General features: G+C 37.4%; 12 protein-coding genes, 3 long non-coding RNA genes and 3 other non-coding genes across 27 annotated transcripts; 5 read left to right on the forward strand and 13 right to left on the reverse strand.

Annotated features, from left to right (window-relative positions):
* Nucleotides 1-5,767: 5,767 nt before the first annotated feature.
* LOC125588056 lies at nucleotides 5,768-5,874 on the reverse strand. Its single transcript, XR_007324452.1, has one exon. It is a non-coding gene; the product is annotated as a small nucleolar RNA R71 (small nucleolar RNA).
* Nucleotides 5,875-22,596: 16,722 nt separating this feature from the next.
* LOC125587808 lies at nucleotides 22,597-27,099 on the reverse strand. The gene is made up of 3 exons (XR_007324180.1): nucleotides 25,767-27,099; nucleotides 25,454-25,686; nucleotides 22,597-25,388 (listed from the first exon to the last, which is right to left on the reverse strand). It is a non-coding gene; the product is annotated as an uncharacterized LOC125587808 (long non-coding RNA).
* Nucleotides 27,100-27,612: 513 nt separating this feature from the next.
* On the reverse strand, nucleotides 27,613-29,384 carry LOC111202538. 2 transcript variants are annotated; one of them, XR_007324181.1, is made up of 4 exons: nucleotides 29,100-29,384; nucleotides 28,741-28,980; nucleotides 28,047-28,654; nucleotides 27,613-27,965 (listed from the first exon to the last, which is right to left on the reverse strand). It is a non-coding gene; the product is annotated as an uncharacterized LOC111202538 (long non-coding RNA). The 2 variants fall into 2 exon arrangements; XR_007324182.1 differs by having other exon boundaries at nucleotides 28,741-29,021; nucleotides 29,100-29,363.
* Nucleotides 29,385-30,219: 835 nt separating this feature from the next.
* LOC125587809 lies at nucleotides 30,220-31,616 on the reverse strand. Its single transcript, XM_048759003.1, has 3 exons — nucleotides 31,248-31,616; nucleotides 30,820-31,173; nucleotides 30,220-30,733 (listed from the first exon to the last, which is right to left on the reverse strand). Exons 1-3 carry the CDS (start codon nucleotides 31,387-31,389, stop codon nucleotides 30,471-30,473), a joined length of 759 nt encoding a protein of 252 aa, XP_048614960.1. The 5' UTR covers nucleotides 31,390-31,616; the 3' UTR covers nucleotides 30,220-30,470.
* Nucleotides 31,617-33,956: 2,340 nt separating this feature from the next.
* On the forward strand, nucleotides 33,957-36,529 carry LOC106367586 (probable serine/threonine-protein kinase PBL28). Of its 3 annotated transcripts, XM_013807392.3 has the most exons (8): nucleotides 33,957-34,134; nucleotides 34,295-34,598; nucleotides 34,676-34,863; nucleotides 35,005-35,203; nucleotides 35,284-35,447; nucleotides 35,543-35,647; nucleotides 35,838-35,960; nucleotides 36,031-36,529. In XM_013807392.3, the coding sequence occupies exons 2-8, from the start codon at nucleotides 34,490-34,492 to the stop codon at nucleotides 36,268-36,270; spliced, it is 1,128 nt and encodes a 375-aa protein (XP_013662846.2). In that variant the 5' UTR covers nucleotides 33,957-34,134; nucleotides 34,295-34,489; the 3' UTR covers nucleotides 36,271-36,529. The 3 variants fall into 3 exon arrangements, with proteins under 3 accessions (XP_013662846.2, XP_013662845.2, XP_013662847.2); XM_013807391.3 differs by lacking the exon at nucleotides 33,957-34,134 and having other exon boundaries at nucleotides 34,203-34,598; XM_013807393.3 differs by lacking the exon at nucleotides 33,957-34,134 and having other exon boundaries at nucleotides 34,206-34,556.
* On the reverse strand, nucleotides 34,863-38,007 carry LOC111202976. 2 transcript variants are annotated; one of them, XM_022696330.2, is made up of 4 exons: nucleotides 37,243-38,007; nucleotides 36,886-37,159; nucleotides 36,667-36,772; nucleotides 34,863-35,184 (listed from the first exon to the last, which is right to left on the reverse strand). In XM_022696330.2, exons 1-3 carry the CDS (start codon nucleotides 37,950-37,952, stop codon nucleotides 36,755-36,757), a joined length of 1,002 nt encoding a protein of 333 aa, XP_022552051.2. In that variant the 5' UTR covers nucleotides 37,953-38,007; the 3' UTR covers nucleotides 34,863-35,184; nucleotides 36,667-36,754. The 2 variants fall into 2 exon arrangements, with proteins under 2 accessions (XP_022552051.2, XP_022552052.2); XM_022696331.2 differs by having other exon boundaries at nucleotides 36,874-37,159; nucleotides 37,243-38,005.
* A 107-nt stretch (nucleotides 38,008-38,114) lies between these two features.
* On the forward strand, nucleotides 38,115-39,811 carry LOC111202979. Its single transcript, XM_022696338.2, has 5 exons — nucleotides 38,115-38,329; nucleotides 38,429-38,594; nucleotides 38,674-38,754; nucleotides 39,306-39,429; nucleotides 39,511-39,811. Exons 1-5 carry the CDS (start codon nucleotides 38,176-38,178, stop codon nucleotides 39,550-39,552), a joined length of 567 nt encoding a protein of 188 aa, XP_022552059.2. The 5' UTR covers nucleotides 38,115-38,175; the 3' UTR covers nucleotides 39,553-39,811.
* Nucleotides 39,812-39,956: 145 nt separating this feature from the next.
* TRNAV-AAC lies at nucleotides 39,957-40,031 on the reverse strand. The gene has a single exon. It is a non-coding gene; the product is annotated as a tRNA-Val (tRNA).
* Nucleotides 40,032-40,040: 9 nt separating this feature from the next.
* On the forward strand, nucleotides 40,041-42,703 carry LOC111202977. 5 transcript variants are annotated; one of them, XM_048759005.1, is made up of 11 exons: nucleotides 40,041-40,376; nucleotides 40,573-40,943; nucleotides 41,047-41,205; nucleotides 41,319-41,393; nucleotides 41,498-41,557; nucleotides 41,644-41,736; nucleotides 41,821-41,964; nucleotides 42,061-42,150; nucleotides 42,271-42,322; nucleotides 42,411-42,473; nucleotides 42,571-42,703. In XM_048759005.1, exons 2-10 carry the CDS (start codon nucleotides 40,605-40,607, stop codon nucleotides 42,431-42,433), a joined length of 1,035 nt encoding a protein of 344 aa, XP_048614962.1. In that variant the 5' UTR covers nucleotides 40,041-40,376; nucleotides 40,573-40,604; the 3' UTR covers nucleotides 42,434-42,473; nucleotides 42,571-42,703. The 5 variants fall into 5 exon arrangements, with proteins under 5 accessions (XP_048614962.1, XP_048614961.1, XP_022552053.2 ...); XM_048759004.1 differs by having other exon boundaries at nucleotides 40,041-40,282; nucleotides 42,043-42,150; XM_022696332.2 differs by having other exon boundaries at nucleotides 42,043-42,150; nucleotides 42,411-42,703.
* Nucleotides 42,704-42,887: 184 nt separating this feature from the next.
* Nucleotides 42,888-44,583, forward strand: LOC111202978 (uncharacterized protein YuxK-like). The gene is made up of 3 exons (XM_022696337.2): nucleotides 42,888-43,154; nucleotides 43,378-43,545; nucleotides 44,103-44,583. Exons 1-3 carry the CDS (start codon nucleotides 42,902-42,904, stop codon nucleotides 44,312-44,314), a joined length of 633 nt encoding a protein of 210 aa, XP_022552058.2. The 5' UTR covers nucleotides 42,888-42,901; the 3' UTR covers nucleotides 44,315-44,583.
* A 140-nt stretch (nucleotides 44,584-44,723) lies between these two features.
* LOC125588141 lies at nucleotides 44,724-44,839 on the reverse strand. Its single transcript, XR_007324535.1, has one exon. It is a non-coding gene; the product is annotated as a U5 spliceosomal RNA (small nuclear RNA).
* Nucleotides 44,840-45,158: 319 nt separating this feature from the next.
* LOC111202980 (UDP-glycosyltransferase 74B1) lies at nucleotides 45,159-46,937 on the reverse strand. Its single transcript, XM_022696339.2, has 2 exons — nucleotides 46,177-46,937; nucleotides 45,159-46,003 (listed from the first exon to the last, which is right to left on the reverse strand). Exons 1-2 carry the CDS (start codon nucleotides 46,843-46,845, stop codon nucleotides 45,272-45,274), a joined length of 1,401 nt encoding a protein of 466 aa, XP_022552060.2. The 5' UTR covers nucleotides 46,846-46,937; the 3' UTR covers nucleotides 45,159-45,271.
* Nucleotides 46,938-48,021: 1,084 nt separating this feature from the next.
* On the forward strand, nucleotides 48,022-49,718 carry LOC111202982 (peroxidase 6-like). Its single transcript, XM_022696341.2, has one exon. The coding sequence runs from the start codon at nucleotides 48,488-48,490 to the stop codon at nucleotides 49,481-49,483; it is 996 nt and encodes a 331-aa protein (XP_022552062.2). The 5' UTR covers nucleotides 48,022-48,487; the 3' UTR covers nucleotides 49,484-49,718.
* Nucleotides 49,719-49,789: 71 nt separating this feature from the next.
* On the reverse strand, nucleotides 49,790-52,732 carry LOC106367593 (chaperone protein dnaJ 16). Its single transcript, XM_013807401.3, has 10 exons — nucleotides 52,334-52,732; nucleotides 51,933-52,056; nucleotides 51,671-51,753; nucleotides 51,438-51,549; nucleotides 51,241-51,345; nucleotides 51,099-51,149; nucleotides 50,854-50,943; nucleotides 50,676-50,784; nucleotides 50,364-50,566; nucleotides 49,790-50,238 (listed from the first exon to the last, which is right to left on the reverse strand). Exons 1-10 carry the CDS (start codon nucleotides 52,453-52,455, stop codon nucleotides 49,933-49,935), a joined length of 1,305 nt encoding a protein of 434 aa, XP_013662855.3. The 5' UTR covers nucleotides 52,456-52,732; the 3' UTR covers nucleotides 49,790-49,932.
* Nucleotides 52,733-56,761: 4,029 nt separating this feature from the next.
* On the reverse strand, nucleotides 56,762-58,517 carry LOC106364795 (protein JINGUBANG). The gene has a single exon (XM_013804300.3). It carries the CDS (start codon nucleotides 58,091-58,093, stop codon nucleotides 56,861-56,863), a length of 1,233 nt encoding a protein of 410 aa, XP_013659754.2. The 5' UTR covers nucleotides 58,094-58,517; the 3' UTR covers nucleotides 56,762-56,860.
* An 8,119-nt stretch (nucleotides 58,518-66,636) lies between these two features.
* Nucleotides 66,637-68,177, reverse strand: LOC106381800 (metalloendoproteinase 3-MMP). The gene has a single exon (XM_013821732.3). The coding sequence runs from the start codon at nucleotides 67,865-67,867 to the stop codon at nucleotides 66,716-66,718; it is 1,152 nt and encodes a 383-aa protein (XP_013677186.1). The 5' UTR covers nucleotides 67,868-68,177; the 3' UTR covers nucleotides 66,637-66,715.
* Nucleotides 68,178-69,997: 1,820 nt separating this feature from the next.
* LOC106379822 (gibberellin-regulated protein 12-like) lies at nucleotides 69,998-79,520 on the reverse strand. Its single transcript, XM_048759008.1, has 4 exons — nucleotides 79,458-79,520; nucleotides 79,328-79,372; nucleotides 70,709-70,739; nucleotides 69,998-70,613 (listed from the first exon to the last, which is right to left on the reverse strand). The coding sequence occupies exons 1-4, from the start codon at nucleotides 79,518-79,520 to the stop codon at nucleotides 70,432-70,434; spliced, it is 321 nt and encodes a 106-aa protein (XP_048614965.1). The 3' UTR covers nucleotides 69,998-70,431.
* A 25,215-nt stretch (nucleotides 79,521-104,735) lies between these two features.
* On the reverse strand, nucleotides 104,736-110,097 carry LOC125587810. 2 transcript variants are annotated; one of them, XR_007324184.1, is made up of 5 exons: nucleotides 107,482-110,097; nucleotides 106,715-106,907; nucleotides 105,721-106,582; nucleotides 105,369-105,413; nucleotides 104,736-105,274 (listed from the first exon to the last, which is right to left on the reverse strand). It is a non-coding gene; the product is annotated as an uncharacterized LOC125587810 (long non-coding RNA). The 2 variants fall into 2 exon arrangements; XR_007324183.1 differs by having other exon boundaries at nucleotides 105,721-106,601.
* Nucleotides 110,098-114,925: the final 4,828 nt, after the last annotated feature.

Consider the following 114,925-nt stretch of genomic DNA (forward strand, 5'->3'; position numbering starts at 1 on the left):
GGATATGACGGTCAGAAATTACTGATTTTCTTGTAGTGAATGGTCAAAAAGGGTTTTGAAAGAACTAATATGTGCTTTGAAACAGTATATGTTTTTAGCAAGAAAGCTGCTTACAAACTTTTCTCATCCGAGAGAATCTTGGCAACTCCCCCAAAGGTCACAGTTCATCTACAAACATGGTCACAGCAAAATGTTTAACCTTTTTCAATTACATAGAAGAAACTTTACAACAGTTTTGCAACCTCAAAGTGTGTAAGAAGTCAATTATATGTGACGAAGGACATGGTGTTGGATTCTTTCTCTTGAGAAGCAATTTCTTATCTGAAAAAGTGCCAAGTGTTCAATCGGGCTGCATTGTCTCATCTGTGGGAACCAAAATTTGCACTGTCGATTTCAGTAAAATAAAGAAAGTCAAGAAATCCTAATTTTCCATAAGATCCATGATTTCTGTTAAGTCAAACGTCAAGCAATCAGAATACGGAAAACAGACAAGTAATGAATTGATAAAAACGAAACGAGAGCAAGAAGATTTGATTCTGAATCTGCATATGAGGGCTACAACAGGTAAAGTCTCAGCCGCAAGAGCTATTGGAGAGTTCCCTAGTTCTAACCACCTAAGACTTGTAAACCTAGTTGAGTCACAGCTCAATAACAAAAACAGAAAAATGCCTAAATTGCTCGCCTCTGCATCCCATATATACTCCTCTTTAGGTCGGTTTGGGCTTTCCTTTTCTGCCTCCGAGTCGTATTTATCCTCTCGCAAAAATATTTCATTTTTCTCGATTTTCATGATTATCTCTTGAAATTGATTATTAGAAATTCTTAACTCAACTAAGCAAACTATCCTATACCCTTTTACAAAAAAAAAGAAGCAAAATATGTTACGCAATTGACTAGATATACATTGCTAAAGGTAGGCTTGGGCATAAAATCGGAAACCCGAAATCCGAACCGAACCAGAACCGAAAAACCCGACCCATTATCCGACCCGAGAAACCCGGCCCGTTATCCGACCCGAAATGCAAAAATACCCGAACAGGTCTTGTAGGGTGGTACAAAAAATATCCGAACCCGAAGTGTTATTAACCGAACCCGAAAGAGTAACCCAAAAAATCCAAAATTAATAGTTAATATAAATATTTTGAAATATATACTTTGTGTTGGCCAATCTCTTTACTATAAATGGACTCATATATGAACTTTTGTTGAATCGTTTATAACTGAAGATGCAGTCTGCTGAGATGTTATGTATCAGTTCGTGAAGTACTACAGGAGGTAGTACAGGCGTGTGTCATGAAGATGGAATGGGAGTTTGGGTTTTGTGATTGTGTGAGCTTGCTGAGCTTGAAAAAGGAAAGAGAATATATGTTTGAAGATATATGGACGTTTTCCTTAAAGCAAAAGAGAGTTACTTGAAGATGAAGGTTTCCATTAAAGAAAATGGAAAGTTGTATTAAGTGTATTTAGAAGACTTGGAGAGCAAGTTGAAGACGTGGAGAGCAAGTTATGGTTTACTATATAAGGAGGGATGTGCCTTATGAGACAGCTAGACCTCAGAGAATAAAGAGAGAGAGGTTTCTTTGGTGTGTGTTATTGCTTGGTGTCGAAGGACATTCTTATATGCATTTTTATAGATATGTTATATATGAGTTTACATATTAGAAAACAAAAAATAAGGTATAAAATATGTTGGGATAAAAGACTTTAAAATTAATAATAAAATAATAAAATTTCTAACCAAAATACCTTTTAACTAAACACTATTTTGACAAAGTTGTCCACTAGTAAGGGAAGAGGGCATTTTCGTCATATATGTGCATCGGTAAGAAAAGTGCTCCTCCTGCTTATTGTGTCTCTTATTGTAAAGAAAGACGAAAATGTGTTTGATTGTGTAGTGCACTCAATTACTGCTGGGGACTGTTGGGGGTCGTTTTTCTATTTTCTATTTTCTCATAATTGCGTTGGGGTCGTTTTTTAAAGAGATTTTTACCCTTCTAGACATTTTATCAGTTATCAATTATTGTTGGGGACACATTTGATATTGGACACACATTATACATGAGTAAATACACAAAAACCCCTGTTCTAACCAAACCAGAGTCTCATTATTCAACTACACACATGAGACACACATACACACTATCTCACATGTGTGTGAATTGTATCCTAATCCCATCAAAAACTCAAACATCTTCACATTAGCTCAACCATAGATCTCAGACTCATCCTTCTTTTCTCCCAGTCAATTGTTCTTCTCCTTCAATCAAACGTGCAACCATCTCAAACATCTCTCCTATAACTCCAATCTAGTTTCCCAAATCTCTGTATCCTAAACCCTTCTCTTCTTTTTTCTTGTTAAAAAATCTCTTCCCTTCTAATTAAAAAAAAAAAGAAAGAAAACTAAGAGAAAAAGACCATCTCAATCTATCACCAGATTCTTGTATTCATCTCTCTTTTTTAATAGGTCTTATCCACCAACCATCTCAATCTATCACCAACTTAGAGGAATTTTCACCTCCGAAGAAACTCGCGACGGAGGAGACATGAAATCAGTGGCGGAGAAGACATGAAATCAACGGCGGAGGAGACAATTTATTAGAGCTGATCTTGCCTCAGATCGAAGCCGTTAAACGAAGTTGATGGAAACCAAGAAAAGATGGATCCTTTATCAAAATTTTGTTTGTCTCTGCAATGATTTGTTCAGATCTTCTGCAATGATTTGTTCGGATCTTGCTAGAAACTAACCCGAACCAGACATAAGGATCCGAATTCTCAGGTTAAATGTGTACAAAATCTAATATTCATAACTTGTGTCCACATGATATATGTCCACATGATACATGTCCACAAATCTGATATCCATATCCGAATATTAGTCATAGGCACATAACTCACTCAGCTCAAGCACTAAAACTTTTATAGAAACAAACCAAATGTCTACTTATTTTAGTGACTCAAATGTGTTACTCTTTTATCGTCTACGGCTTGTTTGTCCATATTTTAAATTTTTTTTGTCGGCGTTTTTCTTGTCCACATCTTTTGTGTCCACAAGTTTAACTTATAAATTATATAAAATATATAAAATGGATGTTAAAATACAAGGGAAAAAAATTATAATTGATTGTACCAAAAAAAAGAAGCTAAATGTTTATTATAAAACAAAAAAAAATCAATAAACAAATACATGGATGAGAAAGTTATTTAGTAATATTAAAAAAAATATGGCCCATCCTTATCTCTTTGTGCTCATCCACCGTTCACTAATTTTTTTTAATGTCAGAAGCCTGGTGCGTATTTTCCAATCGCTAGATTTCTTCAGAAAATTCCAAACGTCTGGTTCAGATCATTACACGCCTTCCCATGTACCAAACTTTCTTAATGCCAAAAACCAAACGAAATAACCTTTCAGCGACCCAAACCATTTAATTACTTTAACCTAATCATACATAAATAAGTAGCTGAACGTGAGGTGATATCTTGCATATTTTCATTGTGTTATTCATTCACTCATGTGTATTTTGATCATATAGACTAGGATTTAGCCATGTTTAGGTTGCATTTTGCATGCATAAGTCTTTATTAGATATTGGAGTACCACATGGAGTTCTTGGGGACATTTGGGTGCGTTTGAAGCTCAAAAAAGGTGATTAAGGTGATCATTGGACGAGCAATGCATGGGAGCGACCCTACCGGAGCGACGCTATGAACTCGCTCGCCATTTACGCTTCGGAGCGACCTCCTAGAGCGACAAGGCGAAGTCGCCCCAGCTCCTAGAGCGACCTCACCACAGCGACACCCAGAGGTCGCTCGGGTTGTGTCGATTTGAGAGCGACGAACAAACTGGGAGCGACCTCCTAGAGCGACATCCTAAGGTCGCTCGCGTTTATGGTTTCTGAGCAAGCCGAGAGCGACGTCTTCAGAGCGACACAGCCAGGTCGCTCGCGAGGAGACGACCCGGGAGCGACGTCTTCAGAGCGACACAACCAGTTTGCTACCAAGGAGAAGACCCGGGTGCGACGTCTTCGGAGCGACACAGCCAGGTCGCTCGCGAAGAAACGACACGGGAGCGACCTCTCGCAGCGACGTGCCAAGGTCGCTCCGCGTCGTCTATTTGGTCGAACTTATGATTTATCAAGAGCTTTTTGGTCATTTTATTATGCACGTTTTACACTTTCTAAACCTATGTTTTAAGTACCTTTTGTAAGCCATTGGAGGCAGATTATCTTTTATCTTAAGAAACCACCAAAAACCTCTTGGAAAGTTCATCTCTTGATTCAATTGATTTTCTGTTATTGCAATTATGTTGTTTTCATATCTATTATTTGTATTTCTCTACATGATTAATCTGAAATCCAATATGGGTTTAAGAGGAATCATGAAGAGTAGTGAGTAATCCACTCTTGAATTCATGGGTTAGGGAGATTAAGGGTGATTAGGCTAGATCTAGGATGTTATAGTGTAAATCCTTCTTATTCTTTGCTAGTAGAGTATTCATAATGCATCTTCTGAGTTGGCCTCTCAAAAGTTGATCTTTAGGCATTTCCCACCCACAAGGTGTTTGATGAAATGCCTGAGACAACTCTCCTAAGCTTTTAACATACTTTACCAAAGACATTTGTTGTTAAAGGTGTTAAGATAGCCAATAGACTTGTTAGTAATGATTGCTTTCATATTATTCAACCAAAGACATTTGATGTTTGAAATATGTTAGTAAATGAACATTCATCTAGACATAGAGTTTGTTTAAGATTGTGTCTAAGCTTAAGGTTGATAGTTTGATTGATCATTTGCCATCCTTAGTTCGAAACTTGATCACCCAAGGTCTAATTCCTATACCCATGAGTTCTCTTTTATTATAACCAAAGAAAGTCACTTCTTTTATTGTTTTATTGTTCTGTTATTGCATTCTATTATTAGTAGTAGTTTAAAACCATTCAAATTATCGGTTGCACTTAGATTAAGCACGTACTTGCATTCTCGGTGCTTTGAATCCCTTAGAATTGGTTCAACAATCTTATATACTACATCATTTGTTTTAGGAGCCTTGAAAACTCCTAACATCAAATTGGCGCCGTTGCCAAATTCTGAGTAGATTTGAACATTGAGATTTAGTCAGTTGTTTGAGACTAAGTCATTTTTATTTTCTTTTGTTACTGATTCTACTTCTTCACCTCCCTTTAATTTACAGGTGTATGAACTTGAGGAGCAGGGGTCCATCAAACCTAGTTCCAAGAGCTGCAGACATCAGAGCTTTAGAGAGAGAGTGTGCTAGAAAGAGAAGAGAAGAGAAGAAGAGCAGCAGGCTCACTTGCAGAGATTGGATACTGATATGGGAGACATACCTCAAAATGATGCGGACGTCAATGGAGCTAACAACGTTCCACAAAACTAACAGCGAGCAGCTCGACCCATTGGCACTTATGACCGCCCCAACATTCATGGTCATAGATTGGGAATCCGAGCATCGGCTGTAGCAACTAACAACTTTGAGATCAAATCATGACTCCTCAACGTGATCGAGAACAACAAGTATCATGGCTTGGCTCTAGAGGATCCATTTGATCACTTGGACAGGTTCGACAGCTACTGTGGGTTGTCAAAGACCAATGGTGTGTCCGAAGATGCCTTAAAGCTCAAGCTATTCCCTTTCTCTTTGGGGGATAAGGCACGTCAGTGGGAGAAGTCTCTACCCAGCGACTCTATAACCACCTGGGATGACTGCAAGAGAGCATTTTTGGAGAAGTTCTTCTCTACTTCAAGAACTGCTAAGTTGAGAAATGAGATTTCCAACTTTCAACAGAAGAACTTGGAAGGATTCAGTGAAGCCTGGGAGAGATTCAAGGGTTACCAAGCTCAATGCCCACACCATGGCTTCTCTAAGGAAAGCTTGCTGAGCACATTCTACCGGGGTGATCTTCCTAAGTACAGGGCCAGACTGGATACAGCTAGCAATGGGTTCTTCTTGGGGATAACTGAGGAAGATGCAGAAGAGCTGGTTGACAACATGGTAAAGAGTGATGCAGTCTACAGTGGAGACCACGACAGAGGCAGTAGATCAGATGACAAGCAGACGAGGAAGGAGTTGAAAGCTCTACAGGATAAAATAGACATCCTCATTGCTGATAAAGCCACCCAAGAGCAGCTGCACTTTGTTGGTAACCCAAGCCAAGAGACACCACCTGTTTTCCATGAGGTTGAGGGTTTGGAAGGACAAGAAGAGCTGTGTTTTATCAACAACAATGGTAGCTGGTACAAAAAGGAGCCCAACTTTCAGTACAACAACTACCAACATAAATCCTATTCCAACAACCAACAGAGTGGTTATCAGCCTCGGAACTACCAGCAAGACAGCTATCAGCCTCGACAAAACCCTCCTCCTGGTTTCAACAACAAAGGACACCATTCTTCCCAACAACAAGCTAATCCTTCTACCTCTACTCCTCAAGTTAGCAGCACTGATGCCCTACTGAAACAAATCTTGGAGTCTCAGACAAGAAGTGAGAAGCATGTTGGCTATGAGTTGAAGAACCTTCACTCAAAGATTGATGGAAGCTACAATGAGCTCAACAACAAGTTCAGAACCTTGGAGAACCAGTTTGCTGCCATGAACACTCTACAAAATCGCCAACAAAGTTCTTTACCTGGAAAATCTGAGCAAAACCCCAAGGAGACCATGAAAGCTATCACCCTCAGGAGTGGTAAGGAGTTACCTCAGAGAGCTCTCACCAAGGATGCTGAGAAACAAGGTGAGGGGGTTACCATCAACATAGATGATGAAGTGGTGATTGTTGATGAGAAAATCAGTGATGAAATCTTGGAGAAGATTGTGGAAGCCAAAGGTAAAGGAAAGGTTGGGGAAGAGAAGAAAACAGTGAAAGATGGTGAATTTGTCGCTCCAGCAAGTGAGAATTCTTTTGTTCCTCCTCCCCATGAACCCAAACTTCCATTCCCTGGTAGGTTCAAGAGGCAGCTGCTAGAGAAGTACAAAGCTCTATTTGAGAAGAAAATGAGTGAAGTTCAAGTCACAATGCCCATCATTGATGCTTTCATGCTGATTCCTCAATACAGCAAGTTCCTGAAAGATGTTGTAGCTGCAAAGAAGAAAGAGATGGAGGGCATGATGATTCTCACTCATGAGTGCAGTGCCATCATCCAGAGGCTTATTGTTCCAAAGAAGCCAGAAGATCCAGGGTGCTTCACATTACCTTGTGCTCTTGGACCTATGGTATTTGATAGATGTCTCTGCGATTTGGGAGCTAGTGTCAGCTTGATGCCTTTATCTGTTGCTAAGAAGCTTGGTTTCACTCAGTACAAGAAGTGCAGACTGTCTCTGATATTGGCTGATCGTTCAGTGAAGTACCCTGTGGGTATCTTGGAGGACCTCCCCGTTATGGTTGGAAAATATGAGATCCCTACAGACTTTGTGGTGCTTGAGATGGGTGAGGAAGCTGCAAATCCTTTAATCCTTGGAAGGTCTTTCTTAGCTACAGTAGGAGCAATTGTTAATGTGAAAGAGGGCAAGATTGATCTCCACTTGGGTAAAGGGCATGTTCTTCACTTTGACATCAAGGAGGTAATGAAGAAACCAACAGTTCAAGGGCAAGTTTTCTACATTGAAGAGATGGACGCCCTTGCTGATGAGCTCCTTGAAGAGTTGTCACTAGAAGACCCTCTACAGCATGCTTTGACCATAGAGAGAGAGAAGCTGAAGTGATTGAGAACCTGGAGAGTGCTGCCTATGGGATGATGATGGATCCACAAAGAGGAATTGGTAGTAAGGATCTGTATGAGGAGCTGCCACAAGTGGTTCATCAAGAAACCTCAGTCATTCAACAAGAGGACACCCAGCAAGACGACTGGAGCGAGCTTACGGCGCCTAAAGTGGAGCTTAAACCTCTCCCCAATGGTGTAAGGTATGCATTCCTTGGTCCTAATGAAACTTACCCAGTCATTGTGAGTAGTGAACTTACTGAAATTGAGCTATCTAAACTTTTGAAAACACTTAAAAGATTTAGAAAAGCAATCGGTTACTCTCTTGATGACATCAAAGGAATATCACTCTCTTTGTGTATGCATAGGATACATCTTGAGGATGAATCAATGACTTCTGTCGAGCATCAAAGAAGGTTAAATCCTAACCTGAAGGATGTCGTAAAGAAAGAGATTCTTAAACTCTTAGATTGTGGTGTTATTTACCCTATTTCAGATTCTAAATGGGTATCTCCTGTGCATGTTGTGCCAAAGAAGGGTGGTATAACTGTAATTAAAAATGACAAAGATGAATTGATACCAACAAGAACAATCACTTGTCATAGAATGTATATTGATTACCGAAAACTGAACTCTGCATCGAGAAAAGATCATTTTCCACTTCCATTTATTGATCAGATGCTTGAGAGACGTGCTAACCATCCATTCTATTGCTTTCTTGATGGATATTCAGGATTTTTCCAGATCCCCATACATCCCAATGATCAAGAGAAAACGACATTCACATGCCCTTATGGTACCTTCGCATATCGAAGAATGCCATTTGGTCTATGTAATGCTCCAGCCACCTTTCAAAGGTGCATGATGTCAATTTTCTCTGATCTAATTGAGGATCTAATTGAGGATGTTGTGAATGTGTTTATGGATGATTTCTCTGTCTACGGATCTTCGTTTTCTGCTTGTTTGTCAAACTTGTGCAGGGTCCTACAGAGATGTGAAGACATCAACCTTGTGCTGAATTGGGAGAAGTGTCACTTCATGGTTAAGGAAGAGAAGTGGATTGAGGTGGATAAGGCCAAAATCGATGTTATAGTTGGTTTGCCCCCACCAAAGACAGTGAAAGACATCCGAAGTTTTCTTGGTCATGCTGGGTTCTACAGAAGATTCATCAAGGACTTCTCCATGATCACTAGACCATTGACCAGGCTGCTGTGCAAGGAAGCCACTTTCAGCATTGATGTGGAATGTCTACAAGCCTTCAAGAAGTTGAAAGGTGAACTCATCAGTGCTCCGATTGTCCAGCCACCTGATTGGGATCTCCCCTTTGAGATCATGTGTGATGCTAGTGACTATACTGTGGGAGTTGTTTTGGGGCAGAAGAAAGATGGCAAGACCCATGTGATCTACTACGCGAGCCAAACCCTGAATGATGCTCAGATGAGATATGCCACAACAGAGAAGGAGATGTTAGCCATTGTCTTTGCCTTTGAAAAGTTCAGAAGCTATTTGGTGGGATCTAAAGTCATTGTCTACACAGATCATGCTGCGCTGAGACACCTTTTGGCAAAGAATGATGCAAAACCCAGGCTCTTGAGATGGATTCTTTTGTTTCAGTTTGATTTGGAGATCAAGGACAAGCCAGGAGTTGAGAATGGTGTAGCTGATCACATGTCCAGGCTGAGAGTGGAGTGTGGCATTCCTATTGACGAAGAACTTCCTGAGGAACAGATCATGGCTATTGGAGCAGTGATGGCAGTTTGTGAGACTGGTAGGAAGCTTGAAGAAGTCAAGGCAACAGAGGAGAAAAAACCTTGGTATGCTGATTTGGTAAATTACCTAGCCACAGGAAAAGAACCTTTGAATCTTGTGGGCTATGCCAAGAAGAAGTTCTACAGGGATGTGAAGAGATACTACTAGGATGAGCCCCACCTCTACATTCTCTGCAAGGATCAACTTTATAGGAGAGTGGTTGCTAATGAGGAGATTGATGGGATCCTTACACAGTGTCATGGATCATCCTATGGAGGCCACTTTGCTACCTTCAAGACTGTTGCGAAGGTGCTACAAGCTGGATTCTGGTGGCCACATGTGTTTAAGTATACAAGGGACTTTGTTTCAAAGTGTGTTTCATGCCAAAAGAGAGGGAACATCACAAAAAGGAATGAGATGCCTCAAAATCCAATCCTTGAAGTTCAAGTGTTTGATGTATGGGGTATAGACTTCATGGGGCCATTTCCATTATCTTTTGGCAAAAAATACATCCTTGTAGGTGTTGACTATGTCTCCATATGGATGGAAGCTATTGGGGTCAAAATCGATCACGACGGAATCAATGTCTGAAAGTCCGTAAAAATCGGCATGAACGATTTTACGAAAAATAAATTTTAGAAAAAGATTTATTTTTACGAAGGATCTTGCGGAGAAAACACATTCACAAAAAATAGGAGAAAGACGCGAACAAAGTTGCCATGTAGCAACCAGCGCAAAAGTTGGTCGCTACGTAGCGACCGAGCTCTCACCAAAGCTCGGTCGCTACGTAGCGACCGAGCTCTCACCGAAGCTCAGTCGCTACGTAGCGACTGAGCTCTCCCCGAAGCTCGGTCGCTACGTAGCGACCGATCTCTCCCCGAAGCTCAGTTGCTACGTAGCGACTGAGCACGTACACGGCTCGGTCGCTGAGTAGCGACCGAGCTCTCACCGAAGCTCGGTCGCTACGTAGCGACTGAGCACGTACACGGCTCGGTCGCACACGACTCGGTCGCTACATAGCGACCGTACTTTCTTAAAAATCGATACGACATGAATCTATGCATTCTCGTCTACTCTTTAATGATATCTGCCGAAGACCGTAGCCAACCCATTTCATTTTTCTCGTCATTTGAAGTCATCAGTCGAACTTTACGATAAAAACCGCGGAAAGTTCGTTTTTATCGAAAGAAGCCGAAATAAACGTTTTCAGTCAAACAACGGCCCAAAGAGACCTAAGACGTGACTCGAAACCCACTTACGATTTCTTAACCGAAAGCCCATAAACCGTAGGACGGTTTATACTTGGTTCGCAAGGAAAGATAAATGTCAAGTTTCCGCGGATAAATACGAAGTATTCGAAGATAATTAGAAAGATCTGGAAAAATGGAATATCTTCATTTTTAAGTTATGACGGCTTAAGAGCAGAAGAGGAAAAAGCGTAAACCGACCTAGGAGCGAGTATATAAGGAGTCCTAGGCGAGAGGCACGGGGGAGAGTTTTTTAGACTCAGAACTCTCGGCACTTAGAAACTATGAGGCATTATTCTCGACATGCTCTGTTTCCATGACTGGCACCCGATTACCAGACGAACGTGCACAAGCAGTTCGATCTCTTGGTTCACTCTTGAACTACGTTTGGCTTGATCCTCGAGAGGGGTACGTAGGCAGCTTTTGATAAGGTTCAGTCTGAAATCAATCAAAAACTTTTTCTGTATTTTCTTCGTCTTTTGTTATCGAGCTGCGAGTCAACTAGGTTTGAGCTTTTGGGCCGCTAGAACTAGGTAACTCGCTGACAGCCTTTGTGGCCAAAGCTTTTATGACCTCTCGTAATGATCGAAACGCTCTCACGCGGACTCGAAAAAAGATCTACTGTTTTCTCTTAACTCGTTTGTTATCTTTTCATGATTTCCGCATATATTTGGTCACTTGCCGTTGGCTCTCGCAGAGATCCGGGACCTCTGGAAAATTAGGGTTTTCCTAGTTTCTTAATTTAAACGTAAATCGACAGTGTGAATTTTGGTTCCCACAGTTTGGCGCTAGAAGGAGGGGAGGTACGGATTACTCTAACTCATAACCGTAAAACGCTTGATCAAAACAATGTCTGGAAATACGAAAGAGACAATCGAAGTTCACAGCAACGCTTGTAAGAAAAGTCCAACCGCCACTGCGCCTATGGCCAACGCCTACGCAAACGCCACAGTTCTTGAGAAAATCGAAAACCTTGCTGCGACTTTTCGTCACAGGAAGTGCAATGAAACAAGGTCGCGATTTCTCTTTTTAAACATAAAGGGAAACGATAAATCTTATCAAACCCCGTAAGTTTGGCTCATTACCAAACAAAATAAATCTTAATGCGTAAGGGTTTTACCAAAAAACGTTTTCCGAAAACGTTTCGGAAGGGTAAAACTTGTTCTCCCAAAAACCGCATAAATCCCCTAGGTTAATCGCGGAAAAAGGACGCGCAAGAAATCGATTACACAGCTCGGTCGCTACGTAGCGACCAAGCACGCACACGGCTTGGTCGCTACATAGCGACCGAGCTCAAGCCAACTCTCCACTCGCTATGTAGCGACCTATCAGGCCTAAAAAAGGGTCCTTCTTTGTGTTCTCTTTTGAATCCTCATCGTAACGCTTTTCGTTTCGTCTCAATCGGAGTTTCCGTTGAGATTTTACGACGAAAACAAGTAGGACTCTTCTTGGATTTTTCCACTCGCTACGTAGCGACCTGTCAGACCTCTACTCGCTACATAGCGACCTTTCAGGACTCATAAAAGTCATCCTTTGCGTTCTCTTTTGAATCCTCATCGTAACGCTTTTCGTTTCGTCTCAATCGGAGCATCCGTTGAGATTTTACGACGAAAACAAGTTTGACTCTTCTTGGCTTGCTTCCACTCGCTACGTAGCGACCTGTCAGACCTCCACTCGCTACATAGCGACCTGTCAGGCCTCAGAAAAGTCCTCCTTTGCGTTCTCTTTTGAATACTCATCGTAACGCTTTTCGTTTCGTCTCAATCAGAGTTTCCGTTGAGATTTTACGACGAAAACAAGTTGGACTCTTCTTGGCTTGCTTCCACTCGCTACGTAGCGACTTGTCAGACCTCCAGCTCGCTACATAGCGACCTGTCAGGCCTCAAAAATCTCCTCCTTTGTGTTCTCTTTTGAATCCCGATCGAAACGCTTTTCGTTTCATCTCAATCGGAGTTTCCGTTGAGATTTTACGGCGAAAACAAGTAAGACTCGTCTAAACTCCTTCGCTTGCTCCTACTCGCCCTTACCTCCATCTTTGTGTTCTCCTTCAAATATCGATCGAAACGTCTCTTGTTTCGTCTCGATTGGAGTTACCATTGAAACTTTACAATAAAAAAAACCCGCAAAGACTAGTTTTCTCGCGTGGATTCAGACTAATCGTATAATACGGCAACGGTTAACTTAACAACTTAGCTGCCTCAGCTATACGATTACGTTGAACCTTTTTATTGACTTCGTATCAGTCAAGTTCAGAAAATAAATATCAAGTTTCAAAGGATAAACACCAATATCGAAAAAGGCGAACATACACGAGAAGAGGAAGGGGGAATGAGAAAGCAAAACTGAGAAGAGACAAAACTACATCTTCGAGAGAACTAAGGTATTTGCGACTTGAAATTTTTGAAATCAGACTTGGAGTTTTCGTAGGAAATTACTAAGAAATAAAAACGCCTTTGAGACTGCCATAGAACTTTTGGGAACGTAAAACCTAGGTGGATAGTCTAGCGAACTAAGTCTTAGGTGATTTTTTCTGTCTCGATATATTGTCCCATAACTGTTCGTCCAGATCTTGTAAACCGATCTAAACTCTCCGAAAATCGAGAAACGATCGCCACGCATATCAAGCTCGCTTCCTAAGGAGAGAAAAAACTAGAGACATGAACGTCGTCTTAAAACCGATTTGTTTCTGGAAATTCTCTCGGAACCGACATATTCCAAGTCTTCAACCTGGAAACAACCAAATCACAGTCCAAGCGTCGTCTTCAAACCGACTCGGACTATCGATCATTCTATTCCTCGAGAAAAAATGGATGGAGTAGGTGCGTATACTATACTCGTATACTCCCATACTTCAAAAACATATTCAAACAATGTGATGTCTCGTCAAGATCAAGAAAACGCTTTCGACAAGAAAACGCTTTTCGAGAAGAAAACACTTTCGACAAAGCAAACTCTCGTAGAAATATGCAGAAAAATATTCATACAATGCGATGTCTCGTCAAGATCATCCTAAAAGCAAACGACAATCTGAGATTCGTCTAAACGCTAGGAACTGATCCAAACCATGTTGGAAAAATTCTCAAAGACTATACAGCATCTATCATCGCAATCATTCGTTTAGAAAATCTCTGCCAAACGTCAGAATGAAAGTCGATGATTTGCTGAAGTCATAAACATTTACTGAAGTCATAAAGATCTTTTCCGATTTGATAAAACGAGTTTTGTATAAGAATCATTATACGAGAAATCTTCAGGCATCAAAGCATCACTCTCATTTTCCGTTGAACAACCGACCCACGGAAAAACATCAAAAACATTTGTGACAAAGCAAAATCAAGAACAAAAGTAACAGAAAATACGACAAAGAGAACACGTCCTCCCCGCTCGTCGACTAAGTCTATCGCTGTTTAACTGATTCATTCAAGAAACCTGCAAAAACGTTCCGCGACTAGATCTCGGTGAAATAACCTTTGGTAAAACTCCACGAGTGACACAGAGAAACTTTCACCGAAGAATAAAAACAAAAGCGAAAATGTTTCTCAAAAATCTGCAGAAACATCGTTATTTTGACATCTCCATATGTCGCGTCAATTTAATAAATTTGTAAAAACCGGTCGTCCGTTACTTACGCAAAAAATTCTTCATATAATCAGATCATGTCATACAAAGTAACTTTAAAAAGTAAACGTAACAGGTTTTACGAAAAAATACTTTCCTTATAGCAAAAAACCAAGCTGTATGATCCGACATTGGATGACCAATATAAACTTTACTTCCTCGCACCACGATCTGAAAGGTCTCATTCTTTAGCCCCGCGACTCACTGGCATCCGCTCTCCTTCCGCTTGGTCACGTCCGAGCAGGAAATCACCCCGCAACTGACTCCGCACGGGCTCTGTATCGAGCTTCTTAGGCTTTATCTCCCTCGGAAACAAAGGAAACAACTTCCATACGAATAAAGGAAACATTATACGAAACTTTCATCGTATAAATTAATCCTAAAGTGGAAAAACGTTTTCTACCACCATGGGCATACTCGGCTTATCAATCTCGATAAACGCCATTCGTCACTCGCCCAATTACGCCTTTCCTTCGAAGCCAAACTAGGTTACAGCATCCCCTTTAAGGACGATTCTAACCGACTTGACCTTATTGACAGCACGAAAGTGTCATGGTCTAACCCTTTGGCAACAACGTCCTTGGCTATAAAGCTGAGCACAGCCTTCATGCAAAGCCAAAGCAATTGAGCGACCACCGCTCCAATAACTTGACGGCTAAACGGTAATCCAGAATTTGTCTTGAAACGCCAAGTAACGATTACACAAACAATTATCATACCACCCAAAAACGGGAATCATATGGTAAATTCGTCATAACAAAACTCAGTTCCAACAACCAAACAGTTAACGGAAAGGTTCCACTTGTCAAAAATCGACCAAGTTCCATATACTACGATTCACTTTAAGCCCGCTGTGTTTTACTCGTAAAATGCGGCATGTATGGAAAACTCGTAACAGAGCTTCTATAGCTATACGGAACATCCTCAAATAGACACGAAGGAAATCTTGGAAGGCCAACACCACACAAAGCACGGTATAGGAGGATGCCTCTTTCTGGGGACAAATTTACGCGACCCCTTGGTCCTAACTCCTCGATCGCAAATCAAATCCAAACAGGAACAACAATTTTGGCTGCAAACATCCGTAGTGAAACCAGAATGTTTCACAAACGCAGGGCTAAGACTAATCCCTTGCAACATCTCGAAACATCTTCAAGCCCACGAACATTTCAAGCACGAAACGCGGCATACGAAAGAATAACAAATCTTCAGCACCGCGAGACATCGCAGACGCCTGAAGATTCGTTCTTCGACGAAATTTCCTTCCTCGATAAAAACACTTTCTTGGAAGACCAGACAGTCATACGCACTAACATCTTCTCAAAACATATCCTTCGCGAAGACTCGAAACGGTAATTTTAACCATTAAGTTTGTTGCTGATCACAACAAACTCTTAGCGTCCTAAACAGACTTAGCCATCTCGTAGAGATGACTCTCGTACATCCGACACAAGGATAATAGCGCTATAAAAGAAACCCAAAATTTTTTGTCAGCACTTCCAGGAGGCTTAAAAATTGTCCTTGCAGAGATGCTCGGTTCCAACCATACAAGTCGTATAAGCCGAGAACCTATCACGGACTTTAAATCGGTATGGAATCAGGATGGAACTGAAACCGGATACGTAAGTCGAATTAGTCATCGCACCTTCTAAAACCAGGAGTAAACCTAGGTCTTGCGCTAAACCCAGCGCACTGGTCTCTAACATCTCTAGGCATAGTATCAAAAACCTTGATACGAGATCCCAAAATTTGTCTTTTTGCAAATATTCGAGCGTCTTCAGAAATCCCGCAAGTTTCGCACTGCGGAAAACTCTCGAAACAGATCACGGATATAGCAGTTCACACAGAGTTATATTACGAGATGACAACTCGTAGTCTTCCGTTGATAGAGACAGGGCGAAAACTCCATCTGGGGAAGAGTTGTATCATCATTTGCTAAATGGGGTGACTTGGACTCCAACCAGATTCGCCGACCTTGATTTGCTGAAGGAGTTGGGTCTCGATTCTGATATTGAGGCAATGCTGGGGCACCTGAAGATGCCCAAACTCCTCACCATGGCCTACCCTGTCTACAGGGATTTCTCCTGTCAGTTCTTGTCTTCCCTTGTGGTCACTTACCATGACGCTCTGCACGTGAGGCAAGGATGGGGCAAAATCAGGTTCAAGGTCAATGGGAGAGACTATAACATGAACTTCAAAGACATTGGGAGAGTCATGGGTTTCCAAGACTTGGCAGACTACTCCCTTCCCAAGTGTGAAAACCTCCCCGCCCAGCTTTGGAAGTTGATGATTGGAAACAAGCACTCTGTCGGGGCTGACAAGAACTCACATATCTGGCACCCGTCTGTACGCTACCTCCATAGGATGCTTGTCCATGCATTCTACCCACGGAAGCAAGCTGGTAATGTCACCGAGGAAGACATGCGACTGCTCTGCCCGGCTATCCGCCCCTACGCCCCACCTGGAGCGTTTCCCTTCCAAGCACCGACATCTATGCTACCTTCGGGATGGTTAGCTTCTTCGTGAATCGTCTCGAGCACTACAGAGACTGGGCATGGTACACCACTGATTCGCACCCAAAGGTTAGGATAGGCGGGATGATCACACCACTGCTCCAATTTCTGAATGTTCCCTTGGGAAAGGACGCAACAGGGCCTAAGTTCATCGATGGCACTTACTTGAGGATTGCCACCTATTTCATTGGGATGTATGGGAAGGACTACGTCTACCACTACTACTTGCAGGGCAAGCCGGTCGAAGTGGTTCTTCCAAACCAGAACCTGACGAGCTTAGAGAGACCTGGAGCTATCAGCTTCAACATATCCCAGGAAACATTACGAACCTCCTAGGGAAGCATCTGTACCCGTCTATGGACCTCCGCGCTACTACTTCAAGCCACATGATGGGGTTCTTCCTCTTGGTGCGCTTCGTGACGCTCATGAGCATATTGGTCAACTTCAGAGATGGAACAAGGCACAAGACAGGACTATAGAAAAGCTGAAGGACAAGTGTAAGGCGCTGAGCAAGAAGGTGAAGAAGCAAGCAAAGACTTCAGCCAAGTTCATGAAGAAAGTGGCCGATGTCTTGACCAGAGGAGGCATAGCTGGATGTAGCTCAGCGGACTTCGCTTTCGTGAACACATCAGTACCCCAGCCCCCACCTCAGCCTACTGATCTTGGTTTCCCCCTCACTGATAGACAGCTCCAGCGAACATGGAGGAACCCACCCATCCAACCCTCCACCTCAGGAAACAAGTCTCCATCCCTAGCCTCTTCAGATAGTGAGGTCGAGATTGACGAGGTTCAGAGCCAACAATGGTATGGAGACTACAGCTCAGCACCTGGGGGTTACTATACCACGTTCCCACCGGACGACGACAATGCTGGGGCATCTGCCCCTACTCACTATCCTTGAAGGTACTTCACTATTTCCCCTTGTATATACCATCTCATTTTTGCATATTAGCTTTTTCTTGTGGGTATCTCCCTCTACTTGACAACACAGAGACTGTGTAACTTCAGTTTGGGGGAGGTACCAAGTATTTGATCATGTTTTCTTTGATGATTTGAGTCTCATGCATTGCATTGTGCATACAAATATGCATAGAAAAAAAAATTTTGAAAATTTTGAAAAACACAAAAAGTAACATGTAAAAGCACTTTTAAGATTGAGTCTAGAGCATATAGGTTACATTCACTTGCATTGGGAACAATGATTTAAAATGCCTTGCGGAGAACTCTTGTCTAGAACTCAAAATGACACCCTAGTTAAACATATCAAGTAGCTTAAGCATCTCTTGAAAGACTTGCACGCTTCGAGCCTTGAAAACTCTTCTCGAAACTTGTTTTCTTGCTTGATGTTAGCATTGTCCTTAAGATCAGCTTCAACTTGAACTTGGCTTCAATGAACTTAATCTCTCTTGCATATGGGCATTTGCATACTTAATTATGGATCTCATACACATTTGGGTTATCTTATTCCTTTATACCCATCTTTGTTAACCCAAATGGCACTCCTTACCCTAAAACCTTAACCATTCTTTGAGACCAAACATTGAATTGCATGAGTGAGGTCTCTTTTGACAGTTTGTCATGTGTAAAATCTTGAGAGTATTGGAGGCGACATAGGTTTATTCTCATCTCTTGCTAGCACAATGAGTTAGCATTTGGGGATGGTGAGAGGAATTTGTGTGTTCTAAATTTCAATATCTTGGGTTTGGGGAGTGAGAAAGATGAGAGAGATGAGCAAAAGAGTATAAATAGAAAAGAAAACTCTAGGGACAAAAAGAAAGGTATAAAAGCTCTAGATTATGTAACAAAGAACCTTTCCCCCACAATAAAAAAAAAAAAAAAAAAAAAAACAAAGATAAGGTGGGGAAGGAAATGAGAAAGAGTTAGAGCATGTCAAAAAAAAATGAATTAAAATCCCTAGTGGTTGAGTCAAAAGGAAAGGAGAGTTGTTCATTGGGTGAGTGATGTGATGGGTTTATTTTGATTCTGAGATGATGATAAAAAGGGTAGAACTTGTGATCACTTAATACAAAAGGGGGGTAGAGTGATGAGAATGAATCTATGTATGCATGAGTTGCTTCTAATCTTAGATAAATTTTGCATAATGATCAAGCTCCTTGTTTCGAGTGATGACCCCTTTTAAATGAAAACATTTGAACCCCTCTCTTCATTCATATTAGACCATTGCTTACCTAGCCAAATGATTGAGATCAAATGCCCATTTGTGAGAATTCACTTTGTGTGTGTGTGTGTGAATCAATGTGAGAGCTGGTTGAAGGGACTTGCTAGTTGATGAGTATTGCGACTTGTGTAGAGGCATAAGAGTAAGGATAGGCCTAGAGAAGCTAGAGTATAATAAGAGAGTTGCTCATGCTATTTGCTATGTTTCTTTAGGATGTTAAGTTGAGTGCTAGGAAGTGTTACTTTTGGCTATGAGTTCCCACCTTCAAACCTCTCTCCTATATGAGTTCTTACAAGTTCACTTGAGGACAAGTAAAGAACAAGTTTGGGGGAGTTGATATCTTGCATATTTCCATTGTGTTATCCATTCACCCATGTGCATTTTGATCATATAGACTAGGATTTAGCCATGTTTAGGTTGCATTTTACATGCATGAGTCTTTATTAGGTATTGGAGTACCACATGGAGTTCTTGGGGACATTTGGGTGCGTTTGGAGCTCAAAAGAGGTGATTAAGGTGATCATTGGACGAGCAATGCATGGGAGCGATCCTACCGGAGCGACGCCATGAACTCGCTCGCGATTTACGCTTCGGAACGACCTCCTAGAGCGACAAGGCGAAGTCGCCCCAGCTCCTAGAGCGACCTCACCACAGCGACACCCTAAGGTCGCTCTCGTTTATGGTTTCTGAGCAAGCCGGGAGTGACGTCTTCAGAGCAACACAGCCAGGTCGCTCGCGAGGAGACGACCCGGGAGTGACGTCTTCAGAGCGACACAGCCAGGTCGCTCGCGAGGAGACGACCCGGGAGCGACGTCTTCAGAGCGACACAGCCAGGTCGCTCGCGAGGAGACGACCCGGGAGCGACGTCTTCAGAGCGACACAGCCAGGTCGCTCGCGAGGAGACGACCCGGGAGCGACGTCTTCGGAGCGACACAGCCAGGTCGCTCGCGAAGAAACGACACGGGAGCGACCTCTCGCAGCGACGTGCCGAGGTCGCTCTGCGTCGTCTATTTGGTCGAACTTATGATTTATCAAGGGCTTTTTGGTCATTTTATTATGCACGTTTTACACTTTCTAAATCTATGTTTTAAGTACCTTTTGTAAGCCATTGGAGGCATATTATCTTTTATCTTAAGAAACCACCAAAAACCTCTTGGAAAGTTCATCTCTTGATTCAATTGATTTTATGTTATTGCAATTATGTTGTTTTCATATCTATTATTTGTATTTCTCTACATGATTAATCTGAAATCCAATATGGGTTTAAGAGGAATCATGAAGAGTAGTGAGTAATCCACTCTTGAATTCATGGGTTACGGAAATTAAGGGTGATTAGGCTAGATCTAGGATGTTGTACATCCTTCTTATTCTTTGCTAGTAGAGTATTCATAATGCATCTTCTGAGTTGGCCTCTCAAAAGTTGATCTTTAGGCATTTCCCACCCACAAGGTGTTTGATGAAATGCCTGAGACAACTCTCCGAAGCTTTTAACATACTTTACCATTTGTTGTTAAAGGTGTTAAGATAGCCAATAGACTTGTTAGTAATGATTGCTTTTATATTATTCAACCAAAGACATTTGATGTTTGAAATATGTTTGTAAATGAACATTCATCTAGACATAGAGTTTGTTTAAGATTGTGTCTAAGCTTAAGGTTGATAGTTTGATTGATCATTTGTCATCCTTAGTTTGAAACTTGATCACCCAAAGTCTAATTCCTATACTCATGAGTTCTCTTTTATCATAACCAAAGAAAGTCACTTCTTTTATTGTTTTATTGTTCTGTTATTGCATTCTATTATTAGTAGTAGTTTAAAATCATCCAAATTATCGGTTGTACTTAGATTAAGCATGTACTTGCATTCTCAGTGCTTTGAATCCCTTAGAATTGGTTCGACAATCTTTTATACTACATCATTTGTCTTACGAGCCTTGAAAACTCCTAACATCATGAGGGTATAAGAATCCGCAAAAGGACAGTTGGCCAAAAAAAATGTGCTAACTGCCGAATGTGTCTCGGCACGTAAAGAAAGACGAAAAAGTGTCCAAATATGTAAACGACTCTAAAAAGAAACATTGTCGGTATCAGTATCTGAGCGGTGGAACTACTCTAGTGGAAAAGGATTAGTAACAACTTACGTCAGTCAGCTTACCAACAAATCACAAAAGAGGTATCCTATTATGTCTATAACCACCATTCCATGCCTTACAAATAAACAAATTTAATTATCATTACTAGAAATATATATTACTTAACTATCAAGCTAAAGTTGAAATTTCAGATACAAATTATGGATACTTGCTTTACCAAATATCAATGTCTTTTCTGTTAAAAAAAACTAGACCCTCAGCGCGGATATGAATTTTCAGTTTTTAATTATTTATTTTATTAAATGATGTATTTGTAATATTCGTTCATATTATATTCATTAAGTAAATATTTTTTTTTTGCATCTTAAACTATCTATTTTTTACGAATATGTGATATCATATAAAAATATAAAAAAATGAGTGTAGAATTAATTAGATAATTTTAAAAACATAAATTTTTCTTTCGTGTGCGATATCATATAAATAATGATCCGCCCAGTTAACAAAAATCATGATTATTTTATGTGTAATTTTTTTATTTTGACCATTTCCTTAAAACTATATTGAATTTTACATATTTTAATTAGAATATTTTAATATCTTTACCTTTTTATTTGAAATGCAACTCAGTATTTTTAACAATTATAACAAAATATTTAAAAAATATTTTTAGAATTTGTTTGAAAAATATGAAAATTACATTTTAAATTAAAATTATCCTAAAATATGATAAGTTTTGATGTAAACGAAAACTCAAATTATGTCAAAAATAATAATATTCAATGATAATATCAATTTTAATTGATTATTTTTTAAAAAAATATATTTACAAAAATATTGTTTGAAAGAAAATTCATTTATCTTTCAAATATAAAATGAAAATATTATAATTAAATAATAAAAAATATAAATAAAAACCATAAATTTAGCAAATGACAACAGAGTTATATTATGCTAAAATTTTCTTTCTAACAATTTATCAAATGACAAATGAGTTATGAGCAAATAATACCATATAATTTTTAAAAACATAGCCATTCTTAAATATTTTTTGAATAAATAATTATTTTTAAATTTAATCAACTGAAAATAATATCCGTACAATTGTGTGCGTCAAATTCTAGTTTTATTAATGCATGTTATATATTAGTGCTGCATGTTTTAGGTAACATTTTAATGATGCACGTTTTTAAAAATCTCTATTATGCATGTAAGGATAACTCATGAGTTTTTTTGGTTGATTAAATGACATTATGTCCAAATTAATTTAAGGATATTTCATTAAAGTAACTGAAAAAACAAACAATAAAATAGAAAGTTTAAATTCATTTAAGGATATTTCATTAATGTAACTGAAAAGACAAGTAATAAATTAAGCAGTTTTATTCGTTTTAGGATATATCATAAATGCAACTGAAAAATACAAGCAAAAAAAGTAGTTGAATTAATGAAGTAAGAACATTTTCAAATGAATATTTTTAATAATATAGATGTATAGTTTAATTTGCCAGGATACGGTAAGTTGCTTCTGTCTGCATTTGGTCAATGATAAAACTACATGATTTTTCAGCATCTTAATTAACGGGTGAATGGCCTAATATATATATATACTAGTGTCAACGCCCTTGCTAAGCACGGGTCAGTTTTATTGTCTTCAAAATTATTTAAAATTATTTGATCATGTTATAATTTTCGCTCAGAATTAAATTGTTTTCTGTCAAATATTTTATGAACCTGAATAACACTGGTGCATTCAAATTTAAACAAATAGGTTGAAATGGGGAGGGTCAAACAAAAATGATATTATTTTAAATGGTTACATGTTTGCAATTATTTTTTCAAAAATATTGAGATTAAAATTATTTTTATGATTACATTTTGTTTCTCTGTCAATTAAATTTTTTAATCTTAATTATTATATTTTTACCCACTTTACTTATTTTGTGTTAAAGACTAATTTACAAATTTAGATTTTTTTTATTAAAAAATCTTTTCTTGAATTATTAATTAAGGATTTCAAGAAAAGTGTTTATCTAAAAACGTTAACTATTTTCTGTTTTTAGATAGTCATTAAAACAACCTAGGAAAATTGTAAAAGAAAATTTGAGAAATTTCAAAATTAATTACAGAAAATGATTAGAAATTTAATTTAAAATGATAAAAAGTAAAAAGTAACTAAAATTATTGTTTACCTGATTATGAATTGTTAAACTTTCTGCAACTCTATCTATCAATTGTCTTCAACCTTCACTAACTTTACTCAGAACGTATCTCATCCAAACTTTTCTTTGATTCCTCATATTTTCTTCTTCTTTTTCATCTTCTTTTAGCATTGATTTCTGATGCATCTATACAACATACTAAAATATTTTCAAAAACTCAACAATACAAAGATCGATGATTTCGTAATTTTTCCTCGTTATAGACATATTTTCTTGTAGTGGAACTTGCATAATAAGTTTCATATGAACTCGTTATGAAACTTAGTGAAAAAGCCGGCATACAAAAATAATTTATGCAATGAATGATAGAAGTTTCAAACTGATGCAGAAAAAGAAAAAAAAAAGATATGAAGAAACCATTGAGAACTAACACCAGTTTGTAAAAAAAAATTGTCGTTGAAATGATTTTATAGTTCAATGCAAAAAATAGATAATTTTAAATTCTATTCAAATTAGCTCCAAACGTTTACGTAAAAAAGTGGGGATCATGGCTTTGATTGAGGAACGGTTGAGATAGCTATGGAACTGTTTTTTACACATGCAGTTTTATTTTTTCTTCGAAGGGAAAATGATACATTTTAATTTTGTTTTTAATTTTTATTATTTTGTAAAACTTTTCCACATGTCACTATTTGATTCGTCAGACGACTTGCGCTTTAGTATATAAAGGATATCGCGCTATGCGCTTGATATTTGTCAATTGTGTGATTTTTCAAAATATTTTGCTTTCAAAACTGTTGTCTATATTCTGAACTACTCAGCTGATGCATGTATCTCTCTCTTGTTCCATTTCTTTCTAATTCTCCTTAGGGCAGTGAGGAATATTTTAGTTGCTATTACAATGAAAAAATGTTTTTGGAGTTTCCGGTGTTAACCAGTTTTTACATGATGATTTAATATATAATTTGGCTTCTAATAGTTTTTACTAAACACTATTTCTCATTTATTTATATCATGGGTTATTGTTTTATAAACTCTCTTAAAGTTTCCCTTGTTAACGCCTTAACGGTAAAGTTCGTTTCCAAATTACTATCTTCACCTTGCTAGTAGGTTTTATTTCATTTGTTTTGAGTGGCTTTATGGCATGAACCTTATAGAGGATGATATCAACTGGTTCAATGTTTGCATGGTCAAACTTTTCAGTAGTTTGAGCTGTGTTGTTCCTACTAATGAAGCTGAATCCTTAGTGGTTATCCTGATTATTACTTCTGTCTCAGTTCAACTGCAGTTTTTGGAGCTTCTTGTGTGCTCTCTGTCTGGCGTAGCTTTACTTCTCAACTTATGGATATCGAGTTTAGAGAACTTCTCCATGTCTTCGGTTGTTTGTAATGGCTTCTATCAATCAATTTCTTGCTTGTCTCTCTGTTACTTTAAAACCTGCTCTTTGTGCTGGTTTGACTTTGTTATTTTCTATTGTAAACATTGTTTCCTTGGTTGGAGAGTGATCTATCAATCTATAAAAAGAATAGCTGACCAAAACAAAAATTGGCTTCTAATATATAAATTGGTGAGATTAAGAGATTCATGGATATCATTTGACATTTCTAAGAGTTGACATGTGTCCTTTACCACTATTTTATTTTATTTTTAAAAATCTTTATAATTTTTTGGAAGTTAATTTACTTGCTTAAAGAAAAAAAATATATATTGTTACACTTCCACGAAACAGGCCACAATCCCTTTTTTTTTTTTTTTTTTTGCAAACACTAAAGAAATATTACGGCGGACAAAGAAATAACCATCAAAAAACACTCCATCAATCTTAAAGCGTGAGATTGTAGAACAAAGACAGGAAAAAATATAAAAGAAATGGACATGCAGACAACTAAACTCGTTCCTCATGAACTGAAAGACCGAACCTTCACTAAAAATATTACACGAACAGCACACTGCTAAACTCTTAAGACCCAATTCGCAGACTATTAAATCAAACCAATAAAAAAACAATCACTGATGAAACTTGACCCACCTAAGAATACTGAGAAAGTAGCTTCGCCCGTGGAGCCTTAGCTAGCTTCTTCCCTGCCTTCTACTTCTCACCATTCGTCACCACTTCACCTAGATCCACAAAAACATTAGAAATCATAATTAATGAGACAAAATCGTGAGACAGACCACCAAACCTGCTATTATAGGTGTCACCACCACATCGGCTTCAGGGTTTGTGTCGGCTTCAAGAGAGATCTCCATCACAGGCATATCGGTTAAAACAGGCTTCTCTGCATCCATAGCTTACGGATCAGAGGATCCAAGCTCCGACTCTCCAGATTCCGAATCCAGGATCTGAAACCGGTCCTTATTTCTCAACCGGAACCTCGCTCGCCGACGAAGACCCCGCCAGTTCCGCCGCCGCTACCTAAGTTTAAAAAAAAAATCAAAAATCAGATTTGAAACAAAAAAAAAGAGAAACTCAGATTCGGATAAGAACTAACGTACAGATTAAATAGCAGCATGGATCTTGACCTTAGATCGCTTGGTAGGGCGTGGAGATGAGAAGACGGTTCAGGGGATGAAGAAGAAGAAGAGAAACTCTTGGAAGATGAAGAGCTACGACTGGTCTCAACCATGTCTCACAATTTTTTTTTTCAATCTCGATCTTGTTCCCGATATAGAGAAGGAGAGGAAAGAGACGGAATCAAAAATATCAGAGACTTTATGTAAATGAGAAGAAAAACAGAATCAAACGTCTCGTCTTCATCATCTCCACGTGATAACCAAACCAGACATTAAATCATATGTATTTAAAATGGGCCACTTCGATTTTATATCAGCCCACATAAGTGTGGCCCGATTGTAACTTCAAAGACGGTCTGACGTGGCAAAACGAAGCTTCACTATTGATTGATTTTTTATAGTGACGTAGATAGCTTTAGAGTGGAGGATATTCCCCTTTTATTACTTGTTTGATTATCTTTTTTGTTTTTTGAATTCCTTTTATTAAAAGAATTTATGAATAATGTAATCCAAAAATTTATCTTCAGTATTTATGTAGTACTTCAGTATTTATGTAGTACTATAAATAAAATCGAACATATAGTTTGATGATAAAACCAAAACTTAAAACTGTAATTGTCTTTTTGTCGAAACTAACTTTCTGGAGATTTACTTTTTTTATTTTAAATAAATAGATATATATTATTTTTTTCTTTATCTTCTGATTCCACAACTAATAAACTAAATGTCCTTATCTTCTTATTAATTCAACCAGAAAGTTTTTGATACATGGTTAGGGCTTTTTTGATAACTAAAATAGTAAGAGGTCGTTTCTATGCTTTGAGCAGTGCAAAACACACTCTATCAAAAACTCTTGCCCGAGAATGTAATGATATTTTAATCTTATGGCGTGATTAATATTTTCCCTATTATTATCATGTAAAAGAAAAGAAATTTGAGATATAAGAATTAGATATGAATGAGAAATACAGAGAATGGTAAAGAGAATGGTAAGTAACAAACAAAGAGGCAAAACCACAAAAAGAATAATTAGTACACGCCTATAACATATAAAAGCTTGTGACATATTGCGTTAGTATAAATAAGAAAATCTCAAAAGGCCAAATGCTGGCATAGACTTCAATTATTTTCTCGTTCTTACCTATTGTATAATAATCTCAGTTGTTTTATTGGTACTGAAAAGAGGTCATTTTCAAAGATAGAAAACATTCCGAAAATGGTTTCGATAGATTCAAGTTTTTTTCTTTCCACTGTCCAATTCTTTCACAGTTTATCGTCTTTCGTGGATCAAAAAAACCAAACTAAAAAAATAGATATATGTTTTACATCTCTTTTTTTTTTTGAAACTAGATGTTTTACATCTTAGTACTTCTGTTATGCTTTAACAATGTACATAAACTGTTAAAAGTATTGTAATTTGTAAAATGTCATATCACAAATAGATATATTTGAAATATGTAGTCTAGACATAATTTTTTTTTTTAAATAGTTGGCCTTAACCGACATCAACACTGCATTATATATCAAAAGGAATTTTATTGGTATAGATAGGTTCTTTGGATACTTTTTAAGATCATTCGTCTATACACCTACATAAAATTAAATATAATTTAGATTTTAGCTTTATTATATAATAGTTCTTTAGTTTTGTTACAAATTCACAATTTTACACCTCTTATATAGCAGCTATGGCTCTAACTAATACATGTGTAGATATTTCTTTAGAAAAACCCCAAAGGCAGTTGTAGGCCAATCATGTAACAAATAAAATAATATCATTGTTGTAAATCTTTTGGCAATAAGACATGTTTGTTGTGGTCCTATGTTGTAACCAAAAAAAATTATTATTTACCTTCATTGTTATTATTGAGTTACAATTACAGAAGGTTTTCATAGTAGTACATCACTTATTCAATAACTTTGGAGTTCATAACATAATATAAAATTACATTGCCTCATGTTTCTTTTCCCCAACCAAAATGATACCAAAGTTACAAAACCCTTTTGACCATCAGCCACCAAATGTAGCTCTTTTCATGATCTTTCTCCACTTTATTAGACTTTCTGCAAAGAACAAACCCGTTACTTGTATGCACAAACTCTTTCCTGGCAAGTGCTAATGCTTCTACTTTTAGTTTACGCACACAAGCATCTACATCTTGCATGAGTCTCTTCGAACCCCTGACCAAAAATTTAATTCCGTCGGTTTCTAATCAAGAAAAAAAAAGCCAAAAATTGGTGTGAATACATATGAGAACGTACCTTATTCATGCTAGAATACTATGACTCATAAAACATTTAACTTGGGCCAGCCGAGAAGACAGACAGCGCACTCAGGTTTAGTGACAGCTCATCAAAACAATTGTCCAAGATTGCTAGATCATACGATAGGATGTGGCAGATCGAAAGAAATCCTTGCCCATTCTTTCTTAAGACCTATACCTTTATATATGCTCGAATTCCCCAAATGCTAAGTCCTACCATTAGCTTTTGATTTAAGAGAAAAACTTGATTAAGTCTCCTAAGTATCACAATCTGTCTTGTGATGGACCTAACACTATCTGCCTCAAAATTGTCAAACCTAGCCTTCTTGAAAGCCAGTATTCTTCCTGTTTCAGGCTCTCGTGCACAGAACACGCTAATGTACATCCCTTGTCCGATCTGCAAAATCCTCAGAAAGAAAAACATACCAAATCTTCCCTCTGAATTGAAAAAAAAAATCTGACCAAGGACATTTGAATCTATACATAACGAAACACATTTATAAAAAAGAAGAAAAAAAACATATAAGCTGACAAACGCAAAATACTGCTACTGGTGGAGTTGCCACTTGCCATGCTCTTGCGCGTGCTTCTCCTATAGTAGAGAGACTGATAACAAAAAGAGAAAAAAAAACTTAGATTATATTAATCAAGTCTCAAAATTGTACGTATCTACACAAAATTAAAAGTCTTACATGGTGGTATACCATATGTGCCTTCTTCTCGCCCCTTTACCTTTTTTGTTACCGGAGAAGCAAATAAAGAGAAATCAAGCAAAGGTCATGTGGATGAAAATATCAGATAGAATCGTATTTGAAACTGTGAATGTGGTAAACTTTTATTAGCTTTTCAAATGCGTCCGATCGAAACTGGAACCAACCATGGATAGCTTCGCCGGCGACGTTGGTCAGCCACGCAAGCAAGACGGCGACGACCTGCTGAGGCAAAAGCTTGGCTAGTGACAACTTTGAGGCATCTGATCCCATGAAAAATTAGAGGGAGGGAAGCAAACTCTACGAATATGCAAATGTAAACAGAAAGAAGTAAACGGTACCGTTGACATCGAGGGAGCCGTGCGAAATCAACATCTCCCGCTGTGTAGCATCAGAAACTTGGGTGGCTGCGTGTTTGGGAGGGGCTTTCCGGGGAGAAGGCTTTGACTTGGAGATACCTTTCTTTGTTGTCTGCTTGTAGAAACCTTTTCTGCTCGTGAATTGCTAGGAGATCGACGATCTATTGAAGAAGAGAAAACGACGGATCTAGGAGATAGACGATCCGCTCATGTTGAAGGAAATCATCGACCCAGCCTCGCGTTCTTAGGGTTTCTCTTGGACTGGGCTTTTGGGCCAAATAATTCACTTGACTGATAAAAAAAAACAGTCCAACACTGCCTAAAGCCCGGTGTGACGTGGCAAAAATCAAATTTCTCATCGGTTGATTTTTGAAGTTAGCGTAGATAGGCTCAATGGAGCTTATATCCCTTTTTTACTTATTGTATTGTATGTATGATTTTATTTTTAAGCAATCATAATAACTAACTAGATCTTGATCCGCGCAACCGCGCGAGTTTTTGTTTTTATTTATTTTTATATAAACATTCTGTTTTCAATTCTAAATTGGTATATATTATAATATATGTGTCTATCAATTTTTCAAACATAATAAGTCTACAGTATATTTTTTCATTGAATAGATTGTTTCAAACTTTCACATGTATTTGTATCTTCTTCTATATATATATTTTCGGATTATTATTTCATTATTAAAATCGTAACTATATATATATATATATATTAGTAAAATATTATTTTATTGTCATATTCAAAAATATTGTAATATTTCACAAATTTAGAAAGTTTTTAAAAAATTAAACTTTTCGCTTCATAGATTTATATTATCGAGTAAATAATTAAACATTTAGTTTTTGTTTAATTTTTAAAATAAACTATTTAGTTCATTTGTTTTCATTGGTTTAAGGTAGTAAAGATTAACCATTGTTATATAATATGATTTTTGTTATTTAAAAAAAAAATTATAAATTTAAAAATTAACATCGACAAATATTTAAATAATTAACATATGGAGTTATAGTATTACAACATTAAATTATATCTATTTAATTTATATTATCTATAAATCCAATGGATCATCTATTGTTTAAATCTGATTATTGATAGCTCAATAAAAATTTCGGGTTGGCCCAAAATTTAAATGATAAGATTAAAGATTAAATGTAACATGACTTTGTAGGAATAGGTCCATTAGATCAATTTTAAAAAAAAAAATCACACATAAATGAAGGTTGTGACTTCTGTTTTTAAAATATTCATATTTGCATCATTCACACTTAAGAAACAACTATTACTTTTATTTTTCATATTCACATCTTATACTTGTACGTTCCACGACGGTTCCACCAGGGGTCCTATTTACTCCGAAGCTTCTTCCTGATAATGCCATGGATAAGATCAGCTGTTCTGCGAATGAAGGTTTTATCGCGGCGGTTATCAGAAAGCTCCTCGGCCTCGGTGGTCCATTCTACGTGGCAACACTTATCGCCTTCCTGAGGAGTAATAGTGATGGTGACTTTGAGCCTATTGAACTTCGTCATCAAGACATCAGTGCTCCTCATTAAACCGATCGTTGTTGTCCTTTTTACCAAATCTTTAGTCTGGATTTCCACCACAGCTTTCGGAGAAGATAAAAAAGAATTAGGGTTTATATCTAACAATATGAAATAATGATAAAATCAATTAATGTACAAGAGAGTTTACCAGATTCTTTACATGCTTCAATGAAAGCTTTAAAACATTCTTCCGCCGGATACTCAGAGACAATGGAGTTGTTTGTATGATTTAGCTGGTAAAGATCGGTATCAATGAGCTTGATGTGACGGGTAAGACTCGTAAGAGTGTTGTAAAACAGACGATTGATTCGATCTTTAGGGTCATGGCGTTTATACTTGCACACGATCTGCAAATTCACGGGGCTATGTATGTCTTCCGTAGGAAAGACCATGGTTACTTTGACGGTCTCGAAGTATTTTGGGTTTACTCTTTCCCCAAATATACGCATCGTCACTGTTCTTTTCTCCAAATCCGTCGACTGTATATAGAACCTCAATTCCTCTACAGAGAAGCAGATATGTAGCAATTAAATCGATATCAAGTAACAGGAATGAAATTTTGAAAGAGTTAATTACCAGCAGGATACTCGACTGAGACATGGTGTATCTTTCTGGTAAAATAGTTAAAGAATTCGTCCGCAGGAGATTGAAGTTTCTCCTGAAAGCTAAGCGTGGTTTCCGTAGTCTTTTTCTCTTCATTTTTTGGTTCAGCCGTCATTTTCTCTCTTTTTTTTAATAGTATAGATGTTTTGTGGGCTTGATTATGAAAGGTGTTTATATAACATTTTTAAGCTCAACTCATCTAACATTTTTTAAGGTCAACTCATCTAACTTTTTTAAAGCCCACTCATCTAACTTTTTTTCACCATATCGAATCTTTCTATTTATATAACCAAAGGTCCAAAGGCTTTAATTATTTACAATTTACTTGCATTTGGTTAATTCATTTGGCACATTGGAAATTAAATTAACTGTGCAAGCTAAAAACATAGTTTCTTTGAAAAAAATAAGGGCTTTTAATTATATTGTTTTGTTTGATTTCTACTCAAGATGAGTCTGTTACTTCTGACGAAAACAATATCATGTGCAATATGGGATCTGATTCTGAGGATGTATAATGCATATGCTTTTGTGAGTCAGTAAAAGTGATTTTCCATCGGAGATGACTTTGTGCTCATTTCTCTCTTAACACTAGATATGATAATAAAACGAAAACAAGAGGATGATTTGAGGAATTGTTCATCACAGCTTCATGAGTCACCAGAAGTGGTTTTTTCTTTAAAATGATTATTTTTCTTGTCCTTGTGTTATAGCATATAGAAAGCGTGTTAACTTTTTTATCTAATTAATAACTTAGCAACTAATTGGAACCATACAATTCATATATGTATATATATAGTTGTTTTTATTTGTAAAAAAATATATTCTGTAGGTTGATACGTATTCGAGAACATGAGAATAGTTTTGACTAATGAATATCATGAAATATTATAAATCAGCAAATAACCAAGTCACTCAACTTACTCATTTTAGTTACTATATGATGAGTATCCAATGCGGTTAACACTGTTTCTTACTTTACTTTACAACATTGAATTTAACCGTTTCTTAAGACGTAGATGATATGAGCCGTTCTATAGAAATCGTCGATACAGTGACAATATGAAAGTTCTTATATAGCTTTATGGGTAAATACATTGGAAGTGATTGTTAATGGTTAATAACTAACTATTGCAGACCATATTGAATCATTGATGGGTTCAATATACTAAGCAAAAGTATCACATCTAACTCTCTAAACAAAAGTACTACCTCATAGGCTCATAGCTGATTCCCAATATTAGTCTTATAGTTATTATATATGTGAGTATCCAATGTGCTTAATTAATACCATTTCATACTTAATTAACCAAATAGATTAAGCAGCTAATTTGTAGGGGCAAATCTCCAAAATAGCACATTTCTAAGTTTATATCACAAAAATAGCACTCAAAAACTAAAATGACCAAAATAGCACATTTCTAAGTTTATCGTTTGAAAATTTTAATTTTTTTATTTTTCAAAATTTGAAATCTTATCCACAAAACCTCATTTCTCAACTCTAAACCCTAAACTCTAAACCCTAAACCCTAAACCCTAAACCCTAAACCATAAACTCTAAACCCTAAACCCTAAATCCTAAACCCTAAACTCGAAACCCTAAACCCTAAACTCTAAACCCTAAACCCTAAATCCTAAACCCCACCCTTTAACTATAAACCCTAAGTTTGTGACTTTTGATAAAACATTAAGTGCTATTTTTGTGACTTTTGACATTGAGTACTAGTTTGGGAACAAAAACTTGATTTAATGCTATTTTTGTCTTTTTCTCAATTTGTAGCTTAAAATTTTTATTTGATATATTTATTGAACACGATGACGTTCAAAGAAGAAGCACAATGAAAATAAATTTCAGTAAATGCTCATGTCACACTTCGGATATAGCATTCTTGATTGCAACTATGTTCTTAGCTTGAGTATATTATAGAGAAATTTTCTAGGATAGAATTAAAAAAAATTTTGTCACAAATATAGACTTTAAAAATAAAAATGACCAAAATAAATTTAAATATTTTATCAAAAAAGTAAATATATAATACTTCTAGGGTTAATTAATATAAACATTAGAGTTTAGAGTTAAGAATCAGAGTTTAAAGTTTAAGGTTTAGGGTTTAGAATTGAGGTTTAAAGGATATGATTTTAATTTTTTTTTTAAATTTATAAAAAAAAATTTCAAAACAAAAAATATTATTTTGGTCATGTTAATTTTTTAATTCTATTTTTCTGACAAAAACTTAAAAAAGTGTATCAGAGATAAATTGCCCTATATTATAGTCCATGAAATTTCAAGAAAGGTTACTTTCAGTTTAGTTATATGCCATAACCTCCCATTCTGAGGTCTGGCCCGATATCTGCGAAGAAAACGGCATGTTGTCTCCGATATCTGTGAAGAAAACGGCATGTTGTCTCCCGATAGATATAAAACTGCAATCACTCTGCATATAGAAACGACAAACAAAGTTGTAAAGATGACTCATCATTTTCTGCTTGGAGCAAAATTTCACCCGAACACAAATGTTGAATATACAATTAGATACGTTAAAGTTACAGTAACCTATGATTTGACAAGCTAATTATGAAACTAAGATTGCTTTACGAAAATTAGAGGTCTTCTTCTTCTTCTTCTTCCCCTATAAACAAACAAATGTATCTCCATCACTCAACGGACAAATGAAAACAACACTGATATTAAAAAAGAAAACAATTGAAACGAAAAGGGGAAGGAAACACTCTTGAAAGCAGCTTCCCATCTCTCTCCTTCTCTCTCTATCCAGAAACAGATACGTACGTAATTATACACATATACTCTGGTAGAAGCAGATAGATTCAGACAAGAGAACCAAACCAAGTGTTAAAGAAACAGGTAAAGTCTTTGTCAAGATGCTTTGATTTACTTTTGCTTCACGTACATGTAATCTTACGTATTCTTCAGCTCTACCGTCTCTTTCTTTCTCTATAACGTCGGTAGTTGAAATACTGCTGTTGAGTATTTCACAAATCTAACCCCTCCAATATCAATTTAGTAGCTTGAAAGGTTTTAAAGAACAAGAGAGAGAGAGACTTGATGCACTCCTCTATATCTCGCTCTTCTTCACACAACACCCATCTTCTCTGTTTCTTTGGAAGCAACTAACTCGGAAGGATATAATTCATCAGAAGCTTGCCTTTGGAATGGTCTCTTGCTGCACCTACTAAACGTAAAGACACAAGCAGAAGCTATGCATTTTCCTCTTGTTTCGGCTTGGAACAAGAGAAGGAGAAGCAAATCCTATGATACGGATCCATGTACGTTCCTTTTCTCCATCATCTTCGCCAGATGGCGTAAAAGTATGTTACCTTCGACATTACTAATACTGGATAAAAAGGGGTTTAAGTGAAACTGAATCAATAACCTTACTTCTCAGGGGTCTACAGAACAGCAGAGTGCTGGCAAATCGAAGATCAGACGTCTCAGCCAAGGAAACGAAGATATGGGTCATGTGTTTATACCCTCAAGGAAATGGAAGAGGCTACAAATTCCTTCAGTGATGACAATCTCCTCGGTAAAGGAGGCTTTGGCCGAGTTTACAAGGGCACTCTAAAAACAGGAGAGGTATGAACTAATGTATATCGCTTCATTTAATGTGATTTACAACAGGCTTCATACTGTTAGGAATGTTTACTAAGAAGTACATGTTTGTCAAAGATGAAAAAGGAACATACGTATTATCTTTGATCCTTTCACTATTTGAAGGTTGTTGCGATCAAGAAGATGGATTTACCTCCGTTCAAAAAGGCTGACGGCGAAAGAGAATTTCGTGTGGAGGTGGATATATTGAGTAGACTCGACCATCCAAATCTGGTATCTTTGATTGGCTACTGTGCAGATGGAAAACACCGCTTCCTAGTATATGAATATATGCAAAACGGAAACCTGCAAGATCATTTGAATGGTAACTGTCAATGAAACAACAGTCAAAATCCATTAAAAGGCAAAATAGCCACTAAACTATAAACGATGTTTTTATCACAGGATTAAAAGAAGCAAAGATAAGCTGGCCAATAAGACTCAGAATCGCACTTGGAGCAGCGAAAGGACTCGCTTATCTCCATTCAAGTTCTGGTGTTGGCATTCCAATTGTTCACAGAGATTTCAAATCGACCAACGTTTTACTAGACACCTACTATAACGCAAAGGTGCCCTTTAAAATACATTAAAGTGCACGGTTTATGCAGCTAAAAAATTCAAAAGCATTCACTAAAAAATAAGACGCCGAGTGAAATCCTTGCAGATATCAGACTTTGGACTAGCAAAGTTGATGCCAGAAGGAAAGGACACTTGTGTGACTGCAAGAGTTCTAGGAACTTTCGGCTACTTCGACCCAGAATACACATCGGTAACGATTCTTACTCATGTTTTCACATGATTCCCTTCCTATAAATAACGTTGATAAGAAAAAAGGGTAAACTAGACGTTACATAACTAATAAGAAAACTCTCTAACAATGACGTGAACTCAAATATCAAAACTCATAAGCAAGAAAAGACAGTTTTAGCATAATAATTATTCAATTTGTGAGGTGGCAGACAGGTAAACTTACACTACAAAGCGACATTTATGCATTTGGGGTTGTGCTTCTAGAACTACTGACCGGACGCAGAGCGGTTGACTTAACTCAGGGCCCAAACGAACAGAATCTGGTGCTACAGGTAAAGTGGCCCCTACTAGCTTCTAAGATTGACATACAGAATAAACTGCTGAATCTTCTCTACGTTTCAGGTCAAGAGTATACTGAACGATAGAAAGAAACTGCGCAAGGTTATAGATCCAGAGCTGTCACGGAACTCATACAGCATGGAAGCTATAGCCATGTTTGCTGATCTGGCATCACGTTGCATCCGTATAGAGAGCAGCGAGAGGCCTTCGGTGACGGATTGTGTTAAGGAACTGCAACTAATTATCTACACAAACTCGAAGGGTGGCTTGGGTGGGACGATACCTACATTCAGAAGGCTCTAGACACAACAGATTCTTTCAAAGCAGTGATAATGGATTACGTCATTTTTTTCCAACAATGAGAGGTTGCTGATATAAGAAAACAAATCCTAATTAATAATAAGTCAACTTCCAGCTGCTAAAATTATATCAAAGCCAGACATTATTTAGATGTATATACTATAAAGTCACCATGTAAATCGGGTGTATATTGTGTTTTATTTGCCAAGAGTGTTTTGCTTGCAGAGAAATGAGTGTTTATATATATACGTTCAGGGGTGTATCCTTTTATATTCCTCTTTTTGCCTTACGCTTAAACTTTAGACCGCACATATGTATACAAGAAAGACAATCACAACCAAAACAGGAAGAAGAAAACAACCGGTAAAGCTACGTCTGATAAGAACATGAGTGACATACCTCTACTACGATCATATAAACAGCAAGTTGAAGCAAGAAATTGGAGCATCAATTGTAGATGGAAGGTGGTAACAACTCATCCTCTTGGTCAAGTCACATGTAGTCCCTGCATGATGGAGCCAATCACAACCAGTTCGAAGTTTATTTGGTCTCAGACAAGGTAGACAAAACACTAAAAGCTGATTGGTACGTTGAAAAACTGTGTACCCGTGTTCATACATTGACCGAGGAGGTCAGCTCATTATCAGACTCCACCACATCTGAAGGGCTGGTGGTGGAAGGTGGAAGCTTCTTGCGCATCAAATGCTTACGCCGCTGCAACATCAAAAGGACCAAAACAGTATCTGTCTTAACAACCTCGTACCCTGCTTTCTTGTACATATTGAAAGGAGCTTCATCGACCATCCTGCAATGCAAGTAGACATCTTTGGAAGGACTAAGCTGAGATATGAGCTCTTCACTCGCCTTCAACAAATGCCACCCAATCCCTCTCCTAAACCAATCATCATCACACACAAAAAAGTCACAAACTTTACCATCAACAACATTAATTAACAAGAACAAGACTGAAAATACCTTCTAAGATCCTCTTTCACAGTCATGTTACACACATAAGGTGATTCCTTTGGAGGAGTCGGAGAAGGAGGAGAAGCATTAGCACCTCGTTTGTCAAGACAAACCTCAACGGTTCCCGCCATCTCATCAACAACCTCCTCCTCTCCATCACCACTACCCGAATCCGTTTTCCTCCTAAAGAATCCAACTAAAGTAACTGCGTGTGGCAACACTTCTCTCCTCTCAATCAGATACTGCTTCACCAAGAACCGCAACACAGACTGATACCCAGAAGGCAACATCATCGACTCTCCAAACGACTCGGCGAGGAGACTCACCGTCGAATCCATCTCGCCTTGTCTCATAACCCGAACCCACATGGTTCCAGACTCCAGCTCCTGGAAATACGCAAATCCTTCGAGAGCTTTGAGCTTCTCTAGCTCCGCGTTGCTTAAGAACCTCCCCGTGCGGAAGGTTTCCTCGAGAAAGTCGTAGCTTCCGGTGGATTTTGTCGGGGTGGATTCTTCTTCTTCTTCTTCTTCTCCTGTTTCTGTGGCGGTTGAAATCGAAGTAGAGTGCGAAGAAGGAAGGGAAGCGAATCTGAGACTTGAGCGACGGCGAGATCTAGAAGAGCATAGTGAAGGGTATCTAGACGAGAGAGGAAGCTTCTTGGATTGGTTTTGCTTGAGAGAATCGAGAGAGAAAGCAAGTGCGATGCTTACGGCCGCCATTGATACACGAGAAGATGCTTCGTCGTCTCTCTCTCTCAAATGGATAAAATAACTGACAAATTTGGTAGTGATGATAGTAAAACGCAGCGTTTTGACAATCCGCCAAAGGCCCATTAAAGTATTTGGGCTTAAGGCCCACATCGCGACATGTACATATGCATACTTTTAATGGTTTCTGTACATCGAAACGCGCGATTGAGAAGCCGGAGGGAAGGCGGCCGCCATGGATCCAGCAGGAGCATCGGTGGCAAACGACATCGGGGGAGAAGGCGAGAAGTTCGCGGTGGGGAATATTTATTCGGTTAAAGTGATCACCGGAGATGAGTTCCGAGGGATCGTCATGGCTTACGATCCAGTCCCCAACTTCGTCGTTTTTGATATCCTTTTTTTTTTTACTCAAAATAGTTTTTGAATTCTATAAATTGTAAGATTATGATTTTGGTGAATCATCCTTGACGAGATTGGTTTTGGTTCACAAGAGGGTTCGAAACCTAGAGCTGGGCACTCGAAGAACACTCGGATGGTGAATGCGAGTTTCATAACGGAGCTGTCTTATCTGGGCAAAACCGAAGATCCGCTTCTTACAGACAACTGTTGTGTTAATCTTGACTCGCTCCGAGCTAAAGAGGCACTTGCTATCAGGTGAAAATTATTGTTTTTTTAATGCAAAGTCTTCTGCTTTTTTTGTTTGCTTAGCTTATTGGGGAAACGTATTGAGCAGGCAAGCGGAAGCAGATGCTGAGAGATTGGGTGTTGGTGTTACCGCTGAGGCGCAGAGCATCTACGACGCGTTGTCTAAGACGTAAAGATCTTTCCTTTTTTTCCATTTTTTCGAATTGGGAAGGTTTGTGGATAATTAGCTAGTTACTGTGTAATATTTTGTTATATGGTTTAAGCGTTTGTCTCTCTCTCTCTCTCTCTCTCTCTCTCTTCTCGTGTGAAGAAGATTACTAATTTACCATGTTTGTTTATTTTTACGAATTAGGTTGTGTTTGTTTATTGCTGATAGCTTTGGTAGAGATGGGACTAATCAGATAGATGTTTGCTTAGTTTTATATACGTGTTAACAAGTGGTTGTTTTGAAAGAAATTTGCTTGAGTTTCTGTTGGGTTATTGCCTACATAGTTTGTTAGATTCTGGACATGATATTAGTGTTGCATTACTCTAGTTTCCTTGTTGATTACTCGCTTTGGAACAAAATGTATTCAAAGTTTGTCAAGCATTGTTATTAGTTTCTCTGTGATACAGTTAAGATGCAGTAGAGATGCATGGTTTTAGACTTCATACATTTTGAAATTTTCTTAGGGGTTTCTAAAGATTCGAATCATTTGCTATCTTTATTCTTTTTTACAGGCTTCCTGTGCAGTGGGAAAAGTCTGACATTTTGGTGATGAAAGAAGTACGTGTTCGTAGCCCGTATCTTTCCGATTGCGTCTTTGGAGGAACTGATGCTGCCAACAACCGAGTCAAGAAAGTGGTAAGCACTTCAATCTTGCTCTTTGTTAAACAAGCCTCCTTGAGTGTGATTATTAATGCCAATGGTTACCCCTCAACCCAGCTTGAACTAGTGAGACGAAGGTTGCAACTTGTTGGCACATGAGGCCAGTGAAAGGAGACGGTCAGTCAGGGAAGTCGCCAAAAAGGGTATGTTGCTCTGCTACTAACCCGAGAAGGCGTCTAGAACTGATCGGCCAGGGAGAAGTGGGTATTGTTGGCTTTTCTCGCATGTTGTTGTCTTTACCAGATTAGAAATTTCTCGAGTTCCATGGATGTGAAACTCAGGCAGACTAATTTCGCCATGTTTTCAAAAAAATTTCAGTATGATACTATTATCAAATGGTCGTGCATTTTTGCAATCATACTTGGATTTTGACAATAACCACAAAACATAACAAGGCAGAGCACACTAGCTGGTAACAAACGGGCCTTCATGTGGAGTATTCGTTTTCATTGTAGAGCCATACTAAGGCCCCTTGTATTTTGGGTGGAAAAAAATAAACTTTGTGGCTTCGCTCGGGTTCGAACCGGAGACCTTCAGTGTGTTAGACTGACGTGATAACCAAACTACACCACGAAACCTAATGTTAATTTTGGATTACCAAACCATAAATTCTTTCTTTTCGGTTTGAGTTTTAGTGTCTGAGTCGTACCGAAACGACACCCCTAAGACTAAGACCCAGCTGACCTGAGGCAGAGGCAGACCAAAACCCGGCTTAAACCCACCCACCCACCCACCCACCCACCGTGGTCTGCTCTCATCTTCCCCACTGCGGCAAAGAGAGCTCGCGGCGAGCAATTAATCCAGCCAGAGATTCACCTCGTTTTGCTTGGTAAGATGTTATTTAACTATTCGGATTAGTTTCGCTCACTCAATCCTGCTCTAGCTCATGCAGTCTCTGTTTGATTCTCCGAAAGCTCTCGTGGGTCAGTCTGTTTCCTTATTAATCCACCTCAGTTATAGATATCTCAGAGTAAAGAGTATTCATACTAGCGATAGATTATTATCATCACGAATCTGAAATTTTATCAACTTGTTTTGTTTAACTGTAGAGTCAAATATTGATATCATTAGTGAACAAAGCTGTTGAATTTAACTAAAATTTGTGTGCTTTCTCTTCAGAAATCTTGTGATATAACTACAAGTCTACGGTAATGAACTGCCTATCTCATCATGCGCGTTCTTACATTTCCTTGGGGCTTCTCAAGAGATCCAGCTATGTCACTTCCAAGATCCCCCCATGGAACCAATGCTTTTACATGCCTTCAAAGCCCTGTTTAAACCCTGCAACTGTTGTCAGCCCACTCGGACTCTCCAGGGCTCATTGTTATTCCTCCAGATCAAAGTCTGGTAAATCGAAAATGTTGACGGCTGTTTCTGTTGCTGATAAAGAGAAAGAGAAAGAGAAAGACGCCTTCTTTGTTGTCCGGAAGGGTGACGTTATTGGAATCTACAAAGATTTGAATGATTGCCAGGCTCAAGTTGGATCCTCGGTCAATACAATCTTTTCGCCTTTACAATATATCTTGTGTTATCTTTATAGGATGGGAATTATAAACAGAAGAAATTATTGTGTTATTTTGTTAATATTGGTAGGTGTTTGATCCTCCGGTTAGTGTTTATAAGGGATACTCGTTGCCTAAAGACGCAGAGGATTATCTTTCTTCTGTTGGGATGAAGAACCCTCTCTACTGTTTTGGAGCTTCTGACTTGAGAGAGGATATGTTTGGCTCTCTCACGCCTTGTCTTTTCCAGGTATATGACAACTTTGTGCCTTCACTGTCTTATCTAGGTAGAATACTCTTCAACTGTCGTGTGCGATTCGTCTTGTGTTATTAACTCTGCCTCTCTTTAAAACCCTTCTTTAGGAGCCAACTTCTTCCAAAGTTAAAGTATCTGAAGAAGAGGATATCTCAGAGATGAAGTCAAAAGATATGAAACATGTAAGGAGAGGGCTTTTGATTCTTATATCATAGTTTGAAGAAATAGCTGAAGTTTATGAGACAAAACAACCTCAGCTCATTCCTTTAGTATTCATGTTTCTCAGGATATGCCTTCTGCTTCGGTTTTTGATCAGCAGCTAAAACCATCGGCTGTTACTTCAGATGTGAGTTGTGGTTATGTTTGTATTTTTATCATTATTCAGAGTGCAGAATGTTTCTGGCTCAAGTTCTCTTTCCCGCCTTGTTGTAGGAAACTTGCTTTATTGAGTTTGATGGTGCATCAAAGGGGAATCCAGGTCTCTCTGGCGCAGCAGCTGTACTGAAAACTGAGGATGGAAGCTTGGTATGAATACTTTTGAATCACAGTTTTATTAGAGAATCGAGTACTGTTTCTAAAAAATTTCATTTTTCTGGGAAAAAAAAACAGATATGTAAAGTGCGTCAAGGATTGGGAATTGCCACAAACAATGCAGCAGAGTATCATGGATTAATCCTAGGGTTGAAGCATGCTATTGAGAGAGGTTACAAGAAAATTAAAGTGAAAGGTGACTCCAAGCTGATATGTATGCAGGTTCGTCAATGGAAATCATTTATTTATCTAATCAGAAACGCTTTATATGTTCGCACTTACGCAACACTTTTCTAACAGATTAAAGGTAAATGGAAGGTAAACAACGAGGTATTGTCGAAGCTGCACGAGGAAGCTAAACAACTAACCAACGAATGTATCTCTTTCGAGATCAGTCATGTACTAAGGGTATGTTTCTGTGTGCATCTCTCTTTGTAAATAGATTAGATAACGCTCTTATGCTTGAGAGCAAGATCATCAGTACATGGCGTTTTTCTAATGCAAATGTCTAGCATTGTTCTTTTGCAGAATCTTAACTCTGCTGCAGATGAACAAGCAAACTTGGCTGTCCGCCTTCCCGGTTAGACAACCTAGTCTCCCTTTTTCTCTGCATTTGATAATATCTGATACAGAAAAATTAACCAAAATCTATGATGCATTGTATACAGAAGGACAAGTTGAAGTGGCGTGAAGACTTTGTACTTATTTTCCGTGAACGAAGATAGAGTTTGGTTTGTAGCCTGAACAAAAAGCACAGCACCCCAATCAAAATCTGAATAGTAGCCTGAACAAAAAGTATTCATTCAACATGTCTTCATTTTCTTGCAGACAAAACGAAGCCACTAGAATGTGGTGAAGAGCGAGAATGTGCCATAGAGATTTTTTTCAGAAAGTGAACACAGAACAATGTAGAATCTCCAGCTAGAAAATAAAAATATCATTTGTCGTCGGCTGACTTTGATTCTTTTTGTACCTTACAGTACTTCTGTTGTTATTTAATTTAGTGGGCTGAGATTGGGCCAATAACATGTCATGGTGAACCCATTTTAATTTACTTTTGAGCCTTTCGCCGAACTTGGAGATCAAGCAAAGCACAGTTCTTCCATTGAAAGCCTGTAACTGTTTTTCTTCTCGAGGAAATGTCGAAAGGATTTCTAGAATGTTGACGAAGGCGCTTAGGATTTTGAAACCCAGGTCTATCCTCGGACCGGTTTATTCCTCTTCTCTGTCGCCGAGGTTGACTCCCGGAGCTGTTTCTCGTACGACGGCTGGCGCGGCGGAAATCGACGCCGATGATGCTGTCGCGTACTCGGACCCGACGGAATCGCCGACTGCGATGCCGATTACGATGCAAGCTCACCTTCAGCCACGTGTCGTCGTGTACGACGGAGTCTGTCATCTTTGCCACGGAGGTACAGTGTTCTCTCTCTCTATTAAGCTTCTCACAAGGAAGCCGTTTTGCGTGAGAGGTTTGTCGATCGATTCTGTCTATTGATTTGGTATCAGTCTTGATTAAATAGTTCTATTAGGCTTTCCAGCCTTTGGGATGAGTAATTGACATTGTAGAGGACTTGAGTTCTTGGCTACTTACTCAATCGATTGTAGCCGAGTATTAGTTATTGTTCTTTGATTTAGGTGTGAAGTGGATCATCAAAGCGGATAAGTATAGAAAGATAAAGTTCTGTTGCCTTCAGTCTAAAGCCGCTGAGCCGTATCTAACAGTGAGTGGAGTCACCAAGGAAGATGTTCAGAAGCGTTTTCTCTTTATTGAAGGTCTCGGTTCATACCATCAGGCCTCAACCGGTATGTGAATCTTTCTTTTTCACACAGTTGCTTTTACAAATTTCACAGAAAAGATTTTTGTTGAAGAATTGGGTGAAAATATGTGGGTAGCTTGAATGTGTTTCTAATGGCAACTAGATTCAGTCTACTAAATTGCGCATTGAGCTTCTTGCTTGCATTTGAGCTTTGCAGAGATGAACTCTCTCTAGTTAAGTACCCCCAGCTTGTTAGTTATGGTAGATGGATTTAGTCGGGCTGGTTAAGAAGTATAAGCTTGATTGATGCTGAAATGAATTAGTCAGCTGGAGTTCTCTCTGCGAGACTGTTTATGGTTGCATAGTGACTGCTTATGTCCTGTGATGATATATTATTCTCGAGTTCTTCTTGTCATATGATTGCTTAGTGACTGCTTATGGCCTGTGATCATATATTGTCATGTGCTTGAGTTGTGACTGCTTATGCCAATGGTTGTTTCTGTATAGTATGGGATTCAATGGTTGTTTCTCAACATGTTTTCTCTGTTGCCCAAGAAGGAATCCTTGGATTGATCTTTTGACTGCATCTTTTTGACTCTACAGCTGCACTTCGGGTGGTATCATACCTGCCTCTGCCTTATTCAGCATTGAAGGCTTTCGCCATAGTTCCCACTCCTCTGAGAGACTCGGTGTATGACTACGTGGCCAACAACCGTTATAACTGGTTTGGAAAAGCTGAGGATTGCTTGGTTCTGAAGGAGAAAGAGCTGCTGGAGCGGTTTATAGACCGAGACGAACTCATTGATCGATGCTAATGACACACCATTCGACAGATATATTGTCCGCGTATATAAATAAAAGGGAACATGATTAGAGTTAACTTTCCAAGAACAGTGATCACCAACACAAAAGAGTCTTTTTGAAAGCTAATCCTCATATAATATTTGTTGCTATTTCTTCTAAATTACGTTGAGCAAATTCCAGTATCGGAATCCTTTTAAGTGGTTGGCAGTACCAAGATGTCAAATTGATAATTGTTGAACCGCCAGTCTACAAAATAAAAAGAATCAACGTTGAGATTTTATCTTCTGCTGAGTTCCCTACATAACTTGGTTGAGAGATCAGATCCAAACTTGGAACAAAATATCAGATTTGCAAACATGTTGCAGAAAAACATAATAACCATTCAATATCAGATCAAAAAGTTATACTCAAAAATGCTGGGTCCACCCGAAGGCAGATCCCTCCAAAAATAAGCGTATGCCACTTAGCATGGAGAGCACACGGTATTCTTTAGTAAAAGGCGAAAGAATAGTTCGCTTTGTGCTCACCACATGGCTGCGTGGTTTCAACTTGAGGAGTGTGGAGTTTATTTATACTAACATCTCCAGCACAAATCCTCTCAGCTTACCGATGTGGGATGTATAAAGGCTCCTTTATCAAAAAGGCCTTGTGGGCTGCAGTAAAAACTGGGCCGATGTATTATTACGATAACATATATGTTTCCCCGTTGGTAAAGGATGTTGTAAGAATCTAATGAATTCGTGATGGATCATTGCTATATCTTTCTTTCAGACAGTGTGACAATTGCTGCAGAACTATACACATGTCTAAGTACTTAAACAAGCAGATTCTTTCACATATCGTGTGCAGTAGAACTAGGAAAAAAATATCACAATTGGTTTATTCATATTACTGAATGACAATCATCTCCGTACAATGCTCTTGAGCAACAACAACAAACACACAAGATTTACAAATCTCATTACCTCTCAATGTTTCTTCCCTAAACTCTCCACAAACTCATTAATGCTCCGATCAGAGCTTCCTCCTTCACTCATCGCCTTCACAGCCAAATCTTTCCACTTCTTAGAACTCTCTCTAATCTCCACACTACTCTCTCCTTCCATCACTCCTCTCAAACACCTCACCACCTCATCGCTCTTCACAACTCCTCCCCCAGCTTCCTCCTTCGCCCTATACCCAACTCTCCAAACCTCCTCCACAAACTTAGCATCATTCATCTGATCACTCCACTGAGGCACACCAACCATCGGAACTCCCAAACTCAATCCTTCCAACGTCGAGTTCCAACCGCAGTGAGTCAAAAAGCAACCTATCGATTCATGAGCTAAAACCTCAAGCTGGTTACACCAAGAAACAAGCAACGCTCTGTCTTTGGTAGCTTCCACAAACCCTTCTGGTAACTTCGCTATATGAGCTTCTTTGATCACCCACAAGAAGTTAAAGTTGGATTCTTGTAACGCCTTTGCCACCTCAGCGAGTTGCTTCTCAAAGAGGATCCCAAAGGAACCAAACGAAACAAAAACCACTGACTTGCTCAGCTTAGTGTCTAACCACTCCATACACTCCTCCGAGAGCGGCTTCATCAGGCTCGAGCCGTAGCCTTTATCGTCTTTGATTCGGCCGTCGAGATAAGCAGATGGTATCATAGGTCCGATCAACGTCGCCTTCATCGCCTCTGATTCTCCAACTTCACAACCCTGAAACCAAACACAATCCAAAACATCAGCGAACATGAATGTATTAGTTTATAAATAATCTTAATTAAAACATCAACGAACATAAAAGATAAATTATACATTACTTTTTATAATAATAATAATCTGAGAAAATAGATTATTAACTGAGTGTTTGATTAAAACACTTCTCTTACTTGTGTCTCTAACCCTTCGAAACCGTTGACGAACAGCCAATCAGCATCTTCGTGGTTACGGAACTGGTTCAGAAGAACTCTCCCGTGCTCCGCGTGGCTCGACGAGTGACGTCCCACGAAGGAAGGAAGCTCGTCGTAGCTCAAAGCCGGCAAGCCACGGACGAGATACGGCGCGGAAGCGGGATCAGCGGGGAGAGGAAACTCACCGGAGGCGAATTTGCGTAGAACAGAGCAAACGGTGAGGTTGTTGGTGAAGAAAGCAGCAGCTGAGATGGAGTTAGATCTCGCGACTTCGAGCCCCCACGGGAGGAAAGAGTCGTAGACTAATGAATCGATGGGTGAATCTGTGGATTTGAATTTGGAGATTACTCGGGTTAAGGTTTCGGAGCCGTTGAGCTTGAAGGATTCGGAGTATGCGTCGATGCTGACGCCGGGGACGCCTATGGGGATGAAGTCGTGGCCGTCGGAGATTGGTTCGACGGAGACGGAGGGAGTGGAGATGGAGGAGGCGGTGTAGGTGGTGGTGGCGATTGTGACTTTGACGCCTTTGGAGACTAGGCGTTTAGCGAACTGGACCATTGGGTTGAGGTGGCCTTGGACTGGGTAAGGTAAGACCACGACGTGGCCTTTGGAGTTGGTCGCTGTTGTTGTTGTTGTTGTTTCCGCCATTGCAGAACTTGGTTTCTGTTTTGTTTGCAGTTGACAAAGACACAGAAGAGGAGGAAGAAGAAAAATAGTAATTCTGATGTCTTCGGAGAAAAAATGAGTCGTTGGGGTTATATATGTCCGAACGCATTGTTCACGTTTCGCGTTGGTGTCACCTAACTAATGCTAGTTCCATACATTTGGCTTTTTTTGTTATAAAGGTTCAATAAAAAAATGTAAACAAAATTAATAAATACAAATGGAAACCTAATAATAAGTAGACGAACAAGGATTTAGAGCATGATTATCAGGTTGCTTAAGTTAATTTTGATTAAAAAAATTACCTTTTAACTGAAGAAACATTGCTTAAATTCACTATCTCTTACCACCAATTAAAATAACACCTAGATAATTAATAAAAAATATTAAATTTTATTTAAAATTTTTAAAATAGTTGAAAAAAAAAATGATGTCTAACAAAACCCTAAATCTTAAATTTTAAACTCAAAATCTAAATCTAACCTCCAAATACTAAACCCAAACCCTATACCCTAAAATCAAATAGTGAACCCTAAACCCAAACTTTATACTATAAACTCAAATTTTAAACTCTAAACCCAAACTGTAAACCCAAATCTTAGACCCTAAATCCAAACCGTAAACTCTAAACCCAAACCCAAATTCTAGACCGTAAACCGCTCTAAACCAAACTGCAGACTTTAAACCCAAATTCAAACTTTTTGGGTTTAGGGTTTACGGTTTGGGTTTAGGGTATAGGATTCAGGTTTATGATATAGGGTTTGAGTTTATGGTTTATAGTTTAGGATTTGGGTTTATGGTATATGGTTTAGGTTTATGATCTAGAGTTTGGGTTTAGGATTTAGGATTTAGGATTTAGGGTTTAGAGTTTTGGTTTAGTATTTAGAGTTTAGAGTTTGGGTTTTGTTAGCGGCATCATTTTTTTTCAATTATTTTTGATTTTTTTTTTTTAAATAATATTTTTATTAATAATCTAGCTGACACCTTGATTGGTTATAACAAGGGAGGTGCATAATTGGATCCGTGAGATGTTTGTGGAGGCAGAAGTTACTTGGACTTCAGGATGCTCTAATCAAGTAGCCAGACTATCTTGTTTAAATGAATAATGATTCTTCATTTGTAATTTTTGTATGGTCCAACATTGTATTGACACAAGTCACACAATCCTCCACGAGAACCACCTGCTTTCTAGATCTAGAAAAAGAAAGATGTTTATAAAACAAGTACAAGAGGAGATGTTTAAAAAGCAAGTATAAGATCTAGCTCCATTGCTTAAATGTTGAATGCATGATAATATGATATGCAAATATGCAATAACATGGTTTGAAGCCACCACATCCTCCATTTTTCTAATAATTATGGAGACCTAAAATAAGAGTTTTACAATTTGGTTAAAAGTTTGTTTTTCTGTTTCTCCTTGAAACTCTCTCTTCCTTTAATTTTCCAAACAAAAACCTTCGTTTCACAATCAAAATAGACACAAGTAAACACCTAAAAAGAAAAAACAACACTGACCACAACAAACAGAAAACAAAACTAAAGAAGAGAGAAATCGACTATCAAGAGAATTTGAATTCAAGGGAAACTTGCAAATAATTTTTAAAAATTATATATTCCCTCTTCATCGATGAATTCTTGTGGGTTACGTTGTCTTTTTATTCTTCTGTCGTTTCCATATCTCCTTCAAGCCGATCTCTCATCTGATTACTACAGCAAAACATGCCCTGATTTCGACCAAACCCTCGTCCAAGTCGTCACCGACAAACAGATCGCTGCTCCGACCACAGCCGCAGGAACACTCCGTCTCTTTTTCCATGACTGCATGGTTGACGGCTGCGACGCCTCCATTCTCGTCGCTTCTACTTCCGGTAAAACCTCAGAACGCGACGCCGACATCAACCATTCCCTCCCCGGAGACGCATTCGACCTAATCACCCGAATCAAAACCGCCCTCGAGCTAAAATGCCCCAACGTCGTCTCATGTTCCGACATCCTCGTGGGAGCAACGCGTAGCCTCGTCAAAATGGTCGGAGGTCCAAGAATCAACGTCAAATACGGTCGCAAAGACAGTCTCGACTCCGATATGAACCGCGTCGAAGGAAAGCTAGCTCGCCCCAACATGACGATGGACCACATCATCTCCATCTTCGGATCAGCTGGCTTGACCGTTCAAGAGATGGTGGCGCTCGTCGGATCGCACACGATCGGTTTCTCTCACTGCAAAGAGTTCGCGAGCCGCATCTTCAACAGCAACGCGGAGCACAGCGCTGACTTTTGCCCCGAAGGGATGAACGCGAAATACGCAGCGGAGCTGAGGAAGCTCTGCGCGAACTACACCAAGGACGCGGAGATGTCTGCGTTTAATGACGTTTTTACCCCTGGGAAGTTCGACAACATGTATTACAAGAACTTGCAGCACGGGTACGGGCTGCTCGAGTCGGACCAGGCGATTGCGTTTGATAACAGGACGCGTCCGTTTGTTGATCTTTACGCGGCGAACGAAACGGCGTTCTTCGACGCGTTTGCGAAGGCCATGGAGAAGTTTAGCGAGCAGAGGGTGAAGACGGAGTTAAATGGAGACGTTCGAAGGCGGTGCGACCAGTACAATGACTACAGGGGGTAAACTATAAGAGTTACCTCTTTAAAACACGTTAAGAAAAACTGTCATATTATATTAGTAGTTATCACCACAATGGTCAGTGATTGTTGAGTTGGTTACATTTATTGGTTGAAACTTGTATCAATCACCAGTATTGTGGTGGACAAATCTATTATTTTGAAACTTTTTCGTGTCGATGAGTGTGTGTTTTCCTTTGTTGTTTTTTTGTATGTTGATTTATCAATTCTAATTTTATTTAATGCAAATTAAGATAACATATGAAATTCATATAATGTTATTAGCACAAACCATTAACATGATCAAATAATATAATTGTCAAAAATAAAGAGTTGATTAATACGAATGATAAGTTGGAGAAAATATCAAATGATTTACAGATACAACATGCCTAAGGTAAAGGGAGGAAAACATAAATGTATTTAAGAAAAGAAAGCAACGATGATAAAGAAAGGCTAACAAGGTTTTTTCTTGTCCAATTTCAAATGTAATTTGTACCATTTGCTTTTCTTCTTTAGTGTCTCAGACTTATCAGAAGGACTTGGTTTCTTGTTCCTCTCTTTGCTGCTTTCTTCCTCTTCCTCTTCCTCCTCGTCCTCTTCTTCTTCCTGTTCAGTTGGTGCAGGCGCCTCAGCCGCTGCCTTTTTGAACGAGTTCCTTCTCAGCCTGTTCAGTCTGTTCTTGCTCGAGCTCCGCTTTATCACTGGAGCCGTAGTGTAAGCCGAGTGAATTTCATTTCTCTGCTTCAGAAGCTCGTCGATCTGTGAAAAGCACATGAAAAATCAAATGTTTTACAATTTGGTTTTGTTTACTCAAGTCATGACATATCTTCTCATCTTTTTAATGCCACTGAGGGTAGTAACTTTACAAATGAATAAAGACTAACCGATTGCATTTCCTGAGCGTATCTACTGGTCATATCAGTGAACTGCACAAGTACTTCCCTGTACTCTGTCTCAAACTTTGCAAGCTCTGCCCTTTTAGTGAGGATCTGAGCTTCTACAGACCTAAGGTCTTCTTTTTCTTGAGTAAAAGAGGCAGCACAAAGAACTTGGATTGTGTAGTTCACGCTTTTGAAAAAATTATCACCTGATAAAAAGGAAAAAAAATGTCATTGTTGACCACTACCTAGTTGGGATTAATCAAGTGCTCAAACAGATATGAGTTTATAATGAGATTGCAATCCTAGAAAACTGACCATAGACAGCAAAGACATGTGTTCCGGCCTTTAGCTCAGTAAGTTCACATTGCTGAAATCCATCAAGCTTTTTAAAGAAGGCAGTTTCTGGATCCTTTGCTTGAGCCACCTAAGCCCAATTAAAAATCAAGTCACGTATTGAAAAAAAAAAAAACTCATAGTGGCAAAGTGAACCTACCGAATTGTTGGTGTGATCCAGCCGGTAGACAGGGAAACCGAGAAAGTACATTCCAGCAGATGTTATCTTGCCAGTTCTTTTGCTGTCCTCCTATACCATGAGTGATTCAGATTATAAGAAGAAGAAAAATCTTCAAAGTTCAAATTACTTATTTTATTACAATGAAACAACGCATTAGTTCCATTGATATATGAAAACGCACAAATAGAAGACAAAGTTTTCAATTCAATTAGTAAAAAAAATACCTGCAGGGCTAAGCTCAATCCGCTATTGGCTTCTTGATCAAAGTAAAGTAACTGCACAAGCACAAGCACAGGCACGCGTTAGTTGTCAAATACTTTGGCATTTCCATATCAGTTTAAGGGGAAAAGACTCTGGCGAACAAACCTTGAATTTGCTTTTGCTAGATGATTCTACTCTGCAGACCAGCCCAGAACTCACTTCCTCTTCTGTTACTGTGACAGCATAAAAGTGTGCACATTGCTTTTCAACCTGTAAAAAAAAACATATCACATATGAGACCACTTAAATGGAGATACACAACCAAGTGAGATAATAGCCAGGCGTCGGCCACACTAGCTCACCTTTTTGGTCACAGCTTGTCCAAGTAAAAGAGGATCAACCGAAACTCTGCCGTTAAGAGCCTCCTCCAATATAGTTGCAGATACAGATGTTTTAATCGGCACACCAAGTTTGCTATTTCGTTGGAAATTTCACAACACATTTCTCAGCTTGCATTTAATAAAATCTATGTCCAGCTACATAAAAACGGCCACAGAGAATGAAGCGAAGTCCATACTAAAAAAAAAAAACCAACCTAAACAAAGCAGCAAAGACAGTATTCACAGCTCCCAAACTTGAGAGATCCAGCTCCAGCTCTTGGCCTTCGGCTTCAACTGCCTGTGATTTGCAATTAGCAAAGTTTGAAATATCATGCTGGCAAATCATAAGCTGCTGGAAGTAAGCATATCAGACATGAAGAACGCCCCCAGAGAACAAAATTATATCTAGTGACAAGAATCCTATCGTATCTTAAGCTAATATCTATGATTACACTGAAGACAAGAAGCAAACCGCACCTCAAAACCAGCAGAATCATACTGACGGCGTTTCTCAGGGTCAGACAAGATGTTGTAGGAAAAGGTGACCTCCTTAAACATGTCGGCTGCAACCGGATCATTTGCAGTCTTATCAGGATGGTACCTGAAACAACCAAAGCATTGATTTTGACAGGGATATCAAGAAGAGAGAATTAGGTAGCCTAAACCAGACCATCTGTCTTCCCCTAATGATAAAGGCTTATATGAGCAAAGCAATTCACAGATGAACAAGTAGCCATTAACTAGCTGCAAGACTTACGGATAAATTCAATTAAAGACTCATCCTTTAGACTAAATAGATTGAATTCAAGGGTAGCCTAACCCTAAATTTCAAAACTTCAAACCAAAGAGAGAGAGAGAGAATCAATAAAAGAGCATACTTGAGAGCTAGTTTCCGATAAGCGCTCTTAATCTCCTGATCCGTGGAGTTCTTCAAGACTCCTAGAACCTCGTAAGGGTCCCGCCGTAGCTGCTTCTCCGACTTGGATCTATTAGCTGCCATCTTAAGAATCCACACTTCAAAACGAAAGAAAGAATCTCTGGATGCTCAAAGGAGGAGGAGGAGGAGGAGACAATCAAATCTTATCCGATTACTCTTCCTTCATCTCTGCAACTCAAACTGGAACAAAGCGACGGAACCCTAGAATGACGCCGGAAGAGAACCACCTCTCTCTCTCTCTCTGAGCAGGATCCTAGACAGAGAGATAAGACTGAACTGTCAAATGAGAAACCGGAGGAGAGAGAGATAAGTTAGTTTGGGGTTCGCAAATAGAGAGATGAAGATTTTTTTTAAAGAAAAAAACTCTCTGGAATTTCACTACACTGCGCTGCTTGGCGGCGCGTGTAACGCTGGATGTTAGGGGCCGCAGGTTATTTCTTGTTTTGGCATCTTTTGGGAGGCGCGTTTTGCGGTCACGCGGAGCCAGACGGTAGGTTTATTATTAAATTAAATAAACTTGATTAGTTATCAATTGATTATCCAACTCATATGAGTTAGACCCTTCTTTATTTTAAAAATCATTTCCCTCAAATGTTTGTTTCTGTTTTGTTTTGGTTTTGTTACAACTTAAAACTAGTAAGAGGTATTTCACCCATAATTAACTCTTTATACATGTCTGATTATACACTCGGCAACAGGTAAGATTTTTGATTTTTCTAAGAAATGGATGTGACATATGGAAATATTTATTTGTAATTATATTTGTCTAATCTTCTATGGTTAAATACTTAAATATAGTTGACAAAAAAAACAACACTTAAATATAACATAAAAAAGATTTGCTAATTAATTAGCGGTTTTTAGTAACAGTGTTGTTGACTGTGATAATATAATATTTTGATTTGTTTCTGCTCTAGTTTGAGTATTTTCCAATTTAATTAGCTGGTGGATTAAGAAAGACCACCTTTAAAACTGTATCAACTTGTTAGTTTTTTTTTTCTCTTCTTTTTTCTGTCCTGTCTTCACAAAAAGACTGTGATTGCTGGCTTGCATCAGTGTACAACTTTTCAGGAATATGTTTTATAACAAAAATGGTCCACATGAAATATATTGATTTAATACTGATAAATTTGAAACCACAACGACGAGGACAATTCAACACAATCAGAGGGTCATCATCATGTTGGGTTTCATATTCTAATAAACTAGTGATTTTGCCAAATCTTTTGTTGGCCTTTTATCGAGGGTTATGGGTAATATTTATGATTGTTTTGTAACAATAATTTTTTAAAGCAATGATATACTTTACCGTCTTTGATTATTTTAGACTGAAACATTGGGGAACTCAATATTTTCAAATTTCAAAATGTTACTTTCACTCCAAGAGATCGAGATGCACTACATTATAATTATCAACCAAAACATCGGGATTCCTACTACGAAAATGATTGGAACTGGACTAGGACCCCTGGTCTGAAGGTCATCACAATAAAACTATCATATGCTTGCGATTGTTGCTAGTTGATGGGTTTGTATCATCGTCATCATACTCAAAACATATTATTCATGGGCTTAAATAACAAAAGCCCAATAGTTGAATCGAAACGGCCCAGAACGTTAATCTCCCTAGCGCACTTAATCAAGAGCGACCGCAAATGTGGAAGTAGCGGGAAAACGGCATATTGAATATCCCGCTGTAAAAGTAAAACGATAGAAAATATATACCCAAATAATATTAATGTATCAAAATATTCTTAAACTAAATAAGAATTTGAATTATATACCTAAACTCAAAATAATTAGCTAAAACATATCTTGTAACTGACACGTGTCAATCCATTTTAAAATGTATTGATTTATTTTTTTAAATTATTAACTTTTATTTTTATCATTTTATTTGTTTGTAAAATGGCTCAAATAATTTAAATCATCAAATTGGTCTTATTTATAATTTCAAAATTGGAAATAAATTTTAATATATGGTGATATATAAAATAAAATATTTTTTATCAAATAAAATAGATTTAATAATAGAAATATATATATTATTATTTCATATTAAAATATTTGATACAATTTTTTTAAAATAAATAGAAAACAACATAAAAACAGTATCATAATTTAAAGCCTAATTTAATCCCACTAAAGCTCTTACAGTTTATAAAATAATTTTTATATTTTCTTAGTTTATTTTAATTGCAAATCTTATTATGTGCTTGCGTGATATATATAACATAAATAAAATTAAAAATTTGTAATTTTTGTTTGTAGTTATCAAAATCAATGTTAATTGCGCTAGGCATAATGAGTGCGCTTGACCCTAACCTAGCGCCGAATCAATTATTCGGTAATTATACGAGAATTAATCGGGAAATAGTTTTGGAAACTTTTTGTGTATTATTAATATTACATACTATTTTTGTAACAAAATAAAAATAATGTAATATGGTCTAGTGGTTTTGTGCGATATTTTTTTCTTGGGATACTGCGTTCGAAACTATTTTTGGCTAAATAGCCATTCTTTTCTTTTTATTAAGTAAGGATAATATTATTAAAGATCTCTACTGTAAAATCAAATTTCTAAAGAGTATTTTTAATTATGTTGATTAAAATTTTATAAAGAAAATCTTATATAAATATAAATTGAGTGGTATTTCTTGTAAATATTACATATGAGTAAGATTATTTATAATTAATTATCATGTTTTAATAAGGTAGATAACATACTTTGATAACTAAATTAACTAATAATTTGTATATGATAGTTATCGAAATTTCTGATAAATAATTAAATTTATTATTTAAATTAAAATCTGGTCAAAAAATTAAAATTGTACTTTTTAAATTAAAATTATAAATACGATAAATTTGATTATTTAAGTTATTTAAGGTATATTAACAAAAAAATAGAATTATAGGGACTAAACTATAAAAATTTAAAATAAAAAATAGTCCAAATCATCATATAACCGGCTATAGGCATGTTTTATCTATGTATTATGAGTTTAGGTATGCAATTCAAATTCAGTTTATAAATGTTTTGGCACGTTAATATAGTTTATGTATTTATTTTCTCCATCTACGTAGTGTGAGATGAATAAAACGTCCCCCCCCCCCCCCCAAGAAGATACAGCGTGTGACGATAATATATTTAATCTAGTGGATAATTATAAGTTTTCTATCCCCATACTTCACACGTGATACAATATACATTTACATTTTTTTTTTTTTTTTAACCGCGGGTTTCCGGCGACCGTGGTCAACCGACTATTCCCGCGAGACCCACGGCACTCCACGTATTCTTGGGATTTAATCCTAGTCCGGGTGACCAGCGGGACTCGAACTGTGGGTACTGTATTGGGGGTTTTCCCCTCAAATACCACTAGCCGAAGTCCGCTGGTTTACATTTACATTATTGTATATTTATATTCTAACATTTTAATCCAGTCTTAGTGGAAGACAAAACTACGTGATTCGTTATGAAAAGTTCCATCCTCCCTTCATCAATGTTTTTGGTCAATTGTAGCAAACAGAATCTCACCAGACCACATGGTCATGATGATCAACACACGTTGTATAAATAATGTAAAGTTCATACTTTTCTGTAATCATCTTTTGTACTTAACTCTCTCTATAAATATATATATACACATGTTCTTTGTTCTTATGACTCTTCATTAACAAAGAAATACTGAAACCTATTTTTCTAAGAACTTTGTGTGAAGCAGTGAAGGTCATTTTTACTACATAGTCAACTATCGACACTGAAATATCATGTCTTATATTTGTTTGATGACAATATTATTTTTATTAATCAATTGAGAAATATAGCATGTAAAAAAGAATAGAGTTATTAAAAACTAGGTAAAGAAAACGTTCACATTAGCATGTATCTTATAACTCATTATACGCATCACAAGTTGGAGAATTCAAACCATTTACCAATCCTTCATATTTATTTTGAGCGTTTTAACTGAAAAAAAGAGAACTATACGGTGCATGGTCTTATCAATGAGACCGGTGAGTTGTTCAACTGCCAGTCCGGTGTAGATCAAGCAGCCTGCCATTAACACCATCCCAAACCATGTAGGTGTAAGGGTAAACACAGAATAAACGGTCTTGTTCACCTCCTTTTTCCCACAGAAAACATAGTCCTAATTAAATCTTCAGCTTCTCATTCTATCACCAGTGAGTAGTCGATTCTTTATTGAAAATGAAAGAAAAATAAGTGAGCCATATAATTCAACTCCAAGAAACTTCTTCTTTCCGTGACCGTAGTTGCTCCCAAGTGGTAGCCGATAAATGTTTTTGATAGATGTCTTATGAATGTCTCCACTGCACCATGTAAATAGTAACATAGTGTGCTAGGTTTAGGACTAACCCTACATATTTCCATTATCATATAACAAATTCATAAAGTATATAGACAAATGTAAGAGAGACTACTCAAGGGTCATGACAAAGACTGTTAAACAGCCGAGACCCTTACGTTCCAAACCTTAACAGAAAGATCAAGACTCCCACTATAAACCATACAAGAATAATCAGAATTAGAATCCGAACCGGAACCAGAAACCGAGACAGCCAAACACTTAACAGGTTTGGTATGTCCTTCCAAAACCGCTAAACAAGAATAACCATCTTTCTCCAATAACCCTCGCCTCCAAACCCTCAAGCTCTTATCGGCTGATCCACTCAACACCAAATCACACGCAACCGCTAAACACATAATCGCTTTCGTGTGCCCTCTTAAAGCTCCCACCACAGTCATATGTAACTCTTCATCATCATCATCATCTCCGTTGCTTAATCTTTCCCACACAAGAATCGACCTATCACACGCTCCTGAGTAAAGAACCTTCCCGTCCTCACTAATGGCCAAAGCGTTCACCGCCGAGAGATGTTTCTTTAAAGTGGCGACCAGAGAGTGACTCTTGTCTTTCTTGTTCCATACTTTGATCGTCTTATCTCCCGAGCCCGTGTAGCAAAACCCGTCTCTAGACACCACGATGGCGTTGATGGCGTCGTCGTGAGCCTTTTCTATAGACTCCAAGCATTTGAAATCGGATGCTCTCCATATCTTGAAACTCCTGTCCCACGAAGCAGAGTAAAGCAGAGAGCCGTCTAGTGACAAGGCCAGAGATGAAACGGCGTCCACGTGGTGAACCCACGTGGACTTCTTGTGGCGGCGGACTTCCACGTAGCTTTTCTGACTGAAGAGGCTCGTGAAACGGTCGTTCATCGTCGGAAGAGTCGCCACGCATTTGTACTTATTACTATCGTCGTTGGTCTTCCATACACGAATCTTGTGATCCTGATGAGCGCTTATCAGCTTGTCTTCAAGTATAACCAACGATTTAACCCCTCCGCTCCCGGCGGAAACTATGTTACCGGTGGATGAGAACGGTGGTTCACGAGGCCATACACGTATGTCTCCGTTAGAAGAGCCGGTGAAGAGTGATTTCCGAGAGAGGGCGAGAGAAGAGACGTACGAGGAGTGATCTGTGAGAGTGGCTAGGCACTGGTGCTCGACGGTGGAGCTTTGCAGCGGAGAAGAAAGAGAAGGAACTAGTGGGAGACTTGGTTGAGACAGAAGTGATACCGACGTGGATGGTTCTGATTGGTGATGAGTAGATTTCTTTTGACATTCTGATCTTGTTTTATTGCAAGACAGAGGACAAGAACATGGGAAGAAACTCATTGTTATGTTGACTTAGCTGTAGAGCTTTGCTTTGTTTGTTTTGTTGTTTGTCGGGAATGATCGTTTGATATGCTTTGCTTTATACGACGAAACGTATCCCAAGGTAGGGAGGATTTGGGAATATTAATATACTACTAGGGGCATTGCCTTAGCGTTTGCGCGGAGCTGTAGACATATTTTTTGTTTCATCTCAATATTTGTTAGGGTTATTGTATCTGTGAATTTTGCGTTTTGGTTTGATCATTGTTTTTTAAGTTTTTTAAGTTTTTTATTGTTATAGGGTTAGAGTTGTGATGATGTACTGTGTATGCACTGTTCTTCACTCATGAAGGACTAAATTGTGTTAGTAATGTGATTGATATAGTTCGTGTTGTTGCTTGCTGTGTCACTGAGACTTATTGTTTGTTTGTCTTTTTAATTTGTTACTTGTACTGTTGAGATTACATAAATTATATGAAAGTTGTTGAGAGTACCTTTTGTTTCTGAATATTTTTTTCTCCAGTTTAGTTGTGTAAGTTGTGTGTATTAAGTAATATTTTTTTATATTCTTATTATGTTGGTTATATGTTTTTTACTTTTAAACTTTTTGTTTTTACCGGACCTTTAAAACAAATATATGAAAACTTGTAGAAATAACTATAAAATGAATGACAATTAGTATTTGGGTCTTAATGGGTTTTAAACGAATATATGTATTTCTCATAAGAAGACAATAGCTTTGGCATGTTGACATTGAGCATATAAGCTATTTTTATAAGATAAGAGGAGTGAGCAGGTGGAGATGTTGTTGCCGCCTTTGTGTCTGTTGGGATTGTCTCTTGTATCTCCTGGTGTGGCTGTGTTTGTTTCTCTTTTATTTGATGGGTAATATGTAAACAAAAATCATTGTTAGTTGTATTTATCAGAGTTTGTAACTTACTCTGCTTTTTTGTTTAGGTAATTTCAGTGATCTTGGTTGTCGTCTTCGTCTTCTTCGTAAGCATCTATGAAAGTAAGTTTGTAAATTGTTAAATATTTGGCTGTGTAGTTTATATTTGTTTAGCTGACTCAATGTATGTGTCGTTGAGTTTTAGTTGAGTGATTGGTTTGGTATATTTGTTTTGAAGTTTATTTGTAAGATTAGACAAAAAGAGAGGTGATCATTAATGATTCGTCTTTTTTGGGATTCTAGTTTTTGGTGTTTTGATTGTTTGGGTTATTGTGGTTTCTTTTAAACAATAAAATAAAGATTTGTGTAAAATTAGATTGATAAGTAAGGAAGATAAATAGACGACCACAAATCTTGAGTATGAAATATTTTTGATTATTGATGTTAGCACAATATAGACAGTAATATAAAGGAAATTATGTGTTGATGTTTTCTTACGGATCAATGAGGAGACAGATAACGACTCGAGTTGTTTCTTTGGTGAGGCCAGAGCCCTGGACAGAACGGATTTGCCCAACCACATCTGTGAGTTTAAATATCAGTTATGATATCAAAACATAATATAAACCCAGATGCCATATGATAATATACCTAGGAGTTCTAGGTTTGTGTTCGCAATCACTTGGAGAACAGTCTAATCTTGACTGAAGATTGATCTCAGGAGCACCCGTGATGACTTCATCAATAATGGTTAGTGAGATGAAACGAATGAGGAATGTATGATCAATTATCTTATACATGCTTGAGCACCTAGAAACCTCAAAACGATCGACTTTCACAATCGAACCAACTTTCAAAGATGACATGTAATGATTACCACGTCCAACGGGAGTAAACCCATGAATCACGGAATCTGCAAATAATATTATTCAACAAAGAATCATGAAATAAATTAAAACAATTATGTTAAATAAGTGTTATAGATCGAAGATTAACTTACCTTTTCATCAAGGAAGAGAACCGTGATTCCCACAAACTCCATGTCTTTCTTGAAGTTCAGGGAATCCCAGAAGCGAGGAAGCCAGAGGCTATGCTCTGACTACTACGACCAAGACGGAGAGATTCAAAGGTTGAGTGACGGACGCCGAGACGCCGGTTTGACGAATTGGAGAGGCAGAGAGAAACATTTCTAGAAGTTGGTTAAATCTAAGAGGAATCAATGAGTTTTGTGGAGATGCAGATTGGGTTCATCAAAGATGAGAATCATATATATAGGGTTTATATAGGGGCTACAAATCAGGAATATTTATGATCAAGCGATTTAAGATGTGGACATGAAGAGTTCACCGATGAAAAAATAGATTACGAACACACATGGCGCAACTCTGTAACTCAGTCTTGTTTGAGACAGTGATGAAAAGAACCCAAACTCATGTTAAACGACAACAGTTTACAATATGAGAAAACTATAATTGTTGCAAACTTGAACTTTTTTTCATATAACGTGATGAATCTCATTTAAAAATGAAACCCATAATGCATTTGTAGGTCCGACCCTCAGAGGAAGCCGAAGAAGCAAGAGCTTCCGACCTTCATAAATATATATTAGGTTCGACCATCAATGTACAAAGTATCATTTAGCTTAGTGGTATAATTGTTGGTGTTTATATCTCAATAATCCGGGTTCGAGCCATACACTTGATATTTTTTCACACTTTTTAAAAATGGGGTCTACAAAACGCTGACGTGGCGCGCTGAAAAGTGAGCAAAAATTCATCTATTATAATATAGTATTTGATGTAACTATAAACATTAATAAATGGTGTTAATGGGGAATTATATAGAAAGGTTAAAGATAACTAAAATAAAAAGGCTTAGGGTAGCGTAGGGTGGGGGGACTTATGAACCATGTGTCGTTAATGTGATAGCTTAATGATGTTTTTGTGTTAAATTAATATATCTTTTGTTCCTAACTTCACTTTTTGTTATCATTGTATTTTTCTTCTAATTTCTACTAAGATTATTTAATGGTATTACTTGAGTTGGGTGATCAAACCCGATGCTTCCAAAAGTTGAGATAAAATTATTATTTTTCGTTAGTGATTACCATCTTCGACTTGTTCTCAACTTTAAGCAATTCAAGTAATTAAGTTAAATTAATAGTTTGAACTTTACAGCTAAAAACAATTAAATAGTCTGAACTTTTAAGATACAGAATGGTCAGATTAACGGGGAATATGTGAACCAATATTTTAATTTGTATTGATCATAGTCTTTTTTCTTCCGTCTTTCATAAATAAATAACCAAATCAGAAAAACTAATAGTTACTTCGTTTGAATCTGTATTTTAGTTTTTAGTTGTTGTAGTAGCTATCATTTTCATGTTCCTCTCTTCTTGTCTTGATCACTTTCTGTCAAGAAACCTAGAATAGGGTAATGGTTTTCTTGTATTGATCAAGGTCGAAAGACCAAAGTATATATACATACAACGTTTCCTAATATCCGAAGATATGCATATCTAGATTACAGGAATATTAACATATTTGAATATATCCGAATGTATATTAACATATTCGTATATATCCTCTAATACCCCCCCTCAAGTTGGAGAGTGAAGATCAAGAACTCCCAACTTGGGAAGAAACTCATCAAAACCTTTCCTTCCAAGTGGCTTTGTGAAGATGTCCGCAAGTTGAGAATGAGTAGAAACATGTTTGGTGGCAATAACACCTTTGACAATCTCATCTCGGATAAAGTGACAATCGTTCTCAACGTGCTTCGTACGCTCATGAAAGACCGGGTTAGCAGCCAAGTAAATCGCCGACTTGCTATCGCAATGCAGAGGAATCGGAGAAGTAAAAGTAATGCCAAATGTTCTTAGAAGATTGCGTATCCAGAGAACCTCCTGAACAGTGGACGACATAGCTCGATATTCAGCTTCACAACTCGAGCGAGACACACAGTCTTGTTTCTGTGTTTTCCAGGAGATGGGTGAGCCGCCAAGAGTGATAAACCATCCGGTGAGAGAGCGACGTGTAGTTCTACAACCTGACCAATCCGAATCACACCAAACAGATAACTTGAGATCGGTGTTAGCTCGAAGGAGAATACCCTGGCCTGGATTCCCTTTTAAATACCTCACAACTCGTAAAGCGGCATTCCAGTGAGCAAGTTTAGGCTTCTGCATGAACTGAGCAAGCAGATGAACCGAGTAAGCAAGGTCTGGACGTGTAACGGCAAGATAAATAATTCGTCCAATAAGTCTTCTATAGGCAGCGACATCAGCAAAGTCCGGGCCTTTGTCAAGAGCAAGAGTTTGGTTCTGTTCCACCGGAAACCCGACTGGTTTAGCAGCTAGAAGACCGGTTTCTCCGATAATGCCAAGAGCATACTTTCTTTGACAAAGATAAATTCCAAGAGGACTACGCGCCAGTTCCAGACCGAGAAAATATTTGGAAATACCCAGATCCTTCATATGAAAGCATCGATTCATATATGCTTTAAATGATGCCAAGAGGGATGAAGAACTCGCTGATACAACAAGATCGTCCACGTAAATAAGAACCTGAGTATACTCTGCACCTCGTTCCATGATGAACAGAGAGTAATCTGATAGCGACTGTGTAAAACCGTAGGACACTAACGAAGAAGAAAGTTTCTCGAACCAGCATCGAGGAGCCTGTTTTAAACCATAAAGTGACTTTTTCAAGAGACAGACCTTGTTTTTATCAGAACCTTTGAACCCTGGTGGAGGACGCATGTAGACTTCTTCTTTTAGATCACCGTGAAGAAACGCATTATGGACGTCCATTTGATGAACCTCCCAGTTACGAGATGCTGCGATTTGAAGGAAAGTTCGAACTGTCGTCATCTTGGCAACAGGCGCAAAAGTTTCTTCATAATCCTCGCCCTCAACCTGGCTATTTCCACAAACAACCAACCGTGATTTAGGACGTTCTAAAGTCCCATCTGCTCGAAATTTGTATTTAAAAACCCATTTGCAGCTGAGAGCATGTTTATCAGGAGGTAAGTCAACAACAACCCAAGTACCATTCTCCTCAAGAGCCACATATTCATTCTTAATCGAGTTGCGCCAAATCTCATCTAATATTGCTTGACGATAGGAGGTAGGTTCTTTCAACGATGTGATAGCCGCGAGAAAGTGACGATGGCTTTCAGAAAAACGTGAATAATCAACATAGAATTCAAGTCCGTAAGGAACCTCTGAAGAACGAGACACAAACGGTGTGATGGTTTGTAAGACGTAGTCTTGTAGCTTAGCTGGTATGTTCTTTGCTCTTAGACCACGCCCAAGCTCTTGTATCGGGGAAGTAGGAGGAGATTGCAAATCTGCCACAGATGGTACTTCTGTAGGCGTAGGTAATGGCTCTATTGCCGTAGTAGTCTGATCGTTATCTGTGTCAGACGGTTGCTCAGTATTGATATGAATATCGGGTAGGGGAGCGAACTGTTCTGTTTCGACAGTTGCAGGTGTTAAGACCTCTGCTGTATCTGAATCTGTCGATGAAGAAGGAGCAGTTTCTGTAGGTAAGTTAGAGGACGCGAGCTGTTCTGTTTCGGCAGTGTCGTAAGTAGCACGTTGTTCTGTTTCAGGTTCGCGCGAAGTGGAATGCAATGGAGAAATAAGGGCCGGAGAGGCAGGTAAGATCATGACTGGCTCAGATGACTCAGAGAGTAAGGAGCCATTAGCATACGGGAAATCTGATTCACAGAAGACCACATCTCGAGTGGTAAAAATTTTCTTTGTGTCAGGATCAAATATGCGCCAACCCTTTTGGCCAGAGGGATATCCAAGAAATACTCCTTTAATACTTCGAGAAGCAAATTTGTCTCCTCTATGGTTCTGATTATGCGCGTAAGCAGTGCAACCAAAGATTCGTAGATGAGATATCGGTGGGGGTCTTTTGTAAAGCATTTCAAAAGGAGTTTTGCCGCGAAGCACAGCAGTTGGAGTGCGATTAATAAGGTATGCTGCAGTCAAAATACATTCTCCCCAAAACTCAATAGGGAGAGAAGCCTGAAACCTGAGTGCGCGTGCAACATTGAGAATATGTCTATGTTTTCGTTCTGCTCTACCATTTTGTTGTGGAGTGCCCACGCATGAGGTTTCATGTAGTATACCATGCTCTTGTAAATATGTCGATAAGCACATAAATTCGGTTCCGTTGTCGCTACGGATCTTGTGAATGCGTGTATCAAACTGAACTTGAACCATAGTAATGAAGTTCTGTAGTGTTTGAGAAACACGTTGCTTAGTAGGTAATAGGTAAAGCCAGACACTACGAGAGTAGTCATCAACTAAGGTCAGAAAATATCGTGAACCAGAACGAGAAGTAGTGCGGTAAGGTCCCCATAAATCACAATGCACCATCTCAAATATAGATGTAGTATTATTAATGCTGGTTGGAAAAGAACAGCGAGTTTGCTTTGCCCTTATACAAATCTCACAGGGCTTATTTTGAATCATACTATTCGTAGGTAAAGAAATAGGTAAAAAATCCAAAGCTCTAAAGGAGGGATGTCCGAATCTCTGGTGCCAAACATCTGAAGTCACTGGTTTCTCCTGATGCATTGCGCCTGCAAACTCCATCCCTCGTAGAAAATACAGCCCGCCTGACTCTTCAGCCACTCCAATCAGAATCTTGGAAATGCGGTCCTGTATCAATCCAATTTTGTCAGTGATCTGAAACAAACATCTTTTCTGTCTAGTCAACTGAGAAACGGAAATCAGATGGCATTGGAGGCCTTCAACAAACAAGACGTTCTGAACCGTGAGTAAAGGACTAAGAATAACTGTTCCTTGCTGTGTTGCAAGTGTAATACGACCATCTGGTAGCTTAACAGGTAATGGGAAAGTGTCCCGTATATCAGATAAGGAGGTAAGTGAACCGGTCATGTGGTTCGTCGCACCTGAATCAACAATCCAAGAGGAGATAGTAGACTTACCAGAAAGTGTATTGGTTGCTGGTCTGTGATCATTGAGCATTGTAACCAACGTATTCCACTGGGTTTCAGTCAGGCCTGTAAGTCCTACTCGATCCGCTGGCGTAAGAGCATGCGCAGAGTGCTGTGGCTGAGTAGAATGTGTCACAGCATGCGCACGTGCAGTTTCTGAAGTCGTGGAGCGATTTGCAGTAGTGTTGCTTCGTCCACCATTGTTTCCAGAAGGAAGTCGTCCACGAGGTCTATCTCCCCACCATTCAGGATAACCAAGAGAGCGAAAGCAATTGTCGGCAAGATGTCCTTTACGTCCACAGCTTTTACAATGGAGTTTCATTCTCTCTTCACGAGACAGAGAAGTTCCAGAAGAGGTCGCAGGAACAGAGGTTGTTCTAACTGCGTGAGACATATGATCGGTTTGTTCGTCTAAGACCCGAGTAGTGTGTTTAGAGTCTTCATCTTGTAAGAGAGCACTGTATGCGACATCCAGAGAAGGTAATGGGTCTCGTGACAAGAGATTAGACTTGACTGATCCATGAAGAGATTCATCGAGACCTTTGAGAAACTCGTGAAGACGGTCTTCCTCTCTTTCTTTCTCCAAGTTCTCACCAATAGGGCAGCCACAGTTTTTAGTGATGCGGTGCTCTGCAAGAGAGGTCCAAAGTTGCATAAGTTTGCCATAGTACTGTTCGATCGATAGTCCATGCTGTCTGCAAGTGGCGAGCTCAGCTTTGATACGTTGAACTCTTTGGCCATTGTTAACGGAGTACCTCCGACGAATATGTTCCCAATAATCACTAGCAATCTCAAGATGAGAGAGATTAGAGCGAACAGACTCGTTAATTGTAAGCTTAATCCAAGATAGGATAAGAGCGTTGTTGGTCCACCAATCATCAAAGTCATGAGAGTCTTGAGGTGGCTGTGGGATAGAACCATCAACGAAGCCAAACTTTTTCCGTGCCTTAAGTGCCATGCGTAGATTCGTAGACCACTCATTGTAGTTAGGTCCTTTAAGTAACGGTTGAGAAATAACGGATCCCGGATTATCACTGGAAGATAGATCATAAGGTGATATGGTCCTGCGTTTAATCTCAACACGGTTCTGTGAAGACTCCGAGTTCTTCACGCCTGATTCTTGTGTCGTATCGTCGCCGTCTTTGCTTCCCATGATAGTAATTTTAAGAAGAAGGTAACGAAAGATGTAATGGATACTCAGAAAAAGAAAATTTTGGCTTGTTTAGAGCTCTGATACCATGTCAAGAAACCTAGAATAGGGTAATGGTTTTCTTGTATTGATCAAGGTCGAAAGACCAAAGTATATATACATACAACGTTTCCTAATATCCGAAGATATGCATATCTAGATTACAGGAATATTAACATATTTGAATATATCCGAATGTATATTAACATATTCGTATATATCCTCTAATACTTTCTCATACGATATATTGAATATTACGGACGGTTCACTAAATACTTCATAGTTCATATATTAACAATACACAAGTTACAAGTACTCCTTTTGTTCTTTTTTATGATCATGATTAGTGGTGAGAACTACAATATTAATTCATAAAAATCATCTTAATCTTTCTTAATTAGTATCAAAACAATGTATAAAAATAGAAACAGTGCATGAATGAAGAACCAATCTTTAAGTAAGAGATAATATATATATATATATATATATATATATATATATATATATATATATATATAAACAAAAATAATAAATCGTATCAGAATACACAAACTAATTATCTAGTCAAATCATGTAAGAGATTAATTATCTACAGAATGTACATCAACAATCCAACGGTCGACATCAATAGACTAGTCAAAACCGAACTAGAACCGTCGATCCTCCCAGCAGCACCGGAGTTGCCACTGCCAGTGTCTCGTTGTTCAGTGGCCGGTGTTGGAGTTCTAGACCCGTTGAAGTTAGGATTCGAACCATACAAATACTGAACACCTTCCACGTCATCGCTATGCAAATCAACCTTACGCCTCCCTGTGGAGATGGTCGGAAACATGATAGAGTCTTGAACCGAGGAATGTCCTAACCCTAGAAGATGTCCTATCTCATGAACAGCCACCGATTCAAGATCGACAGCCGCCCTCTCCGTGAGAAACCCGTCGCCGCCTTCGCCGGAGACTATCCAATTCTCGGCGCCGTCAAGGTGGAAATGTCCGGTCGGCGGCGAGAACGCATGCGCCAACGTTCCCATGAAGCCGTCGAACGGTTCACGGTCGCCGTGTTCGCCGGTGTAGAATCCGATGCTGATGTCGGAGGTTGAGAAGCTTTCAACGCGCCTGAAAGTCAGCGGAATCACCTCGGCCCAGCGAACGAACGCGCGTGAGAACACGCTCTTGACCTCCTCCGCCAAATTGTTTTGTGGCTCGAACGCGTAGGTTAGGTTTCTCCGGCGCTCCGGCCACCGCGGCTCTCCGGGGAAGAAAGAGTAGCGTTTGACCGCGTGGAAACGTTGGCTCCTCCCCGAAAAGGAGACCTCGTAGGTCCTCCTTCTCCCGCCGTTAAGCATAGTCGAGGTGCCGTTGACGACGTCGGGAACGCCGCAGCGTGGGATCACGACGTGTTGAAGAGTGAGCTCGTCGAGTTCTCCGGTGATGTTTAGCTTGAAGTTTCTTTGGTACATCTCGACGGCGTTCTTGAGGATATCGTCGAAGTCGTCGGAGAAGTTTCCGGGGAGAGTTTGGGGGATGTAACCGAAATGTTGGAAGTATTGTTTAATCTTGTAAAGGCCATCGACTTTCATGCCAGCATGGCAGCCGGTGAAATTCAAGAATGCGTTCCATGCGTTTTCGGTGGCGTTACGGCGGAGATCAGGTGGAATAGCTGAGGCGTTGGGGTAGAAACCGGCGGAAACGGGAGAAGCAACTAGGAACAACAAGAAAGCGCCGAAAACGCAAAACCTTATCATTGTATAACGTTGGTATTACTTATCAAAAAAAAACAAAATTTGTAATGTTGGTATTTATTTAGATTAGAGAAATTAAAGGAGAAATATATAAGCTAAAACGTGTAGAATCTTAGAAGCATGAATTGTAATAGTTTTTAAAAGAAGATCATAGGAGGATTTTGCTACTTTGATTTGGTGAAAGCTTAGGCATTATTTGCGTTTGGCGAATTTTCTTGGCTGAAAAGGCTGAATTATTCAAATAGAAACTTCCTCGGTCTTCGGCACGGTCAAAGGTCTAATATGAAGAAATAAAAGACCAACAAGAGGCTGCTACTAAATGGTGTCGTTTTCTGGATATATTAATAGTTGAATTCTGAAACATTCATGAGATATTTGCTTATTGGTCTGAAAAATCAACGTACAATCTCCACCTTACACGTGAAATGAGATGATTTGTTATGCAATCTATGCAGTACGTCCGACATATATTTTTGCATTGACCGATGTCTGTAACATATGATTGGGTCTTGAGCGAGAGAATGGACCGATGTCTAGATATTATACAGCATATTTTTGAATATCCAATTAATACTCGAAAATCCAAGAATTGAAAATTTACTTTCAAGAAGTATTGTTATTTGGAAAATCAAATTTAATCTTTATATATGAAGATGAAATTACTAATTTATTAATTTTGAGAGACCTTATAATCATATGCAATCTCTTATACTTTCCAATATTTGATGTTAGCGCAAACATTATTTCCACCTTGTAGTAGTTAGTTCACCGTCTGATTTTAATATGCATCTCAGGAGTTGACATAAGGTTCTGTTGGGGGGGGGGGGGGGGCGGACTTCCATCGTCGCACAGTCTTTTGATAAATAAGAACATGGACAATCTTTTAGGACAATCTTTTAGGACAATGAGCATGTCTTATCTTCTCTGTGGAATATAAACTGAAACTTAAAGATGCGAGAGTCCAACACCTCATGCCTTATCATAAGCGTTCCATATAGTGGGAATGTACTCAATCTTTTTGCCGTTAATTGTCCCAATATGCTTTTGGCGTTATCATCAAAACTTTGAATCTAGGACTTCCTCGTAATTGGGTCTTCAATGGTTACCGATCGTTCTTAGAGCGGAGTGAAATTTTCAGTCATCACTTTTCATTCACAACCATTGCTTTATAGGGTGGGCAAAAAGTCCAAACCGAACCGATCCAAACCAAACCAACCGAAGTTAAACTAAACCAAACCGTGCTCTTTACATAACCCAATTGGTTCATGTTTTACTCAACCCGAATGGTTTGGTTTGAACCATTCGGGTTGAGTTCAAACCAAACCAAACCACACAAACTGAACCAAACCAATAAACCAATATATTTTTATCTATATATATATATATATATGTTAACATATTGTAAATTTTAGTTAAAGTTTTGTTTTCCATTTTTTCTTAACTTCCATATATTTTAAAAAAAATCCAAATATGATTCAAATAATCCTAATACCTAAAGATTGTACTGAAAACAAAACCTAAAAACTATAAGCATCTAAATCGTAGCCATGTCGTTTCGTTCATCTTCTCCAATTTTCATTCTCTAAATTATGTAACAGAGTTATTATAGGATCAATAAAAACAAAAAGGTAGATGCAAATAGTCTTTTAGTTAATAGATTTTGGAATGCTTATAAGTCTTTGTTACACTAATTAGATTACAAATAGTCTGATTTTTGCTTATTATGTATTTCTTCATTTGACGTGGTTAAGAGTTTTGTCATCGAGCTTTAAATTGTTTTTTGTTTCATAGATTTTTAAAGAAAACCAAACTAAATCTAAACCAAACCGAACTAAACCGAACCAAACTAAACCCAAACCGAACCCAAACCAAAGCTACTTTGGTTTTAATTCGGTTGAGTTTTATAAAACCCAAATTAACCAAACCAAACCGAACCCGAAACTAAACCGATATGCCCACCCCTACCTTAGATTCGGGTTGACAAAAAAAATCTTGGGGATTATCTCAATCTTAGAAAAAAGTTAGGATTAGATGAAAATATTTGAAATATACGATTTTAGAAAAACTCATATGTTAGATTGGCTTGATGGACATGATTCTGTGAGAATAGAAAAAAATTGAGATTTGATAAAGGAAAATAGGTAAGAAGAGAATGAAAAATATAATCTTGAGTGATTAATTTTGTCTATGATTGTAATTAAAGCGCAATGAGCTTTCCACACAAATATGACCAAAGATTTATGGAAAAGAAAAATTGAACCCTCTAGTACACTCCGAAAGGCAAGAAAATTATGTTAAACCCCAAATCTCGAAAATTTAATGTTTAATCAGGTTTTATGATGTGTTTGTTTTTACGACAAAAAAAAATCAGGTTTTATGATATTAGGGAACTAGCTTTTGCGTTTGTAAGAATATGGGAGCCAGTCTTCTTTATGTATGTCATATATTTAGTCTTGCAGTGAAAACGAAACTTCATATTTTATTTGATATTACAAATTAAATATGGTCAAATACATAGATATTTTAAAGAAAAAACATTAAACATATTTTCAGTTTTATTTTTGATATTATGGACATTTTGGTCCACCGTCCTTGTTTTTCCAGTTATTATAACAAGGACATTCTTCTTTATGTCCATACGTTCCCGATGGCACACACAAACACTTTTTACAACATAAATTACAAAAGAATAGGCATGGCTTCTGGTGAGATGTTGCTGAGCATCGGAAATCGCATGCTTTCGGACATTCTTTACACAGATACAAATAACGTTAAATAAATCACTGTTTAGTCTATCCATCAATTATGTAAAAAATATACTAACACTTTTTAAAACAACATTACCTTCTGGTTTCAGTGAACCTTGTCCTCCTTTCTGAAATGTTTTAAGTGCACACGTTAGTTTGCTGATGACAAAAAATGAATACATTAAAGGTTTTTCTGCAAATTTGATTCAAAACTCAAAGTCAAACACAAAATTAATCTCTATTTCTTTTTTATTTTTTTTGCTCTATCCACCCCACATGTTCACATTATTTACGAAAATACCATTAAATATATATATATATATATATATTTTTTTTTAAAAATGGCTTTTTTACTCTCTCAACCTCATCATCTTCAAGTATTTACAAGATTGTCATTGCCATCAATACCCCAACCACAATGAACAACCAATTTGAAGCTCTTAATGCACCTAAAATCGATTTACACTCTCTCTTTCTCACTTGTAATGAACTAAAAACAACATCTCTTTCACTTTGCCTCCATATTCATCCAAACAACTCAAGCTTTTGATTCAAATTTTTTTATGGTTGATAGAGCCATTCAAGCATACTATTCTTGATGGGTTACTTTCGTTTGAGGTTCTGGGTGGTTGGAGAAGACTCTGTGTGCTAAGGATGTCATCTCACTAGTTTAAAGTATGAAATTAAAAATTTTTCCAGATCTGTTCGCGTAGAAGACTTACCCGTAAGTAGTCTGGCTGTAGAAAACTTACGGGTAAGTCTTCTGGTCACACAGACGACTTACTTGTAAGTCGTCATCTTTGTTTGTTAAAAAAAAATCTAGAAAATACTCTGGTAAGTCGTCTAGGATAAATATGTTAGTTTTGCATTTGACCGAATTGTATCAGATATTTGATTTTTCCTGGACGACTTACCAGTAAGTCGTCTCCAGGAAAACAAAAATTTCAATATTTTATTAAAGTTAGACGACTTATCTGTAAGTCGTCTCAGGTTACTTTTGCAATTGGAAAATAAAACTTAAATATTTAACTTTTCCCAGACGACTTACGCGGAAGTCGTCAAGTAAGACGACTTACTTGAAAGTCGTCCGACTTACTTGAAAGTAGTCCAGGATAAGCAAAGTCGCCCAGATTTATTTCCTAGATTCTGGTCAAACCTTGCTTATCTCGGACAACTTTCTCGTAAGTCATCTACCTGGACGACTTTCAAGTAAGTCGTCTGGGTAAAGTTAAATATTTAAGTTTCTTTTTCGAATTGCAAACTAACCCTGAGAAGACTTACAAATAAGTCGTATAGCTTTAATAAAATATTTAAAATTTTGTTTACCCAGAGACGACTTACCAGTAAGTCGTCCAGGAAAAATCAAATATCAGAAACAATTCGGTCAAATGCAAAACTAACCCGTTTTATCCCAGACGACTTACCAGACAAACAAACAAAGCTGGATCTATTTAAAATTCAATTGCAAAAATGACATGTCCAGACGACTTACTGGTATGTCGTGTGCGTCAATGTTTAGTAAACTTTCATTTTCTCTATGTTTACTAATGTGTTTTATTTTGAATTTTTGCAGATGATGCGTCAGTTACATGCAGTGTATGGAGAATGGTTGTTGAAAGATTGATGTTGGGATTTTGTGGTTGATAATGTCAAAGGAGCGAGAATGTTTTTTTGAGTGAAAGCTCGACACATGCTGAACTTCTTGCAATGGTTCAAGAAGATTATAACCTGGACATGAGCACAAAATCTGTGGATATAACCTACTCATTACCAGCAGAAATGATGTTGGCTCTAGACACCCCTCCTATTCATGTTACAAGTGATAGACAAGTTTGAAACTTGCTCGAGATAACCAAAACGCATGGAGTGTGTATCAAGCCGTAGCAAGGTGGAAACGGTTTCAGAGTTCAGGGAAGAAGATGATGAAGCTGATGAATGTTTTAAAGATGATGATGATGATTTGGTTGAAGATGAAAATCATGATGGTGAGGAGGATGATGGGGAGGAGGACGATGGGGAGGAGGATGCTGATATCTCTATTGTTGCTGAAGCGGACGAGAATGGTGAGGATTACAGTGTTTATGGAAAGGTTGAAGATGAGGATGAGGAAGATGATGATATGTGTTTTGAAGATTTCAAAAAGATTGAAGGAGAAAGATTGAATGGTAACAATATCTATGTCAACCAGAGTTTTGTTAGCAAGGATGCACTACTTTCAGAGCTTCGGTTGACAGCAGTGAGACTTAGGTTCTCCTTCAGCATATACAAGTCAACGAAAACTCTCCTTGTGACAACATGTCCGGTAAGTGGTTGTGAATGGAAGATCAGAGCGAGTGTGAAACATGGGACAAACACGTTTTGGGTAACAAAGTATGTGGAAAAACATACATGCTTAGTGGGATACCAAATCGCTCAGCGGAGACACTGTACTCCGAAGTATGTTGGTAGGCTTTTCATTGATCGTGTTGGAATCATTGATGGGTTGAATCCGCAGCATATCATTAATGCAATGAAGAACATGTTTGGCATGAAGCTTGATTACACCACTTCATACAGAGCACTTTTATATGCACAAACATTGGTGAGAGGATCAGCAGAAGATGGGTATTCGCGTCTGCCATCATATCTCGAGCAAATCTCCTTAGCAAATCCCGATTCCATCACGGCTATAGAACTTGATTCTATCAATATATTTAAGTATATATTTCTCTCTTTTGGAGCTTCTATCAAAGGTTTTAAGTATCAGAGAAGGATCATTGTGGTGGATGGGACTCACCTAAGTGGGAAGTATGGAGGTGTTATGTTAGTTGCAGCCGCACAAGATGGGATTTTTTAGATATTTCCATTGGCTTTTGGGATCGTAGATGCTGAAGATGAACCTTCTTGAGAATGGTTTTTCACAAAATTGGCTAGTTGTGTATCTGATGAGCAGCCTCTGGTGATAGTCTCCGACCAGCACACGGCCAATAAAAGTGCGTGTGATAAGGTGTTTCCTTGGGCAACCCGAGGAATATGTTATTATCACATTCAAGATAACATTGTCAAAAAGTATAAAGGGAAACATCTCTTGTACTTGGTGAAAGGTGCTGCTTATGCTCATAAGGTTTCAGATTTTGACCGGTACATGGCTGAGATATGGAGTGCAAACCCGGACCTTGCAACGTATTTAGAGAATGCCGACGTCAGCCTATGGTCAAGGGTTTATTGTCAGGGGGACATGTAGAACATAAAGACAAGCAACATCGCTGAATCTATTAATTCCGCTCTGAAGCGAGCTAGAGGATTTCTGATTCAGTTCCTGTTGGAGTTCATAAGGAAGAAGCTAGGAAAGTGGTTTTAGAAAAAGAGAGAAGATGCTTTGAGTCTTCCAACTCAACATAGTCGGGGTGTTGAATACTTGCTTGCTGTTTGATCGGAGATAGAGGATACGATGACGGTACAACCAATTGATGGATGGCTATTCTTTGTGAAAGGTGGCAAAATGGGCTGTGTGGTTGATTTGGAACATGGAAAGTGTGATTGTGGTGTCTATGCAGTGGAGAAAATACTTTGCTCTCATGCTATAGCTGCTGGAACATCTGCTGGTTTGCATATCTCTACACTTGTATGTCCAGTGTACTCAAAGGATTTTCTGTTTGCAGGATACTCAGAGAATATATATCCTTGTGTTGGACAACAAGTTGAGGAACACACATGCTTTCCTCAGGATGTAAAGTGTGGTCCGGGAAGACTGAAGAAATCAAGATGGCAATCTTGGTTGGACCTATCCAGGATGAGAGAACACAAACCCCGGAAGCAACACATGGTTTATAGATGCTCAAAATGCAAGGAAACTGGCCATACAAAACCACAATGTAAGAAATGATGTGGACGACCTTCAAGTAAGTCGTCCCGAAGGTCGTCCAGTTAGTCGTCCAGAGTTTTTTCTTCCAGAAGACCTTCAAGTAAGTCATCAAGAAGACCTTAAAGTTAGTCGTCCAGTGCTTTTTCTTCCAGAAGACCTTCAAGTTAGTCGTTCAATGTTTAGTCTTCAAGAAGACCTTCAAGTAAGTCGTCCAGAAGGTCGTCCAGTTAGTCGTCCAGTTTTTATTCTTCCAGAAGACCTTCAAGTTAGTCGTCCAGTGTTTAGTCTATGTATTAAAAATTTGTGTTATGAACTTATCTGTGTCAACTTCTTTGTCAAATTGCACTACCAAACAAATTTAAGAAGGTCTTGCCCTTTATATTATTCGAAAGGTTACAAAAGGTCACTGCACAGAAGACTTTCCCGACTACTTATAGTTAAGTCGTCCAACATTCCAGACGACTTAACTGTAAGTCTTCTGCGCAGAAGATATGTTACAAAATAATCAAGTTCAAATACACACATCAGCCTAATCTATCATACAAAATAATCTAACATAACATGTTTATCACCCCTCATACGCACCCAGGTTGGCATCATTGTCCTTGTTTTCGAACTCAAGCGCATCAGGAAGCTCTTTAAATATATCCACCACCATCTTATCCCTCATAGTCTTTCCGTTGGGCTTAGCAAAGTCTTTTTTACTAAATGGCATCCCAAGAGCATGACATTCAATGTACTTTAGAGCGTACACGCCACAATCACCAGCTCGGGCCTGAGGTATATTGGTCAGTCTCTCATATGTGAATGGACCATGTTGAGAAAATGCTCCATTACCACATCGAGTTCTTCTGGGGAGATACTGGAATAAATGCTGTCCCAGACGACTATGTGCCTCTTAGGGATCGATATCCACATAGCAATCCAATGACTGTCGGTGTAGTTCACTGGCGGATAGACATCATCAATATCCATCTCCCAAACCTTGTTCGATTGGTAAAATGATAGTATAGTGCCTGCATAATAATTTCACGCCCCACCAGGGAGTCTTCTTCCTAAACCGTTCTGATCGGGCTCCGAGTCCTTAAAATCCTTGTAGTTGAATCTCCATTGCTGAGCAAAGAGATGATCAAGGAAGCACATTCTTTCGCTCCTGAAATGTTGTGGGTTAGCGTCGTACTTCTTCCTCAGCACATTAATCCAAGCATTAATATGCTGCATATAAAATTGGGTACAAGTCAGAAGATATCAGACGAATTACTGGTAAGTCGTCTACGTAGAAGACTTACCAGACAACTTACAAGTAATTCGTAGACGACTTACCAGACGACTTATTGGTAAGTTGTTTACAAAGAAGACTTATCAGTAAGTAATCTAAGTCATAACAGAAGACTTACACAGTCCTCCAGCCACTCTAAGGAGGTCCGGAGGATGTGATACCACTAAGTTCTACTTGTACGTGGTTTTTTTATCGAGATGTGTTCTATAATGGCTGCAAACACAAAATGTTGAAAAGCAATCAGTTTTTGTAGACTAAAGGAAGCTATTATGGGAAAACAAACACTTACGGACAAGTTTTCAACCAATCAGCGAGCTCCTTCAACTTCTTCTTGTCAATCCGAAATAGTGGGTTGATTTTTGTCCAATAGAACAAGGCTTGGTTCTGGAGCTTTATCTTTCGAGGAACTAGCATCTGCGGGCACATCTGGACCTTTATCCTCCGGCAAGCTCTTCCTTCCCGCGTTCGTCCCATTAACACTTTCACTCTGCAATATACAAGATGGGTTTATACAATAATAACCAAAGATCCATTTCAAACAATAATAACCAATGAGTGTCTTCAAACATGATACAAAATACATATACAAAATCCATACACTATAAACAAAGCACACATGTTCTGATATACAAGAAACAAAGCAAATGCAACTTTTCAGTTCTTATTCTTAAGACTTTGTCTAGTCAATCTCTTGTTGGAAGAGGATTCGTTACTAACCCCGGGTTCGAGCGTCGGTTTAGGTAGAGAGGTAGTGTTTGGAGATGATGTCCCTTTCCGTTTTCTGGTGATCCCAACCTTCTTCTCCACATCTTCCACCCTTTCCGACAGATACTTGATCTCCTTAACGCACGTCCCAAACCTTTCCCTCATGGCATCAACTATGTCCTTGAACATGGTTTTAATATCCTCTTTGGTCAACCCACCAACAGTCGTAGTCACCTCTGAATGAGCCATTGTATGAACCTCTTCACTAGCCTTTGCAGGTGCCTCTTCACTAGCCTCTGCAGGTGCCTCTTTACGAGCTTTCTTCCGAGGTCTTGGACTGTCTTCCTTCACTACCTTTTTCTTCGCTGGACTCACAACCGCCGGCTTTGTATTGACCCAAGTACCAGTGACTTCCCAGCAATCCATGGTCCACTTCCACGGTGTCTTCACAAACATGAGTTTAATTATGTTCTCCGCAGGCGTGTCCTCAACATCAAACTCCCATTTTGGAAACAGTTCACCAATCTCCTTCTGAAAAAGTTGATCACCCTAGTCTGCAGTAAATAGAAGATATGAACTTAGATATTTGACGGATTAAGAAAGATGGAAAGAAAAGACTTCGCAGACGACTTATAATTAAGTCGTCTGGAAAGTCTTCCAGCTGGACGACTTAGTAGACTTTCCAGACGACTTATAACTAAGTAGTCTGGATAGTCTTCCCAGACGACTTAATTATAAGTCTTCTACTAAATCATCCAGCTGGAAGACTTTCCAGATGACTTAATTATAAGTCTTCTACTAAGTCGTCCCGTTGAAAGACTTATCAGATGACTTAATTATAAGTTTTCTGCGAAGTCGTCCACATTGAAGTAAATACCTGACTGAGGATAGTCTATTTAAAGAATCTGCGTCCTTTGCGACCCTTGTAAGCCAGTATAGGTGGAGACGGATTGTTTGGGAGAGGATTACCATAATTAGCACCCAATTCCAGCAGAGCTGTGTACACCCAGACCTGGAGAGCTTGCGCAAACCCATTAATAGTGTAACAACCTGAAATATCTTTGCCCTTCACTGAGTCCATCAGAATCTTAAACGCGACTATCCCCGATGGATAATTCTCAAACCGTTCTAGCTCCATCACTAGCCTTGCCAGACTAACCCATGTAGGGGTTGAATACTTTCTCCCTTCAATGTATCCAGTGAAGATGGCAAGGTATGCGAGCCGCTTGCGATCATCCCGAGACCACCCTTTGCATCTCTCAAATGCTGCTATTATCTCCTGAGTAGATGGCCCAGCTTCGACATGAACTCCCAACATCCCCCAGAAAGAAGTCAACTCCTTTGTAACAACAAAGTGAGGTCTCTCAAGGTCCTCGATGTACTCGCATTTTAGACCAGTGAGGTTTTCAAACTCTAACAGTGAAAACCTCACAGGTTGTGGACCAACGAGACTCCACAGCTCATACTTCTTCTTTATGTCCAGCTGGAAATCGAGCATGTAGTGAACCAGCCTTGAAGCCCAATCAAATCCCAGCTCTTGGAACTTGATGAAAACTCCCAACTTCGACTCCTCCATCTCTTCATATTCGTCATCATGAAGAGCTTTCTTTAAAGCAGTATGCAACATCCAACAAGTATGATACGAAATGCTATTCATTGCGGGGGGCTCTTCTCCTAATGTATGTATCCTACGGGGGAGTTCTGGTATATCCATTTTTTTTCCTGCAAAACAATCAAAGACAACCATCTCAAAACAATCAAAGACTTATAATTAAGTCGCCTGACAAGTTTTCCAGCTGAAAGACTTATAGTAGAACATTTTAAAGACAACGTTTTATGTTCATCTTTTACTCAGTCAATCACTCGACAGTAAGAGATATAACTTACCGGCGGCAGAGTTCAACGAGACGCCTCTGACAGAATGCGCGCCAGGGTTTCCTCTCAGATCTTAAATAGAGGAAGCGGCTGTGAGAACGGTGGTGAGAACGACGATGATAACGGCAGAGAGATAACCGGCGGTGAGAACGATAGATTACAGAGAATCGACAGAAATCGCCTTTGAGAGAAACGGCGTTAGGGTTTTCTGAATTTCGCGAAAAAGTGCAAAAAAAAAACACCTTATATATGTCTGGTAAATAATCCGGTTAGGTTTAAAAATACATTGTAAAATTAAAGGTTCGGTCCGGTTTGGACGACTTACTAGTAAGTCTTCTGTTGAATACTGTACATCAGACGACTTACTAGTAAATCGTCTCAGACCCTAAATTTAACCCCTAAACTAAATTGACTAAATTAACTAACTAACCACGTTATAAAGCCGTAGTTATATTTAAATAGTGTTTACTATACACAGAAATAAACATACTTAGGTAAATTTTAAAGTTTTCAAGAAAACATTTATGCATTCCAAAATCTAACCCTAAGAACACATTCAATACTACAACATATGTTGGCAAAACTTAAACAAAAAAATATCATGACTCACTACTTTCACTCACCTATGTTGAAAACAATTAACTTTTGTTATATCTTAATTTATATCTCTTAAAACATATGTTAATTACATGATTTCAATTTTTCACTTATCAAGATATTTTTTACAAAATTTTTTAAATTATTTCTAAGTAGAACTAGACTAGACGACTTACGGGGGTTAGAAACGTAAAAAAATTCGGTTTTTTTGTTTGTTCACATAGAGTTGGTTGTAATTTCAATAGGCTTTTATGTTACTTTTGCATTTGATTCAAGTTTGAGTTTAATTTTCCATTTGAAATGAAGTCGTGAGTCATATTTTGCAATTTTTCCTACATTAAATTTACAAATACATATAATTATGATCTATAAAGACATACCATATGTAGTTTACAAAAAAAGAAAAGAAGATATACCATATTTGTAGCCGGGGCTTCAGATGGACTCTCTAGTTCATCGGCCTTCCGAAAAAATAAACAGAAATATAAAATCAGATTTTACTGAACTTACAAACCAAAATAAGATGAAAAAGTAGTTGATTATTACATTGGAAAACTGAGCAGCATACAACAAACTGAATACAGGAAGGACAACAATGAGTTTCATCATTATTATTATTTTTGTTATAAATCATGGATGTTCATAACCAGCCTATACTAGAGAGAGAGAGTTGGCGCCCTAGAGAGAGAGAGAGCCGGCGGCTAGAGAGAGAGAGAAACCCTAGTTTCTTTTTTCTTATTGGTTTATGATTTGTACTCTTTCCATTATTCTAATTCCCTATATAAAGGGCTTCTTATGTTTAAGAATAAGAAGAATATACAGTTTCTATTCTCTAGTTTGACAACACGTTATCATCACGATTACTCTAAGAACCCTAAGCTAAAATCCAAAATCGATAAAACCTATGACCCTAGCCGACGAACCCTAATCCCGATCGCGAGAACCATCCCGATCGCGAACCTTCCCGATCCAAGCTTCTTCGCGTCCCGATCAGTTCCAGCTCACGGCGATCTCAGCTTGGACAGCTAACGTTCCGGATATCAGCTTCAACCTGTTCGCGTCCTGATCTAAGCAAGAACAGCTCGCGGCCTTCTCTTGTCCGATAGACGATCTCAGCCAGCTCGCGTTCCCGAAGGACAGCTCGCGTTCCCGAAGGACAGCTCGCGTTCCCGATCCAACAGACGACGTCTCAGCTCGTTCCAGCTAGTTCGCGTTCCCGATCAGAACGTCCCAGCTCACGGCTCTTCTCTATTTGGTGGTCAATTCAACCCGATTGGAGGTTAAGGTAAAACTGAAACCTAATAATCAAACCCTAAGGTAATAAATCCAAACCCTAATACCTGAAATCGAAATTGATTGCTTGATCTGAATTGAAACCCTAATGCATTAAACTATAGCCGCATATATGCATATTGCATATCATGCATGAAATCAAGCAAACCCTAAACTTGAAATCGATTTGATTGTTTGATTGATTGAATATGTTATGAGCACATAGAATCCGTATGCTAAGTTGATTAATAAAACTAATTGAATGTTCTCTTGAGATAAAAAATCGCATGCTAGTCTTGATTGTTTGATTGAATTAAAATTGAAATCGCCTCTAGGTTAATTATTTCATATGTTCTAGACTTGATTAAATCCGACCGGCCTGTTTATATTTAAAACCCTAATCGCATTGATTGATTGAAGATGATCCGTTAGGATGATAGTAATGATGCTTGCTTGATTGATTGATTGCGGTTACTATTATGAACACTTAGAAACCGAATGCTAAGATGTATGAACCGATTGCATAATGAACATATAGAAACCGAATGCTAAGATTGATCATACCATGTCTTGGCCGTGCGGCTTGACTTGCATCATATCCGAATGAACTGATTTGCATCATATCCGATTGTCTTGTATGCATCATAAGAACATTATAATCTTAAAAGATCTAAAGAATGAAATATATGATTTCAGATGTCGAAAATCAACAACTTGGATTTTGCTGCCCTAAATCTCTCTGGAGATAATTACTTGCAATGGGCACTTGATGCTAAGATCATCCTGAAATCCAAGGGACTCGGTGAGTGTATCACCGAGGACAATGATGCTAGTGAGAAAGATAGATACAGAGTCATCTTGATCATTCGCCATCATCTAACTGAGAGTCTCAAAGATCAGTATCTGACCATTGAGAATCCATTAGACCTTTGGACAGAATTGAAAGCAAGATATGATCACCAGAGAACGGTGATCAAGTCCGTGGATGAGTATAACTCAGCCCTATTTAAGTTTGTTTCGAAATTGAAACTGTGTGGTGAGGATATAACAGATAAGGATATGCTTGAGAAAACCTTTTCCACCTTCCACACAAGCAATGTGTTGTTACAACAACAGTACCGTGAGAAGGGCTTCACGACTTATGCTAATCTGATCTCTTGTCTATTGCTCGCTGAGCAAAACAATGAACTGTTGATGAGAAACAGTGAAATGAGACCTCCTGGATCAACCCCATTACCTGATGGTGAAGATGATTTTAATCATGACCATGACGATCTTATGGATTATGAAACTTCAGTTTGTCTAAAAAATTGAAGTTGATTTCGACATTTGTGTTCTAAAACTTTTGTGTTCTTTGCTTTGGTGTTGTCTATGTTGTCATTTCTTTGAACTTGTTTTATTAAACTTAATAAATGAATGATTTTTATATATGAAGTCTCTAAGTATCATCCTATGAATCTTGTTTTAGAAATGAACAAAAACAAGTATGTATTCATAGTGGACAGTTGGTCAAGCCACACGATCTTAAGAGACAAAATATACTTCATAAACTTAACCCATAAAAACGCCAACATCTCCACAATTGCAGGTATAGCTAGTCTCATAGAGGGTCACGACCAGGGTAACATCCTGTTGCCTAAGGGTACGTATCTAGAGATATCTGATGCATTGTATTCACCCATCTCTAAGAGAAGCCTATTGAGCTTTAAAGACATTCGAATGAATGGCTTTCATATTGAGACTAAGAGCGAAGGAAACAAAGAGTTCCTTCAGATCATTGAAATCGCCCAAGGCAATAAGAAAGTCTTAGAATCTAGACCTGTACTCTCTACTGGTCTTTACCATACCAAAGTTAGTATGATTGAGGCCAATGCCACTTTTAACAAAGAGGCCATCGAAAAGTTCACTCTTTGGCACGACCGGCTTGGCCATCCCGGTTCGACCATGATGCGTAAATTGATCTCGAACACTAATGGCCATACATTGAAAGACAAACGAGTTGTTCCTAAGAACATAACGTGTGTAGCATGTTCACAAGGGAAACTCATCGTTAGGCCATCACCAGTTAAAGTGACTAAGGAAACAATAAACTTTCTGGAAAGAATACAAGGAGACATCTATGGACCAATACACCCACCTTGTGGGACGTTTAGATATTTCATGGTCATCATTGATGCGTCCACGAGATGGTCGCATGTCTGTCTCCTCTCGGCCCACAACTTGGCATTTGCGAGGTTGCTTGCTCAGATAATTCGATTACGAGCTCATTTTCCAGATTTTCCTTTAAAGACTATACGTCTTGATAATGCTGGTGAATTCACGTCCCAAGCGTTTAATGATTGCTGTATGTCCATGGGGGGTAAGTGTGGAACACTCCGTGGCACATGTACATACACAGAACGGCTTGGCAGAATCATTTATTAAACATATACAACTAATAGCTAGACCATTGCTTATGAGGTCGAGACTTCCGGTCTCAGCTTGGGGACACGCTGTCCTTCACGCGGCTGAACTCATACACATCAGGCCTTCTAGTGAACATAAATATTCCCCATCACAATTGCTTACGGGTCATGAGCCAGACATATCCCATCTCAAGACATTTGACTGTGCCGTTTATGTTCCAATTGCTCCACCACAGAGAACAAAGATGGGACCTCAAAGAAGGATGGAGATATATGTTGGATATGATTCTCCCACGATTATTAAGTACCTTGAGCCAACTACGGGTGATTTATTTAAGGCCATGTATGCGGATTGTCATTTCGATGAATCCGAACATCCAACATTAAGGGGAGATAATAATAAGCTGGTAAAAGAAATTACATGGAATCAAACATCCTTATCTTGGCAAGATCCTCGGACTCAATAATGTGATTTAAAAGTCCAAAAAATAATACATTTACAAAAGCTAGCTAATCAATTGCAAGATTCATTTGCTGACCCGAAAAGAGTGACAAAGTCATATATACCAGCTGCTAATGCACCAATTAGAATTGATGTTCAAGAGGGACACAATCAAGTTGCTACAGAGTCTAGACAACGTTTGAAACGTGGTAGACCAATAGGTTCCAAAGATAAGAACCCTCAGAAAACAAAGAAAGGTGCTGAATCCGAGGTTGGAACCCCAGACATGGCCGCGTCCGATCCTACCCGAGATGTGGCCGCGTCCGACCATATGGCTTTAGACATGGACGATGGTCCTGATGTACCAAACATTGATGCTTGGGACGCCAAGCTTCATGGTACTGATGGTCCTGATAATAATGAGATCTCAATAAGTTATGTCTTGTCTGGAATACAATGGCACAAAAAGAATGTCGACATTGATGATATATTTGCATACAAGGTAGCACTTGAACCTATGGATTTAAACGAGGATCATGAACCCACGTCTATTTATGAGTGCACTCAATGATCAGATTGGATCAAATGGAAAGAAGCTATAAACGTGGAGTTAAATTCTTTAAAGAAAAGAGGTGTTTTCGGTCCTATAATCCGAACACCATATGATGTTAAACCAGTTGGATACAAATGGGTTTTTGTGAGGAAAAGAAATGAACATGGTGAAGTTGTGAGATATAAAGCACGGTTTGTTGCACAAGGATTCTCACAGAGACCAGAAATCGATTATGAGGAAACATATTCCCCTGTGGTGGATGCTACTACTTTTAGATTCCTGATAAGTCTGGCTATAAGAGAGAACTTAGATTTGCGGTTAATGGATGTAGTAACTACATACTTATATGGTCCACTGGATAATGAGATATATATGAAAGTACTATAGGGTATTGAATTGAAAGACAAATCGAGTTCTCGAGAACAACATTGTAGAAAGTTGAATAAGTCACTTTATGGACTGAAACAATCAGGTCGAATGTGGTACAATAGACTAAGTGAGTACTTAGTGAAAGAGGTCTATAAGAATGACCCGATCAGTCCATGTATTTTCATAAAGAAATTCGAAAATAAAGGATTTGTGATCATAGCAGTGTATGTTGATGATCTGAATATCCTAGGAACCTCTGGAGATATTTCCCAAACAGTTGAATATCTTAAGAAAGAATTCGAGATGAAAGATCTAGGAAAAACAAAATTCTGTTTTGGATTACAACTTGAGTACAATAAAGATGGATTCCTTGTCCATCAAATGACATATACAGAAAAGGTACTCAAGAGATTTAATATGGCCGAGTCTCACCCGTTGTCGAGCCCCATGGTCGTGAGGTCCCTCGGCCTGGACACTGATCCGTTCCATCCTAAGATGGACGATGAAGATGTCCTTGGTCCCGAAGTGACATATCTCATTGCCATAGGAGCTTTGATGTATCTGGCTAGTCACACACGACCAGATATATGTTTTGTCGTGAATCTATTGTCTAGATTTAGCTCTTGTCCGACCAAAGGCACTGGAACGAGATTAAACATGTTCTTCGTTACCTGCAAGGAACGAAAAACTTGGGTCTATTTTATACTAACCAAAACAAAAAAGGTTTAGTTGGTTTTGCTGATGCAGGTTATCTTTCGGATCCGCACAATGCTCGATCACAGACAGGCTATGTCTTTACACATGGAGGTACGGCCATATCATGGCGTTCCATGAAGCAGACGATCGCGGCCACATCATCCAACCATTCAGAGATTTTGGCTATTCATGAGGCCAGCCGCGAGTGTGTATGGTTACGGTCCATGACCAACCATGTCCGAGTTGATTGTGGGATGACCGAAGGGAGAGACGCACCAACGATCATGTATGAGGACAATGCTGCGTGCATTGCTCAGCTTAAGGACGGCTACATCAAAGGAGACAGGACGAAACACATCCTGCCTAAGTTCTTCTTCACGCACGAGCTACAGAAAGCCGGCGAGATCCAAGTGGTACAAGTGCGTTCCAGTGACAACTCAACCGACCTATTCACTAAATCACTTCTGACTTGCACGTTCAGGAAGCTCACGCATCAGATTGGGATGCGTAAACTGAAAGACCTTCAGTGATGTTCAGAACAGGGGGAGTAATACGTGTTGTACTCTTTTTCCTTCACCATGGTTTTGTCCCACTGGGTTTTCCTGGTAAGGTTTTAATGAGGCAACATCCAAAGCGTATTACAAACTCTGTATGGTTATGACATCCAAGGGAGAGTGTTATAAATCATTTTATGGATATCCATAACCAGCCCATACTAGAGAGAGCCGGCGCCCTAGAGAGAGAGCCGGCGGCTAGAGAGAGAGAAACTCTAGTTTTTTTTCCTTGTTGGTTTATGATTTGTACTCTTTCCATTATTCTATGACGGTGTAATTCTCTATATATAAAATGCTCCTTATGTTTAAGAATAAGAATATACAGTTTCTATTCTAGTTTGACAACAATTTTTTCTTTCTTATACTTTTGTTATTAAAATTTTATGTATTTCACCCGTAGATGAGTACCTTTTATAACCAAAATATTGGCTTACTATAGAAGGTTTTTAATTAGTAATTGAATTGCTAAATTGGTCGAAACATATATTATCATTCCAAATTAGCTAAATACATAATGGTCAAAACATATATTATCAGTGGCGGATCCAGAAACGTTTTTAATTGGGGGCACAATACTTAAAATAACAAAAACAATTTTGAATCGGAGGCATTCTTTATGTTTTTTCACTAAACTACAAATAATTTCATCAAATCTTTCTAGGTTATTCAAGAAAAAATATAAAACAGTAGGGGGCAGATGACCCATACCATTACACATACATCCGCCCCTGTATATTATCATTCCCAAATTGCTAAATACATAATGGTCAAAACAAAATTGCTAAATACATAATGGTCACAACATATATTATCATTCCAAGATATGTTTTCTTTGCTCATATATTTCTTATTTAATGATTTCTAAAAAAATCGACAACATAAATTACTTACAATATTTAAGTTTGATATCACCTTTTGGTAAAAAAATAAGTCTGACTTTGGATAGTGAGTACCGATATCAATATCACAAAGACACAAATTACTGTATTCTGCTACGTGACATAATCTGTATTTTGAATTTTGCCGGTTAATCCCATGTGTATTAATTGAGAAGCATTTGAAAAATTAGAACATTAATTTTGTATTAATTAAAAAAAACCTCAAATTCTAGGTGTCACTCTAAATACCTTCTAAACTAGGATAAGACCTGCGCCTTGCGCAGGGTGAGTTTATTTATATATATATTATCGATAGTTTTTTTTATATATGTGATCATTTTATTTATATATATAAAATATTTTTTGTTGTTATTATATAATTTTTTTCCGATGGATCGGATCAATTTTTATTAAAAATAATGGAACAAAACTATAATTAATACATCATGGGTTGATCGGATTGGACATTAAACAAATTATAACATAAAAACCTTATTTTTTTCATCGAACACATTCTTGAAAAAAGTGAACAGTATTATCGAATTGATACATGTCATTTTAATGTTTTTAGTCGTCTACTTAAGGAAAACTTACATTTTTTGTAATTTAAAGTCGTTTTAAAAAATTCAAAATATAACATCTAAGAAAAAATCTAACATATAAGAAAAATCTAACATATAAGGTGTCCTCATTTTTGTATTTTAAAGTCGTTTTTTTTTAAATAACGTATAAGGTTTCCTCATTTTTGTAATTTAAAGTCATTTTAAAAAATTCAAAATATTACATATAAGAAAAAATCTAATTTTTTATTATATGGTTAATGTGATTGTTTATTTTTGTTAATAATATAAAATTAAACAAAATGAAGGAGGATGCAAAAATTGTTATCAAATCTTTATTATTCATAATCATTAATTGCCATATATATGTAAATCATATTAGGTAATTTCGTAGCTTTTATTTAGAGAACGAATACACACTTCTTATATTTTAGGTTAATATAATGTTCTCTAGTGGACATTAAACAAATTATGACATAAAAACCTTATTTTTTCCTCGAACACAATTTTGAAAAAGTGAATAGTATTGTTTTCACAGTTGAATTATTTTGATTTTTAACTTACATATGGTTTTGAAAGCTTTCAAATCAACCATCGAAATGATACATGTCATTTTAATGTTTTTAGTCGTATACTTAAGGAAAACTAACATTTTTGTAATTTAAAGTTGTTTTAAAAAATTCAAAATATAACATATAAGAAAAAATCTAACATATAAGGTGTCCTCATTTTTGTATTTTAAAGTCGTTTTTAAAAAAAAAAAACATATAAGGTTTCCTCATTTTTGTAATTTAAAGTCATTTTAAAAAATTCAAAATATAACATATAAGAAAAAATCTAATTTTTTATTATATGGTTAATGTGATTGTTTATTTTTTTAATAATATAAAATTAAACAAAAATGAAGAATGATGCAAAAATTGTTATCAAATCTTTATTATTCATAATCATTAATTGTCATATATATGTAAATCATATTAGGTAATTCTGTAGCTTTTATTTAAGGAAAGAATACACACTTCTTATATTTTAGGTTAATATAATGTTCTCTAGTGGACATTAAACAAAATATGACATAAAAACCTGAGAACTGGCCGGAATTGGATTGTCCTTGCCCTAGGGCGAGGTGAACCGGGCGCGGATCGTCCTCGCCCATGGGCGAGGTGACCTTGGTGATGGTCGTCCTCGCCCATGGGCGAGGCGAACGTGGTGCTGGTCGTCCTCGCGGACAAGTGAGAACGGTCCAGTTCTCAGGTCTTGACCTGTCTCTTTTCGTACCGATCTTTCCGGAGACCCTCGTCCATAAGTATTTGTATTCTTCCGATCTTTTTTTCGAGAAGAATTTGCTAAAATGATAATCTTAGCCGTTGATTTCGAGATAACCGTTTTCGACCCCAACAAACACTAATTTACCACGTAATATTACCAAACTTGCACAAATATATTAACTATGCATCTTAATATTTCATATAACAATTTAATTATTCCATTAATTCAACTAAATATTGAAATATTTGTAAAGCAAGATAATTAAAAATATATTTATAAACAAATTCCATAAGATTGTAATCTAATAAATTATTATAATATATTTTCAAAAATATAAATAATTACATAATCTTCTAACTATTATAAAATACCTGTTATGCATTAATATTAATTTAACTTAGACTTTTATACACAATATAAAATTTATAACGTTGATTTAAAATAATATAATATTAAATATTAAATTAAATAATAAATATAATTTAATTATTTAATATATTAATTAATTTGTAAATTTTAAAAGTAAATTAAAATATATATACGCAGGAAATAACCAAAATTCCTAGATTTTATGATAAACTTTAATTTATAAAAATATTATAAAATTAGAAATAAAATTAATTATAATTAGCTATAATTTATAACATACTTAAAAACTTTTAAATATTGAAAATTATATAAGTAACCATTTACTGGATAAAAATAAAATAAATTTACTAATATTTACTAATATCAACACTAAATGTAATGTGTATGTTATTACCTTGTTCTATAAATTTTATCAAAAATATAAATCAACATTAAATGTAATTATCAATGTCATATTTATCCATAAATCATGTCATCAATTTTAATAGTTATTCTACATTTTTAGTGAAAATGATTATAGAATGTGAAAGTGATGTTAGAAAGTGATTCTAAAAAAGATACTGACAAATCATTTCTCAAATAACATATAGCTGATGAAATGAAATAACACTAAAAATCTATTTTAAAGTTTAAAATATAAACGCATATTTTTTGTCAACAAAATATAAATACAATAAAATGCTAATATTTTATGTTGTCTATTTTAATATTTTTACCGTAAAACGCCGATGACATGAAATAAAATGTCAGATAGGACTATTGTAGTCAATTTACGTGATGGTATATCTCCAAACAGTCACACACCGTTTGTTACCCACCGACCTAATTTTGTTTTATTGTTTTTGTAGTCAAGTAAGGTTTAGTTTCTAAAAAAAATAAAATGAATTTCAAACGTCAATTATAGGATGACAGAAAATCATTTTTTTTAGATATAGATTCACCTATAAACGACAAAAGAAATATACTATTGATTTCTTTACCCAAAAAAAATAAAGATTCACCTACAGAAATATTTTTTGCGAAAAAAGTAGTTCGATTCGCTTTGGTCACTTTGTCGTACTATTTAAATGGATTAGTCGTGTATCCGCATGTAAGACCTCTTGGAACTAATCTCAAATTTAGAAATTTACCTACGGAAATATTTCATCCAAAATTTGACAAAAGTAACCATACAGTTTTATCATTTGCGAAAATAGAAAAATAAAATTTAGAATGTTTATAAAAAAAATGAGGAAATGATTAGAAGGAAAAACACCTCAGTCTTCAGAGCAATTTCAATGAAAATTTTTCAGCATGAAATTCTCAAAATACGTATGTGTATATATATATATTTAATTATAAATATCCTCAAAATTATGGAAAATCTAATCTAAAATATCTAAAAAGAAAATTTCAGTTACATTTTCCATTTTTAAATAACTATAATTAAATAATAATATTTAGAAATACATACATATATATGTATTATGAAAAATTTGTGTTCGGGAATTTTGGAATTATTCTCAAAAATCCAATTTCACTAAACATCTCATAACGATAAGCATGTCATCACTTCTTCTCTATCATACATTTTAGAAATAATCACAATCTAACATACTTTTTTCTACTCTCTGTTTACAATCTAACATACTTTGCACATGCGATGTACTCTTGGCAATGTCAATTACCCAAATGACCTTGAATAAGTTAAACATGTCGCAACTCTCTCTCATCTCTTTTCTCTGCACCTCTCTATCCCACCTCTCCTCTCTTAGATCTCTTCTTCCTTTTCTCCATCGACTACTCACTACAAGAAAACACATGCTTAACGACGAAAATTAACGAGGAAAAACAATCCTCGTAAATTTGCGTCGAGTTTACGACGAATTTACGTGAAAAACTAAAGTCATCGTTATTTCCTCGTAACGTAACGACAAAACTGTTTCGTCGTAAAGTGGATGTAACTTTACGAGTATTTTACGAGGAAAAACTATTTCCTCGTAAATACGACGTAAACTTTGCGTGGTATTTACGAGGGAATAGTTTACGTGTATTTAGCGAGGAAATTTTTGAATCCACCAACTTTATAGGTGTTACACGTTTTTTTTGCCCACCTAATTAATTTTCGTCGTAAATTCATAGCAAAATTACAACTACCAGATTCGAATTTTCCTATAAATATGGATGTTTAAACATCATTTTAAACACACCAACAACAAAAAACGTGAAAGAAAAAAAAATGGCTGGCTCCGGGAATATTTACGAGTTGCGGAAGTGGATGTATATGCATAGAGATGCTAACGGGAGAGTGACGAAAGAATACCTTGCGGGTCTGGAGACATTTATGCATCAAGCAGATTCAACACCGCTCGCCCAAGAAAGTGGTAAGATGTTCTGTCCTTGTCGGAAATGCAACAATTCGAAACTGGCAAACCGTGAAAATGTTTGGAAGCATTTAATAAATAGAGGTTTCACGGCAAATTACTATATCTGGTTTCAACATGGAGAAGGTTTTAATTATGATCAGAATGAAGCTAGTAGTAGTAATAGCAATTTTCAGGAAAAAGAACCGGTTGATCATCATTTGCATAATGAACATAGTTACCAGCAAGAGGAGATGGTAGATTATGATAGGGTTCATGATATGGTAGCTGATGCATTCGTAGCTCATGATGGAGATGAAGAACCTAATATAGATGCAAAAAAGTTTTACGAAATGTTAAACGCGGCGAATCAACCACTTTACAGTGGTTGTAGAGAAGGTCTCTCTAAATTGTCGTTAGCTGCTAGAATGATGAATATTAAAACTGATCACAATCTACCTGAAAGTTGCATGAACGAATGGGCGGACTTGTTTAAAGAGTATTTGCCGGAAGACAATGTGTCTGCTGATTCTTATTATGAGATTCAGAAACTGGTTTATAGTCTTGGGTTGCCTTCGGAGATGATAGATGTTTGCATCGACAACTGCATGATCTATTGGGGAGATGATGAGAAGCTAGAAGAATGTCGATTCTGCAAGAAGCCACGATTCAAGCCGCAAGGACGGGGACGTAATAGGGTACCATACCAAAGGATGTGGTACCTACCAATTACAGACAGATTGAAAAGATTGTATCAATCAGAGCAGACTGCTGGAAAGATGAGATGGCATGCCGAGCATACTCAGACGGATGGTGAGATGACTCATCCATCAGATGCAAGAGCCTGGAAACATTTCAACAAAGTACATCCAGATTTCGCTAGCAATATCCGGAATGTGTATCTCGGATTATGCACAGATGGATTTAGTCCGTTCGGAATGTCAGGGAGACAATATTCATTGTGGCCAGTCTTTCTTACTCCATACAACCTGCCACCGGAGATGTGCATGCAACGGGAGTTACTATTCTTGACCATATTAATACCTGGTCCGAACCATCCAAAAAGGTCCCTGGATGTTTTCCTACAACCACTGATAAAAGAGTTGAAGGATTTGTGGTCAACAGGGGTGAGGACGTATGACTGTTCAACGAAGACGAATTTTACGATGCGAGCGATGCTTTTGTGGACCATAAGTGATTTCCCTGCCTATGGGATGTTGTCTGGATGGACTACACATGGGAGATTAGCTTGTCCATATTGTAATGGAACGACAGATGCGTTTCAACTGAAGAATGGTAGGAAGACAAGTTGGTTTGATTGTCACCGTCGATTTCTTCCCATTGGCCATCCTTACCGAAGAAACAAGAATTTGTTTAGGCACAAAAGGGTTGTGAGAGACACTCCTCCTCCATATCTAACTGGAGAACAAATTGAAGCGCAAATCGACTACTACGGAGCTAACGAAACAGTTCGTTGGGGTGGTAATTGGCATGTCCCTCGTAATATGCCAGATTCTTACGGTGTTCATCACAACTGGCACAAGAAGAGTATATTTTGGGAGTTGCCATATTGGAAGGATCTTCTTCTGCGCCACAACCTCGATGTGATGCATATAGAGAAGAATTTCTTTGAGAACATCATGGATACAATATTGAATGTCCCAGGGAAGACAAAAGACAACATAAAATCGAGGTTGGACTTGCCGAATATTTGCTCAAGAAGCGAGTTACATATTAAAAGCAATGGACAAGTTCCCGTTCCGATATTCAGATTATTTTCAGAAAAAAAGTCGGTGTTGTTCAACTGGGTGGCATCAGAAGTGAAGTTCCCCGATGGGTATGTTTCGAATCTCTCTAGATGTGTTGAAAAGGGTCAAAAGTTCTCCGGGATGAAGAGTCATGATTGTCATGTATTTATGCAACGACTACTGCCCTTTGCATTTGCGGAGCTACTTCCAACAAACGTACATGAAGCACTTGCAGGTACGTAGTGTATTATATTACAATAATTTACAAAATAATATATGACTAACAATGTGTTTAATTTTTTTTGAATATAAAAGGCATTGGAGCATTTTTCAGGGATCTGAGCACACGCACTCTTAAAGAAGAAGTTGTGGAACAGCTTCAGGAGAACATTCCCATCTTATTGTGCAACTTGGAGAAGATATTTCCTCCCGGATTTTTTGACGTCATGGAGCATCTAGCTGTCCACCTCCCATATGAGGCATTGCTTCGTGGACCTGTACATTACGGATGGATGTATCAGTATGAGCGAGCCATGAAATATTTGAAGGGAAAAGCAAAGAACCTCGCCAAAGTTGAAGGTTCTATAATTGCTGGAAGTTTGACGGAAGAAGTTTCTCACTTCACATCGTACTACTTTGCGTCAAAAGTACGTACACGGAGAAGAGCTCCAAGAAGATATGATGATGGTGGTGTTGCGCCAACATATGCAGTTGCTGGTGTTCCAGACATCTTTAGCCAGATTGGGCGACTCGGTGGGAAGTGTAAAGAGGTTTGGTGGTCGAGTGAAGAAGACGCTCATAGTGCACACACATATATTCTACTCAATTGCGAAGATCCATTGATGCGTTATTTTGAAAGGTAACATATATTGACACTTCGAAACACATATAAGTATAATTAATTGTATAATTGCGAGAGATTCATTCCTATAAAATGTGATTTTACAGCCTATTTGTTTCTCAAGTCGAAGAAACATTTCCTGGTATATCCACAAGTGACGTAGACAAAAGGAAAGATCAACACTTCATTAAGTGGTTGCGGAATCAGGTACTAACTAAAACTTTTTTTCATACATTATCTGTATTTCATTAACATTCACTTTATTTTTGCAGGTTGATTATGACGACGACGATGCAGATTATCCTAAGTGGTTAGACGAAGTAATTCAATCTCCACTTGTAAAGGTCACCACATCACAGATGTATTTCACACGAGGCTATACTTTTCATACATATGACTATGGTAGACAGCGGGCGACCAGTAACTATGGAATATGTGTGAAAGGGGAAACAGATTTCTACGGGATCTTGACGGAGATTATTGAAGTCGAATTTCCAGGGATACTGAAGCTGAAATGCGTCCTCTTCAAATGTGAATGGTTCGACCCCGTCGTCAACAGAGGTGTTCGGTCTAACAAATTCGGTGTAGTTGATGTCAACGGTGGACGAAGGTACAACAAATTCGAGCCTTTCATCTTAGCTTCACAAGCAGACCAAGTTAGCTTCCTTCCATACCCTCGGATGAGAGATTCAGGTATAAATTGGTTAGCAGTGATCAAAGTTACACCTCGAGGACGAATCATCAGTGGAGAAGAACCACCATTGCAAGAAGAACAGATAAATGAAGTCGAGGAACCTGAACAAGAAATTGATGACATCCTTCTCATTGATCCGCATAATCACGAGTACGAAGATCTTACCGATGATGCCACAGACGAAGCTGTTGAAGACGAGTTTAATGAAAATGATGATGTTTCTAGTGATGACGAGAATGTCGATGTATCCGATTGATGTATTTGTTTTATGAATAAGATGAGGGAGTTTGTTTTAGGGTATGGGGTTTGGGGGTTGGGGTTTCGGGTTTCTGATTCTAGGGATTTAAACATAACGCTCGTTAATTCCACGTAAGCACAAATCGTCGTAAAGTCCACGCAGGATGAAATCGTCGTAAAGTCCACGTAGGATGAAATCGTCGTAAAGTCCACGCATGATGAAATCGTCGTAAAGTCCACGTAGCATAAAATCGTCGTAAAGTCCACGTAAGACAACGAGGAAATAACGACGAAACCTAAAATTAAATATGGGGTTTGGAATATATGAAGTAGAAAATTAAAGATGGGGGTTTGGAATATATGAAGTAGAAAATAAGGAATATGGGGTTTGGGGTTTCGGGTTTCGGGTTTCAGGTTTCGGGTTTGGGGTTTGGGGTTTCGGGTTTCAGGTTTCGGGTTTGGGGTTCTAGGGATATATGAAGTAGAAAATTAAAGATGGGGGTTTGGAATATATGAAGTAGAAAATTAAAGATGGGGATTTGGGTTTCGGGTTTCGGGTTTGGGGTTTCGGGTTTCGGGTTTCGGGTTTCAGGTTTCGGGGTTGGGGTTTCGGGTTTAGGGTTTCGAGTTTCGGGTTTCGGGTTTGGGGTTTCGGGTTTTGGGTTTCGGGTTTCGGGGTTGGGGTTTCGGGTTTCGGGTTTGGGGTTTCGGGTTTCGGGTTTGGGGTTTGGAATATATGAAGTAGAAAATTAAAGATGGGGGTTTGGAATATATGAAGTAGAAAATAAGGAATATGGGGTTTTGGGTTTCGGGTTTGGGGTTTCGGGTTTCGGGTTTGGGGTTTGGGGTTTCGGGTTTGGGGTTTCGGGTTTCGGGGTTGGGGTTTCGGGTTTCGGGTTTGGGGTTTCGGGTTTGGGGTTTGGGGTTTGGGGTTTGGGGTTTGGGGTTTCGGGTTTGGGGTTCTAGGGATTTAAACATAACCCTCGTTAATTCCACGTAGGATGAAATCGTCGTAAAGACCACGTAAAAAGATTTAAACATAAATCACGTTAATTCCACGTAAGCAAAATCGTCGTAAAGTACACGTAAAGAAAAACACGGGCCTTTGTGATTCCTCGCCATTTCCTCGTAAAAAAAAACACGGGCCTTTGTAACTGCTCGCTATTTCGTCGTAAATTTACGACGAATTTGCGACGATATGTAATCTTATATATACACCCGACCGCTCACTCTTTCTTTCCTCTCTACTTCCTCTCTACTTCCTCTCCATTTCGTAGCAATGGTAAGCCTCTCTGATTCCTCTCTAATTTGGTTAGTTTAGGATATATTAGGTGGTTAGTATAGGGAATTTAGATAGGTTTGCGGATTTTATGTTATTTAGTGTTGATTAGGTGGTTAGTATAGGGAATTTAGATAGGTTTGCGGATTTTGTGTTGTTTAGTGTTGATTATGTGGATAATGTTGGGAAATATATTGTTGATGTTAATTTTAAAAATTTCATTTTTTTTCCAGGTTCGAAAAGGAAGACTTACTGCCCATTACAGAGAGATCTTCGGTGAGCCGGGTAGTCGTTTAGACCCGGCCTCTTCTTCCGCTCCCAGTTCTTCGGGCCAAGAGACTGTCCCCGAGACTCAGTACACTCAGAGAGTCTCTGGGTCTACTTCTTCTAGTGCACCATCGGCTCCTCATGTGCCTCCTCCGATGCCTCCTCCTGTGCCTCCTCCGATGGCACCTCCGATGGTCGCTGATATTCATCCTGATCTGATGGTGCCTCCGAGTGCTCCTTACTCGCAGTACACGGTAGAGGACATTCTCAGTCTGCCAGGCAGAGAAGGTTTACCAGTCATCGACCCAGACCGACCGGACGGAACGTTGTGGTATGTTGCATTATTTTTTTTAATTCGTTTAAATATCTTTTATAACATTAAAAAATAATTTATATTTTAAATTTGTATTTTCCAGGTGGGGGGTTGACGGATGTCTTGCATCGGACGTAACCGACACGATCAAGGGTTACTTCTCCATGGCACATCCAAACTGGAGTAAGACGCCTCACTACGTCAGAAAGACGTGGTTCAAAATTTACGCTGTAAGTTTCTATTAATTAATTATATATTTTTTAATTTTTTCATGATTTATATATATACTTTCTAAAAAACTAATTGTTAATTTATTTTTTCCAACAGCAAAAATATAATTGGGCTTTGGGGATCACTGAGAGGGTGAGGAAGAAGTTTAACGCGAAAGCGAAAGTTCGCTTGTTGGACACGGTCTCCAACTGGAAGGGTGACTGGATCGTGAAGGGGTATGAGCGTGGCAAACCCGCTGAGCTCACCACGGACGTGTGGGATGGCCTCATCCGTTATTGGCGCCTTCCTGATTTGATTAGAATCGCCCAGGCTTGCTCTAACTCCCGTAACACGGTCGATGAGCACGGGAACGGGCCGATGCTTCACACTACGGGCCAAAAACCCCACGCCGGTGTCCGTTTGGAAATGGTAATTAAATATTTTATTAAATAATTTTTTTAATAATTATATTAATTTATTCTAACTTTCTTAACTGTTTTTTAGGCCAAAGAGACGGGACATCTCCCGTCTCTTATGGAACTTTACGAGAGGACCCACAAGAACAAGGCGGGCGTATTTGTAGATGGCAAGTCCGAGCAAATCTACAACGACGTAGTTGCTCGGGTTGAAGACCGCCAGACTCAGCTGACCCAGCAGTCTACCGACGGATTACCCGTCACCTTATCCACACTTGAAGTGGATAAGATTTACGAGGAGGTAAATTTTCAAAAAAAAAAAATTTTAATTATTCATTTAATTTAACTTTAAATATTTACTTACAATATTTATTTTTTTGTTTTTAAGGTTGTCCCTAAAAAAAAGGGACGGACATTGGGTATTGGTTCCGTCAACGATGTTCCGAGAGCGACATCGTCTTATGGTCAGCGACGGGATGATGAAGTCACGGAGCTGCGTAGAGAGTCCGCTCAGCTGCGTAACGAGTTGACCGCGACAAAATCTCGTATGGGTGGAGTCGAGGGCTTCTTAGACGTTATTGCGGCCACAAATCCGGAATGGGAGTCCATGTTGAGGAACATGCGACAACAACATCCCATTCATGGCGAGTCATCCGGAGACGTACATAACGAGGCGGATGTTACGAGGAGGAGTGATGAATTCTACCGGGCGATGAACGACCCTTAGTTTTTTTTTGTTGTTGTATTATATAAATTCAAAACTTATTATTTATAAAATATTTTCATATGAATTTATTTTTATTTTGAATTTTAATTTATTATTAAATTAAATAATTTTAATTATTTTTTTATTATATTTTAAAATTCTGTAAAATAATAAAAACGAAGTAAATTCGTAGCTAATGTACGACCTCTTTACGTGGAAATCTTACGAGGAAATGACGAGAAACAGTTTACGAGTATTTTACGAGGAAGTATTTACGAGGAAATAACGAGGAAATGTTTACGACCATTTTACGAGGAAATTATTTCGTGGTTGTTACGTGTATTTTGCGAGGAAAATCTTTCAAGGTATTTACGTGTAGATTACGAGGAACTGTTTTCGAGTTATTTACGAGGAATTGTAGCGACGTCCTTACGAGGAATTGTAGCGACGTCTTTACGACGAATCGTTCTACTTCGTCTTTACGACGAAATATATTCCTCGCTAAGTTACGACGAATTAGCGAGGAAATATGTGTTACGACGGACGTGTAACGAGCAAACGCGTTTCCTCGCTAATTCGTCGTAAAGCCTCTTTTACGACGAAATAACGAGGAAAACCGTCCTCGTTAAGATTATGTTTTCTTATAGTGACTTCTTCGACGAGTCTACATCCACTGACGACAACACATCAGCGGAGATTGTTGTCGTTGAAGGCGGATCACCCTGTCCACAACCACACCATCATAAGGTGTTCTCATATCTGACGGATGTTGTTGTGGTTGGATGCATATTCTTGCGGTTGGAAACTGAGAACCCTATCCAAACCACACCATCGTGTGGTGTTCTTAGATTTTACGGTACCTTAGATGATTAGATGTGTATTGTTGTGGTTGGAAGCGGATAATTGTTCATAACTACACCATCGTGTGTGTTATCAGATCAAGTTTCGAGTGGTGAAAACAGAGAAACAAGGAACAAATTACTATCATAAGTCTGACTTTGGATAGTGAGTACCGATATCAATATCACAAAGACACAAATTACTGTATTCTGCTACGTGACATAATCTGTATTTTGAATTTTGCCGGTTAATCCCATGTGTATTAATTGAGAAGCATTTGAAAAATTAGAACCTTAATTTTGTATTAATTAAAAAAAACCTCAAATCCTAGGTGTCACTCTAAATACCTTCTAAATTCTATTTCAAAGAATTCTAAAGCATCTAATATAAAGTATAGTTTAATCTAATGGTGTCACATTATTCCATAATTATATAACACTAGAGAACATTATATTAACCTAAAATATAAGAAATGTGTATTCTTTCCTTAAATAAAAGCTACGGAATTACCTAATATGATTTACATATATATGGTAATTAATGATTATGAATACTAAAGATTTGATAACAATTTTTGCATCCTTCTTCATTTTGTTTAATTTTATATTATTAAAAAAATAAACAATCACATTAACCATATAATAAAAAATTAGATTTTTTTCTTATATGTTATATTCGGAATTTTTTAAAATGACATTAAATTAAAAAAATGAAGAAACCTTATATGTTATATATTTTTTTTAAAAACGACTTTAAAATACAAAAATGAGGATACCTTATATGTTATATTTTTCTTATATGTTAGATTTTTTTCTTATATGTTATATTTTGAAATTTTTAAAATGACTTTAAATTACAAAAATGTAAGTTTTCCTTAAGTATACGACTAAAAACATTAAAATGACATGTATCTGTTCGATAGCTGATTTGAAAGCTTTCAAAACCATATGTAAGATAAAAGTCAAAATAATTCAACTGTGAAAATAATACTGTTCACTTTTTCAAGAATGTGTTCTAGGGAAAAATAAGGTTTTTATGTCATAATTTGTTTAATGTCCACTAGAGAACATTATATTAACTTAAAATATAAGAAGTGTGTATTTTTTCCCTAAATAAAAGCTACGAAATCACCTAATATGATTTACATATATATGGCAATTAATGATTATGAATAATAAAGATTTGATAACAATTTTTGCATCCTTCTTCATTTTGTTTAATTTTATATTATTAAAAAATGAACAATCACATTAACCATATAATAAAAAAAATTAGATTTTTTCTTATATGTTATATTTAGAATTTTTTAAAATGACATTGGTATTAGGAGTGTTCAGGCTCCTAAGACAAATGTTGTAGTATAGTGATTGTCGAACCAGTTCTGAGGGAATTCGAAGCAATGAGAATGCAAGTACTCACTTAATCTAAGTGCAACCAATGATTTAGATGAGTTTTAAACTACTACTAATACTAGAAAGCGATTACAGAATGATACTTTCTATTTAAGGGAAAAGAGAACTCATGGGCATAGAGATTAGACCTTGGGTGATCAAGTATCAAACTAAGGATGACAAACGATCAATCAAACTATCAACCTTAAGCTTAGACACAATCTTAAACAAACTCTAAGTCTAGATGAATGTTCATTTACTAACATATCTCAAGCATCAAATGTCTTTGGTTGAATAATATGAAAGCAATCATTACTAACAAGTCTATTGGCTATCTTAACACCGTTAACAACAAATGTCTTTGGTAAAGTATGTTAAAAGCTTAGGAGAGTTGTCTCAGGCATTTCATCAAACACCTTGTGGGTAGGAAATGCCTATCGATCAACTTTTGAGTGGCCAACTCAGAAGATGCATTATGAATACTCTACTAGCAAGGAACAAGAATGATCTACACTAAAACATCCTAGAACTAACCTAATCACCCTTGATCTCCCTACCCTATGAATTCAAAAGGTGATTACTCACTAATCTCCATGATTCCTCTTAAACCTATATTGGATTTCAGATTAATCATGTAGAGAAATAGACAAGAAATCAACAAGAACACCAGATCAAAGCAATGAAATCTGAATCAGAATAAGTTTAACTAGTTGTTCTTCTCCAGAAAAGAGATTGTTTTCTAGTGGCTTACAAAAGTACTTAAAACATAGGTTTTCAGAAGTAAAAACGTGCATAATGAAATGACCAAAAGGCCCCTAGAAAAACATGAGTTCGACAGGCAAATAGACACGGAGCGACCTCGACACGTCGCTGCGAGAGGTCGCTCCCGGGTCGTTTCTTCGCGAGCGACCTAGCTGTGTCGCTCCGAAGACGTCGCTCCCGGGTCGTCTCCTTGCGAGCGACCTGGCTGTGTCGCTCTGAAGACGTCGCTCCCGGGTCGTCTCATCGCGAGCGACCTGGCTGTGTCGCTCTGAAGACGTCGCTCCCGGCTTCGTTTTGTGTCGTCTCGCCATGGAGACGCGAGCGACCTCGGAGCGTCGCTCTGGCCAGGTCGCTCCGGGATGTGTGTCACAGCGACTTCACGGCGTCGCTCCGGTGAGGTCGCTATGGTGCGCTGCTCGTCCGTTGATCGCTTTAAACACTTCTTTTGAGCTCCAAATGCGCCCAAATGTCTCCAGGAACTCCATGTGGTACTCCAATACCTAATAGAGACATATGTATGCAAAATGCAACCTAGATATGGCTAAACCCTAATCTATATGATGAAAATGCACATGAATAAATGGATAAGACAATGTAAATATGCAAGATATCAGACATTAAATTACAAAAATGAGGAAACCTTATATGTTATATTTTTTTTTAAAACGACTTTAAAATACAAAAATGAGGACACCTTATATGTTATATTTTTCTTATATGTTATACTTTTTCTTATATGTTATATTTTGAATTTTTTAAAACGACTTTAAATTACAAAAATGTAAGTTTTCCTTAAGTATACGACTAAAATCATTAAAATGACATGTATCAATTTGATGGTTGATTTGAAACCTTTCAAAACCATATGGAAGATAAAAGTCAAAATAATTCAACTGTGAAAACAACACTGTTCACTTTTTTCAAGAATGTGTTCGATGGAAAAAATAAGGTTTTTATGTCATAATTTGTTTAATGTCCAATCCGATCAACCCATGATGTATTAATTATAGTTTTGTTCCATCATTTTTAATAAAAATTGATTTGATCAATCGGAAAGAAATTATATAATAACAACAAAAAATATTATATATATATAAATAAAATGATTAAATATATAAAAAAATTTATCGATAATATATATAAATAAATTCACCCTGCGCAAGACGCAGATATTATCCTAGTACATGACTAATGGAGATACAAACCGATTGTGATAATTAGAGTTTTGATTTCAATATAACCAATCCACAAGTCATGGATTAGATATGTACGTGTGGGTAATACATGATTACATGAGTACTCACATCCCAAGATTTGAAAGAGATAAAACACAGTTTCAAATTTTAAACGAGATTAATAATCTGTATAGCTAGAGAAGACTCTCCCATTATTCTTACTAGTATATTTTCAAAAACTAATGCAAGTTCTTTAAACGTCCAAAGATTAGCATCCATTTATAAAACTGCTTATATCCACAAGGACCACAATGTTCTTTTTCGTACCAAAAAGTCATTTTAAGAATATATGAAGTTAAAGAAAAAGAAATCAATCAACATAGGTTTGGACGACGAGGACGAGGACGAGAAATCTACGAGTCGGATCTTCTGCTTCCGTTGCTATAGCAACACAAATATATATGTCCACTGGTCTTCAAAGACTTCTTGGAACCCATCAAAATTCTGTATCTTTAACCGATCTATCCAGTGATGGATTACATCCACCAAGTTTTCACTCTCTCCTTCAAAGATTACCTCTCTATAGACTTCAATTCTTATGCATTGAAACAAGTAGCACCAGCTGGAGTATATGTTATATTATATGCGACATTTTTAAAAATCGTGTAAGAAAAATTCAAATCCGGCCCTATTTCTAAAGATTGAACTTGTTTAATGAAATTTAAAAGATAACACTAATGATATACATTTATACGTTCTGAATCGCAAGTGTCGACTCCTTTGTTTTGTTGTTAAAACCAGCCCAGGAGAAAGTGAAGTACAAAGCTGACCAATGTAAGTAATGCAATATTGCAGTGCAACTAAAGCATGATGGATCGAGACCACTGAAACTCAAAACCGCAAGTGAAAATCTAAAGGACGTCCACAGGTTCAACTCATTCTTTCTTATCTCACGGACAGCTTTTTTCTTCTTTGTTGGGCTTAATTCTCTAATATGGTTTAACAAAATAAAAAGCAAGTCTGTGTATATATTCAACTCTCTCTTTTATATCTCCTTCTCTATTCAGACGCATGCGACCGAAAGTAGGTCAGACACACTGATAAGTGAGATAACAATGTGAAAACACAAGAGAAACCAAAAGGCATTGAGACTTTGAGAGCAACGTTTAAGTGGGATGTGGCAATTCGTGGAAATTTTGGGGCTTTAAACATTTATTAAGAACATTTCTATTTTTTTTTTCATGAATATAACGGAGGAATAAACAGATATATATATAAGAGCGTGAAAAGAGTACAGTACTACTACATAAAACCCACAAATACAATTCGGAAATATGAAACTTTATGCTTCAATTGTAGAAAAGAAATTAGAAGCAAAAATTGTTTATTATTTCATTGTGAAATCTGACTTTAGAATCTCTATGTATTATAATCTAAGCATTTGATAAGTCATCAATCCAAAATAGCAATTAAGAAGCAAACATATTCACCCCCTAAATATACTAGATCGTTTTTCGGCGCTACGCGCGGATAATATACTTTTATTTTTTTTTCTCATATTTTATCATATGTAAATTATCATCTTAATTTTAAATTAATTGTGTTTATATGATCAATTACAACTTACTATTTTTACTTTCACGGTAAATCTTTTGTATAAATGAAGAAATTTAGTTTTAAAATTTTATTTAAATTAACGTTTTAAAATTTTATTTATATTAATCTCAAATAAGTTTCTATTATATGAAATGAAAAAGAGTTTGAATTACTTTTCTTTTATTATATTTGGCAAACTTTACTTCTGTATAAGATTTGAAACATTTTAGGGATCAAAATTTCATATAAGTAAACACATCAGAACAAAAAAATTTGTTCAATAATGCACCTGAATTTATTATTATTGTTTTACGTAAATTTTATAAAATCGATGATTAATAACTGTTTTAGAACCGAAACCGTTTAAAATTTGTCTATGCATTATTAAATAGTAAAAATATTAAATTATAAAATAATATTAATATTAATTGGAAGTGGCGTACTATTATTAGTGACCAATAATTTACATATAGAAAAATAATTGATCCGTACTTTGATATTTCTTAGAAAAATTATTTATTCAGTAGATGAAAAAAAAGAAACAAAATAATAAGAATATGCCAACTTATATTATGTTTTTAAAATAAAATAAAAAGTAAAAATAAATTAAAAAATAGTATAAATATTTTTTAACATTGTTAACGCCGTCATCAAAACAATAAACTCTAAGTCTTAAACATTAAACCCTAAAACTAAACTTTAAATTCTTGGATAAATCCTAAACCCTTGGGTAAACCCTAAATCCTTGGGTAAACTCTAAACCCTTTAGTAAACCCTAAACTATAGGGTAAATCCTAAACCCTAGGGTTTAGGGCTGAGATTTAGAGTTTTGCTGACGGCATTTAGGATTTAGTGCTTAGTGTTTATGATTTAGAGTTTAGGATTTACCCAAAGGTTTAGAGTTTAATGGTTAGACTTTAGAGTTTAGTGTTTTACTGACAGCGTTAATAATGTTTTTTTAAAAAGTCATTTTTTTGCAACTAGTACTATTTTTTTAATTTATTTTTATGTTTTTTTTATTTAAAAAACATAATATAACTTAGCAAATTTTTGTTATTTTGCTTTTTCTAAGAAAAAATTAAATATGATATGATAGGCTATAATTTGTTGGTGAACCTACGCCCTCAAGGGTAAACCAAAAAAAAAAAAAACTCTTCTTAGAATGTGTAAATGTTGTTTTTGTAAATTTGTTCTAATATAATTTTGATAACATTATAGTAAATAAGTCTTATTTGGCGCTGGACTTCTGTAAATTAAAACACAATTATGGATAAATTGTTTTCTAATTAAATACAACGCATAATATTGTATGAAACAAAATTTCTTTTGAAAAAATAAATTTAAATATATGGAAGGAAAAAAACATTAGAAGCTGCAATTAGACATGAACATCTTTTTCTAGAATTTTTGGAGAAACAAATGTATATTATGATTCCTTAGAGAATTTTAATTTTTGCTTTTACCCCAAATTTGATATCATTATTTAAATTTATCTTTAAGAGATAACTATTTTCATAAATACTTTAAATCTCTGAAAAGCTAAAACTGACATTATAAATCATTTCAAAATGTTTAAAATCATTTATAAAATGTTTATAAAGGTTCATAAATTCAACCCCAATCCATAAATAATCTACTGATATTAAAAGGAGTATATCCTTTATATTTATAGACTTACTTTTTATTTTTAAAAAATTAACTGAGATACTAAGGCAGCATAAAACAAAAATAGGAAAACCATAGGAATAATTCATGAAAATTTTCTTTCTCTCTTAAGCTATGTCAAGTCCAAAAGATGGAGAAAAACGACATGTGTAACGGCCACATTGCTGGAAACTAACTCCTTTGTTGTTCCTGGGAGCTAGACGACGGCCATTGGTTTTTGTTGATATACTTATGGCAGAAAAGATACAGCCGAGACCTTAAAAGACATGGTAGGAAGGTCAGATCCATTTACTTATCTCATCATCACTTTTTTCTTCTGACCATACTTCTTTTTTTTACTGAGATATGAATTGCCTTCTATGTTGAAAGTTTTTTACTTTGATAGCACTCGCTTGCTCGTCTCCATATAACTGAAGAGAAACAATGTTCTAAACTTTGCACATTAGCTCAAGCTGTTCAAGACCAATTCCAGGATCACCGGGTGGAGCTGCATAAGATTTTGGTTTTTCAACACCTGAGGACACCAGCTAAGGTATATAAAGACTTTTTACTCCACATAAATAACCAGATAATGCAGAGTACACACACATACAATAAGCGTGAATTACCTTGCTAGCAAGTTCACACCCCATATCCGTGAAACGATTAGTAGCCTAGGAAAGAAAATAAAAGAGCATTCGTTAATCAGTAAGAAGATCTATGTCACATAAAATGGATAGAAAGTTTGAGAGAGAAGAATAAAGTTTGAAAGTCTTTTGAATCTCACAGTAAAGGCTTAAAGTTTACAGATAAAATGACAGTATGTGCAGAAGCATATAGTTAGAGGTACTCAGTGTTAGAAGAAAGCATACACAAAGCACATTCCAAGAACACAAATATGCAAACCCAAATTTGGAAATGTAGATGAAACGAAGTACTGAGCTAGGTTTGCTATCACTAATGGAACCATTGATTACAAACCTTTTTAGAATGCCCATGACAGAGATCACAGAAGAAACACTCAACTGGAGTGCACCTTCCCATAGATCTGCAATTGAGACGAATTTTTTTAAGCCCTTCCATGGTATCAAACGCATTGGAAAACATCAGATGATGTACCTCCCAAGTTGGAAACAGTACGTATGGTAGCATTAGATAGGCAACAAAGTCAGTGTTTCATTAAAACCGTATCAGTTCTTACCTCTTTGTGAACTCACTGATTTCAAGGAGATCAGTGTCAAAGTAAAACTTTGTTGTTGGTGCGGAGTTGAGATACAAGTAACGTAGAAAAATTCAAGAGTTTCAAGAGAAAGCGTATTAGGCAAATATATGTACATATATGTATTAGCTAAAAAAGTAAACAAACACATGACTCTTAAAGGAAAGGGGAAAAAAGCTTAAAGTAGATGGCTACAATACTGAAGTTAGTGTCAATATAATAGGAATCTTTTTAGTACCTCTCAGAGATGTGGAACATAAAGGAATTAGGTTGCTGTTTTCTGGTAGTGTAGAATGAGAAACACATGAGGTCTGGCTTCCAGCTTATATGAATTACACCAAGTGGTGGACGGGACCGCCGGAATCTTTCAACATGGGAATGGTTTTCTAGTGGAATGTAGAGATCTTATTTGAAAATAATATCCATGCATCCTCTGATTTCTCTTTGGTAGACAAAATGAGTAGACTAAGTAAACACTTTGCTGCTCCGGGCCATATATATCCACAGTCTTTGACTTGCTATGACATTATGCCACCTACACCGAAAGTACTTATGGCTCTCTCTCTCTCTCTTCTCCGTTTTGGGCTTTTCTCATTTTACCTTCCTCGTTACGTCATTGTGCATCTACAGTTTTAGAAAGCAACTGAAGAGAAAAGAATAGTTGGTTTAATAGTACAGGACTATCAATTGCTCCTAGAATCAGCTTCTCAGATGTAACGGCAGCAAACATATTCGAAAGTAAAGAATCTTTCTTACCGATCATCAGGAGCAGCTGTAATGGCTGACTGAAGTATGATTCAGCTGACGGTATGTGTTTGATCTTTGATGCTCGATGCTCGTTTTTTTGCTGCATGAACTGAGTTATGTCGTTGAGAACCATCCGTCCAACCAGATTTACCAATGGAATCAAAGGAACCTCCACAGACACGTTAACATCTAAGCTCCTTTCCTGCAAATCAATTCAAAGATCCATAACTATCACAACTTTTTCAGTAGACTTCAAGACAGTTTTTGACTCTCTGAACGAAGAACCTTTAAGACATCATTGCTTTGTAGGCTTCTATAGCTATTCTCCTAGGAAATAATAAATAATAATTTCAAAATAAACCAAAATTTTGCGGGAGAAGCAAGCATCACCTCAGATGCTTGAGCTTTGACATACATAAGAACAAAGAGAAATAAAAATCAACAGAAAATTACAGAAGCTTTACTCTCAAACCATACATATTTGTCTCACTGTTAAAAACAACAACAAAAACTGCTACACCTTATGCTCTTCTGAGGTGTGATAAGTGGTTGGTTCAAGTACATTTGACCAATTTTAGAATAATCTGTACAATTTAGTATTATATTAAAAATGTCAGATGCTTGAACTTTAACTAACTAATGACTAATCCCCTTCACACAAACCATGACTAGCTAAAAATGAGTAGCAGACGAAAGACACGAAACTACAAAATACAAACTTAGAAATCAGAAGGTGGATAACAAAATAAGGCAGAAAACAATATATGATGGCTTACAAACAATGCTTTGTATAGATCTAGATGCGTCGATGGCCTTTTCCTTTCCACAATTGTCACCAAATATCCGATCTAACCGAACATGTGGCCTCCGATCATCTTCTCCTTCTTCCTTTTCTCTCCACTTTTCCGGGCTGAATAGATCTCCGATCTGTTTTGAGGTACTCAAAGTTTTGTCGAGATCCAATTGTTTAGCGAAATCTCCCACAAACCGCAGAGGATTTCGTTAGCGATTACGATTCCTTAAACGTTAGAGAAGACGACGATGGTAGCATTGATGATAGAGATAACGGTGGAAAATAGAATGCAAAGAAGATCGATTCTTCTTCTTCTTTTTTTTTCCATTTAATATACAACCAATGCTTACGTGGCAAAGCCTTATAACATCATTGGGTGATTTTTCCATCTGACCTCGAGAATCTATCTGAAGCTATTATTCTGTTTTTACTAGTTGTTTGATCCTAAAGCAGTGGCGATGTTAATAACAGCCTGAACTATCATTACCAAACAATATACAATCGTAAAAAAAGCATCCGATTCCCACCATCTTCAGTAATAAGATTGCAAAAGAGTTTACTTATTTTCAGGTGAGATTCAAAAGTTTGCGTGGGTGGTTAATTTTTAGTTAGGGCATGCTCAAGTGATATCGACTAAAAAATAAGTGATATCGACTGTTGATATTTTTTTGGACCGTCCTAATCCAAGAAGAATAAACTATTGAAAATGAAATTGAATGAGGAATAAGAGACAGCTTATCATTACTGGAACCTTCCATGACTAGACTCTAGTTAGGGTCCGGAACTTTGCTTCTCATGAACTCCTACTAGATCATGAACGATTTTTGTTTTAAACGACTCAGACCTTTCTTTTTTTTCTCGAATCATCAGACCTTTCAAATGCCTTTAAAAAATCGTTACCGTTCTATACACTCCATTTTCAAGAACATGTTAACTAACATTATATTTTCAAAGAAAAAATCTGCAAAAAGGGAGAAAACTGCTTTATTATATATGAATATTAGATCGAATATATAGTTGGTATGCTTAAAGCATAGTTTATATTTGACGTAAAACGATATCTTATATCGCTTACTAAACACAATAAACTATTGCGATATAGTTATATAGTCTTAGTTTGATTTAAAAATTGTGAGAATCAAGAGGGAACAAAAAGTCTACAATTTTGACTAAGAAGAAGCAGGCCCATCCACTTCGACGAAGAAATCGGATTGTTTGGCTATGCTAGAGTTGACCGGTTGGCCTGTTTCGCAGAAGCAAAGAAAAATGAAACAAATCGGGTCAAGATTGCAATTTCGTTTTCATAGAAGACTTGTTAAATAAGTTTTTTGACCATATGAAGTCTTGTAATTTTAATGCGTCAGCTTACACCACTCGTATATGAATGTCTCTACTCCTGGCTCCGGTTAAGGGTGGACAAAATATATGTAAATTTTGAATCGATCTATTTTCCGTTTCGATTTGACCTAAAAAATTAGATATCCTATCCATAGCTATACGAATCAAACCAAATACTAAAATTCAATATCCGTCAAAAACGAAACAAATCACAAATACTAATACTTTTATAAACGGATATCCGATATGATCCGTTATATACATGTATATAACATTATATATATAAATAATATAGTTTTTATATCTCTATATAAGTTTATAATATTTTTATTCACTAAATTAATGATTTAGTTATTAAAAGTATTTAGCTTTTTAAAATAAATTGTAATGTAATATTATTGTTTTATTTTTTTATTATTTTTTACGGACGAATCAGATATTCGGTAAAAATATTGATTTTTTCGAATATTCAGAATACCGATTACCCAAAAAATTGCGGATTAAATCAAATAAAAAATTAACTATTTGTGTAGAGAAACGCATCATGGATATCCTTAAAATTCCGGATATCCACTCCCGCCATCCTTAGCCCGGCGGAAGCAAATGGCATGACCGGACTCGTCAATGTTAAGTAACTTCCACGAGAATAGTCTTTTCCACAAGTGTGATACCGCGTCCGCGTCGGGCATTAAAGTTAATGAGGGGCCATTACTACGTGTATTAAATACTATATTAATATGAGTTGTTTCGTTTCAGCTTAACAAATAAAAACAAAATCTCTAAGTGCTATGATAATACCTTTTGTTACACACCTACACGTTCATATATTTTCATTTTTTATAAACAAAAAAGATCTCGTTCGTATAGATATATATTTTTTTTTTTTGTCAATGGTTAATTATGCTATTATAAACTATGAAAAATATTACAAGACGATTCTACATCTAACAATTCTACATTCCTTATGTGGATTCACGTATGACTGGATCATCTTCAACCGTCCTATGAAATCCATGTCTGACGGTACTCCTTACGCCATGCCGACCTCCTGGTGTAGAAATATTAATGAATCTTTAGTCAAACCACTGGACTAAAGAAGCTTTCATTCGTACATACATGCATATCTATCATATGTTTTTGGTAGTCTTTTCCTTCTGATACGATGCAATGAATTTCTATTTTACTTATATACAACATCGTGGCTTTTATTCTGTCTCCGACTTCTGAAGTTGTTGATAGTCAAAGAATGTTCCGAAGTTTCCCAAGCTTATTTGACCTTTTTTTCTTTAAATAGTGATTCCATTTTATTTGTTCAAAATAAAATTAAAAATGATTGGGACAATTAGGCATGGGCATGAATCAGATATCCGGGTTTTTGAAGGTATTTGTGATTTGCTTCGTATATCACAGATATCTAATTTTTCTATTTGCTTTGATTCGAAAAAATACAGATATTCAGAAAAACGAATATTCGAAAAATAAATAGATATTTGCGGATATTTACGAATACTTACGGATATCTCATATGTTTTGATTAATACAAATATCTTAAAATTTTGATACAAATTTTTTTTGTAAAATATTTGTTTGCATGATATATATGATAAAAATTAAAAGAAGTAATGAATCTACATATTTTGTAAAAAATTTTGAACTTAGTTAACAATTATAAAAACATAAAACTTAAGAAAAAATTATAATTATCATAAAAATGTTCTCTTCCTTTTATGTAATACTTTTATATAAGTAATAATGTGAATAGAATTTATCAAATCATATGTTAGAATAATAATTATATAATTTTATACATTAAAAACTTTAAATATAATCAAGATATACATGTATTTATATATTGCTGGATCGGATCGGATATTCGCTTTCCAAAATTTTAATATTTGTGATTTGCTTCGATTTTAACTGATATTGATTTTAGTATTTGCTTTGCACTACAAGAAAACACATGCTTAACTACGAAAATTAACGAGGAAAAACAATCCTCGTAAATTTGCGTCGAGTTTACGACGAATTTACGTGAAAAACTAAAGTCATCATTATTTCCTCGTAACGTAACGACAAAACTGTTTCGTCGTAAAGTGGATGTAATTTTACGAGTATTTTACGAGGAAAAACTATTTCCTCGTAAATACGACGTAAACTTTGCGTGGTATTTTCGAGGTAATAGTTTACGTGTATTTAGCGAGAAAATTTTTGAATCCACCAACTTCATAGGTGTTACACGTTTTTTTTGCCCACCTAATTAATTTTCGTCGTAAATTCATAGCAAAATTACAACTACCAGATTCGAATTTTCCTATAAATATGGATGTTTGAACATCATTTTAAACACACCAACAACAAAAAACGTGAAAGAAAAAAAATGGCTGGCTCCGGGACTATTTACGAGTTGCGGAAGTGGATGTATATGCATAGAGATGCTAACGGGAGAGTGACGAAAGAATACCTTGCGGGTCTGGAGACATTTATGCATCAAGCAGATTCAACACCGCTCGCCCAAGAAAGTGGTAAGATGTTCTGTCCTTGTCGGAAATGCAACAATTCGAAACTGGCAAATCGTGAAAATGTTTGGAAGCATTTAATAAATAGAGGTTTCACGGCAAATTACTATATCTGGTTTCAACATGGAGAAGGTTTTAATTATGATCAGAATGAAGCAAGTAGTAGTAATAGCAATTTTCAGGAAAAAGAACCGGTTGATCATCATTTGCATAATGAACATAGTTACCATCAGGAGGAGATGGTAGATTATGATAGGGTTCATGATATGGTAGCTGATGCATTCGTAGCTCATGATGAAGATGAAGAACCTAATATAGATGCAAAAAAGTTTTACGAAATGTTAAACGCGGCGAATCAACCACTTTACAGTGGTTGTAGAGAAGGTCTCTCTAAATTGTCGTTAGCTGCTAGAATGATGAATATTAAAACTGATCACAATCTACCTGAAAGTTGCATGAACGAATGGGCGGACTTGTTTAAAGAGTACTTGCCGGAAGACAATGTGTCTGCTGATTCTTATTATGAGATTCAGAAACTGGTTTATAGTCTTGGGTTGCCTTCGGAGATGATAGATGTTTGCATCGACAACTGCATGATCTATTGGGGAGATGATGAGAAGCTAGAAGAATGTCGATTCTGCAAGAAGCCACGATTCAAGCCGCAAGGACGGGGACGTAATAGGGTACCGTACCAAAGGATGTGGTACCTACCAATTACAGATAGATTGAAAAGATTGTATCAATCAGAGCAGACTGCTGGAAAGATGAGATGGCATGCCGAGCATACTCAGACGGATGGTGAGATGACTCATCCATCAGATGCAAGAGCCTGGAAACATTTCAACAAAGTACATCCAGATTTCGCTAGCAATATCCGGAATGTGTATCTCGGATTATGCACAGATGGATTTAGTCCGTTCGGAATGTCAGGGAGACAATATTCATTGTGGCCAGTCTTTCTTACTCCATACAACCTGCCACCGGAGATGTGCATGCAACGGGAGTTACTATTCTTGACCATATTAATACCTGGTCCGAACCATCCAAAAAGGTCCCTGGATGTTTTCCTACAACCACTGATAAAAGAGTTGAAGGATTTGTGGTCAACAGGGGTGAGGACGTATGACTGTTCAACGAAGACGAATTTTACGATGCGAGCGATGCTTTTGTGGACCATAAGTGATTTTCCTGCCTATGGGATGTTGTCTGGATGGACTACACATGGGAGATTAGCTTGTCCATATTGTAATGGAACGACAGATGCGTTTCAACTGAAGAATGGTAGGAAGACAAGTTGGTTTGATTGTCACCGTCGATTTCTTCCCATTGGCCATCCTTACCGAAGAAACAAGAATTTGTTTAGGCACAAAAGGGTTGTGAGAGACACTCCTCCTCCATATCTAACTGGAGAACAAATTGAAGCGCAAATCGACTACTACGGAGCTAACGAAACAGTTCGTTGGGGTGGTAATTGGCATGTCCCTCGTAATATGCCAGATTCTTACGGTGTTCATCACAACTGGCACAAGAAGAGTATATTTTGGGAGTTGCCATATTGGAAGGATCTTCTTCTGCGCCACAACCTCGATGTGATGCATATAGAGAAGAATTTCTTTGAGAACATCATGAATACAATATTGAATGTCCCAGGGAAGACAAAAGACAACATAAAATCGAGGTTGGACTTGCCGGATATTTGCTCAAGAAGCGAGTTACATATTAAAAGCAATGGACAAGTTCCCGTTCCGATATTCAGATTATCTTCAGAAAAAAAGTCGGTGTTGTTCAACTGGGTGGCATCAGAAGTGAAGTTCCCCGATGGGTATGTTTCGAATCTCTCTAGATGTGTTGAAAAGGGTCAAAAGTTCTCCGGGATGAAGAGTCATGATTGTCATGTATTTATGCAACGACTACTGCCCTTTGCATTTGCGGAGCTACTTCCAACAAACGTACATGAAGCACTTGCAGGTACGTAGTGTATTATATCACAATAATTTACAAAATAATATATGACTAACAATGTGTTTAATTTTTTTTTGAATATAAAAGGCATTGGAGCATTTTTCAGGGATCTGAGCACACGCACTCTTAAAGAAGAAGTTGTGGAACAGCTTCAGGAGAACATTCCCATCTTATTGTGCAACTTGGAGAAGATATTTCCTCCCGGATTTTTTGACGTCATGGAGCATCTAGCTGTCCACCTCCCATATGAGGCATTGCTTCGTGGACCTGTACATTACGGATGGATGTATCAGTATGAGCGAGCCATGAAATATTTGAAGGGAAAAGCAAAGAACCTCGCCAAAGTTGAAGGTTCTATAATTGCTGGAAGTTTGACGGAAGAAGTTTCTCACTTCACATCGTACTACTTTGCGTCAAAAGTACGTACACGGAGAAGAGCTCCAAGAAGATATGATGATGGTGGTGTTGCGCCAACATATGCAGTTGCTGGTGTTCCAGACATCTTTAGCCAGATTGGGCGACTCGGTGGGAAGTCTAAAGAGGTTTGGTGGTCGAGTGAACAAGACGCTCATAGTGCACACACCTATATTCTACTCAATTGCGAAGATCCATTGATTCGTTATTTTGAAAGGTAACATATATTGACACTTCGAAACACATATAAGTATAATTAATTGTATAATTGCGAGAGATTCATTCCTATAAAATGTGATTTTACAGCCTATTTGTTTCTCAAGTCGAAGAAACATTTCCTGGTATATCCACAAGTGACGTAGACAAAAGGAAAGATCAACACTTCATTAAGTGGTTGCGGAATCAGGTATTAACTAAAAAAAATTTCATACATTATCTGTATTTCATTAACATTCTCTTTATTTTTGCAGGTTGATTATGACGACGACGATGCAGATTATCCTAAGTGGTTACACGAAGTAATTCAATCTCCACTTGTAAAGGTCACCACATCACAGATGTATTTCACACGAGGCTATACTTTTCATACATATGACTATGGTAGACAACGGGCGACCAGTAACTATGGAATATGTGTGAAAGGGGAAACAGATTTCTACGGGATCTTGACGGAGATTATTGAAGTCGAATTTCCAGGGATACTGAAGCTGAAATGCGTCCTCTTCAAATGTGAATGGTTCGACCCCGTCGTCAACAGAGGTGTTCGGTCTAACAAATTCGGTGTAGTTGATGTCAACGGTGGACGAAGGTACAACAAATTCGAGCCTTTCATCTTAGCTTCACAAGCAGACCAAGTTAGCTTCCTTCCATACCCTCGGATGAGAGATTCAGGTATAAATTGGTTAGCAGTAATCAAAGTTACACCTCGAGGACGAATCATCAGTGGAGAAGAACCACCTTTGCAAGAAGAACAGATAAATGAAGTTGAGGAACCTGAACAAGAAATTGATGATATCCTTCTCATTGATCCGCATAATCACGAGTACGAAGATCTTACCGATGATGCCACAGAAGAAGCTGTTGAAGACGAGTTTAATGAAAATGATGATGTTTCTAGTGATGACGAGAATGTCGATGTATCCGATTGATGTATTTGTTTTATGAATAAGACGAGGGAGTTTGTTTTATGAATAAGAT

Source organism: Brassica napus, chromosome C5 (assembly GCF_020379485.1).
Source record: "Brassica napus cultivar Da-Ae chromosome C5, Da-Ae, whole genome shotgun sequence".
Lineage (NCBI taxonomy): Eukaryota > Viridiplantae > Streptophyta > Magnoliopsida > Brassicales > Brassicaceae > Brassica > Brassica napus.

What these genes read in the sequence shown, in the direction of transcription:
- LOC106367593 (XM_013807401.3), bottom strand. Translation starts at nt 52,455, where the DNA reads ATGGCAGCTAATAGATCCAAGTCGGAGAAGCAGCTACGGCGGGACCCT. An exon ending in GTCTTTGCTGCTTTGTTTAG is followed by an intron (nt 51,550 to 51,670) that starts GTTGGTTTTTTT and finishes CCAACGAAATAG; the next exon opens with CAAACTTGGTGTGCCGATTA. An exon ending in CTAGCAAAAGCAAATTCAAG is followed by an intron (nt 51,150 to 51,240) that starts GTTTGTTCGCCA and finishes GTGCTTGTGCAG; the next exon opens with TTACTTTACTTTGATCAAGA.
- LOC111202980 (XM_022696339.2), bottom strand. Translation starts at nt 46,845, where the DNA reads ATGGCGGAAACAACAACAACAACAACAGCGACCAACTCCAAAGGCCAC. An exon ending in TCGAAGGGTTAGAGACACAA is followed by an intron (nt 46,004 to 46,176) that starts GTAAGAGAAGTG and finishes GTTTGGTTTCAG; the next exon opens with GGTTGTGAAGTTGGAGAATC.
- LOC111202982 (XM_022696341.2), top strand. Translation starts at nt 48,488, where the DNA reads ATGAATTCTTGTGGGTTACGTTGTCTTTTTATTCTTCTGTCGTTTCCA.
- LOC106367586 (XM_013807392.3), top strand. Translation starts at nt 34,490, where the DNA reads ATGCATTTTCCTCTTGTTTCGGCTTGGAACAAGAGAAGGAGAAGCAAA. An exon ending in CTTCGCCAGATGGCGTAAAA is followed by an intron (nt 34,599 to 34,675) that starts GTATGTTACCTT and finishes CTTACTTCTCAG; the next exon opens with GGGTCTACAGAACAGCAGAG. An exon ending in AACAGAATCTGGTGCTACAG is followed by an intron (nt 35,961 to 36,030) that starts GTAAAGTGGCCC and finishes TCTACGTTTCAG; the next exon opens with GTCAAGAGTATACTGAACGA.
- LOC106381800 (XM_013821732.3), bottom strand. Translation starts at nt 67,867, where the DNA reads ATGATAAGGTTTTGCGTTTTCGGCGCTTTCTTGTTGTTCCTAGTTGCT.
- LOC111202976 (XM_022696330.2), bottom strand. Translation starts at nt 37,952, where the DNA reads ATGGCGGCCGTAAGCATCGCACTTGCTTTCTCTCTCGATTCTCTCAAG. An exon ending in GTGAAAGAGGATCTTAGAAG is followed by an intron (nt 37,160 to 37,242) that starts GTATTTTCAGTC and finishes TGATTGGTTTAG; the next exon opens with GAGAGGGATTGGGTGGCATT.
- LOC106379822 (XM_048759008.1), bottom strand. Translation starts at nt 79,520, where the DNA reads ATGATGAAACTCATTGTTGTCCTTCCTGTATTCAGTTTGTTGTATGCT. An exon ending in AAGCCCCGGCTACAAATATG is followed by an intron (nt 70,740 to 79,327) that starts GTATATCTTCTT and finishes AAAACATTTCAG; the next exon opens with AAAGGAGGACAAGGTTCACT. An exon ending in AGGTTCACTGAAACCAGAAG is followed by an intron (nt 70,614 to 70,708) that starts GTAATGTTGTTT and finishes ATCTGTGTAAAG; the next exon opens with AATGTCCGAAAGCATGCGAT.
- LOC106364795 (XM_013804300.3), bottom strand. Translation starts at nt 58,093, where the DNA reads ATGAGTTTCTTCCCATGTTCTTGTCCTCTGTCTTGCAATAAAACAAGA.
- LOC111202978 (XM_022696337.2), top strand. Translation starts at nt 42,902, where the DNA reads ATGTTGACGAAGGCGCTTAGGATTTTGAAACCCAGGTCTATCCTCGGA. An exon ending in CTGTCATCTTTGCCACGGAG is followed by an intron (nt 43,155 to 43,377) that starts GTACAGTGTTCT and finishes TCTTTGATTTAG; the next exon opens with GTGTGAAGTGGATCATCAAA. An exon ending in ATACCATCAGGCCTCAACCG is followed by an intron (nt 43,546 to 44,102) that starts GTATGTGAATCT and finishes TTGACTCTACAG; the next exon opens with CTGCACTTCGGGTGGTATCA.
- LOC111202979 (XM_022696338.2), top strand. Translation starts at nt 38,176, where the DNA reads ATGGATCCAGCAGGAGCATCGGTGGCAAACGACATCGGGGGAGAAGGC. An exon ending in CCCCAACTTCGTCGTTTTTG is followed by an intron (nt 38,330 to 38,428) that starts ATATCCTTTTTT and finishes GTTTTGGTTCAC; the next exon opens with AAGAGGGTTCGAAACCTAGA. An exon ending in TACGACGCGTTGTCTAAGAC is followed by an intron (nt 38,755 to 39,305) that starts GTAAAGATCTTT and finishes TCTTTTTTACAG; the next exon opens with GCTTCCTGTGCAGTGGGAAA.
- LOC111202977 (XM_022696332.2), top strand. Translation starts at nt 40,605, where the DNA reads ATGAACTGCCTATCTCATCATGCGCGTTCTTACATTTCCTTGGGGCTT. An exon ending in AGGCTCAAGTTGGATCCTCG is followed by an intron (nt 40,944 to 41,046) that starts GTCAATACAATC and finishes TAATATTGGTAG; the next exon opens with GTGTTTGATCCTCCGGTTAG. An exon ending in CTTGGCTGTCCGCCTTCCCG is followed by an intron (nt 42,323 to 42,410) that starts GTTAGACAACCT and finishes CATTGTATACAG; the next exon opens with AAGGACAAGTTGAAGTGGCG.
- LOC125587809 (XM_048759003.1), bottom strand. Translation starts at nt 31,389, where the DNA reads ATGACGGCTGAACCAAAAAATGAAGAGAAAAAGACTACGGAAACCACG. An exon ending in CTCAGTCGAGTATCCTGCTG is followed by an intron (nt 31,174 to 31,247) that starts GTAATTAACTCT and finishes GCTTCTCTGTAG; the next exon opens with AGGAATTGAGGTTCTATATA. An exon ending in TGAAGCATGTAAAGAATCTG is followed by an intron (nt 30,734 to 30,819) that starts GTAAACTCTCTT and finishes CTTCTCCGAAAG; the next exon opens with CTGTGGTGGAAATCCAGACT.